This window comes from Ornithorhynchus anatinus, chromosome X1 (genome assembly GCF_004115215.2).
Source record: "Ornithorhynchus anatinus isolate Pmale09 chromosome X1, mOrnAna1.pri.v4, whole genome shotgun sequence".
NCBI classification, from domain to species: domain Eukaryota; kingdom Metazoa; phylum Chordata; class Mammalia; order Monotremata; family Ornithorhynchidae; genus Ornithorhynchus; species Ornithorhynchus anatinus.
In genome coordinates this window covers 77652090-77796268 of record NC_041749.1, presented here as the reverse complement: position 1 = coordinate 77796268, position 144179 = coordinate 77652090, and the positions used below count along the sequence as shown (strand labels likewise).

Below are 144179 nucleotides of genomic sequence, written 5' to 3'. Positions count from 1 at the left end.
GGCCAATGGAGGACACGTGTCACAACCATCCCCGCAACTCACTCTCATCTGGGCAGTAGTTTGTTCAGAGAAGCAGTGCTGCCCACAGGCAGGGAAAGCCCTGTGCCATCATCGTTGCTGTTGCTGAGCTTCTCTACCTTTAGGGTCCCTGCCTGACTGAAGTGGTTTGTGAAGGTGACAGTGGTAAGTGGTACAGACCCAGCGTCAGGACTGCTCAAGACCAGTAAGACTGTGCACCACTGCAATCTCCTAGGCCTACATGGGCCTTGGCTTGGCACAGAACCCCAGGCCCAGGACCCAGAAGGCCTTACCCTGCCTACCTCTACTTCTACTGGCCCTGAGGTAGTGGAGCAAAGATGAACTGGAAGAGAGAGAGAGGTTGGAGGAGTTGGGGTGAGGGAGAAGGAATGAGAGAGAAAGAAATAGAAATAGAGTAATAATAATTATAGTAATTGTTAAGCACTTACTTTGTGCCAAGCACTGTGCTATGCGCTGGCGTAGATATAAGTTGATAAGGTTGGATGTAGTTCCTGTACCGCATGGGGCTCACAGTCTTAATTCCCATTTTACAGATGAGGGAACTGAGGTCCAGAGAAGTAAAGTGACCTGCCCAAGGTCACACAGCAGACATGTGGCAGGGCAGTATATGCTGGTGCAAATAGTCTTTCTTGCATAATACTGACCCACAGAATTACCTATCATAAACACCTAAGCTTTCTTCAAAAAATAAACCAACTTGGATTTTTCAGTGTTAGTTATGAAACACATACAGGCAGGAACCTTGTTTTTTTAAAATATTTCATAAAGGCCACAGGTGCCCCTTTAGCAACTGAAACTGTAGGATGATACAAGTCAAATTATCGAGCGGAGATCTAAGCACAACAAGAATTTCGTACCAAGTTTTTGTGGTTCTACTGCTGCAGTGGGATGCTCAGGGCAGGCGGCTTCTCTCCAAAATCTTCAAACCTAGCACATGAACACTATTATCTGCCAGCTACTCTCAAGAGGAAATGGAACTGCAGGATGAGGGGTTTAACCAATCAGTTGCACTTATATTTAAGTGAAATGTAATAATAATAATGACAATTAATAATTATGGTTTTTGTTAAGCGCTTACTATATGCCAAGTACTGTTCTAAGCGCTGGGGGAGATACAAGGTGACCAGGTTGTCCCATGTAAGGCTCACAGTCTAAATCCCCATTTTCCAGATGAGGTAACTGAGGCACAGAGAATTTAAGTGGCTTGCCCAAGGTCAAACAGCAGACAGGTGGCCGAGACTGGATTAGAACCCGCGTCCTCTGACTCCCAAGCCCATGCTCCTTCTACTGAGGCACACTGCTTCTTGCTGAAGCAGAAAAACTTGCTGAAGTTGAGCCATGTTGGACACTGGAATGGGTTGCTGAGGGAGGTTTTTGGATTTTTCTTCCTTTGGAAGATTTAAATGAGGACATACAATGCCCTGTTTGGCCTAAGGTGAGGACAGTGCAGCTTGAAGACTTCTCAACCTGTCACTATGGCTTTGCCAAAGAAAGATCGAGTGAAATGCTGCGCTCTGTGCCAGATACAAAAAATTGCCAGCAGGTGGCATGCAAAGGGTGCCACTTGTGCACGATTCAAGTCCCCGAAAAATGAGCTTAAAGAGTGCCTAGGGGCAGATGCCAGTGAGGGGGTGTCCCAGGGAATCACAGGTCCTCTCCCAACACCGGATCCACACTCTGTCAACTCCCAGGTTCTCTTTCCCCACTCGGCCAGGATGGAGCCCTGTGGAAAACTACTCTCCTTCCCAAATCCCGTCCTAATGGGCCCCTTTGACCCCCGTGGCAGTTCACTGGCCAAGAGGGGTCCTGGTTTCTGTATGAGAGCCAAGAAGAAGAACAAATACAAGACACTTTGTCAATGCTTGTGACTCCAAATTTTCCTTTGACAACAGGTCAGCCCACTGGCCTAATGCCATTGGGAAGTGGGGCCAGAATGAAAGAAATTCTATTTTTTTCCCCCTCTGGGGCAGCCTTATTACAAATGTCTGGGTAGAAGGGATTCTTGCTTCTCACACATTAGCGCTGTAGACACATCTTGAGCCACCTTTGTGGCAAGCCTTAACAAACTCTGTCACTTTGACCTAATCCCGTTTTCTGCACAGCTGGGCTGAAAGTCACCTTTAGTTTTATCACATTTTAATGCAAACAAGGCCGGAAGGGTGCTTGTTTGGTTTGAAGAAGCGGTGACAATTCATCTGAATGGGAACTTTAGTAACTGGGAAGAAAAATGTGACAGGAAGCTTTATCACTGCATTGTACACAACAATCTGAAAATTATTGCTTCTTGGGAGCCTCTTCTCTTATTGAAGCCTAGCACAGTCTATGCTAAGCAGCTAGACAGGGCTCTGAATGGTTTGCCAGTCCCAAAGGCAGATTTTTAATTCTATTGTTTGTGGGTATCTGACTTTCCTAAGAGGATTCAAAGGGGAACTAAAGAACAAGGCAGGCAGCAAGGGAACTTTACTTGGTCCTAACCTAAGTGTGTGAACTAAAATTCACAGATAAAAACAACATGGGTCTTCTTGGGGAGATGGGGCAGAGGAAGGGAGAGGGGCCCTCTTTCAGGACTTTGTAAATAGTCACCGAAGTTCATAGCAGGCTTATTTCAAGAATAATGAAACTCTCCAAATCTGTGCATTCAGTGAGTAGGTCTGTGTCCTCCACTCATTTTCCACGCACGCAGCAGTTAAATGATAAGAAGAGCAGGATTGGAGATTCTTTTTTTATTCACCGAGACTATGTCAATCAGCTGCAGATTTAAACTAGAATTATATGAAAGGCAAGTGTCTGGAGAGTGAGTCATTTGAAACTCACCAGCTTTGCAACCGGATGACTGCCCTGGAAACTTATTTAACAATCAGACTATTTGCTATGCATGGAACTAATCTTCCTTCGTTCTGCAACAGTGGGGCAACATCCAGGTACTGTGTGAGGAGGGCAGAGGGGGAGGGGGATCTCCTAGGAGATAGCAAGCTGAAGTTCAGTGGACTCATGGCATTTCAAATCTGTTTGCCTGGCCCACTTTGCTTGCTCATGGCTGGTTGCTGAATCAGCAATGCCACAACTAATTCCCCTGGGACAGCAGAAAGAGCGGTGCACTCGCTCCCATGTTTGCTTCGACCTCGAAAGAGCTGAAAATGGCCTGCCTGGAGTAGCTTTCCAACTCACTGGTTGGGTTTAAGAATTTAGGCCAAGAAGAGTTTCTTTTTCTGGACCTCCCTCGGACTGTCCAGACGTTGAGCTGTATTCTCTCTGGGCCAGGGCAACCAGATTATCTTCCCATCAATCTGTCAGCAATAGTAATTGAGACCCACTAGAATAGACACTGAGGAAGTTACAGAGGCAGGAGAAGACACCATATCTGTCCCTAAAGAGCAGTCTACTGAAGGAGACAGAAGAAAGCCCAGATATGAAGACTCAAAAAGAAATGCAGAGTGAGTGTGAAAAAAGCAACACAACTTCTTCACTTTCTCCCAGGCTGTAACTGAACCATGGGGAGGAATATGGCTGTGGAAGTTGGAAGGGTTGAGGAGATGAAAACTGTCCCAACAACTACGGGAAACTTTGTAGTAGTCGTAATGGTATTTATTAAGCACCTACTGAATGCAATATACTGTACTAAGTGCTTGGAATAATACCACAGTCACAAGATGTGGTTGTAAGCCCCACTGCTAGATTGTAAGCTTGAGGGTAGGGATTGGTCCTACCAACTCTATTGTATTGTACTCACCCAAGAACTTAATGCAGATCTCTACATGTAGTAAAGCGCTCCAGAAATACCATCGATTGATTGACTGCTGTTGCCTGCCCACCAGGAGCTCACATTCAGTTTAAGAGAGAGAATCAAAGATTGACTGATTGCCAGGGGCAGCCTCATCTATACCCTGTAGTGCTCTCCTACCATAAAGGTCAGGCATGTGAGTTTCATTCCACATCACATGTCTGCTGCCAGGTTGAACAAAGCACCCACTTCTCAGGGGCTGCTACTTTGCAAGTCCTTCGATTAAAAAGCAAGTGCCATTTCATTAGAGAGGAACAGCAAGGGAGAAACATAGCTGGATTTTGCCAGATGAGGTAAACACATCCCTCGCGTTACTCTCCTTCTTCCCCAGATTGATCCAATTGCAGGGTTGCACACTCAGGCTTACAGGAACTTGTGGTTATCCTGTCTCTGTGCCTTCCATTTTGCAATAGGTCATTTTCCAGGGCTGAGAGAGACATGCCCATATAGTCTGGCGGTCCTGATTTCAGGCAGCTTTACCCACAGTGTCTCTGCATTTAAACCTCTGTTGTGGGCACTGCTGCAAGATAATTGACCACAAAGTGAGTTATACCTCCCAAGATAAAAGAGGGGGTGTGTAATAGAAGTCAAGGTCAGAGGAACCTGCAACAAAGGAGATGCTAGTGATTGCAACCTTCCTAGGGGGAAAAAAGGCCATTTTTAACCAATAAGATGACTGAATCTCTCTTTAGTGATAAAGTTTAAACTGATCTATGTATTCTCCTGGCATGATACCATGCTTGGAAATTGGTAAAAACTGCTCCATAATCTTGGGAAGCTGTCGGTCTTTCAAAGCCCCTGGGAACTTTTACTAATAGGAAAGTGATTTTTTTTTTTAATGAAAGGAATTGACTTGGTTGCTATCAGCTTTTATATTGGGTGTGGAGGGAACAGAGTCTGGACTTCAGTGGAGGCTTCCTAAGGTGGGACTTCCAGAGCTAGGTAAGAGAAGACAGGAAAGAGGCATTCAAAGGCACAGCCAGAGAGACCTGGTGTCAGAGGGATAGTCAGAACCCCGTGCCACAGCCAGAACTGCCAAGACCAGGACTCAGGGAGGAGAGAGATTGAGCTCTGGTTCGGGAAGAGACATACATGGAGAGGAAGAAGTTTGCCTGTTAGAGTGGAAGCGCCTTGTGGGCAGGGATCATATCATCTACTTCTACTGTACTCTCCCAAGTGTTTTAGTATGGTGCTCTGCACATGTCAGGTTCTCAGTAAATTCTGTTGATTGATTGTTCAAGGCTGAGTGTGTTCAAGTTCTTTTGTGTGCTTAGAAGCGGCTATGGCACATCCTTCTTCATTTCTTTCCTTTTGGGTGGGGGATGAGTTAACCAATCAATGGGATTTAGGAGAAGCAGCATAATCTAGTGGAAAAAGCACAGGCCTGGGAGTCAGAGGACCTGGGTTCTTATACCAGCCCTGCCACTTGCCTGCTGAGTGATCTTGGGCAGGTCAATTAATTGCTCTGTGCCTCAGTTTCTTCAGCTGTAAAATGTGGAATCAATGCCTGTTCTCCTTCCTACTTAGCCCCATGTGGGACAGGGACTTGTGTCCAACCTAATTATCTTGTATATCTACCCCAGTCCTTAGTACGGTGCCTGGCACATAGTAGGTTCTCAACAAATACTATTACTATTATTATTATTTTATTGTTATTATCATTATTTAAGGAGTGTCTATTGAGTGCAAAGTGCTTGGGAGAGTACAACAGAATCAAGGCACATGTTCTCTGCATTTAGGGAGCTTACATCAAATGAGAGACACAATAATCATTTACAAAGAAGGGGAATAGAAGTCCAGGTTGGGCCTGTGTGGAGGAGACTAATTTCAGTTCTCAGCCACCCCTTTAGAGACAAGCCCCAGTCAGAGCCTGTGGAAGGGCAGGACAGATACAGGGAGCCACCCCCAAGAGAGGGTGTCCATGTGAGGGCCTGTCAGGAGGAACCAAATCCAGAGTAATGCTGGGGAGAGGGTAAAGAGGGCATGTTTGAGCTGGGACCTTCACTGAATTAGTGATTCCAGGTTTCAGTTCTGTTCAAGGGGGCACCCTGGATTCCGGAGGATGAAATTCTAGGTCAGGGTCATTGCTAGAGAGCACCTTGCGTGTTCCTTGGGGTGGCTGGGATATCATGGTGATAACATGAGTCACCATTTTGGCACCCTCTGAATCCATTCCAATCCATTGTACCAACAGGAAGGGGAAGGGCTGGCAGCACTCCCTTTGCTGCTGACATATTAAAATATGCTGCTGTGCATCATAGTCCAGGGCAGGATGATAAAAGGGGAACTATGATGCTTTTTACCTCTACAGAGTTGGCACCCTTAACCCCATCTTTCTGGCCTTATCTCTGGGATGGGGGAAATTGAATGGCTGTGGCAATCCTTAACTCACCTCTGCTACCATGGCTAACCAGAACTAGGCCAAAAAGCTTTGACTCACCTATGCAAAATAAGAGCTTGGCAAGTGAGTCAGGCAGGGAAGGCAGAGACAGTAATGGGGGCAGTGAGTGTGATAGCCATCAGTTTCTCCATTACTACCGCTCCCAGTTCAAAAAGGATCTGTGTCAGTGACCCAAAATGGCCTGGCAGAAAATGAGCCCTGCTCATGGGTAGCATATTCTAATAAAGAATAGCTCCCTCAGGCAGGTCTGGAGGAATGGCAGGTAGGGAGGAACTCAAGCATGGAAACCAGTCCTGCACCATCCAAGGAAAGCAAGATGACGATAGGGCCAGCTTCCAGACCCAGTGGAGGGAGGTGGAGAACAGCAACAGAAAACCCAATCTGGGCCAGAGTGGTCTTGCAGGGTGGTAGTGAGAGCCTTCCACTGGCCCCAGTACAAGCGACCCCAACAATCTGCAGGCCCCTGCAGACCACTCAAGTCAGGGGCAGGTTTTCCACCACTGCTGCCCACCTATCCCAGCATCAGCACAATACTTGGACCAGGACTAGAGCAGGTTCCAGAGGTGGCAGTGGGCAGAGCTGGCAGAGGGCGGAGCCAGCAGCAGTACTGTTCTGGAGTATGCATGGCTTCAAAATGATGTCACGACTTCCTGCCCCGGGCACCAATGTTAGTATTCACCCAGCTCTGCCTTTGTGCTTTGCTCTGAGCCCCATAAAAATCCACCTTACTCACTCTCCCAGAGCAAGTGGCTATTTATGCTAGATGGGCAGTAAAGAGCATTGATGTCATTTATCTGACTTTGTATGCTTCCTAGGGAGAAGGAGGCCTAGGGGAAAAAGAACTGTAAACTGGTCAAGTTTTGTTCTGTTTTACGAGACTTCATTATTAGGACTGGTGGAGAATATTCCAAACCTGACTCTTAGATGATACGATGGATTAAAAACCAGGAAACCGAATCTACCACACCGACGCTTGGCATTTGGAAATCAAGAGGGTCACGAGCACATATGAAGGTTAGAGATTTAGCCAGTAGAAGATTGCTTTTTCAGATTTGATTTTGTTTTCCTCTTTCCCTGGGCGGTAAGGTTCTTTAAACATCACTTTTGTATAATTTCTGTCTTCCTTGAAATTCCCAATGTTAAATTTACTTTTGAAGAGAGGATCTCTGGCACTGCCCTTGACAAATCCCAGATCCACATTCAGTCATTCAAAGCCTGTCTGGCCAAGCCTAGGGTTCTGCTATCTTGATTGAGGTGAAGATTCACAAGAGAAGGTGCTCTGAGGTCTACAAGCTAGCATGTTATAAGACTGTCTTAGGCTTCAGCCATGGTATCCTTAATGGACACTTAAGGAAAGAGACAACAGACATCTTTCTGAGAAGGAGAGTAACCTATTCATTCTTTCATTCAATCACATTTATTGAGCACTTACTGTGTGCAGAGCACTGTACTAGTTGCTTGGGAGAGTACAAAATAAGAATAAACAGACACATTCCCTGCCCATGATGAGCCTAACTCGTCATCTAGTGGGCTGAAAAAAGAGGGTGGTCATTTTGCAAAAGATGGACCTGGGGAGGGAGAGAGATCAACAGGAAAGTCTGAGTGGGCGCTCTCATTGTTACACAGAAGGTACTACCCCCAGTCAAGAGGGAAGTCTTTTTTTCCATATGGTGACACTTGCCCCTGTGGATCAAAAAACAGCCAACTGTTAAGCTTATCCAAATGTATAGATGGCACCATAAACCAAAGAAGAGGACATAAGTTCTACAGTAGCTGAGAAGCAGCTTGGCAGAAGGTGTTGTTAATGTATGCAATCATGAAAGGAGGATTCAAGGCAATCATCAGAAGCTATGTGAAGGAACAAGAATGCTACGTCTGTATACCCGATTAAGGAAATAGTGGAGGGAGCATGGATGGGAATTTTCTGGAGCAAACTAACTGCACATCATGGACCATGGACAAGAAATAGCAGAAGGGAGAAAACAGGTCGTGCACTTGGAGAAGTCCAGATAGGCATACTTTTAACCAAATCGGCTGCAACTGGGCAGATACACTTGGAATAATCTCTGGGAAGAATGTCATCCACAAGGGGTAAATTCATCACTTCATTCATTCAATAGTATTTATTGAGCGCTTACTATGTGCAGAGCACTGTACTAAGTGCTTGGAATGAACAAGTCGGCAATAGATAGAGACAGTCCCTGCCGTTTGACGGGCTTACAGTCTAATCGGGGGAGACAGACAGACAAGAACAATGGCAATAAATAGAGTCAAGGGGAAGAACATCTCGTAAAAACAATGGCAACTAAATAGAATCAAGGCGATGTACATTTCATTAACAAAATAAATAGGGTAATGAAAATATATACAGTTGAGCGGACGAGTACAGTGCTGAGGGGATGGGAAGGGAGAGGGGGAGGAGCAGAGGGAAATGGGGGGAAAAGAGGGTTAAGCTGCGGAGAGGTGAAGGGGGGGTGGTAGAGGGAGTAGAGGGAGAAGAGGAGCTCAGTCTGGGAAGGCCTCTTGGAGGAGGTGAGTTTTAAGTAGGGTTTTGAAGAGGGGAAGAGAATCAGTTTGGCGGAGGTGAGGAGGGAGGGCATTCCAGGACCGCGGGAGGACGTGGCCCAGGGGTCGACGGCGGGATAGGCGAGACCGAGGGATGGTGAGGAGGTGGGCGGCAGAGGAGTGGAGCGTGCGGGGTGGGTGGTAGAAAGAGAGAAGGGAGGAGAGGTAGGAAGGGGCAAGGTGATGTAGAGCCTTGAAGCCTAGAGTGAGGAGTTTTTGTTTGGAGCGGAGGTTGATAGGCAACCACTGGAGTTGTTTAAGAAGGGGAGTGACATGCCCAGATCGTTTCTGCAGGAAGATGAGCCGGGCAGCGGAGTGAAGAATAGACCGGAGCGGGGCGAGAGAGGAGGAAGGGAGATCAGAGAGAAGGCTGACACAGTAGTCTAGCCGGGATATAACGAGAGCCCGTAGCAGTAAGGTAGCCGTTTGGGTGGAGAGGAAAGGGCGGATCTTGGCGATATTGTAAAGGTGAAACCGGCAGGTCTTGGTAACAGATAGGATGTGTGGGGTGAACGAGAGAGACGAGTCAAGGATGACACCGAGATTGCGGGCCTGAGAGACGGGAAGGATGGTCGTGCCATCCACGGTGATAGGGAAGTCTGGGAGAGGACCGGGTTTGGGAGGGAAGATGAGGAGCTCAGTCTTGCTCATGTTGAGTTTTAGGTGGCGGGCCGATATCCAGGTGGAGACATCCTGGAGGCAGGAGGAGATGTGAGCCTGAAGGGAGGGGGAGAGGACAGGGGCAGAGATGTAGATCTGCGTGTCATCTGCGTAGAGATGGTAGTCAAAGCCGTGAGAGCGGATGAGTTCACCGAGGGAGTGAGTGTAAATGGAGAACAGAAGAGGGCCAAGAACTGACCCTTGAGGAACTCCAACAGTTAAAGGATGGGAGGGGGAGGAGGCGCCAGCGAAGGAGACCGAGAATGACCGGCCAGAGAGGTAAGAGGAGAACCAGGAGAGGACGGAGTCCGTGAAGCCAAGGTGAGATAAGGTATGGAGGAGGAGGGGATGGTCGACAGTGTCAAAGGCAGCAGAGAGGTCAAGGAGGATTAGAATGGAGTAGAAGCCATTGGATTTGGCAAGAAGGAGGTCATGGGTGACCTTAGAGAGAGCAGTCTCGGTAGAGTGGAGGGGACGGAAGCCAGATTGGAGGGGGTCCAGGAGAGAATGACACATGGTAAGAATCACTTACCATGTGTTACCTCTGACGCTGAAGTTTCCTGCGCAAGCCATGTAAAGGATGCCAAAAATCAACTGATAAGTCCCTGCTTCGATGTTTGAGGCCGTGGCTGTTGAGCTGATGAGAAGAAATCTGAAACAGAGACAGAACTGGGTGTGGGAAAAGATTACCTTTCATCACTCTGCATGAACAGAGGCAGCGCCAACCAACAAAGGAAAGAAAGTGCAAGGAACAGTCAAGTCAATCAGGAAATACATCTGTTCATGGGAAGAGTTGATCAATCAAGTGTATTTAGCATCTACTCTTTGCAGAGCACTGTACTAAGCATTTGGGAGAGTACAATACAGTTAGCATATACAATCCCTGACCTTGAGGAGTTTGCAGTCGAGTGGGAAAGACAGATACTAAAATCCATTAGCAGGAAAGAGGATATGAAGGTCAGGGCTTAAGCAATGAAATGTGCACAAAAGTGCAATAAGTGGTTTTGGCACATAAGTGTGAGGTTGGCACATAATCCTAGGGTGGTAGTTGAGAGGATAAAACCAGGGAGGAGAAGAAATGAATCAAGGAAGGCCTCCTGGAAGACATGAGATTTCAGAAGGGCTTTGAAGATTATCTGGTTAACCTCAAGACTATAAGCTCCTTGAGGACAAGGAAGGTGTCTACCAACTCTGTTGTCCTCTCCCAAATGCTTAATACAGTGCTCTACACGTTGTAAGAGCTCAACAAATACCATTGATTGATATGAAGGGGGAGGGAGCTCCAGGCAGGAGGAAGAGCATGAGCAAGAAGTCAGAAGAAGGAGATATGGAGAGCAAGGTCCAGTGATTAGGTTAGCCTGAGAGGAATAAATGAGTGTAAGCTGGGGTGCAGTGGGAGAAGAAAGTAGATAGGGGAAGAAGGTTTATTGCAAGCCACAAAGTCAGTGGTGAGGAGTTTCTATCTAATGCAAAGAGGGCAGTGATTGCAGGATTTTGAGGAGTGGTGAGATGTGATCTGGCTCTGGGTCACTGATAAAGACCCCATCAAACTGGAACAAAGAATAGACATTACTCAGAAATGATCTTGAAATGCATATCTCCAAGACCAAGTGTTTGTGCCATGAGAACTCTGAATAGGACTCTCCAAACCCAAAAAGTAGAAACCAGCTGCTATGTATATCTGAGGCCTATGGTGAACAACAGAAATACCTTTGATGGTGTGAATGCAGAAAAAGAAGAAAGGCAGATTGGGTCAGTTACAAAAGAATAGAGACTATTACTGGATGACCTCATTAGTGGTTGAGGCCTTAGCCAATTAATTTTTCTTCTACCCAGGTCATAGCCACCCATTTGCCACATGAAGCACTTTTGCACCACCTCTGCACTTAAGCACTCACAATCCGTACTTCCATTCATCTCTACTTACCTATTCCACTATTTAAACACTTACTCATCCACATATCCCTTTTTACATTCTCTTTTTTCTCCTTTATGAAAATTAGACTGTGTCTGTCTCCCTTTTTGAATATAGACTCTTTGTGGGCAGAGATCATATCTTCTACTTCTTTCGTACCCTCCGAAGGGCTCAACACCATGCTCTGCATGCAGTAGGCACTCAAAAGATACTATCAATTAATTGACTGATGACCTGCTGTCAATGAAAAGAAAGAGGAGTGTTCAGCTCTGCCATTTTACCCTCAGTGCTATACATTGCCGGTTTCTCGTCAGTGACACAAGCCGAAGAAAATATATTGCCAGTAAGTCAAAGAGCAATGGGAAGGATCAGATGCAAGTATCCTTATGCAATCACGTATTAAACAATTACAGCAACTGAGCAACTGACAGGGGTGACAGACGTAGTCCAGGCAACCTGTGGAGATAAATGTAAGTGGACAATACTCGTGTCTCATTGTGAAGATAATAGATGAACATATAGAGACTGTAAATGGCCACTCAGAAGACCAAAGACACTCTGGGCAGGTCAGATGATGAAACTCATTGGCCAGATGTAGAAACAATGTGTATTTCCATAAATCTGGAGATTTTAACTAAGGGCTTGGGAAGGAGCGAGACCTAGTGGAAAGAGCATGGGTCTGGGAGTTAGAGGACCTGGGTTCTAATCCTAGTCCACTACATACCTGCTGTGTGACCTTAGGCACATCACTTAACTTCTTTCTCTGCGGCTCAGTTCCCTCATCTGTAAAATGGGGATTCGATACCTGTTCTCCCTCCTACTTAGAGTTGGGACAGAGGCTGTGTCTGACCTAATTGTTTTGTTATTTACCCCAGTGCTTAGAACACTGCTTGACATACAGAAAGCACTTAAGAAATACTATTAAAAAAAGGAATGTTCAGTACCAGAGACTGTAATTGAGCTATATCTGGTAGGCATTCATTTGAGTGTCACTGACATAGGTTGTTTCATCCATTTCACAGATGAGACAAAATGAGGTACAGGGAAAAATTCAGCAGCTTGTTGAAGAAAGTCCTTCAGGAAGCTTCTCCACTCCCACCCTACCCTTCCATACCCCATCTTTCCCCAGGAAGTCAGTTGTACCTACAAAGCATAGGCTCCTTCTCCTTGGGTCCCGACTTTTATTTATTTTTGACTCTCTATGTCTCTCTCCCACTAAGTTGCTCAAAGAGGAAAATGAAATGCTAAATGAAATGGCACATGAACAGAAGAGTGAAGGTGTATATGCTCAGAGCAGAGTGAGTTTGGCTCTGACAAGCAAAAGTAAACTGAGCAAGTAGGCGGAAGGGTAGGGCTATCTTTGCTCCATTTTTGGTGACCTGAGCCTGACTCATTTAGAACTGTCTAGCCTGGCTATTCAACACTCATCTATCTTTCCTGCTGCTCTTCTGGGGAGGTGCCTCTGCTTGCTCTCACGGAGTGAGATCAATATTGGTCAGGAAACAGCATGTTATTGGGGGGTTTTTAAATCAATTTTTAATCCAGGTGGAGAATGTTTAGAAATATGTGTGGGATAGGTGGAGAGCATGGTTTGTTTAGTATGAAATAGTGATAAAGACTGTGAGAGCCTAATAAAATCTCATTGCGTGCAAGTCCCACCACTGCTTTTGTGGTATGTTACCAGCCAAATCATCAAACAGCTCAGACTGACTGGGACCCTTTCACAGACAGTCACTGCCATCACCAACATCCTACCTGTTTTTAGCTGAAGTTGCACCAAGAGGAAGCTAGTGGGACTTCGAGAAGTGTTAAATAGTCACTGCACCATTTTAGAACCTAAGCTAGAAATTGAGAAATTCAAGCAGTCATTAGCAGAACCAAGCCCTCCAGCCACCCTGTGGAACTTGCTATTACAAGGTCATTTTTTATTTGTGCCCAGTCACGTTAAATGTGTCGTGCAGAATGTCGATCCTGAACGTCTGTAGAGGTTTGCCCTACAGACTCTTGGCAAAACTCTGCTTTGACCAAAGATTACGGAGACAGAGCCCTTTCTGACAGGGCCACTTTTGTGACTGGCCCCGGGCTCGATCCCCTCAGACACCTTCCATCGGCCCCTGCCACCCATCAACCCACCCACTCCTGCTTCCTCTGACACTAATGTTAGGCTCAAAAATAGATCTGGCAGTGTTAGGTAGAGGAACTTACTTCAGGGAAGACAGGAAACGGCACCCACCATATGGCCACTGCCACTGGCCCACCAGAGCCTTAATCTAATTTTTGATCAGTGAACATTCCTGCAGCTGTATAATCAGAGGTGATCTCCTGAATTCCTGTTATTCCTGTTAAATCCCCTGTACAGTGCTAAATGATTTACATACTGAGTGAGGTGCAATTCAGGGTGCTTCCCTGAATTTCACCTGCCTGCTTCCCAACCCCATTTCCATCATTGAGCTTCTGAGACCTTCAGAGTTTATTTTAAAGGAATGAACAACTTAAGTTGGGTGTGTTCCAAAAGCCACTCCTTGTTGGCATCCCTCAATTCTAGACTATGCAGCATTTAACACCATATTGCACAACCGCACTATAGCTACATTGTACGGCATTCTGTAATACTTGGGATTGGTTTTTTATTATATATAGATACCTATCATCTCATCAGTCATCCCGTACTTCAGACATAGGCATGAGGATAAGTCACCGATTTCCCCTGAAATTAAGATAAAGTCCATGATATCTCCAGTATATGTTCATGCAGGCTGAATAGGTGGTGATATAATCAAACCAAGATAAATGATCAGGAACTGGAGAATTTTACATCTCCCAATAATACTCTACTTGATAAGCAGAAATGATCCTTAATTATTAATTACCCTATGATTTTGTCCCATTTAAGCATTGTTGATAGGTCAATAATGGTGGACCGTTAAGGCCTGTGATTAAAATGACAGTCATATTATAATGCAAACAAAGAATACACTTTGATATCAATGTGTTTTGAAAGTTTAACCATTTTCCTTACTTGGCTTAACTTTGAACAAATCAGTCCTTAGAAAATGTACATGAGAGATGATGGACAATGGGAAATTATCCATAATTTCATGTCCCCCTTCGATTGAATGTTGCTCTGTTCCCTTATTTTTCTTTTGCATTTAGTTTCATATATGTGGTGCAGACTAGGTGAGCCCTCCCAAAATGTTGATGTGATTAAATTACCAAAATTAAACTTTGCCATTCTTCCTTGCCAAGTGAGATTGTTATGGTATTAGACTCCCATTCTGCCACTGAGAAGTCTTCTCTTTCTTATGTTTTGGGGGAATCGCAAAAAGAAGGCAGTTAATTGCAGCCCTTCATCACCATTCCACTTTGCACGTTTGTGTGTTCACTGTATTGTGTAACTAGAGATTAATATTCTGTGAGACCACAATTTATGATAGTAGCGATCGCACAAGTATCAGCTGACGATACTCTGTCACATTTTATTTCAAAGAAGTAGCGGTAACAATGGCTGATAGTAATAACAGTAGTGTTCCTTCCCCCTAGGGGAGAGGCAGAAAGTGCTATCTGGCCACATGATCTCATTTCTTTTAAGCTGTGCACTAACCGCTGACATATCACATAAATGCCTCCTTCATTACCTGCCAATGATTGTCTGCTGTATTGGGAATAGTGTCCGGAACCTGCTCCCGCATGCCAGCAAAGTGCTTCGCTTACTCCATGTGAATTTGTCTCTGTCTAGTGTTCCAAAGGCCCCTTTATACACCTGACCATTCTTACCAGGGTGGCCTCAATTACACTGCCAATGAAAGGGCTTTGTTCAGTTTATTTGAGTGAAACTGGGGCTGGGAGCTGGCACAGGACTGGGTTGTATTTCTGCATTGGCCAAGTAAATGATTTGTCGCTACTAGCTGGGTTTTAAAGGTATCCGTTTATAGTAATGTACCCTGGTCAGCCTCCATTGCAAGAGACTCGCCTTGGTGCCACAGCCTCATTCTAACAAGAATTTCACTCAACCTCTGGGTTACCCTTTTCAGCTTGACAACAGGGAAGGTGGCAAATGGGTACTTTCAGCCTGTGCTCTTTTTTTTTTTTTACCTCATGTCTTGGAATTGATAGGCACACATTTAGTCACTAACCCTATCCTATTTTCTTCACCCTTCCAACCCACTGCACCATTACTCTCCCTTAAAAGTAATCTCTTCTGTGACAGAGTCTAGACATTGAGGCAGATGACCTGGACACTCAGACATGTTACTGCTTCTGAGCAAAAGAGTGTATATGTGAGTGTGTGTGTGTATCTTACTTGCATCTTTCTTACCTGCCTCTCTTGCAGGATTTATAAGCTAAGTGTCCACTTTTTGGGTGACAGGTCAAATCAGTCTCATCATCAAAAGATTAGGAACTTGCTAGCAAAAAAATCCATGCTTTGTACAGGTATGCCTTGTAGACATGCACACACAGAGAACAATGCAGATAGTGATAATAATAATAATAATAATGTTGGTATTTGTTAAGCGCTTACTATGTGCCGAGCACTGTTCTAAGCGCTGGGGTAGACATAGGGGAATCAGGTTGTCCCACGTGGGGCTCACAGTCTTAATCCCCATTTTACAGATGAGGGAACTGAGGCACAGAGAAGTTAAGTGACTTGCCCACAGTCACACAGCCGACAAGTGGCAGAGCTGGGATTCGAACTCATGAGCCCTGACTCCAAAGCCCGTGCTCTTTCCACTGAGCCACGCTGCTTCTCGTGATGCATATTCATATACCAGATGGTGTGGTAGACACAGACACACACACACACACACACACACACACACAGATGATGATAGAATCCTCCAAGGAGAACAACAGATGAGCCTCAGTCCTAAAATTTCAGGAACAAGAACCTGCATGGAGGAATCGATATACATACAAAAAGAAAACAGAAAAGAAAAAGAAATGAGAGATGACAGCAAGTAAGGATACAGCCCCCTCACAGAGTCACCCCTGGAGAGTTTCTAGTACTCTACATTCTCGGCTGTGGGAGGGAGAGTCAAGCAGAGGCATATCCATTCCATTTCTAATTTGGGCAGTGACTGGTGAGTGTAAGGCAATCTGCTAGAAGTCAAAACTCACCTATGCTGGGCAGCAGCGGCATGGGAGTCAAAGGTGGAGACTCAAGTTTACCACACAGAAGGAGGCAATGGTAAAACACTTCCGTATTTTTACCAAGAAAACTCTATGTATACACTACCAGAATGATTGCAGGTGGAGGTGGGGCATTCTGGGAGAGATATGTCCATGGCATTACTATGGGTCAGAGATGACTCGACAGCATAAGACAAGACAAGGAAATGGTAGAGGGAAGGTGAGGGAGAGAAGAGGGATTATTTTCCATTGTGGAGGCCTTTGTAGCTGCTGCAGGAGTCAGAGGAGGTGAGGTGAGAGACCCTGGATGGGAAATAGAAAAGTAGGGTAACAAAAGAGAGAAGGGAAATTTCAGAGCCCAAGAATGGATGGCAGGAGAGTCTCCAAGCGATGGAGGGTGGACCATGGTGTTATTTCGGAGTGCAGGAGTGATGAGTGAAGGAGTCTCAGATCTGGGGTTCAGAAGGGGATGGTCGCAAGGAGTGGGGTTAGGGATATGGAGGAGAGTTGCAGGGAGGCCCAGAGGTAACAAGGAAGTGAAACAAGACTTGGGAGAGAACACTTACCCCTGTTTCTGTCCCTTCATGGTCGTTAGGACCAAAGCAGGAACCTCACTAGTTCTTGTTGTCCTTAACACTGATCCAGTCCCCCTGGACCCTGTCTGCCTCTGGGCCGCTGTGGCTGCAACCCTGCTCTCCCAGAAAACAGAGCTACAGCAGGCGGGAATTGGGTGTTCTCAGACATGAGGAGACACCTCTAAACCAAACACCAGCGAAGAACTGCTTTTGAACCAATTAGGGCTAATTGTGCCCTCCAAGTCAACAACCTCCTTCTAAGAGAGAAGCAGCGTGGTTTGGTGGAAAGAACACGGGCTTGGGAGTCAGAGGTAGTGGGTTCTAATAGCTCTGCCACTTGTCAGCTGTATGACTTTGGGCAAGTCACTTAACTTCTCTGTGCCTCAGTTACCTCATCTGTAAAATGGGGATTAAGACTGTGAGCCCCACGTGGGACAACCTCATTACTTTGTATCTACGCCAGCGCTTAGAACTGTGCTTGGCACATAGTAAGCGTTTAACAAATGCCATTATTATTATTATTATTATCATTAAGACAGAGAGAGAGAGAGAGTTGAAATCTGACAAAACATGGAAGGACAAACAACTGATTGGCTCTCAGATGCAGGCATGGAATATCAATCAATCAACGGTATTAAGATACTAATAGCATTACTTATTACTGTACTAAATAATAAATTGGGAGAGTATAACAGAGTTGTTAGACATGTTCCCTGCCCACAAGGAGCCTATAGTCTCCGTAGAATAGATCCGTAGAACATTTCTGTGTATGCTGTTACACAAACATCTTTTGATTGATGGTGAGTGCAGAATGCAATGAGTGACTTAGGATGGTCTGAAAATCAAGGATGAAGATTGGAAGAAACTGTGGTGAGCCTTATTACTGACTGTTTGTGATCCCATGATCAACAAGAAGAAAGAGATTTGTGAAGGCACTGATGCACTCTACTTGAGGCAGGTGCTTGCTGGGCTGTGGGGCGGAGCATGGAGGGAGGCAGGGCTTTCCCTCCCTGTTCTACCCAGCAACGGGCCTGGACCAATCAATGACCTCCACTTAGAGCCCCAGCTGTGACACCTAAGGCAGATAAAAGGTGCTCACTTTGAATCTTGGGGGGGCGGGGGGAAGAGTGGGGGAGTATTTGGAAGCAGCAGAGAGATGGCAGCAGAGCAGAGAGAAGGCAGCATTGAAGCAGAAGTAGTAGGAGAACAGCACTCGGAAGCAAAAAGAAGAAGCATTTTCTCGCCCTCAAACAGCTTAGAGTCTAGAGAGGAGAGGCTTTATTAGGGGAATGAAGATATTAGGCCTTTAACTGGCAGAAAGGAGAGCTTAAGTGAGCTGGGGGTCAGGTAATCCAGGTGCCGGAAGCTCAGGAACCTCCTATGTGACCCTACAAACCTTGGAGGGTTACTCCGCTCAGGGATCCCCTTGCTCGAGTACCACCATAGGGTGTCTCCTTCCTTTGCTTGCACCAAGTGCTTGTTGGCCTCTGATGCAGTCTATCCAGGAGAGAGACATGATTGTCAGTTACCCACCTTTAAGCTAAACAACAAATCTGCATACCTGCCTTTAGATGCTGCTGGGGTGGAATGGGTGATGTTCTGAAGCCTGAGGCCAGGAGGACATGCATACATCACTGCAGGTTGGGAAGATTCCTCCTATCGTGCTGTTAGATGATGACTAAAAGACGCCTGCAGTTGTGTGTGCCGCCGTCTTGGCCGCGTGCATATCCGCTTTCTCTCCACTGTGCCTGCTCAAGCTGTCCAAACATTGGCTGGAGAGGATGATCAAAACTCCCATGGAATAGCCCTGGGAAAGTCTCACACAACCCCAGAATGGGGGTTGAGGGAAATCATCTTATTTTCTTTGCCTCCAAAATGTGAACTTACTTCCCCCCATTTTGTTTGCTTTGGTTTGTGGGGTACACCAGCTGCAGAGGGCCACTAGGCCTGGTCACACTCAAGATGTTTGAGTGAATTTCCCCCTCTCCCTTCTCTGTGCATCTGCTCAGCACTTCCCTCCCACTCTTTCTGCATAAATTAGCACATCAGCATGGAACATCTGGCAACAAATAGCTACACTGGTTAAACAACTTCTAATTCTGTACACATTTATTATGCTGATTTAACAGTGCACATCTTGGAAAAGACAGGGGTAGGAAATGGTGGCTGGGATAGAAGTTTCATCATCCAATTAGTTGGTTTTTTTCCTTTTCCACTTAAATAAGCCAACCAAATTTCTTCCAACACACCTCTTCTGGAGGTTTCCCCATAAATGTAGTATCTTTGAAGGACAGTGCCTATATATTGCACTTAAAGCAAGAGTTTGGGGTTTAACAAATGTTCTTTTGAGTGTTCTAAATCAGTGAAGTGTTTCCTGATGGGTGGGTGCCCGTTGGAGAATTGCCACGACCTTTTTTCTTGGGATTCTGTATAGTTTGGGAAGATTTTTATCCTCCTCTTTTTTTTTCTTTTTTTGATATTTGTTAAGCACTTACTATCTGCCAGGCACTGTACTAAGTGCTGGGGTAGACACAAGTTAATCAGGTTGGACACAGTCCCTGTCCCACATAGGACTCACAGTCATAATCCCTGTTTTATAGATGAGGTAACTGAGGCACAGAGAAGTTAAATGATGTGCCCAAGGTCACACAGCAGACAAGTGGCAGAGCTGAGATTTGAACTCAAATCCTCCTGATTCCCAGGACCAGTCTCTCTCCATTAGGCAACCCTGCCTCTCTTCTCCTCTTTTCCAAAGAAATAGGGAGGAACCATACCACATTCTTCCAGGAACCTTTCCTGTATTAAATCACCCACTCACCATATTACCAGCACAATTCAAGATTTATTCCTCTGCCTCAACTCATTCTTAGTAATTAAAATAATCGTGGGATTTATTAAACATTTACTCTGTGCCTAGCACTGTATTAAGCACTGGGATAGATAGAAGATAATCAGGTTGGACACAATCCTGGTCCCACCTTGAACTTACAGTCTAAGTAGGAGGGAGAAAAGGTATTGAAACTCTCTTTTATGGATGAAGAAACTGAGGCCCAGAAAAGTTAAATGACTTACTCAAGGTCACACAGCAGGCAGGTGGCAGAGCCAAGATAAGAACCCAGTTCCTCTGACTGCCAAGCCTGTCCTCTTTCCTCTAAGCCATGCTACTTCTTGAAAGACTGCATTGATCAGTTCACATTTTTGACAATTTCATGTTTGCCTGCCTCTCCTCTCCTATTAAAGTGTCAGCTCCTTGAGGGTAGAGATAATCTCTTCTTTAACGTATACCATAAAAGCATTCAACTCTTGAGCAGTTTAATCATTGTCAATTATGAGCCATACTTAATATTCATTCATTTATTCGATTGTATTTATTGTGCATTTACTGTGTGCAGAGCACTGTACTAAGAGCTTGGAAAATACAATTCAACAACAAAGAGTAACAATCCCTGCCCACACCAGTCTTACAGTCTAGAAGAGGGGAGACAGGCATCAAAACAAGTAAACAGGCATCAGTATTAATGAATAGAATTATAGATAGGTACATATATACACAAGTGCTGTAGGGTGGGGAGAGAGGGGTAGAGCAAAGGGAGTGAGTTGGGGCAACACAGAGGGGAGGGAGAACTGAGGAAAAGAGGGGCTTAGTCTGGGAAGGCCTCTTAGAGGAGGTGAGCCTTCAGTAGGGTTTTGAAGGGGGTGGGGGATGTGATTGTTTAGCAGATTCGAAGAGGGAGGGCATTCCAGGAAGGACGTGGGCCAGGGGTCAGCGGCAGTGAGGCACAGTGAGAAGGTTAGCATCAGAGGAGCAGAGTGTGCGGGCTGGGATGTAGAAGGAGGGAAGGGAGGTGAGGTAAGAAGGGGCAAAGTGATGGAGAGCTTTGAAGCCAAAGTGAGGCGTTTCTGTTTGATACGGAGGTTGATAGGCAACCATTGGAGATCTTTGAGTGGTGGGGGGTGACATGACCAGAACATTTCTGTAGAAAGATAATCCAGGCAGCAGAGTGAAGTATAGACTGAAGTGGGGAGATACAGGGGGTTGGGAGGTCAGAAAGTACGCTGATGCAGTAATCCAGTCGGGATAGGATGAGTGATTGTACTGACGGGTTAATATTCAGATGTAGGACAGTATCAGCATCAATAAAGGCCTGTAATGTAGTCAGTCTTACAACACTGAAATGATGCTTATTGTAATGCAGTTCTCCTGTACAAGACATGTTTGGAGAATGTGTGATAGCAGGAGTCCCAAAAGCCTTATCTAATGAAGGGCCGAAATGCTGTTGCCACAAGCAGGACAGGCAGAAAAAATTATTTAAAGACACAGCATATAGCCTAAACTTAAACACTATAGTTTAGATGTTGCTGGGAGGCAACAGCAACACAGATCAACCTGTTGAGTGGTAATTAGGAACGGGGGAGGACCAGGAACTGAGCCGGTTTTAGGGGCTGGGAATCAGGCGTTCTCCCAAAGCTGCGCTTTCCAAGCTTGCCTTTTTCCACACAAGCCGAAGAACCCCTGGAGGGTGGAGGCTCTGAGAGAATCTCCCTACCTTCACCCCTCCCCCTGCCCTTTCCCCAGCAGTGTGGAAAGTTTGGTGGGCCTGGGCAAGCCAGTATTTCATGTCCTTGGTCTCGGTCAGGGTAGGGTGTGTTGCTGCTGCTGTTGCTGCTGCTGCACTCCTGAAACTCCTTAAACACTCCATAAATTGCCTCCTCCCCAGATTGATCGTGGGTAAAGTGGAACTCTGGAGCCAATGTCTCCAGGGCTCAATCTGGAGCAGTGGGACGTTCAAGTCACAATGACAGGTAGTTTCATTCTTTAAACTCTTCTCTTCCCCACTGAGGGAGCCCAGAATGAGCAATGCCAATTTCCTGGGCCATCAAATTCCTAGCACAAGCCCTGATCAGGAAGATGCAAGTAGCTTCTGCATCAGGCTAAATCAAAAGAGTTGGGCCTCTTCAAAATGGAAAGGCAAAGATTGAGAGAGGGCCTGATCGAGTCTGAAATCAAGGAGGATGCAGATGAGCCGAACACTGAATTGTTCTTCAACAGATCCCACAGTAGCAGGACTAGAGGCCGCAGCCATCCCCTCTACGAGGGTGGTGGGATAGTTGGCCATCACAGATTTTTGAGATGGACTCCCAGACTTGTTCATGCCAAGACCTAAGAGTTTTCAATCAAGGATGGATAGATCCCAAATGGTGGCTTTCTGGCTGGCTAGTTCTTTGAAGCCTGTCCCCTCTCAGTCCCCATCCCCTCTCAAATTCCTCTCTCCCCTTTTCGTCCCCTTGCTCAAAATGAAAAGTTGGTACCTGTGCTAGGGCCACCCTTTAGAACCTTGAAGATAACAAGGTCAAAACAAAGAGGAAACACTTTTTAAACAGTGGGAGGTAAGCACATGTGAACTGTTACAACGGAAGCGATCCAGGCCAAAAGTATCAGTAGGTTCAGGAAGGGTTTAGATAAATTCATGAACAATCGGTCCACAATGGGTTATTAGGTGGGAAAGTTAGGGGTTTTGGAAAAGTAAGTGATGTTAGAAGGCTCAAAATGACTTTAGGTAGAATCATAGATGAAAGGTTCATGGGTTATTAGAGGGAAAATTTGTGGGAGGAGTAAAAGTAATAAGGATAGACAGAAGGACAACCATCATGCTGTTCCTCCTAGAGTTCTTTAGAGCTACTATCCAAGACAGAATACTAGGCTGCATAGACTATTTGGTCTGACCCAACGTTCTTATGGCTTCTTGAGCAATGGTTTCAGTCAGAGCACAGGTAAGCAGAGACATACAGTGGCAGGCACACTGAGTAGCGATGGCAGCCAAGAGTAGTAGCTACAAGCATTCTAGAATTCTGAGATTTCCTTACTATTCACAGAGTAAGTATAATAGGGAAGCAAGAAAAGGTGTGGCAAGCCCTAGAAACTTCAAAGCAGAGCAGAGAGGCATGTGGAATGAAAACATTCCAGGCTTCAGAAAGGAACAGTAACGCATATTAAAGAAGCTGGTCCCAGAATATAATGAGATTCCTGCTCTTGGAATGTATCACAAGGATCAGGGTAGCCCCAGTGCTTGCTGAACCCTAAAAGCAAATGGAATTTTCCAACTGGCTTCCAGTATTGCTAGGTTCCTCTTCTGCTCAGAAACTGGCAGGCCCAAATAGTGCCGGTGGGTGCCAGCAGTGCTGTCACCCAAGGCACTGATTTCTGAGAGTACCAAAATGTGTTTCCCATTTTATGATAATTTATATTCAATTGAGTTTTTATCATAAAATACAATTTTTCTTCAAAAGTTTTTGTTTAGCTGTTTTTTTTAAAACTGGGGTGTTTTTTTTTAAATGTCCTGCTGCTTTCAACTTTGAATTAGTAAATTATGCATTGTCAAGAGATGAAAACATAAAAATGCTTAAGATTGGTTTTGGAATTTTATGAAAAAAGGACCCCAATTTTTTTTCTCCTGTTACTGGGCATCCAAAAATTTTAAGTTGGGCCTAGGGGCTGGTTAGCAATACCACTCATTAGAGGAAAAAAGGGAGGTATACCAAGTCAGGTAATATATGAGAGATGGTAGGGACTCTACAAGAAGGGACAAACTCTAAAGTATCATTTAATTTCTAAGACTATTTCATTCATGAATGCAAACCTGCCATTACAGGAATGCTCTTGAATAAGTATCTTAAAAAACAGTATGTAAGCACAGTCTAGTGAAAGGCTAGCCTGAAAGCATGAATGCAATTTTAAGTGCAATTAAATACCCACCTAGGGTTATCTTCTTCCTCTCTTTTTAAATAGCCATACATTAAAAAGTTTCCTCACAGCTGTAGGAAAATCAGTCAATCAATAGCATTTCAATCAGTGGTATTTACTGAGCACTTACTGTGTACAGAGCACTGTACTAATGAGCACCTGCTGTGTGCAGAGCATGGTATTAGAGTGTTTGGAAGAGTACCCCAGAAGCAAAAGATCAGTCCCCTGCCCCTTAGGAGCTAACAATTTATTGTAGGAGTCAGTTGGATCAGAGCACAGACCTGGGAGTCAGAGGTCATGGGTTCTAATCCTGGCTCCACTACTTGTCTGCTGTGTGACCCTGGGCAAGTCACTTCATTGGGCCTTAGTTACCTCATCTGTAAAATGGGGATTGAGACAGTGAGCCGATTTGCTTATATCCACCCCAGCACTCAGTACAGTGCCTGGCACATAGCAAGCACTTAACAAATACCATAATAATTATTATTATCCAAATTATTTACAAATAGTGGAAGCAGGAAGAAGAAAAAGGTTATAATGTGCAAGAATGTCAGAATGAGATAGCTGTAATATAGACTGAAGGAGAGAGAGGCAGGTGGAGCCTTTGAGACCATTAACTCTCTGAAAATTGTTAAAAGTACCTAATAGTGCCTCAGACAGCTTTTGATTTCAGGAGAGCAGGGTGTTTTCAATTTATCCACATCCAAAAATAAATAAAAAAAGCTTTCCTAATGAAATCCCATGGTTTTAGGATATATACTTTCTTCCAGTCTTGGAATTAATTTACAGCTTCTGATAAAGCCTAGAATAGTACTAGTAGTAGTATTTATTCAGTGCTTAGTGTGTGCGGTGCTCTGTATTAAGCCCTGGAAAAGTGTACAGGTGGGAATTACGCACGGACCCTGTCCCTCGAGGGGATCACAGTCTATGAATATAGGTAGGGAAAAGGTCTGGAGACACACATCTGGAGCAATGAAACAATAAAACATTAAAACGGCATAAGAGACTAGGACAAATACATGCTGCACAAAATAAAAACAAGTCAGTACGATGTTGTGGGTAGAGGAGGAGAATTTCAAGCTCCAGAATCCAGGGTATACCCGTAACCACAAGTTATGTGAGGCCTCACGCTGCAGGTGCTGTTCTCTTTTCCACCAGGGTGGCGGAAAGCAGAACGGGATGGGGTCTCCTTGATGGTGCAGAGGAGAGCCAATGCTGTTTCCTAGGAGGCAAACATAGAGTACTGGGGGCTGGGGCCCTGGGGCTAAAAGAGTGCAGAGAGGAGGGGAAAAGGGGATACCCCAACCACACATTTCAGAATTTCAGGTGGTTGTCCATGACCAAAAGTAGAGAAAAATGTGGGAGGGAGGGGTTATCGAATTTGACTTTTCAGACCCATTGTGCCTGAAGTCGTATGAAAAGGAGGTGAATGTTTAAAGGCGTGCAAGTTGGAGGAGGCTGTCTGCACCACATAATAATGTTACACAACCACAAGGTTAGTCCATTCAAGGCTTGGGAACAAGATGTGATAAATGAGAGGGAAGCGGGCAAACTGCTAGGGTTTAGTGATCAGGGGGGGTTAGAAATGGTTGCACTTGAGATTTTTCTGCGGTGATGTAGAAAAGGGAGTAGCTAAAAATGATGGTCTTAATAAAAGGCTGGCTTTGAAGGAGTGATGAATAACCTGGAAAAATATTTGATTTCAACATCCATTGTTCAGAAATGTACAGTGGAAAACCAAGAGGTATTCAAAGAAAATAGAAAGCAGTTTAGTCTAGGGGGCTGATTCAGCATGATCATCCACCAATTTTGGTGAAACGGCTGACCCTAAATACAGGCCCAAGGGGGTCATTTAGGTTACTGCCTAGTGGAGAGCCCTAGGTTGGTAGTCAGAAGCCTTGGTCCTAGCCCCAACTCAATCCCTGACTCACTGATTCTGGTTTTTCCAAATGCCAAAGACCATCGCTAGGAATATCCAAGTGCATAGGGACTCACACTCCCATTTTCAACCCATTGGCTAACCATTCAATCATTTTAAGGCACAGAAGAGAAACCCTGACTTACTCTGGGACCTTGGTCAAATCACATAACCCCATCTGTCAAATGGGCAGAATCACAGATGGCACCTTGAGAGAGCTTTTCCCTGCCTCTAGACAGGTAAGTTGACTAAACTATGTAGGTCCAGAGGTTGCTGACTCTTTTCTTGAACTCTTCCAAGTTAGAGACTCATGATTTTCCTCAGAGAACCATTCATTCAGTTAGTTGTCAGTGAAACAAATTTCCCTGTCCACGGAACCTCAGGAGTTATTTACACAATGACTTTTCCACTGAGGTAAATTAAGTTGGCCCTATTCCCCAACCAAGGTATATAAATCCAACCCTGCCCGCACCCCCTCCCTCGGGTTCCCTACAGTATTCAGCTTTCCTGCTCCCCTTCTCTGCTCCCCCAATTCCCATTCCTGTCTCCCTGATCCTCTCTTACATCCCCCATTCTATATCTATTCTTTTAACTGATTTTTTTTTCTGTTGCTCCAAACTTTGAGAAGCAGCATGAGTAGTGGAAAGAGCATGGCTCTGGGAGTCAAAAGGTCTGGTTTCTAATCACATCTCTGCTACTGTGTACTATGTGACCTTGGGCAAATGGCTTAACTTCTCTGTGCCTCAATTACCTCACCTGTAAAATGGGGATTAAGCCCTATGAGGGATAGGGACTGTGTCCAACCTGATTACATTGTATCTCCCCCAAAGCTTAGTACAGTTCCTGACACAAAGTAAGCGCTTAACAAATACCATTTAAAAAAAACCCCAAGAAACCTTTCTGGGTCCCACCAGGGAGCTGGCTGTTCCTGCCAGTTCATCAGCCACATTTCCCCACCCCAGCTGCTTCTGTGTTTGGTGGTCCCCACCTTCCAGGTCTGTAAAACCTGGGGGGGGGGGGGGGTAGGAATGCAACAGGGTGGGCTCCTGACTTTGCATCCAAGAAAAACAGGGTCTAGTAGCCATGGAAGCAGCCAGGGAAGCGGCAGCAGTAACAAAAGAAGAAAGACCCTTGATGGGACTGAGCATGGTTGGAGCTGTAGAAAAAATAAATCAGTTAAAGGAATAGAGGGGATTATGGAGAGTACCAGGAATGTAGGGGGACATGTTTGGGGTTCAGGGAGGGGAGACAGGAAAGCCAAAAGTCTTGGGAACTAAGCCGGGGCAGGAGGAAGAACTTCCCGGATGAATTTGCCACAGCTGGGACCCAAACAGCAATCAATTCAAGAGGAAGTGAATCCACTGTTGTGGGTTGGCTATTTTAGTCCTTTCAAAAAACTCTTTTTCATGTCCAAATAAAATCTTTCCTGATTTTATTCTAGGTCCTCTATTCTTCTTACTCTACACTGACTCTCTTCCTGAGTTTATTGACTTGCATGGCTTTAGCTACTACCTCTTTGCAGATAACTCCCAAATCTATCTCTCTAAGACCTGCTCTCTCCCCTGCTACTTAATCCTTTATCTCCTCTTACCTCCAGGAATCTCAATTTGGATGGCCACCCAGCACCTCACCCTTAACGTAGCTGAAACTGAACTTCTCATCTTCCCTCCTAAACGTTACCTTCCTTCTAGCTTTCATTCATTCAATCTTATTTATTGAGCACTTCCTGTGTGCACAGCACTGTACCAAGCACTTGGAAAGTACAATTCAGCAACAAATAGAGACAATCCCTGCCCACAACGGGCTCACAGTATAGAAGGGAGACAGACATCAAAACAAGTAAACAGGCATCACCCATCTCCTTCCCAAACACCTCCATCCTGCTCTGTCCTTGATGTCCACAACTCACTAAGCATTCAGCTCTCACATCTTATCAGCTGCTATATCCTGCTGATTCTTCCCCCAAAACATTTCCCAGATAACGCCCTTCCCCTCCAACCAGACAGCCATCACCCTTGTTCCAAGCATTTGTCCTGTCCCTGCTAGACTACTGCTATATCAACATCCCCAAATCATCTTTCTGGAACGTTGATCAGCCCACTTCTCCACTCATCAAAAATCTCCAAACACTTCCCATCTCCCTCCAAAGCGAACAAAAACTCCATACCATTGGCTTCAAGTTTTTCCACATCTCACTCCATTTTACATATCAACTCTCAGCCCCTTCTACTCCCCAGTTCATACTCTTCATTATAGCCAAGCTCGCCTCTTAATTATACCCGACTCTCATTTTACTCACCTCAGGCCTTTAGTTCATGCTGTGACCTTGGCCTGGAATTTCCCCTCCACCAAAATCTGCCAGACATCAGCCCTCCCCCACTTTCAAAGCCCTCCTAAACTCCTACATCCTCCAAAAGCCTTCTCTGATTAATTTTCCAAACCCTAAATTGTATCAAGCCCAATAGCCACCTGCAGTACTTATGCATTTAACTGTACTCATCCCTGGCATTCGTTTATATAGGTATATTAAATTATACATTGAATAATTAATTCTGATTCCACCATTTAAACTGTGTTTGTCTTTCTCCCTGGTTAGAATATAAGTATATTGGCAAGCAGTGTGGCCTAGTGGAAAATGTACTGGCTTGCGAGATAGAGGATCTGGGTTCTAATCCTGGCTCTGCCATTAGTCCACTGAGTAATCTTGGGCAAGTCATTTCACTCCTCTGTGCCTCAGTCACTTCATCTGTAAAATGGTAATTAAGATTGTGAACCTAGTGTGGGACATGGACTGTGTCCAACCTAATTATCTTGTATCTACCCCAGCACATACTACAGTGCCTGGTGAATAGTAAGTGTTTAACATTTATCACTGTAAAAAAGCTTCTTGTGGGCAGAGAACACGTCTTTTCTTTCTGTTGTACTTTCCCAAGCACTTGGGAAAATGCATCATGTCCATTGCAAGCTCAGTAAACACTATTAATAATGCTACTTCTACCACTGCCTAATTCTTTCTGTTGGGTCCTCAATAGACTCGGAGAATATAAAGTCTATAATTGCTTCAGAAAAATCCTCCAAGTATGTCCCAACAGTTAAGTCACTCTTCTCTTCTAGGTTAACCATCCCAATTCCTTCATTAACTTTGCCCCATAGGACCAATTTCCTGCAACGCCTCTTGTGAAGGAAAATGGAATAACACATATAGTGTGCTCCGAGCTCCTCAGAAACCAGCAGCTATGTATCTTGGGCAATAGTTGTATTAAGAACAGTTTATGGTACAGTTTGGGGAAACCCAGAACTGACTTTCACTAGCACCTGCTCAGTATCATGCCTTTATAAAAGCTTAACAAAAGGAAAACCCCAACTGGCTCGATTTGACAAATAACAGTAATGTAAAATTCAAAGCAAGGACTCACCTGGGAAATGAAGAGAAGTAAGCAATGGGATGAGAGGGGAAAGAAACTGACCTTTCCTCATGTTGAGGATTTCTTACATCTTCAATTTAAAGAGGCTGAAACAGCTCGAGTGCTTGAGGATTTCTTATATCTTCAATTTAAAGAGGCTGAAACAACTCGAGTGCTGGCGTGAAGGAGACACCCAGCATTGTTCATAAACCAGCACTGTCCTCAGCAGGTGCCACTGTTGCTGGGCCCTTGGCTGTGTTAGATTTGTAGACACTAAAGGGGACAATACTTTGAGAAGACAATGCTGGCATGCAGGTGCCATCCCTCGAGCTCTTTCCAGCAGTCAATTCAAGGCCTCTAGTTACCTTTTCTTAGCTAGAAGTTAAGGTTTTTCACTCCAAACTCAGACCCTTTTGGCAAATTCCTCTTTGCACTGTTTCAAAGCCCGCAGAAATCCTCATTATGGAGACAGTGCCCTGTAAGCCTGCTTGTGGTAGTCCTGAAATTATAGGCCTCCACATGCCTAGGATGCAAATCTAAGTGGGAGATGGGGCCATAATTACCATATAATGACATTTGGCTAAGACCATGTTCAAAGCACAACTTCCTTGTATAATACATGCCTTGATATCTCCTGTTGCAACTTGTGTTCTCCCCCATCCCCCAACCCCACCTCTACATTGTGTGTTGCAAGTGAATCTGTTGCACATTCACACAGCTGAATTTGCAGTTGCCATTCTCGGCATAAGAGTGTCCACCTTCTTCTGGCTTCGGAGGTGGTGTTTTAGAGGCAGAATTGGGAGGTAATTTTAGAGATAGTGTCTCCTAGGATCAACATCTCACCCCACACACCCACCTACCTACCAGGATTTACTTCAAGGAATAGGAAGGATAGCAGGAGCTCACCTCAAATATTTCCCACGCTCTCTTTTGCTCCCCCATTCACCTGACTGGAACTTCACAGTAAACAGTCAGATCCCAGATGAATAACAGTACATTAAGATCCCATGTCAGGAATTCATATAATTTAAAAGTCTGTGTATGTTTAAAGAAGTCTCATTCACTCACACTTTCACCCCAAAAACAAAGCGAATCCAAACCTGTAGATAGGAGTTGCCCAAAGCTTCATACCCCCTAGTTTCCTGTCCAAGAACAGAGAAGCAGCATGGCCTAGTTGAAAGAGCATGGGCCTGGAAGTCAGAGGGCCTGGGTTCTAATCCTAGCTCTGCCACTTGCCTGCTGTGTGACTTTGAAGAAGTCATTTTACTTCTCTGTCCCTCTGTTTCCTCATCTGTAGAATGGGGATTAAGACTGTGAGCCTCATGTGGGATAGGGACTCTGTCCAACTTAATTTGTTTATCCACCCCAATGCTTAGTACAGTGCCTGGCACATAATAAGCACTTAAATATCATTATTATTAGCTTATATCTACCCCAGTGCTTAATACAGTGCCTGGCATATAGTAAGTGCTTAAATTCCATTAAAAAAAAGAGTCTGCATGAGTCCATGCACAGAAGGGGTGAATGGGTCACCTTCTCCTCCAGCAGGTTTGCGCTGACACTGACCTCCCTTTATGTTCTTGAAAAGAAAGGAGATAAAAATTAAGACAGAGCCAGGCACTGCAAATGAACATGACTGTGGCAAGAGTTGCTCTTCGTGTGTACACCATGTGGGCAAGACTGTGGGTCTCACATTGGCCTCTTGAACTCCACAGGAGGCCTTATTTTTTGCTTAAGGAGAGGCATCATAAAATAATCAAACACGGACATGTCTACAGAACTTTGCACCACCAGCTTAGTGCATTCAACAAGAGTAAATTTTTTTAATCTTTCTCTTTATTAACGAATTAAACATACTAATTAATCATGCTAATTTGGAACTATCATTTTAGAAGTGAGTATTGTTTTTTAGCAATTGGGTGTCCCAGTCATACATATGAAACTGCAGAGTTTGCAAGCACTTGAAGATCTCCCAACAAATCAGGTGACTTTCCCGACTCTGATGGGGAAAGCCCACCCCCCCATCTCTAGGAATGAGAAAAGGAGAGGTGCATGCATATCATCTTCCTCTTGCTCTTTTCCAGGGAAGAGGAGCCCAATGTGGGGCTTAAATTGGGAGCCAGCTCCCATAAATCTGATCAGAGGCCTTATTTGTTTGTCTTTAAAATCCAGATCTTCTTGGGGGAAGGGAGAGAAGCTGAGAAGAGAGGTGAAGTTGGGATCTCCACTGGCAGATAAGGATTGGAAATCTCTTTTGGGTTTTTTTTTCATGAAAGCACCACAGAAGACCAGAAGCTGGGCAGGAAGTCTAGGGCTAGCAGCTTGTTTTGTTTTCTGGATGACCCAATTTGAAAAGCAAAGAGGGGGTACTGCCCTAGAAAGTTAACAATTCATCTAATTGTTGGCCTGTTGAAAAGAACTTGTGAAAACCTTTGATATTCAGCTCATTGCCCAAAGAAAACTAGGAGCATATCCAAATTTCACCTTGTTTTATTTTCTCAGTGGACTCATCAATCTTTCCATTGATGTCTGCTGGAAAATACAACAAAAATAAATCAGTTAGCAACACCCACCTCTCACAACGAAAGAGAGTGATGCAGCACTTTTCAAGTTTAGCGATTAAACGTTTACGATGTAGTTGTCCGGATCTTGAGGTTTTTTTTGTGATAATCAGCATCTTTAAATAGCCCCTGTGCTTTCATTTTAGATCAATAAGTCACAGGGTGTGTCAAATATTTGCATTCACCCATTAACTTTCCTCTGGAAAAGGGAGGATGCTTGCAGAAGCCAGGGAAATGTACTTTTTGCCATTTCAACTAAGGGACAACTGTGCTGCACCTGAGACTTTAGCAAACTCATAGATTCAACTGTAAGAGTTGAATTTTTTCATAAACAAGAATTGGGAACTTCTGAAATGCTGGGAACCTTCTGGCTGAGATGGCAATCACAGCTGTACCTGCCATTGAAACGAAGTTCCAAATCTGCCATAAAATCAGGAACATATGTCCAGGAGAAAGAAAAGTCAATATTGTAGCTTTAGGGGGCATCACCTGTAGTCTACTGAGTTCTCTCTCACCTGGGCATGTGCTCCTGGGCAGAGGGCGCCGAGGGGGTTATGACAGATGATCATATTCCCAGGGAGGATTAGACTGAGAGAAAATGGTTATTTACCAAGACAGCCATCATCAGAAAGTGATGTTTATTCCTCTTTTCTTCGCTTGGATCATAACAGCAGAGCAGACGAGCAAGCACTGTATGTCACCCAAAAACATTTCTGATTTCACAATTTAGCAAACCAAAATTACATGGTAGGGTCCATTTTACTTGGGCCACAGGTGCCAACCATTTATCTGAGCACAAAGGTGAACTTGAGGCTCTAGAGAGGTGGGGCTTCAAAGGGTGGGGGGCTCCAGGCAGTGGAAGATAGAGACAGAGAAAGGGGGAGACAGAGGGTTGACAGAAATGAGAGAGACAAAGGAGAGACAGAGTCTGGCTGGGGCTCAGAAAATTCTTCCTCAGGTCTCTGTGCCAGATGAGGACAAGTTGGGGATAGGGATCTAAGACTGGCCCCAGAGCCAGGCAGGAGAGGGAAAAATTCCCAACCTAGTCCCAGAGTCCAGTAGGGACACCAGCTGCCAATTCTAGAATGGGGAGTATCCCCCTGGCCTTGGCACCCAGGACTGGGATGGAGTCCATGAGGAGTAAACCAGATCAATGAGACAAAGCACACTGCTTTGGGGAAAGTATAAAGCATATGTAATCCAAAAGCAACATACCTCAGCACCTGACTGTGGAGAGATCACATTGTCCCTCAGCTCTTCTTTGTAATACTCACCAGCTGCAACATTTCTCACCCCATATGTTCTTCTCAGGCCAAGGAAATAATGAAAATGTTCTAATATCAGAAGTAGTGCTTCAGGTTTCCAGAGCAGGTCTTCCTAGAATGGGGTGGCAAAGAAATTCAACAATTCTGACCAAGACTATAAAGCTGATGTGTTCTGTATCTTAGTAATGCTTTTCAAAGAAAAGGGTCTCCTTATTTCTTTATAGATAATGCCTCATTTCTCTTACTCCATTTCTCTATCCCCAGCTTCTTCAAAGGTCTACACAACACACACGTGCGCACACAATAAAGTGGGAAGGCAGGAGGGTTTTTTGATGAAATGTCCTAGATCCATACACCTATTGGGAGTTCCCAGTAGGTAAATTATGATGGAGAATATTACTCTGAAAAACTTGGGTCTCTTAATAATAATAATGATGATGGCATTTGTTAAGCGCTTACTATGTCCAAAGCACTGTTCTAAGTGCTGAGGAGGATACAAGGTAATCAGGTTGTCCCACGTGGAGCTCACAGTCTTAATCCCCATTTTTACAGATGAGGGAACTGAGGCCCAGATAAGTGAAGTGACTTGCCCAAGGTCACACAGCTGACAAGCGGCGGAGCTGGGATTAGAACCTACGACCTCTGACTCCCAAGCCCAGGCTCTTTCCACACTGGTTCTCTAGCCATGGTGCTTCTCTTCAGATGATAAAGGTCCAACTTACATGACCTGGAAGAGTGGGGCTGCTAGTAAGACTGTGTTAACTCCTAGTGAATAGAACATGGGCCTGGGAGTCAGAAGGACCTGGGTTCTAATCCCGGCTCCACCACATGTCTGTTGTGTGGCCTTGGGCAAGTCACTTCACTTCTCTGTGCCTCAGTTACCTCATCTGTAAAATGGGGATTAAGAGTGTGAACCCCAGGTGGGACAGGGACTGTGTCCAACCATATTAATTTGTATCTACCCCAGTGCTTAGAACAGTGCTTGGCACATAGAGTGTAACAAGTACCATCGTTGTTGTTATTATTATTACTATAAGAGTAGTTGCCAAGTCATTTGAAGCTGGCTGACACCATCTGGCTTAGACACCTGAACCGTACTATCATAGCTCATAGGAAAAGAGGGATTTGGTGTTTTTTTCTCCTGGTTTCCAATCGGGAGAGAAAAGTTAGCTTGGGATATTGAGGTGGTAAAGTAAGTTTGTAGGATTAGTGCATCAAGACTATGAGCTCGTTTTAGGCAGGGATTGTCACTCTTTGTTGTATTGTACTTTTCCAAGCACTTAGTATGGTACTTGGCACACAGTAAATGCTTAATAAATATAATTGAATGAATGAAAGAAAGAAAAAGAAAGAAAGAAAGAAAGAAAGAAAGAAAGAAAGAAAGAAAGAAAGAAAGAAAGAAAGAAAGAAGGAAATCAGATGCTCATGGGTGGGTTAGGCCTGAACTCCTAGGGTCCTGTTTAGCAACTGAATTTTTAGGTGCTAAATGAACAGATGATATGGCTGCTGCCAATATAACACAGTTCTAAAACCTTCCTTGGGGCTCTTTCGGAAAGAAAGAGTCTTTTCCATATGAAATTTGCAAAGCCAGCCAAAATCAATTCCCCCCCAAAACAGTGCCAATCCGATGGATCGTTCCGCCTCTCTTTCAGTCTCTCTCTCCCCCTCCCTCCCCTTCTCTCACCCTCCCATCCTCTCTCTCTTTTCCCCTTCTTATTCTTTATCTCCCTTAGTCTCTCTCTCCCTCCCCCTTACTCTCATTCTCTCTTACACTCTCTCTCCCCCTACTCTCTCTATCCCCCCCTTTTTTAATGGTATTTGTTAAGTGTTTACTATGTGTCAAAACTGTTCTAAGGGCTGGGGTAGATACAAGTGAAGTAGGTTGGACATAGTCCAAATCCCACATGAGACTCACAGTTTAAGTGGGAGGAGAACAGGAGAACCAAGGCATAGAAAAGTTAAGTGACTTGCCCAAGGCCACACAGCAAGCATTTGGCAGAGCCGGCCCAGGCCCTGACTCCCAGGCCCATGGCCATTCCACTGGACACTGCTTCTTTCCTTTCTTTCTCTCCATGTCCCTTACTATGTGTCTCTATGTGTCTTACTGTGTGTCTTATTGCTATTGTTCTTGTCTGTCCGTCTCCCCTGATTAGACTGTAAGCCCCGTCAAAGGGCAGGGACTGTATCTATCTGTTACAGATTTGTACATTCCAAGCACTTAGTACAGTGCTCTGCACATAGTAAGAGCTCAATAAATACTATTGAATGAATGAATGAATGTCTCTCTCCCTTACTCTCTCTCTTAATCTTTCTCCCAGACACACTCTCTCTCACACTATGTCTCTCTCCCCTTACTCTCTCTTCCTCTTCCCCTCTCTCCCTTAGTCTCTCTTTCCTTACTCTCTCTCCCCCTTACTCTCTCTCCTCCTTACTTTCTGCATACTCTCAAACAATGTGGAGTAAGCAGTATACCTCTAGACTGTAAGCTCATTTTGGGCAGGGAATGTGTGTGTTGTTATATTGTACTCTCCTAAGCGTTTAATACAGTGCTTTGCAAACAGTAAGCATTCAGTAATTGACTGTCTCTCCCCCTGATCTCCTCTCTGTCTCCCCCCATTCCTTTCCTTTAATCTCTCTCTCCCTTACTCTCTCCCTTCCCCCTCTCTCTCCCTTCCCCCTCTCTCCCCCTCCTCTCTACCTTCTCTTTCTCTCCCATTTCTCTCCTTCTCTCCTCTCCCCCTCCCATTTCTCTTCCTCTCTCCTCCCCTCTCTCCCTCCCCTTTCTCTCTCTCCCCCTCCCCCTTTTCCCCCTCTTCTCCTTCCCCCTCCTTCCCCCTTCTTCTACCCTCTCTCCCTCTCCTTTTCTCTCTCCCTTACTCTCTGTCTCCTCATTATCTCCCATCTCTCTTCCACTCTCCTCTCTTTCCCCTCCTTCTCCCTCCCCCTTTCCTTCCCCCCTTCCCTCCCCCCTTGCTTCCTTCTCTCTCTCCCTCCCCCTTTCTTTCCCTTCTCTCTCCTCCCCTTCTCTCTCCCTCTCCCTTCTCTCCCTTATCTCTCTCCCACCCTCTCCCTTCAGTCTCCCTCCCCCTCCCTTCTCTCTCTCTCCCCCTCTTCTCTCTCTTCCTCTCTCTCCCTCCCCCCCACCTCTCTCTCTTTCCCTCCCCCACACCTCTCTCTCTCTCCCTCCCCCCCACTTCTCTCTCTTTCCCTCCCCCACACCTCTCTCTCTCTCCCTCCCCCAACTCCCAAACCCCATGCTGCAGCTAAAGTGCTGTGGTAGCCCTGGCATCAATCTCTCCTAGGACACACATCCCACCTACCTTTTGTATCATCTTGAAATAGTTTAAGCCATCCAACCAATCCCATCAGGGTTCTGTGAATGCTTCTGGATTCTTCCCTAAAAAGCAATGGTTTCTCAACACCACATTTCTCTGATTAAATAAGGGTCCCTCTTTGTTATCCCCTGAATTGAAAATAACAAAGATTGCTATTTTATAAATTGAACTAGGTAAAATAAACTAAATTCTAACACTTAGAGGAGTTTTACCTCAGAATGCATCCAGTTGTTCCATTTTCCTTAGTCTCTGCTGTATGCTAATCCTCCCTTGAGAAAAAAAACAAAGCTGTTACCCAGAGTGATAAACACGTTAAGGACCTCCCACCCCCATAGACGGGTCAGTCCTGGAAGGATTTCCCAACCACCACTCTATTGATCTTGGATAAATCTATCTGGAAACTTAGATTGATCAAGCTGTCACTTGGTTGTGTTATATTCCATACAAATCTTCCTTGCCTCTGATTGGCATTAAATCTCTCTCTCTCCCTCTCTCTCTTTCATTTTATCTCTCTCTCTTTCACTTTCATAAAAACAGATCCAAAGTAGTATAAAACTACAGACAGGATGACTTCTGAAGACACCAGTTTGCCATGAAGTCCAAATAAAACCCATTTGTTTCATGGTGGTTGTTTCTACATTTTTTTCTAAATTGAGCCAACAAGTTAACACTCGTTTTTGTTAAAAATGTGTCTTTTGCATATTAGATAAATTGTGCCCCGTGTACATCCATTAACGTCTCTGTGTTTAGTTCTGTAATTGAGGTGGGTTAAGCAATGATGCATTTTAAAGTGACAGCTGAAGTTGATCTTGCCTTCTGTGACGATTTAGCAGACTTTTGATGAATGGATTGGCTAAAGAGCTGGTGTCTAGAGGTGGGTGTTGTAGAACTGGGTGTGATGACTAGGCCTTTGAAAGTGTCAGAATGGCAAGGGTAAGGTTCTTGCAAACCTGCAAGAGTAGATCAAGAATCAACATTTTTGGAAGAAAAAAAAGAGAACACATAGAAGTATTTTGATTTCATCTTCTTTTGATTAATGACATTGGAAAGATTCACTAGTCATCTGCATCATGGAAAAATTCAGTTTAAAAATGCGTTTATATACATGTTCTTTAATAACCCTCCATCCTTCTGTTCAAGTCTTTGCAAGTGTGTTAAACTAAGCAACTAGTAATCCAGGGAAGTTTCACTGGGGGCATTTGAAAACCTCCTGTAAAAAAAAAATGCTTGTAGTGCAAGTTGACAGTAGCTTCATCTCCACCACAAATTGTTTTCACTCAAGTAAGTGATTCAGTGAGACTAAGCTTTGCCAAGTGAGGTGTGAGGTGAGCTCAGAACATCATTTCTCTCAAGTGTGAGAGAATCGTATGTGAGTGGACTTGGCCTTAAGAAAACTTTGTTCCACCTTTCCTAGCAGGAGTTTGGACTTGCCAAGTTGATTCTAATGTGAAATATCTTTTAAAAAAAGATATATTTCATGAATTATCCATCTGTAATTAGCCATCTGAAAATGCCTCCTGAAGCCCCAAAGAAGGGCCAATAAAAGTAAATTGTCAGATGAATAGCTGCTGAGTTGGGAGGAGTTTGTGGTCAAAATTAGTTATAGAGACCCTACTTTGTGTGTAGAACTTTAAAGGAGATGCTGAGAGGTTATGATCCTCACCCCTTAGGGAGAATTCAATTTAATTAGAGATACTGGGTGGACACAGCTACAGTACTACAGCATAAATAAGATTGGATAGAAGTTTAAATGGAAAAGTTAATGGATCTCTGGGAAACTTTATTGGTTAATCTGAAATTTTGATATGTTTAAACTGGCTCAGATTGATTTAGGTACACTTTAGAAATTGCATAATTTGTTGTAGTTTGTTAGGAGAAGCAACATGGCATAGAGGAATGAGCATGGGCCTGGGAGTTAGAAAACCTAGGTTCTAATCAATCAGTGATATTTATTGAGCACTTACTATGTGTAGACCACTGCACTAATTGCACCTCTGTGTCCTTGGACAAATTACTAAATTCCCAATGCCTCAATTTTCTCATCTGTACAATAGGGATTAAATACCTGTTCTCCCTCATAAGGGAGATATACAACATTAATATAAATAAATAAATTATGGATATGTACATAAGTGTGGTGGGACTGAGGGTGGAGTGAATATCGAGTGCTTAAAGGGTACAAATCCAAATGTAAGGGTGATGCAGAAGGAAGACGAAGTAGGGGAAATGAGGGTTTAGTCAAGGAAGGCCTCTTGGAGGAGATGTGATTTTAATAAGGCTTTGAAAGTGAGGAGAATGGTGGTCTGTTGGATATGAAGCAGAAGGGAATTCTAGGCCAGAGGGAGGACATGGGCAAGGGGTTGGCAGCAAGATAGATGAGATTGAGGTACAGTGAGTAGGTTGGTATTGAAGGAGTGAAGTGATTGGGCTGAGTTTTAGTAAGAAATCAACAAGCTAAGGTAGGCAGGGGCAAGGTGACAGTGCTTTAAAGCTAAGAGTGAGGAGTTTTTATTTGAGTTGGAAGTGGATGGGCAACTCCTGGAGGTTCTTGAGGAGTGGGGAGACATGGACTGAGCCATTTTTTTAGAAAAGTGATCCAGGTAGCTGAGTGAAGTGTGGAGAGGAGTAGGGAGAAATAGGAGAAAGGGAGGGCAGTAAGGAAGCTGATGCAGTAATCAAGCTGGGATAGGATAAGTGCTTGAATCATCGTGGTAACAGTTTAGATGGGGAAGAAAGGGTGGATTTTAAAGATGCTGTAAAGGTACAATCCACAAGATTTGGTGACAGATTGAATATGTGGATTGAGAGAGATGAGTGGAGGACAAGGCCAAGATTATGGGCAAATGTTTACTCAGTAACTCTATCTACCCAAATACCTATCTCAGTGAACAGACCTAAGGTAGCCTACATCTAATTACATCCAATTGTCTTTTATTGACAAAGATCAGTTTCATTTGGTGAATTTTTTTTATTGCACTTGTTAAGCATTTACTTCGTTCCAGGGATTCTACCAGGCACTGGGGTTGATATGAGATAATCAGGTTGGACTCAGTTGCTGTCCCACATGGAGCTCACAGTCTAAGTCAGAGGGAGGACGTTTTAGTCCCCATTTTCCAAATGAGGTAACTGAGGTCCAGAGAAGTTAAGCAACTTTACCAAGGTCACACAACAGACAGGCGACAGAGCCAGGATTAGAACCAAGGTTTTCTGACTCCCACGCCCATGCTCTTTCCACTAGGTTATGCTGTGTAAGAAGGACTTCTCATATCAAGAAAAACAATAAAAATGGATCTCCACCACCCCACCTAGGAATAAAAAACAATGCAGAAAGTGAGTTCTATTCCATAAAGGCTCCAAGAGTTATCACCAACATTCAAGCGAACTTCTGTTAAAGTCCACTGCAAAGAAAGATTTATGTGAAATATTAGGAAAGTAAAAATACTGATTTAAAGGACTTCTAATCCCCTATAGTTAAACTGGAAAGCTCAGTGATCAATACTTTTTTGCAACTAACTAGCAATTTTCACTAAGTCTATTTACTTTTAAATGTTTCAGAAGAACCAGAGGTGCTTTGTACCTCTTGCATTGTCTGGATGTTTCCCCCAAAATTTTAAGAAACCTCTTTTGTTACGTGCAGTAAGGCTGCTTTGAGTATCATGGAATTGAGAGAATTCTCAGAAACTTCCCATGGACTCCTTTAGGCAGTGACTGGCCAGTGGAAATTTTTCTGGGCAATAAAAAAGCACATTTTTGTTTAAATAAAAAACAGCTGAAAGCAAAGTGTACTTGGGCCCTGAATTATTTGAATAATGCTACTATGGACTCAGTCTATGCCTCAGATCTGTACCACTTAAAAACTTTGATATTCACCCCATCCTCATCCCACAGCACTTTTATACGTATCCTTCCCTGCTGCCTATCTGGAATTTATTTTAATGTCTGGACACCTCTGTTGACTCTAAGCTCCTTCTGGGCAGGGTTGCTATCTACTAACTCCATTGTATTGTACTCTCCTAGGTGCTTAATACAGTGCTTAGTACACAGTAAGTACTCAATAAATATTACTGATTGATTGATTAATTGCTACACTCATTTGGGCTTTTTCCAACTGAATGTGAGTTGCAGCCTCATGTGGAGCTGACAGATCATGTCATATCCAGCAGTCTCATACATATGAGATTGTTTTGATTTCAAGGATGCCACCTTAATCACCAACATCAAGAAGAGGAAATTAGCAAGTTATCTCACTGTTTTCCACTGCCAGGAAGATCCTAACCAGAATCCTTAATCTAAACAGAAACGTTGAGAAGGAGCATAGCCTAGTGGATAAAGTGTGGACCTGGAAGTCAGAAGGAACTGAGTTCTAATCCCAGCTCCACCACTTGTCTGCTGTATGACCTTGGGCAAATCACTTAACTTCTCTGTGCCTCAGTTACCTCATCATGTAAAATGGGGATTAACACGGTGAACCCCATGGGGGACATGGACTGTGTCCAACCTGATTAGCTTGTATCTATCACAGTGTTTAATATGGTGCCTGGCACATAGTAAGTAGGCACTGAACAAATATCCTAAAAATCCTTTTGGACTGAGCTACTGAAGCAGCAAGAGGAATGCTATATTGGTATTATGAGAGATACAGAAGAAACATGGACAGCAAAACTAATGCCTTTATACTGTTTTCATAGATCTTAAAAAAAAATGATGCCATCAATAGACAAGGGCTCATCCAGCAACTAAGTGTATTTGGATAGCCCATAACATTCACCAAAATGCTCAGGCAACAATACGGGCAGAAGATGCTTCCCATCTACAGGGCAACTCTTCCAAATTAACCTCATCAAACCATCTAGAATATCATGATTGAGACAATTATCCGAGAGCTGCTGTAATAGTAGTATTTATTGAGCACCTACCATGTGCCCTGCGCTATAATCAGTAACTGGTAAATTACCACAGAGGAAGCAGTGTGGCTTGGGGAAACAGCATGGCCTAGTGGGACAGGCCTAACAGTCAGAAGGACCTGGATTCTAATCCCAGTTCCACCACTTGTCTGCTGTGTGACCTTGGGCAAGTCATTTTACTTCTCTGTGCCTCAGTTACCTCATCAGTAAAATGGGGATTAAGACTGTGAGCCCCATGGGAGACATGAACTATGTCCAACTTAATTAGTTTTTATCAACCCTAGAGCTTTATACAGTGGCTGGCACATAGCATTCATTCGTTCATTCAATATATTTATTAAGCTCTTACTGTGTGCAGAGCACTGTACTAAGGGCTTGGGAAAGTACAGTACAACAATAAAGAGTGACAATCCCTTCCCACAATGAGCTCACATTCTAGAGGAGGGGAAGACAGACATCAATACAAATAAACAGAATTACAGATATGTACATAAGTGGTGAGGGGCTGGGAGGGGGGAAAGAGCAAAGGGAGTGAGTGAGGGCGATGTAGAAGGGATTGGGAGATGAGGAAAAGTGGGGCTTAATCTGGGAAGGCGTCTTTGTGGAGATGTGCCTTCAGTAAGGCTTTGAAGGGGAGGAGAGTAATAGTCTGGCGGATTTGAGGAAGGAGGACATTCCAGGCCAGAGGCAGGATGTGGGCCAGGGGTTAGCAGCGAGACAGACGAGATCGAGGCCCAGTGAGAAGGTTATCACCAGAGGAGCAAAGTGTGTGGGCTGGGTTGTAGCATATGTACTACAAATACCTTAAAATACAAATACCTTAAAAAAACTACATCCTGATGACTGTGTTCTAAGTTCACACACAAGCAGACAACTATGAATTGCTTTACAGAATCATCATAATGATACAGATTGAAAATAACTCTGAAGTAAATTGAGGTTATGTACTAGCTGACACCTGGGAAGCCCTAAACGTGACCTAAGATGGTCATGGGCAACATGAAACTTAATGCTCTCACCAAATTCTGCTACTTAGGCAGTTCACTACCCAATGATCAATCATTGATCACCTTTATTAAGTGCTTACTTGTAAGCAGGACACTATACTAAGTGCTTGGGAGATTACAACAAAACAGAGTTGGTAGGCATGTTCCCTGACCACAATGAGCTTACAGTCTAGAGGGAGAGACAGACATTAATATAAATAAACTAATTATGGATAAGTACACGAGTGCTGTGGGGCAGAGGGAGGGGTGAATAAAGGGTGCAAATCCAAGTGCTAGGGTGACGCAGAGGGAAGGGAGAAGAGGAAATGAAGGCTTAGTCAGGGAAGGCCTGTTGGAAGAGACGTGCTTTCTGTAAGGCTTTGAAGGTGGGGAGAGTGATCGTCTGGTGGATAAGAAGAGGGAGGGCATTCCAGGCCAGAGGCAGAATGTGAGCAATAGGTCATCAGAGAGATAAATGAAATTGAGGTAGCGTGAGTAGATTGGCATTAGAGGAGCGAAGTGTGTGGGCTGGGTTGTAGTATGAAATCAGGGAGGTAAGGTAGGAAAGGGCAAGGTGATTGAGTGCTTTAAAGCCAATCACAAGGAGTTTCTGTTTGATGCCGAGGTGGCTAGACAACCACTGGAGGTTTTTGAGGAGTGGGGAAACATGGACTGATCATTTTTATAGAAAAATGATCCAGGCAGCAGAGTGAAGTATGGACTGTGGTGGGAAGAGACAGGAGGCAGGCAGGAAGGTCAATAAGAAGGTTGATGCACTAATCAAGGTGGGATAGGATAAGTGCTTGGATTCACATGATAGCAGTTTGGATAGAGAGGAAAAAGCAGATTTTATCCATGTTGTGAAAGTTGAACCGATAGGATTTGGTGACAAATTGAATATGTGGGTTGAACGAGAGCGATGAATTGAGGATAACACCAAGATTTTGGGCTCATGAGATAGGGAGGATGGTGATGCTGTCTACAATGACAGAACAGTCAGGAAGAGGACAGGGTTTGGGTGAGAATATGAGGAGCACTGTTTTGGACATGTTAAGTTTGAAGCGTCGGTGGGACATCCAAATAGAGATGTTCCTTTAGGCAGGAGGAAATGTGAGACTGCAGAGAGGAGAGAGATCAGGGCCGGAGATGTAGATTTGGAATCATCTGCCCGGAGATGCTAGTTCATTCATTCATTCATTCAATCATGTTTGTTGAGCACTTACTGTGTGCAGAGCACTGCATTAAGTGCTTGGGAGAGTACAATATAACAATAAACAGACACATTCCCTGCACAACAAGTTTACAGTCTGGAAGGGAGAGACCAGGGCTGGAGATGTAGATTTGGAAATCATCTGCATAGAGGTGCTGGTTGAAGTCATGGGAGCAAATGAGGTTTCCAAAGGAGTGGGTGTAAATGGAGAATAGAAAGGGATCCAGTACTGTGCTTTGAGGGACTTCTACAGTTAGTGGGTGGGAGGTAGAGGAGGAGTCCACGGAACAGACTGAGCATGAGGCCTTCTTTGAGCACTTGATATCCACCCCACACTCTCCCCCTAGAGCACTCATGAATATATCCATAGTTCATTTTAATGTCTGTCTCCCCGTCTAGACTGTAAGTTCCTTATTGGAAGGGAACATGTTTACCAATTCTGTTGTACTGTACTCTCCCAAGTGTTCTGCCCACAGTAAGCACTTAATAAATACCATTGATTGATTGAGTACAAACTGATAAAAATCCATTTCAATTTAATTTCATAGTAGTGATCACTTTTAGAAACTTAGAGTATAGTCCCTGCCTCCCTGGAACTTCAATCAATCAATCAGTTGAATTTATTGAGCACTTACCATATGCAGAGCACCATACTAAGCACTTGGGGGAGTACAACACAACACTATAACATATTCCCTGCCCACAATGAGCTTACAGTCTAGACGGGGAGACAGACATTAACATATATAAATAAATTGTGGATATGTACATTGGGAAGCAGCATGGTTGTAGTGGACAGAGCACAGGCCTGGGAGTCAGAAGTTCATTAGTTCTAATCCTGGCTCTGCCACATGTCTGCTGTGTGACCTTAGGCAAGTCATTTAATTTCTCTGGGCCTCAGTTACTTCATCTGTAAAATGGAGGATAAGACTGTGAGCCCTATGTGGGACAGGGACTGTATTCAACCCAATTTGCTTGTATCTACTCCAGCGCTTAGCACAGTGCCTAGCACATAGTAAGCATTTAACAAATACCATAATTACTACAAGACCTGTGGAGCTGGGGGTGGCGAATAAAGGGTGCAAGTCAGGGTGACACAGAAGGGAGTGGGAAAAGAGGAAATGAGGGCTTAGTCAGGGAAGGCCTCTTGGAGGAGAGAATCTAAAGGTCACATCTCCAATTATGATTTGCTTTTGTAGATATCTTTCTTACCATTATCACGGTGAAGAAGTTTGTTTGTGGTGAGAGGCAGACAGAAAGGCTTGCCTCCTATGACTCAGTTTGGTGTAGTCTTCTTCAAGGAAGCAGAGTTTCAACTTGGTTTTGGAAATGCAGAAGCAAATAATTTGGTGCATGTAGCTGTGACAGATTTGTGGTTCTGTCCTTGCAAGGCAGGAGGTGAAGGGGCATTGAAGCATGAAACTCTTAGGAATTGACTGAGCATGGTTCTTGCAGATTGCTTGCACTTTGTTTTGTGTTTATCACATTTATTCTGGGAATAAATGGGGTGAGTTCTTACCCATGCAGGTGGTGGGTGTGGTTACAAGCCAAAAATAGTTGGATGACTATTAAACAAACAGTTTGGGATCTCTGGCTTTCATCTAGGTTTTGTTCCCATAAAAAAGTTTCAGCAGTGAAACTAATGCTATTGGTTAAATAATGAAAGAACTCTGCATGTGGTGGTGGGGCGGAGACCAAATGAACACAGGCGTCTTACTAGCATCTTCAACCACTGAAAAATCTCATTAGGTCCAGGGTTAGAGATAGAGCTGGGACTAGTGTTAGAGCTAGAGTTGGAATAGGGTTAAGAGATTAAACCTAGTGATAGAAATCTAACCGCTAAAATATGGAAACGACACCATATGATAAAATGTCTATGTATTTTATGTAATATACATTCATGATGTGGACCGGCTTTGGACCCGGTTGCTCAAGCATGATAGGAATTCATCTCAAGACGTGCTATGCTAAAGTAGCTTAGCGTAACAATAGTAATTGTGGTATTTGTTAAGAGCTTACTACGTGGATGCAAGCAAATCGTGTTGGACACAGTCTCTGTCCCAGGTGGGGCTCACAGCCTCAATCCCCATTTTACAGATGAGGTAACTGAGGGCAAGAGAAGTGAAGTGACTTGTCCAAGGTCACACAGCAGACATGTGGTGGAGCCGGGATTAGAACCCAGGTCCTTCTGAGTCCCAGGCCTGTGCTCTACCCACTACACCACATTGCTTCTAAGTGCAGGAATTGTGTAGGCAGACTGGGGGTCTAGGGCAGAGGGCAGGGTTGACACCCAGGAGCTGGGGAACCTGGTTCCTACAGCCTCGTTTCTGCTGTGGAACCACTGGGAGAAGGAAAAAGATGGGTGGGAACAATAGGAAAGTCTGGAGTCAGCTGGGGAAGAGGCAAGGTGCAAGAAATACAGCCAAGCTCACCTCCTTGGCCCTGTGAGGAAGCCTGGAGAACACTTCTCCCCAGCCTATCTTTCTTGGGAGACTACTGTCATCCAACAAAGAGAGAAACCCAGCTGCAATGGACCAGGGACATAGGGCAAGGGGGCCTAGGTAGAAATCTAAGATTAAGGGTAGCCTGGTTCCCTGCAGCCTTGTAGCTGCTGTGGAGCTGCTGGGCAAGGGTTAGAGTGGGGTGGGGGTGGAGTGGGGTGTGTAGAGCAACAAGGAAGATAAAATGGAACGAAAATAAAACACCAGCAGCAACAATCACCATCTTTATATCCACAACAAATATGATGACTGCGGCTGCTGGTATCCAACTTTCATTCCCTACTAATGAGTTGCTACAGGGAAACCAAGAAAATCCCTGGTGTGGGTTGGGGTTTTTTTGTTGCTTTATTTTAGGTACATGGCATGATGTGACTGTTCTTACTGCATGACTTACTTTAAAATCCCCAGCACATTAACTGAAAATCTCAAGGAACAAATCACTTAAGAACTCCCAGTAAGTAAAATGGGAGCTCCATCAATGAGTCAAATGGCCTGTGGAACATATTGTTGCAGTCTAAAATGTAAGTGCATGAGGCTTAGAGTTCACAGGAACCCAGATGTATGGGGCCTTTTATTCGAGAATCTGACGTCTTTACGAGTCGGGAAGAGGGCGAGGAACTGAGCTTTGCTCTTTTGACCAGTGCATTGAAAGGAGCTCAGGTCATCCTTTGGTGACCTTTAATGTTTGGAAGTGCTCAAAGTCGCCTGGACGGAAATGACCCTTGGGCCTTAGGAATGACAAACAGAGTGTTCAGTTGGAGCTACAGAAGAACTTCCAAACCCATTACAGAAACTCACCTTCTGGGACCACTGATGCCTTTCACCCAGTCTCAGGAAGACCGACCGGAAGCCACTGAGCCACTAACGGAGACCCCTGTTACCTTTTTTCCTTTGAAACTCGGGCCCCTTGAAATCAGAGCTGAGGTCATTTCCAGGACATCACGAGAAACAGTGTGAGGCAGCTGCCTAGAGTAGCCTTGGGCTGGAAAAGGGAGTTTCATCTTTCCACTTCCCTCTCCCCACCCCAAATCTTTGAAATGGAACAAAGTGTCCAAAAACCTGAAAGGAAAAGAAGCAGCAGATGTTTGACTTTGGGGAAATCTTGTCTAATAACAAGGGACCTGATCCTAATGTCCATGGAACTCCTTTTTCAGCCTCCTCTGCTCACCTGTGGAAGGTAACACATGCTTATAGAGCCCAGGGCAACATTTAATGAGTAATCTGTTCCAGGTACTTAGGGCCCCCTGAGAGCCCCTTTCCTGGAGAGCAGGGGATCCTCAGATGGCTCTATCCTTTCCATCCTATCAACTCCTATAAATGTCCTTTCTTGCCTTTACCTCTTCCAATGTTATCGTAAAAAAAATCCTCCCACACCACCCAAGGGACCTAGAATGCATGATGGGGAAACTGAGGCCCCACTGGGACAGATGAACTAGAGCAGAGGAGGGGAAAGGTAATACCCTACAATCAGGATCCACGCCATCCTGGGGAGGGTGGAGAACATTTTCTTGTTTTGGGGTGGTTGCATTCCTCTTTCATGTCCTAGTTTCAACTGGAACACTAACTAGAAATCCTTAATAGTGTCGTGAGGCAAAACTGTTCAAGAAAACCTTACTCATTCAATTGGGAATGAAAAGGAGGAGTCAAATCAATCATATTTATTGAGTGCTTACTGAGTGCAGAGCACTGTACTAAGTGCCCGAAAGTTGATAACAGAGTTGATAAGACACGTTCCCTGCCGACAGTGAGTTTACAGTCTAGAAGAATTTATCTCTTCTCTAGAACTGAAAGCTCTTGTCTGTGAACTTGAAGTTAATTCCAGTCCTGCCTTATCTCTGGGACATCTGGGGCCACAGGTCCTGGCCGATTCCCACTGGTCTCTCTGATCCACTGGACTCAGTTTTTCTCCACAGAACCCAACCCAGTTGCACCACCATTTTGGTCACCATCCTCACCACCACCCCATAATTTCCCTCAGCAGACTCCAACAAGGAGGCCTTGTTTGGGAACACATGACTGGCTCAATGATCCTATTTTTCACAGGTGGGTTAGCTTACTGTGTATACAGCATTTTGAACACTTGTAGGGTAGATGGTTCCTGAATGAGGCAGTCAGATTCCTGGGCCCAAACCCTACCACAGCTCTTGTTTGCACACAGTCAATACTACATCTTCGATAACACAAAAAGCATCCTGGGCAGGTGATTTCAGGGAAAGTATTTTGCTCAAGGAAGTAATTACATATTAAGTGAAAAAGTCAATTTAAGTGCTCAATAATTTACTTAAGTGGTTTACTTGACTGATGTGTTGTCCTGACCCAGTAGGGCAGAGTTGCAGACACTAAGTTATGGCATAATTCCAACAAAAACAGCCGTCGTCAAAGTGTCCAACATAAATCATTAACCACTGTCGCATTCCAGGTGTACCTAGGTGCTGTAAGAAATAGGTGATAAAATTTATGTTGGTAAACATAACTCTGTCAAAACTAATCCTGTTCCTGGCAGATGAAGATGTTATCCATGTCTCTCTGGTAAGCGAATACACACATTTTCAGGAAATAATACTCCAGCTATATAATTAACTCGTGGTGCAGTGGAAAGAGCACGGGCTTTGGAGTCAGGGCTCATGAGTTCGAATCCCAGCTCTGCCACTTGTCAGCTGTGTGACTGTGGGCAAGTCACTTAACTTCTCTCTGCCTCAGTTCCCTCATCTGTAAAATGGGGATTAAGACTGTGAGCCCCATGTGGGACAGCCTGATTCCCCTGTGTTTACCCCAGCGCTTAGAACAGTGCTCTGCACATAGTAAGCGCTTAACAAATACCAACATTAATTAAATTAACTTGAAATGTCAAATGTTAGTGAGTATGGTGGGTTTGGGTGATTGTGTCTCTGCTCGCATGATGATTATAATATTCTTCAGGTCTGATGTGCCTTTCCAGAACTTTCGAATCAATTAGCAGGGGCTTAAATGGGTCTAGGAAATACCAGCCTCTTATTCTCCTTGAAAATGTAGCATTTTGTGCTGGGCAGGTGGTACAGAGTGTTGATGTCATCCATTCCACCACCATTGTCGCCTCCATAACACAGAGCAGGCTGGAACAAAGTATGTGTGGAAGGTGTATTTTTTTTCTTCCTCCTTTTCTTCCTCTTCTTCTTTATAAGGCAGCTACCAGTTAAGCTTTCAGAACTGCTTCTGAGAAGTAGCATGACCTAGTAGATAGACCACGGATCTGGATGTCAGAAGGACCTGGTTTCTAATCCCACCTCCGCCACTTTCTCTGCTCTGTGACCTTAGGCAAGTCACTTCACTTCTTTGGGCCTCAGTTTGGACACCATCAGTAAGATGGGGGTTAAGACCGTGAGCCCTATGTGGGACAGGGATTGTGTCCAATCTTATTAACTTGTATCTACCCCAGTGCTTAGTTCAGTGCCTAGCACATAGCTTAAATACCATTTTTTTAAAAAAAGAAAGGAGAATAGGATCCATGGCTAAGCACTGAGGGGAGGAGAGGAAATTCTTGGGGACAACCTTCCAAATCAGACAGCTTCACATCTGGGCCTGAGTCAGATCCTCGTTCCTTTTTTCCGAATCAAAGCCTTGTTCTGGGAGAATTCAGAGGGATTAAGTGAGAGCTGGGAGGACTAGGCAAGGAGGGGTTGGAGAGTCAGATAGCAAATAAAGAGCTGAAGTGAGAACAAGTGCCACCACTCTGGCGTCGTCCCTGGGCAAGGCAGTACTATCAGATGCTAGTGGCTTTTCAAAGTTATTTGGCCTCCTCCCAGGTTACATACTGTATGTTTGAAGGACATAGGAATTTCGATCTGTAACCAAGACAACCAGGCTCGGCAGGGGAACAGCAATCTTCTTTCTCTTCACCTGGGAGGGTTATTCCTTTACTTGGGCCCTCTCCCCTGGAATAGGGAAGACTCATCAAAGAATTGAGCAAAGCCCCAAAACATAAGGTGGCAGGAACAGCAAACCCAAAGAATGATGAAACAAGAAGCAGCATGGCTTAGACACAAGAGCATGGAGCTGGAAGTCAGGAGACCCAGCTCCAATCCTAGTTTGGCTTATGGCTTATTTTGAGACCTTGGGCAAATCTCTTAACTTTTCTGTGCCTCAGTTTCCTCATCTGTAAAATCAGAATGATACCTGCTCACCCTTCCTCTTAGATTGTGAACCCCTCTATGGGACCTTGTACTTGTGTCTGATTTGATCATCTTGTATTGATCCCAGTGTTTAGCACAGTGCTCTGGAACATTATAAGTATCTAATAAAGACCATTATCATAAAATCTTGCAATCATGGAGTAGAAAGGGACCTCAAAAGGGCATCTGGCCCAGTTCCCTGCTTCCAGGCTGATAAATGTCTAAAGAATCTCAGATAGAGGATTTCTCCCCGTATCCAGATCCAGCAATAAATCTCTTTTCCCTCCTCTAGATCCACCATTTTTAAGTGATGATAATAAACCTCTACCTCTGTTGGAATAACTAAGCTAGATCTCATAGCACCTGTTTCCACTGCTTTTAATGCCCAGCACCAATGACTGCCTTCACCACCATCAAGTGAGCTCATATTGGGCTCTGATTCCACTCTTCTAGCGAAGGGTGATAGATGGCTTAGTCTGACTGAAATCACCCTGAACTCTCCCTTCAGACCCTGTCTTCTGTGACTTAACTGGAGGAAGAAATGGTGAATGGCCAAACAGAATGATCACTCTCTCTGGTCAGGAAACTACACCCCAGCTAGCCTGTTCTGGTCCTAGCACACTGGCAGCTTGCCTGTTCTGCTCTTGGCTTGCTGCCTGGTCACCCCTTCAGCACAGCTCTTCCATTTCTGCACTAGCTGTTGCCCCACCTGGGATTGTCTTTCCTATAGGCAGAATGATTATCAGGATGGCCAGGACCTCAGCCTCAGGGTTCCCACCATAAAGAGGAGGCTGTTGAGAGGAGGAGGAGGAGGAGTCCTTGCTTTGCACTTCTTCGGTTCAACTCAGACTGCGCTGGCAAGAGGGTGAAGTGTATTGCTCCAGTTTCCCTCATGCAGCCACTCTCCCAGGTTTATTCCGGGGCCCTATTCCTGATCCTGGCCCTTCCTATTCTCTAAACTATCTCCTTTTTTTTCAAAGTGTCACAGAAAAAAACACACTTTCTGTGGCAATCCTTACCAGGTTAACCCTTTATGACTTGTCACACCAATTACTACAGGTAAATCTCAAAGCCTAAGGCCAGTATATTCCTGTCATTTATAGTCTTCCAGATCCTTGTTGTATTTGGGGGGTGCTTTTTGGTACTTATTAAATGCTTACTATGTGCCAAGCACTGTACTTTGTGTTTGGGTAGATTCAAGATAATCAGATTGGATAGAGTCCCTGTCCCACTTGGGGCTCACAGTTTAAGTAGGAGGGAGAAGGATATAATCCCCATTTTACAGATGAGGTAACTGAGGCATGAAGAAATTAAATGACTTGCCCAAGGTCACACAGCACACAAGGGGCAGAGCTGGGCTTAGAACCCAAGTCCCCTGACTTCCAGGCCTGTGCTCTTTCCACTAGGCCACGCGGCTTCCCTTGTTTCTGTTATCTGACTTGTTTTTATCTTTTTTCTGTTTCCAGGATGATATTTGTACTTTTTCTCTATTTCTCCCCATTAAACTCTAAACTCGAGATGGGATAGATTCTTCCTTTATAATCCCCTCAGCATTTACTGCAATAATCTGACTCTGACTACAGGGAACGGTGATAGAGATGGACAGAAAGGCCTCAGGATGAGGATTTTGAGTCTTCCGGGGGAGACATAAAGGGAAATTGGCTTTGCAGACTAATATAAATATAATCACTCCCTTTGAATGAAATATATGCCAATAAAGTAGGATAGATTATATACCTGAATCAAGATGTCATTTGCATTAGGTTTCCTTTCAGAGGCTCATCAAAAGCAATCGCATCTAAGAGGCAAGTCAAGGTGCCTGTTTCAGCACAGATGTCTTCATTCTTTACCAAAAAGCCCTCTCCATAGAAGAGATAGTCTGAATCCAATTCTTTTACCCAATATCAGGAAGGAAATGCTAGAATGTAGTCTTATTGAGGACAGATATCATGTCTACTAACTCTATTATACTCTCTTTAGTAAAAGCACATTTCCTTCTAGAGGCTTTCCCTAATTGAGCCCTCATTTCCTCTTCTTCCACTCCCTTCTGCATTGCCCTTGCACTTGGATTAGCACTCTTTATTCACCCCTCCCTTTATTCATCTGTATTTTAATGTCTGTTTCCCCCTCTAGACTTTTATCTCATTGTGGGCCAGAAACATGTCGCATGGCATAGTGGATAGAGTGAGGCTCTGGGAGTCAGAAGGTCATGGGTTCAAACCCCAGCTCCACCACTTGTCTGCTGTGTGACTTTGGACAAGTCACTTCACTTCCTCTGTGCCTCAGTTATCTCATCTGTAAAATGGGGATTAAGACTGTGAGCCCCACGTGCAACAACCTGATTTCCTTGTTTCTACCCCAGTGCTTAGAGCAGTGCTTAGCACAAAATAAGCACTTAACAAATACTATAATTATTATATTGCACTCTCTCAAGCACTAAATACAGTGTTCTCACAGAAAGCACACAAGTACGATGGATTGAGTACACTGAAGAGTTTAGTAAGTACTATTGAATGATTGATTGGGGATCAGTATGGGAATCTGATGGGAGTGGTGACTGTGGAAGCTACTGAGGCATTCCACTGTTTATCATTGCCGGAAAGACCTTACTCAGACTCCTTCCGAACACATTATCAAAGAATATAGCTAAACATGGACTAACGTCTTTTTGAATGGTATTTATTAAGTGCTTATTATGTGTTAGGCACTGTACTAAGTGCTGGGATAGATACAAGCCAATCAGGTTGGACACAGCCCCTGTCCCACATGGGGCTTACAGTCTTAATCCCCATTTTACAGATGAGGTAATTGAGGCACAGAGAAGTGAAGTGACTTGCCCAAGGTCACACAGCAGACAAGTGGAGGAGCTGGGATTAAAACCCAGGTCCGTCTGAGTCCCAGGCCTGTGCTCAGTCCACTAGGCAACACTGCTTCTGAATTGCACTGTGGTTTCACTCTAAATCACAAGTACAGCAGATGCAATATTTGCAGCATGAAAAGTTTAAAAGAAACACAGGGAGCAAAACTAAAACCTCCATAGAGTTTTCATGTCGCTTTGAAAGTATTTGACACCATTAACTGACTTGAATTCTGGCAACTGCTAGGCCAATTTGGTTGCACTGAGAAGTTTGCCAATATTCTGGGCTGTTCCACAACATCAAAGTCAATCAAGTCAGACTTGAAGAGATCCTGTTTGACCCTTTCCCCATCATCAACAGAATAAAGCAGGGCTAAGTGGTAGATCCAGTACTTTTTAACCCCTCCATCAATAAATACCAGTGAATGAATGATTTATTCTATGCCACCTTGATGAGGATGAGTTAAGGAATCTGAAAGTTGGAGAAAGATTATGCTTCCCCTCCCCAGAGAAACTCAACCATCCCCTCATGGAGTAGCCTAAGAATCTTGGTGAATTTCTCATGCAGTAAAATTTGCTTAGCAGTTTCCAGAGCTCTATTATGTTGATGGTGTTGAATGCTTTTGTAAGAACAATGAACTCCATATAAAGGTCTTGGTGGTGTTCTCTGCACTTTTCCTGTATCTGTCATGCTGTAAATATCATGAAAAAGGAAGAAATCTTTACACAGATGGCAAGAACAAAACAATGAACTCCCAAACATGCCTTGCAAGGGCCCTCCAAAGCATAGAAAATCAGCCAGAGTGTGGAGCTATGACTGTAGATCTGACTTTTGATGAAAATGAGAGCACCTGGATCTGATGGCAATCCTGCAGAAATCAACAATTCGGGAGTGAGGATTAGGTCCTCAAAAGTCTGCACAAGCTTTTCTTCAACATATGGATCACTGAGGAAGTGCCACAAGACTTCAAAGACACCACAATAATCACCATCTTCAAGAAGAAAGGGGAGAGAGCTGCCTGTGGAAAATACAGGGGAATCTCCCTGCCTTCCATTGCTGGCAAAATTCTAGCCAGAGTCCTTCTGAACAGATGACTGAAGAATATAATCTACGGTGTACTTCTTAAATCGAAATGTGGCTTCAGATCAAGTTGTGACCCAGAATATATGATCTCAGAGTCAGTACTGCAGTATAGACTGATAATTAAGGTATTGAAATAGCCTTTAAGCCAGGAAACCCTATTAAGAAGCAATGATTGTCAATAACAATACAGACCTTCAATTCTATCACCCAAATTCTTCTGTCTAGGCCAGTGGTCACCAGAATGCAGTTTGAGAACATATTTTTTTTTTAATGGTATTTCTTAAGAGCTTACTATGTGCCAGACACTGTACTAAATGCTGGGGTAGATACAAACTGATCAGGTCGGTCACAGTCATTGTCCTAAATGGGGCTGTCAGTCTTAAAGTGTTCTGGATGATTTTCTGTGCTTTGGAGGGCCCTTGCAAGGCATGTTTAGGAGTTCATTGTTTTGTTCTTGCCATTTGTGTAAAGATTTGTTCCTTTTCCATGATATTTACAGCATGACGGATACAGGAAAAGTGCAGAGAACACCACCAAGACCTTTATATGGAGCTCACAGTCTTCACTTCTGGATTGTGAGCCTGTTGTGAGCAGGGATTGTCTCTATTTGTTGCATTGTACTCCCAAGTGTTTAGTACAGTGCTCTGCACACAGTAAGTGCTCAAAAAATAGGATTGAATGACTGAATGAAGTGACTTGCCCAAGGTAACAGCTGATAGGTGGTGGATTTAGAATTAGAACCCAGGTCCTTCTGACTCCCAGGGCCATGATCTATCCACTAGTCTAGGCCGCTTCACAGCTGTTCTTCACCTCCTGTGAGCATCACAATTTATTATTTTCATGGGGAGAGCAGTTGCAGGGTGCAGTGTGCCATTGCTCATTCATTCAATTCAATCATATTTACTGAGCGCTTGCTGTGTACAGAGCATTGTAGTAAGCGCTTGTGAGAGTACAGTATAACAATAAAAAGATATGTTCCCTGCCCACAGTGAGCTTACAGTCAAGGCTTGGCAGCAGAGGGTGATAGTATCCCTGCCTACATGGTTTCTTCCTCAGCTCCAGCTCCCTAGCAGTCCCACCCACTGACACTCATCACCCCCTAGACCCCGGAGAGGCCCCGCTCTCCACCACTTACCAGCACCCCTAGCCCTTCTCAATCCCTCCCTTCCCCAGAAGTAATGCCTGCTCTCCACGACCTCATCACCCCCAGCATGTCTGCTCACTGTTTTGATCTATGGTTCTCGGTCATATTGTGTTTTTAGTTTGCGGCTCTTCAGTTCATGAGGCTTGGCCACCCCTGACCTAGGCAATGCACTATCCAATGATGCATGGATACGCAAAGAAAGCCAGAGCAGAATTCCAAAAGGCCAGCATAGCTTTTCAGAGTTTGACAGAGTGTGACGAGAACAAAACATCAGGGAATTCAGGACTATAAGTGTGTGGTGGCATCCGACCTTCGGTATGGTTGTGAGATTTGGACGTATTACAGAGGATGCTTTCACCTTCTAGAGCAGTTTCACCAGTATCACCTGTGAGCAATTCTCAACATCAAATGGAAGGACATGATGACCAGCGATAAGGTCCTGGAAGGAAGTCAGCTCACCATTGAGGCAATGGTTCATTACAGCATGGTTTCACTGAAGTGGACCCTTGAGAAGAATAAATGAGAGCAGGAATCCCAAGCAGCTGCTGTATGTTGAACTGAAAGGGGGCAAAAGCAAGCAGGAAGGGCAGAACAGACATTTTGAAGACAGAGAAACATAATCTGAAACAGTGTGATTTAACAGTGGCATTTGGGAGGCAGTAACAGCAGACAGTCCATCCTGTCATCTGGCAAACAGAAGGGGAGTTGTTCTACCTGAGTAGCAACTTCAGGAAGATCAGGATAGCAAGACACAGATTCTACATTCAGCCAACACAACAGCACAGCAAGGAACTATCCTTACACATGTGCTATGGATCATTGGTTGCTTGTCAGTCTCGTCAGTCAGTTCCCCATACAGTGATAGCATCTCACTATCTTTCAAAGTAAAGGGCAATCAGCAGCATCTGTGTTTAGTAATAGCTTCACACATGTACTACATACTACGTACATGTGTGTGCATGTGAGGAGCTATTACTAAACACAGGTGCTGCTGATGATCCAGAAGGCTGTTGGATTTTACTGGCTTTCTCACCTCCCTTGAAGACTTTGCAGACCATGCTTGTACCTCTTACACCTAAGCCTGCTTCAGAGCCTCGCTTTCTACTGTTAAAAATAAGGCCCCAATCTTCAAGTCCTGGTTTCTAACATTTTACAGCAAACTGAAGCCCTCCAGAGCTAAAAACCTGAGACCATGTGTGAGACCAAACACCAAATTTCAGCCCTGCAGCTGGCACTCTGCATTTCTGGAAATGTCTTAATATTATTAACACCAGACCGAATTTGAGAAGAGCTCCTGCATGCCCTACAAAATGGCTGCAGGGCCACAACTGAAATAGTCCACAGGGACCTAGTGAAGCCTGAAAACCAAACCACTTGTTGTGTAAATCACATTCTTTTCTCTGCTTGGGCTGAGCGTCACACTAATGCATTCCAGGGGATCACTGAATCATCGTGATGGCCTATAAGCAAGTTAGAGTCCCGTCTCAGCCCTCAGAATCTTTTCAACGTTCTCATTCTCTGCTCAGCGTTGACTTCTTCCGTCTTCTGTATTTTTTTTATTTTTTTTTAAGAAACAAAACGAAATGTTATTTGGTTTTGCATAGTTAACATTTTGCTAATGGGGAGCCAAGACTTTCATAGAGGCTCAACAGCATTTTCTAAAGCCCAGTGGCGTTGTTGTAGCAACTGGTGGCTGGTCTGTGAATCAACAGATGTCATTGTAACAGGATAAAGACAGAACAATCTATCACCAAATGGCTAACTCCCCTTCAGCTCCAGCAAGTTGTCAACATGACAGCTTTGGTGTCAAAGTAATCAATTAAGGCATTTGTATTACCTTTACTCAACTTGTTATGAAATCGGTTGGTGTTTTGTGACTGATACTAAGCATTTCTACTTCCTTGCCCTGGACTTTCTCGATGAACGGAAGTGAAGTCCACCTAAGTCACTGGGGACCTGCCAGCTTACATTTGTTCCATGATTGATTCAGAACTCTCCTTCTCGTTCTACATAGAAACAATATACATTCTGAGAAAGGGCTGTTGGGTTTTGTTTTTCCCCCTCTCCTGTTTTCATCTGAATTCAGTTCATTCGGTTGGCAATTAGAAGTGGGCAAGTGATGAAATATCCTGTTAGAGCAAAGAAAGACAGAATGAGAGAGAAAGAGGGGAAGAAGAAGACAGAGATAGTCATATTTTAATGTCTTCTTCACTTTTCAAAGCCAGTTCTGTCTACTTTTGTCACACAACCTCCAGTTCTTGCCATTGGTATGAAGGGGAGCACTATAATAATAATAATAATGTTGGTATTTGTTAAGCGCTTACTATGTGCAGAGCACTGTTCTAAGCTTACTATGTGCAGAGCACTGTTCTACGCGCTGGGGTAGATACAGGGTAATCGGGTTGTCCCACATGGGGCTCACAGTTAATCCCCATTTTACAGATGAGGTAAATGGGGCACAGAGAAGCTAAGTGACTTGCCCAAGGTCACACAGCTGATATGTGGCAGAGGCGGGATTTGAACCCATGACCTCTGACTCCCAAGCCCGGGCTCTTTCCATTGAGCCATGCTGCTTCACTATACCCTATCCTGATGGGGCTACTTTCTAGGCCTCCCTCCTACACTGGGCCAACTATGGCCTCTAGCTCCCTTTAGGGGAGCCTGACTCTACAATATTTCCTCATGGACATCTATGGTAGGAATTCATTTTGATGGTGGCTGTTTACATTAACTCATTCTGATTTCTGCTTCCCAGAATAGAAACTCTGTCAAAAGTTCAGTGGGAACCTGGTAGGAATTAATTGGCTGATGAAGACACCACATAAATGTAACATGCCTTCTTTCACTTCATATACTGTACAGCTCCAACACATAAAAATAAATCAGTTTACTATCTTGATAGTCTGAAAAACAAAAAAATATTGGGCAAGTCTGCTCAGAGGAAAAAAAGGCCCATGGAAGAAATAATTTTGAAATATCAGTAGACTTATCCTCCACACAAATGGAGTGATGATCTCGAATGGTGGTTTCTATTGCAATTTCTATGGATCAGCCAATAATCTGATCCACATTTTCTGCCCACGCAGACAGGGTTCTTTTGGTTGAGATGCTGCCTCCTCATTAACCTAGGAGGCTACTTGATTGACAGCTGCTTCCTAGAAGGACTGGCAGCTTTGCACTCTGCCCCCTTACCCTACTGCCAGGCTGTTTGAACTCTGGAAACTGCTTTGAGAGTCCCAAGAGAACCAAGCAGGGGAACAAAACTGGAGTATTGAAAACCCCCAAGTGGTCAAATTGTCAACTCTAGGGTGTTTCCAGTGATAATGTATGGATCCAAAAGCTGGACAGTGAAAAAGCAGGATAGAAAGAATATCGATTCTTTGGAAATGTGGTGTTGGAGAAGGCTTTTGCGAATACCATGGACTGACCAAAAAACAGACAAATGGATTTTGGAGCAAATTAAACCAAAGTGGTCTTTGGAAGGCCAAATGACTCAACTTAGATTAGCTGATTTTGGACACATAATCAGGAGGACTAATTCTCTGGAGAAGACACTAATGCTAGGAAAAGTCAAGGGAAAACGTGGAAGAGACAGAACAGCAGCTACATGAATAGAGACCATAACAACGATAATGGAAAAACTATTAGAAAGGTTGCAGATTCTGGCAGAGGGCAGGACGTTCTGGAGAAAGTATATCCATGGAATCACTGTGAATCAGAAACGACTCAATGGCACTTAATAATAATAGTAATAAGTGGTCCAGGAGACATATGTTCAGAGGTTAGGGTTATCCGGAAGGGCTCTGGGATTCGGCAAATGATCCAAGCCTCTGAAAACATTCCCTTTACCTCCAGAATATCCTCACAGAGGTAGATGAAGGGCAAAATAAATTTCCAAGAAAGGAGAGCCAATAGACCCACCAATTCCAAACACACTCAGCCACTGCTATTGTCCCAGAAATATATTGCCATTAAAGTCAACTTCACTTCCTCCTCTGTGCTCGCTTTTTCTTCTTGGGACCTACGCAATCTCAGAATATCGCTGTTGGTGCAATAAGTCAGTGACATTTCCAACCTAGAGTGTGGAATGTTCCCCAGAGTAATGAGTGCTTGGGAAAGACAGGACTCCATTGAGATTTGCATAACTACGGACATGCAATTTGGAGTCCTGGTGGCTCTTTGGTCTTTATAAAAATCTGTGGTCCAGGGATCTGCCCATCGAAAACATAAAGTACAAAGGGTGAGCAACACTGCTCTTTCACTTCCTTGGCAAACTTTCTGGAACTTCACCTGCTGTATTGACCAAGTAAAATTTTAGAAACAGGTGAAAATGAAGGTTTTTTACTTCCATGTATAGAAAGATCACTGCTTTATGTTTTTGCCCTGGACTAGTCTTTCTTACATAGCAAAACTGACTGGCTCTGGGAGATTACCAGGTTGTCAGCATGAATGTGGCTGCAGGAACCAGTGTGTAGAAGTGAAAGGATGAATTTTCTATCGATGATTGGATTGTGCTACATTTATGTGCATTTCATCCCTGTTGTATGGTTCTTCAGCTAGATCCTTTTTCCCAAAGAACAAAGAACAAACTGTTCAAGGGTAAAAAATTAACAAAAGCATAAATCCTTTTTCTCTCCCTCTCCTCTCCCACCCACTGTTGTCTCTGTCTGAATCTCTCTCTTTCTCTGTCTCTCTCTCCCTGCTACCCCCCGCCCCCCCCGCCTTCATGCCATTCAAAAACATGTAAGGAATGGACAATTAACTCAGGAATCTGAAGAAGCAGATATCTCTTATCTAGAAAGATACAGCCCAATTTTCAGACGTTGTTTCTGAACTTCTACTTTTTCCACATGACTAAGAAACAATATGCCTCTCCCAGGTCTGGGAACTCCTGCTCTCAGCACTAATGATCCTCATCATTTTCTACACTCGGAATAAAGCATGTTTTCGAAGAAGTCCTGTGATTAGGCCTGTGGTTTTCAAATAATGATTTAAATTATTTTCCCAGTAAAGGACTTAAACACTTCAAAACACTTTCAGGAAAAACCAACCTCAGCTAGTTCAGCAAAAAAAAAAAAAAATCCAAGAAAAAATAGCCTCTCATTATACATACATCCAGTTGTTTATTACCATGAGTAAAATTGTTTGAGAAATCTGTCTTAGGAGTTAATAATAATACTTAACATTCATATAACACTTTTCCCCTCAATGGTGCTTTACAAAGATCAGTGAATCATTCCTCACAACAACCCTGTGAGGTAGGTAAGTATTATTATCTCCATTTTACAGATGGGGAGATTGGGGCCAACACCATGGGGATGAAGGGCGGCAAGGGAGTCATAAGTGCAGAGATAAAACCTGGGGCTTCCAGTCCTGTGTTCAAAACCCCAGTGCACACAGTGTGGCTGTACACATGCGGAATGGAGAGGAAGCTGCAGGAAGTTGCAGTTTTGCAGGACATGTCCCTATTGTAAAAACCAAGAGCTAAGACTCTGCTGTAACAAAACGGAAGTCGGGGGATATTCATACATTAGCGAGGATTGACTCAATCTCTTGGGAAAACAGTAAGAATTGCAAAATAGGTACTGAATATCCGTGGCTGGGCTGGTGGTTAAAGCATGTTGGACAGTTCCTAACAGCTCCTTCACCGATGTGATTAAAATCTTCGTGGCGTTCACATTTGTTCCATGTTCGGTCCTATTTTTCATCTGTGTTGTTAATACACAAAAATTACTAGCCTGAAAAAAGTATAAACTTCATTATTATAAAAAATATTTTCATTCTTTTAAATTATATGTTGAGAGCCTCGACTCACAAGCATGAAAGTAAATGATCATCTTAACTGACTTGTCTTTGATTTCTCATACATTGGAGTCTGAATTTCTGTAATACTGTATATTATGTGGTAAATGGCAGGTCTGTAAAGTCACACTATATATTTAATGGTAATTGTACATTGCAAGGAGCAGGTACTGTCTTTTTAAAGGAAGAGGGCAAGGAAGAGAATTTTTAGCTCGAGCAAATCAAGACAAGGAAGATATTTGGGCAAAATCTCAGTTAAACACTTCTTTCCTTTCTATGCCTCTAGATTTAGGCCCCCTTCCTGACTTGATGGTTCCTGACATATTAGTCCATCAACTAAATGAACACAAGAGAAATATACAGATTTCCCTTTCCTTAGCTCAGTCGCTCATCTATTCCCAATATCTTTGATCCACAGACCGCAATGGTTTCCATAGTAGGAAATGAAACTGCCAAATTCCAAGGAGAAAGGTAGGAGGGAGGAAGCAGCGTGGCCTAGTGGATAAAGCAAGGGCCTGGGAACTAGAGGTCCTGGCTTCTAATCCCGGCTCCACCACCTGCCTGCTGTATGACCTTGGGCAAATCACTTAACTTCTCTGTGCCTCATTTTCCTCCACTGCAAAATGGCAATTCAAAACCTGTTATTCCTTCTAATTAGCCTGTGAGCCCCATGTGGGACAGGAACTATATTCGATCTGACTCATGTCTACCCCAGCGCTTAGAAGTGCTTGACGCATAGAAAGCGCATAACAAATACCGTGAAGTGTTTGCATTTTAAAACCCCAAAGTTCTATTTTGGCCTAGGGATGGAATATGGCAGTGAAAGCCTTTTGATCAGGTCAAGTGTAATCTCTGTATCCTGGCTGGGAGAATGAGTTGTTGTGTGTCATGCTGGTTTTTAAAATCATAGTCTACTATCCTCCACTGATAAAATCAAATTTGACAGTAACACAATATAAAGGTTTAAATGACAGCACAAACAGCACATTTGCTAATCATAATGCCACAGTTTAATGACTAGCACAGGAGGGAAGCTTTTTCAGATTTGTTTGTTGTTGGGTTTTTTCTCCTTTCTACTGAATGGGATAAATGAGCAACCAGTTAATACCCATTGCGTCGCCAGGTCAAGCAACCAGCCCAGTGCTACCCACCCTGGCCTTGTTTTGCACATTCTGCAAATCGGAACTGCTAGGGAAGAGCCCAAGGAACAGTTTGTAAACACACTCCTGGAAGAAGGCTTGAAGAGTTTCTGATATGTTCATCCCAAACAGTTGAACAGAGCCCACATGCTGCTGAGGGGTTTGGGAGCCAACCTGTCATTTTCCATCAGATAGCCAAGGAATGATGATGTTTGTGGTTATTCTGAAAAGAATGCATGGTTATAGAATATACAAGCAGATGTAGTATAAATAAAATATCCATATAAAAATAGTCTCTTACAAAATATATTCTCTTATCCTATGGTTCATTTTCCAAAAGATGGAAATTGTCTGGAGGTTTGCTTTTTCGCTCTCTTTTGTTAACTATCCATGTTCCAAACTAGATGTTCATAATGGGGTTTAAATGCAAAACAAAAAAGTGTGTCTTAGTAAAATTATCCAAATCATTCCCAGTTAGATTTTCCAGACAACTAGCAGCAAACAGCAAAAAAAATATATCTATATATATATTTATAAAAGATGCCTGCTTTTGTAATTAAACAACTAGTACTGCAAGAAATATCCTGCAAATACATCTAGTAGAAATATCTGAGTAAAGAATAATATATACAGCCCCATTTTTTTTCTTGCCATATCTATACAATTATTCCACAAAGAAAGCCAGCCATCTACTTTAATTGCAGAATGGTTCCGAATGTAGAGTTCTTTTCATTAAATAAATTAATATTAGTTTTATATGAATAAATTGTTAAATATTGCTATTATTATGCTGAGATGTCCCAAATCCCTGCAAAAACCTGCAGCATGAACAAAGGAGACAAACCAGTGTCTGAGGCCAAACAGCAGCAGTGATGTTTGCGGAAGTCAACTGTGGAAATGAAAATGGGTGAGAGACACCGGAAGTTGTTCACAAGTGCAGAAACTCATCCACGTAATCCACACCCTTAAGAAGGAATTCACACAGAGGCATTTTCGCCGAGCTTGTGCAAAGACCATCTGAAAGCTGAAGTGGGTTTTGTTTTGTTTTTTAACCTTGTTTTCCTCCTTTGAACAGTAGCTGGGCATTTAACCATCTAAGGCTGTACTTCCAAACTGACAGCAGTTTCCCGGCTCCAATCCTTGCACTGAGCTGGCATTTTTCCCCAGGGCTGTCATCTTAGAGCTGCAAATCTACATTTGAGGACTTATCAGGCTGTGGGGGCTGGGTGGGCATGTTCTGTGTGGTTGGGGTTCCCTCCAAGTTGCTGCTGTCATTGGCTGGTTTGGCAGCATTCTCTGACTCTCCTTAGTCTGACAGCATCTCAGCGGGAGTTCTGGTACTGAGGGAAGGAGCTAGGGAATGAATCCTTTCCTTTCGGAAGAGGGCCGATCTTTGCTACAGTCTCGTTCAGGCCAGTCCAGATCATGTGCAAATGTAAGTTATTCATTTATTTTATTTTTTCATTCCCAGCAGGAAGGGGCAGGTAGCGGTCACCTCTCCCTTCCACCCCATTCTCACTGTTCACTTACAGGTGTACACTTCTGTTCTCTCACTGCACGTGTTACACTTCACATAGCAGCACCAGTGGAACTTGCAGTTGCACTGCCACACCCGTGAGTACTGGTGCGTGTTGTACCCTCGGCCACAGCACATCAGGTCGCAGCCGTTGGACTGCAGGGCCGTCTTGTTGCACATCCGGCCCTGGGTCCCCACGCTGCCTGTCACGGGGTCCTCCTCACAGTAGTTGGGTGATTTCTCAATGTACACCAGGTCCGTGTCCATGGGCTTGCGGTAGGACAGTGGTTTCTTGATCTTGAGGAAGGTGGGGCGCTTGTTGCGGCTGGCCCGCACTGGCTCCACGTGCACCGCTTCGTTGTACTTGTCCTTGAGGATGTAGCCTAGCTCCCGGAACTTGGGGAGTGTCGTCCAGCAGGTCTTCGTCGTGCAGGAGCCTGACACTCCATGGCATTTGCATTCCAGCTTCATGTTCTCCTCCAGGATCTGAATGGACAAAGCGGAAAACAGTGGGATCACATCACTCGGGGGTCCATGATCCAAGATCCTGGAGGCCAAACTGTTTTTCCCAGACTGAGATTTCAAAACACAGCCACATAACTCTGCCTCACTTCCATTTCATCTCATCTCAGCCACAAGATGGGAAAGGACCTCCAGAGGTCATCTAATCTGTCCCCCTGCCTCAGGGCTGTACCGTCGCAAAACCAACCCAGACAGATTGTGGTCGACCCTGTTCTTAAATTTCTCCAGAAAAGGAAGAGTTCTTTAACACTACAGATCTTCATAGCCAGCAAGTTCTTCTGACTCCCTAATCTAGAGTTTAAGCTCACTCTCTCATCTGTTAGGAATGACAGCCAAGCCTGAGACTTCAAGGCTGAGGACCTACCCAAAGGAATTGGCTAAAAGGAGAGTGGGTTACAACTCGCCACTAGCACTCCCTTGTCTTTCCCACCCACGTTAACCAGCTGTTTGCCAGGATTCCTGATTGATTGATGGATTCCTGCTGGGCCTGTCCACCTTGCCAAATGCCCAAGGTGGTAGGTTCTTTGGTCAGAAACCTTCACCCACTGATGGTGGAGGCTTCCCCTCCTTGCAGAGCTTGGACTAGAACCTAGCCCTCCTGTTTCCCAGAGCTGTTCTCTTTCACTGGATCATCTTATACTGAGGTAATGGACTTGAGTTTTTCACTCAGAAATTCCTTCAGCTATTTGAAGGGCACTCTTTATTCCCCATGCGATCATCTCTTCTTCAGGTGATATGGATCCAGGAAATAGACAATACCAATCAATCAGTCAGATTACTTTATGCAGAACACTGTCTTAAGTTTCTGGGAGAGTACAATCAATCTATCCATCAATCAGAGGTATTTATCGAGCATTAAAGTGAATGTTAAGGGTCCTTTTGACTCTCAGTATACTTAACAATCCAATGCAAAAAAACTCTGCTTTTTTCGAGAGTGCTACTTGGATGAGCATTATTATATAACTACAAGATCATTTTGGTCAATGCCTTTGACTAATGGAATCTATAAGTGAGTACCACTTGTTTTTGACCAGAACACCTAACACCGAAATATTGACTTCTATTCTCCCCCATGCATGAAAGAGAACAGGGAAAATTAAAAACCAAAAAATCTGCCTTCAAATGTTTTAAGCCATTTTATGTAGTAAGGTAGGGAGGAGAGGATCACATAGCCATGAACAAAGATAGACCTGCCATCCCTGAGGACAGGGTGCCCTGCTCCCCTTCAACAGTGCATAGCACCACTTGAGGCAGGATCAGAGGACTGGGGTGGGTAGCAATCATTTTGTACCCATGCAATTCCAGCCCAGGCACACCTTTGAACAGTCAAGCTACAGCCATTCCCACCAGTGCAAGGGTTGAGTGGAGGGGAAGGACACTGAACTGGTTTAGAACTTCAACAAAGCATAGATGATGGGCAAAGCAATTCTGCCAGTAAAATACTTTGCTCCCTGAGTACCTCATTACCTCCTGCAGGAAGAGTGGACTACAGAAGACTGTTGTAGACTGGTAAGTAATCATCTCTTAAATATTTGTCTGTCTCTTTTAATGCCACTTTTCTCCAAACTCCACATTTATTACAATTTGCTTATTAAACAAATATTAAGATCCCAGGTTTTTCTCATCTGAACTAAATTTCATACTCTTCCTAAAATGTAGGCCCTCCGTTTGGTTGTTTGCCCCATCCAAATGACTTTGATCCTGGTAAGATCACACAAGAGCACTGCGGATTTGAGGTGCTTATCCTTTAATGAATGCAGACCTTTTTTTTAAGGGTGATCAGTATGCAGTAGAGCATTCTGTGAAAAGGGTTTGATGGGCACTATAATCAGATTAGCTTCATCCGATCTAATCCTATGAAACTATGCATTTGGAAAGCCCTGTGTTTATATTAAACTGTAATAAAGCGGAGTGTTCCACCATGGTCACAATGCCCTGGTCTTCTCCCCATGCACTTATTTTCAGCAAACTTTCGAAGTGCAAGTTCCAAAACACTTTCCCTAAAGCACTTCCATGGCAGGTGGGAGCTCTATAAATCAAGTTTCCCTAGGGTTTGAAAATCATTACTGGAGACTGATTTACAAAGGTCTCAAATGATATCTATCACCAACACTAATCTATATGCCCAATACATGCAGAAGTAAGGCAGTCCAAACCCATCCACCATTCACAGAGCTTACGGAGAATGCCATAAACGTAGCATGGACAGGTGTTGTGAAAGTCAGGGTTTCCATTAGACCATGGTGCTTGATTTTCCTCACTTTATGTGTTTAAGTTGGAACCTAAGCCTCTCTGCCACCATAAACTTGCCTTAGCACCTCTCTTTCCTCCAACCCTAGTTTAGGTCTTCTGCCTGGTAGGAATTAGGAAATAAATCTCTCCTCTGGTAGTCTACCCAAGGAGCACAAACAGCATGCTAGAAAACAGAGTTAGACATGGGTCTCTGCTGATTGAGGGGTAAGGAGAAAAATCTAGCTGGTAAATAATTTCCACGCTCACACAAAAGGGATCCTATTGGGCTCAATGTTTTCTCCTATTTCTCAAAATCTGGGTTTTGAAAACCAGTGTGTTGTTTCCCAAACCCTCATGATACAGCAGTTTGATCAAAAAGAGTTTAGGGACAGCCACTTGTCTCAGTCCCTTCAAAAGGCACCCTGAGCATTCTTTCTGGTTCTCCAATCCTGGTACATTTTTGTACTTGTAAGACACAGTTTGGTTCAGCCAACTCTCAATTCTACAGGAACTGATGATCCGGTTTGTGAGTTAGCCAGGGCTTTTGCCTTTCTCACCTACTTTCCATCTTTTGGTCATTTCATTGCTCATAAGCATCTCTGCCAGAGGATATGCAGGAGATGGAGGGAAGAGGTAGAACTCAATCAAGTAGAGTTTTGCTCCTTGCCCATAGAGCTGGTAAAAGGCTTGATGGGTGAGAATATTGAAACTACCGGATAAACTGAATTGACACCAGGCCCCACAATCCCAAGAAATTGAGAATTGCCTGTATTTCAGCATTTATATACTAAAGCTGCAGGCTGATTGAACATGTTTAACTGACACTCAAATATCTGCTTGCAGAGGAAAATATGTATATGGATCCAGCACTCAGGACCTTAGCAACAGTTTGGCTAGTTGATTAAAATAATCTTCCTATTCTTCAGCTCCCACTGGGGCCATTCTCCCTTTTCTCTCAGATCTCTTCTCTGGAACAGGGGGCAAGGGGCTCCTTTGTAATCTCAGAGCCTGTCACAAGGGAACAAAGAGCAGTTGATCTGCTCCCGATACAAAGGTCGCTCCAGGGCCATTTTGATCACTGGCTCATGAATCAGATGGGTCACAGTTAACTGGGGTTCGCAGTTGAAAGAGCAGATCTAATATGCCAGGTCCAATTTTATCAATCAGCCATCCAGTGAGGGATTTGAAAATGGAGTCTAAAGTTGAATGGGGTATTAATGAGCTCTCTGAAATGGGGGAATGGCTTAGTCAAGGCTGGATCTCTTGGAGGTGCCTGTTCTTTGGAGCATCTTAATCTCCGACCCACATGCATGGGATAATTGGGCTCAACCATAGTGACAGTGATGATGATGATACTAATCTTAGTCCCTCAAATTTACATAACTCCTTTCCTCCAAAAACTCAAACTGAGTTGGAGGTTTTTTTAGTTTTTTTTAATTCATTTTTTAAGGATGACCAAGGCCCTAGAACAAAGTCCCCAGACTGTTAGAAGTCTCCCAGTCTTCCCCCAACCGCACATTCCTTTAAAAAAAAAGGGAAGGGGGAGAACCCTCCCAGTACTGACTTCTTTGTTCTAGGAAATAATACACTCCTGAACAAAACTCCAATGAGTATGATTCAATCGCATTCTGTTAGCTCAAAAGGGAATTGACAGCCTTACAGAAATTGACAGCCCTTGTACTCTCCCAAGTGCTTAGTACAGTGCTCTGTACCCAGTAAGCACTCAATAAATACAATTGATTGATTGATACAGGAAGAAACTTAGTGGACTGATGGGATGGATCAGTTGTGTGGGAGCTCTATAAATGCGGCTTGATGAAGTTAGTGAGGGTTGCCAGAGAACTCCTATGACTTATTGAGTACCCTATTGCTCTTTTTGTTTTTATTCCTTCTCTTTATCCTTGTCCTCATTTTTTATGCTGTTTTTGTTTTTTTATTGTTTTCTCTTTCTTTATATCTGTTGTCAGTTCCCCCTGCCCCCTGGTCCTGAGATTGTAAATCCCTGGGCGGCCAGGGACCATGTCTAATCTCCACCTGTATATTCTTTCCCAATGCGTAGTACAGTGCTTTGCACACAGTAGAGGTTCAGTAGACATTATTACTATCATTACTATTATTAACTTGAATTTTTGGTTCTCGTTCAGCAGAGCAAAGCATTAGAGTGAGATCATGGAGACAAGGTCATTTGCAGTAAGAATACTGTCTCACATGGCACCTGATTGGCCCAAGCGAAAACTTTTGCCTGGGGATTGGGTTGGGGGAAGATGTCAACTCTTGCCTTCCCACCTAGCTTGGCCTGCCTGCCTGGGTTCTAGGGACTACCCTGATCCCTACCAGACTGCATAGAGTGAATGGAAAAGATAGAACTGCTGGCCTCAAGAGTGGAACTAGTGCATGACTACCTGATCAATCAATCAATCACATTTATCGAGCACTTAATGTGTGCATTTTACTTATTCAGCTCTAGAATTGTTATTATTAGGCATGGCATGGTAGGAATGTGGTCAGCATGACATTTTCCATGAGTAATTACTCTCCCCAAAATAAGCTCACCTCATGCCTATTTTATAAGTTGAGGCAGAACTGGCAATAGAACTACCCAATGTCCTCTCATTCCTGCCCTTAGTAGACTCAGAATTACTCAAACTTGCATTCGTACCACCTTGGACCACTGAGCCAAGAGGTTCTTGAGAGGAAAGCAATGTGCTTGAGGTGCGGGGAATGTGGGAGGAGCGATGCTGTGAGAAAACAAATGTCAAGGGAGAAAATGAAAATAGGCCCCAAGGAAAAAATAAATCAAAAGCAAAATAAGAAAAGTGAAGCTGGGCAGTTCTTGAAGGAGGACTAGAGTGGAGTTTGAGTACACCCTGAGGCAAAATCCTACCCAGAGCTTGTTTGGAAGGGGCAAGCCTAACTGGGAAGAGGAGCGCTGCAGCCACTTCAGTGCCCAAATAAGCAAACGACTAGAGGAATTTGGGGAGCAAGGATTGAGGGGATTTCAATGCATTTAGGTTTTAAGTGAATAGCACAAATACACAAATTGGACCTCATCCTCTTTGAGCCAAGAGCTTAAACTTTTTTTAAGCAAACTCCAGTACTGAAAAAAGCAACTAGCCATCAAATCCAAGGAAAATAATGGAGTGGGGCACATCAGAAGCCCCCCACCCCCATCCCAGGCATGGTTTCTGGGTTGCCAATGGCTAATTGAGAAGCAGCATGTCATAGTGGATAGAGCGCAGGCCTGGGAGTGAGGAGGTTATGGGTTCTAATCCCGGCTCGGCCACTTGTCTGCTGTGTGACCTTGGGCAAGTCATTTCACTTCTCTGTGCCTCAGTTACCTCATCTGTAAAATGGGGATTGAAACTGTGTGAGCCCTGTGTGGGACAGGGACTGTGTCCAACCCAATTTGTTTGTATCCACCCCAAAGCTTAGGACAGTGCCTGGTACATAGAAGCACTTAACAAATACCATAATTATTACTATTATTGTTCTTAATTGTTTGAAAGCTACTCTCCTACTGCAATCCATCCCACACACTTTGCTCCTCTATTGCTAACCTTCTCACTGGGCCTCAATCTCATCTCTCTCTCCACCGACCCCTCATCCTCATCCTGCCGCTGGCCTAGAATGCCCTTTCTCCTCAAATCCGACAATCACTCTTCCCCCATTCAAAGTCTTATTGAAGGCACATCTCCTCCAAGGGGCATTCCCTGACTTGCTTCTGAACCACCCTAACTTGATGCCTTTATTCATCCCCCCCTCCCAGCCCCACAGCACTTATGTACATATCCGTAATGTATTTATGTTAATGTTTGTCTCCCCCTCTAGACTGTAAGTTCACTGTGGGTAGGGAATGTGTCTGCCTATTGTTATATTGTACTCTCCCCAGTGCTTAGTACAGTGCTCTGCACACAGTAAGTGCTCAATAAATACGATTGAATGAATGAACACAAGAGAGTAAAAATCCTTTAGCTAGGGTAACTACCCCAGTCTGAGAGTACAGTGCCCTCCATCAGCCTAATCTGGAAAGCAGGGAGCTTGGGGGTGAAAGCTATTTGCAACTCTCCCTCTCTTTCACCCTAGTGAAGGCATTGCAGTCTTCCAGACCTTTATTTTCCCTTAATTAAAATGGATATGAAAACGTTTTCCAGCCCAGTTAAAGAGACTAATGGAGGTTATGTTTGCCTACTGCTTAGAGAACCCTGTTCAAAAGGGAAGTAAACGGTGCCTTCTCCAAGGAAGACAGCTATAATAATGATCTGTGATATGTTTTTATTTCCTTTCCCTCATCATGGTCTTGTTACTTCCACTGTATGCACAATTTACATCTGCCTTTCTCCCCATGAAATTGTAAGGTCCTGGAGGGCAGGAGCTTTACTGCTTTTGTGATCTTTACTGCTCTTTTACTCTCTCAAGCACTTAATACAATGCTCTGCACACAGTAGGTGCTCAATTAATACTGTTGAGTGAATGAACTTCAATCCCATTACCCAGTTACAGAAGAGAGGCAAATCCATTTCCTTCATATCCTTCATATACTCACAGTACCTAGATCTCATCAACTCGCCACCAACTGCTTACCCACATACAGCTCTGGGCTGGAACTCCCTCCCTCTTTATATCCGACAGGCTCCAACTCTCCCCACCTCAAAGCCTTATTGAAAACATTTCTCCTCCAAGAGGCCTTCCCTGACTAAGCCCTCATTCCCTCTGCTCCCACTCCCTTCTGCATCACCCTTGTCCTTGGCATTGCACCCTTTATTCACCCTCCCCAGCTCCACAGCACTTAGGCACATATCCATAATTTAATGTATTTATATTAATGTCTGTCTCCCTTTCTAGACTAGAGAAACAGCGTGGCTTAGTGGAAAGAGCGCAGGTTTGGGAGTCAGAGGACGTGGGTTCTAATCCTGTCTCTGCCACTTGTCTGCTGTGTGACCATGGGCAAGCCACTTAACTTCTCTGTGCCTCAGTTACCTCATCTGTAAAATGGGGATTAAGATTGTGAGCCCCACGTGGGACAACCTGATTTACCTTGTATCTACCCCAGCTCTTAGAACAGTGCTTGGTGCATAGTAAGTGCATAACAAATACCACAGTTATTATTATTACTATTATTGTTGTGGGCAGGGAACATGTCCACCAGCTCTGCTATATTGTACTATCCCAAGCACTTAGTACAGTGTTCTGCACATAGTAAGCACTCAATAAATATGAATGATCGATTCTCCACAATCTCAAAAGCCCCCCACAAGTTCACCTCTAGCTCTCCACTCTGAAGTAAAGCATTGCATGTTTTTTCAAGTTGGGTAGATCCTGCTGAGATCTCTTGTCCTTTATACTGTATAGTCACTTTCTAGACTGTTCCTAAACAAAGACCAATATCGGTGTCGCTACTTATGGATGCAAATTTCATTTTTAAAGTATTGAAACTATTAAAATTGTATCTGTTTAACTGGTTAATCATTAACTAGCTCCCAATCTACCCACATATATATTATCTTTAAGTGCCTTTGCAAACAACCTCCTGCCACTGCTTCCTTCATTCTTGGCTGGAGGCAGGAAGCAGAATCCCTGCATGGGGTGGCAGCTGTTTATGCTGCTGCCCATTCCACAGCTCCCAATATGCCCCTCTCTCCCATACAGTGAGATGTTGGAGGGGAGTTGGATCAGCAGCAGCTGCCCTGAGAGTAAAGTCATTTTACCAATGTGTTTTAAAGGTTAGGTCCAGTATATTAAAGGTTGCCTTGGTTAACTGTTAAATGGTTGAAAATTGTCCATTCCTGACTGCTATAACCCCAACGTGAAAACAAACACGAATCCATTAGACAGCAGGTAAAAAGAATATCAGATAGGAGGTCTAAAGGAAATTGAACACTTTTGCTTCTCCTTTTGAATCCCTTTATATTTAGCTCCCATGGGGTTCTCTGTGTCTCAGAGTGCTTGCTGCAAGAAGATATTTGGGTTCTCTGAGCCTGGTGAAATAGAGAGTTGAGGGAGAAGTAAGAAAAGGAGGAGATGAGGAAGAAATGAGAGGAGAAGAAGACCAGTGCCCATTTTACACTGATTTTTTATACTATTTGGAAGGTCTTTTTTTATGGAATTTGTTAAGGGCTTACTATGGACCAAGCACTGTTCTAAGTACTGGGGTAGATATAAGTTAATCAGGTCAGACACAGTCCCTGACCCTCATGGGGCTTACCATCTAAGTAGGAGGGAGAACAGATATTGAATCCCCATTTTACAGTTGAGGAAACTGAAGCACAGAGAAGTTCACTGATTTGCTTCAAGGTCACATAATAGGCAAGTGGCAAAGATGGGATTAGAACCCACGTCCTCTGACTACCATGCCTGTGCACTTTCCACTAGGTCACTGTCGTCCATTCTCACTTTAACTGTCTCAACATATCTAGCAGGTCCCTTATCTCACCCGTGTAGTTTCAGGTAGTCATTGTTGAATTAGTGTTTGAAATCTGGGGAAAAGCCCTGGAAAAAAAAAACAAATCAGGTGGAATCTGGTGCCTCAGCTGATGTTAGGCTGTTTAATGCCAGTCAACCTGGAAGCTCATGGAGCATAGACCCCAGGAAGTGTGTCACTCGAGGGCAGGGATTATATCTGTCATATCATTGTGTTGTACTCTCCTAAATGCTTAGTACAGTGCCCTGAACACAATAAGTGCTCAATAAATATGACTAATTGATTGACTGTTTGATTCTTCAGGTTCCAGCCAAAGGGGTTGAAACAACGTTATTATTTCACAACCAAGACTGGCCCTTCCTGTGCCAGAGCATCTTAGAGAACTCTGAGGAGGATTAGATGCTCAAGCTACACCACTCTGTAACCTCTCCACAGAGAAATCAGCAGAGATGCCACACCTTCTTGAGGTGGGTTTTGGCTTCTTCCCAGACACACTTTCTCTCCTTCTGAGCCTTCAAGGTCCCCAGTACTATTGGTCACGAAAATCAGCACATGCCAAATACCCAGGCCTCAAAGGAAATCAGATAGGAGACCTTTGTGTTTGGCTCCCTTGAATGACTAAATCTGGAATGAGGAACTCAGCAGAGCAGCAGACCCTATTACTGGTGGTAGTAACTGATATTTACTGAGCACCTACTGATTGCAGTGCACTGAGCTAACTGCTTAGGAGTCACAACAGAAGCACAAAACGTGTTCCTTGCCACAAAGGATCTGACGCTCAACCAGGGCAGAAAGGCATAGAAATCGTGAATCAATCAATCACATTTATTGAGCACTTAAGTGTGTGTGTGTGAGTGTACAACAGGGTTGGTAGACACATTCCCTGTCCACAACTACCTCACAGACTAGAGAGGGAATATGCATATATACACACAGATGCTGAGGCTATGATGTGAGGAGGTAAAGGAGAGGGTAGAAGACAGTCATGGAGATTTAAAAGTCTGCAAAGAAGAGACCATTTTATCTAGGAGGCTATTTATTTCTAGGAGGACTTTTGAGACCTGAGCTTCGGAGCTGAGCAGTTAGGGAAGAGAAGAGACTTGTTGCTCCCAAGCAGAAACTACCTTTGACCAGATCACATTGTGGGCTTTTGCCTGGAGGAGGTACAAGTTTGTTTTACCTTCATCTCATCTACAGCTCATCTGAGCGCCACTGATGACATGAGTTTTGATTAAATGCAGTATGTTGCTTAGAAGACTTGGCTTTTAAATTGTTTGGGTTTGGAAAATACAATTTGTTTTTGCCTCTCACAGCAAGCTTTTCCTTTTTTTAATCTATAATCATTCAGCCATTTCTCAATTAAATATAATTGTCAGAGATTTGACTAAGGGTTAAAAGTACAAGCCTTTCTTGCATGTTACCTGGTATAAGAAGAGTCACTTATCATTACATAGCATCTATTAATCATAACCAGAAGTTAAATTTCACTTAACTGCAGGTGTATTCCTTCTGGCCAACTCTGATGAAAGAAAAAAAACTCATTTCTTCAGTAAACAGTTGGAGTATTTTCTTTCTAATCACATTCTTAGAGCCCTATTGTACTTACTGAATTGTACCAAGTATTCATGTTCATCTGGAAAAAAGTTTTCCAACAACTATGTTGTTGGAATGCAAGTGAAATAACCTGAAGCAAAGCAAGCATGCCCAGTGTCTTTAGGGAAAGCTTTGTTTTCATCACCAGTGATACAGAGGTGGCCCAAGTCTGCCTTCTTAAATTCAGAAACCTCATCAATACCTGCAAGTATGAACATAATACCATTCCTGGACAATGAAGTCAAACAGAGGTCAAGAACATTTCTTATCAGTGGCTATCTAAGAAGCTCACATCTTCACAAAGCTTTTGGCAGGAGAATGGTGCCCAAGTTCTGGCAAGTGATTTCTGCTGGAGATAGAAAGTTCAAAGGTAACAAAATTTGTCTTAGGTTTGTACACATAACAAATTAAGAAGTATTTTCCCTTTTTTTTTTGTTTGGAAATAGCTAAAAAGTAGAAGTCACCATGCAAGGCTAATATAAATCTGTCCAGGAACCTAGAATGGCCCCTGCTACTTGTCCCTTCAGCCCCCTTTTCCCATTAGATTGAAAGCTCCTCATGGGCAAGGAATGTGCATTTTGCTTCTACTGTGCTTACCCACCAACCTACCACAGTGCACTGCACTCAATAAATAACATTTATTTCTACCACACTCACTATCACTGGTGTTTAAACTAAACCTCTTTGCTATACCACTCAATTAAGTGACTCCAATCACTCCAGCATCTCTCAGGACTTATTTTATCTCAGTAGACTGAAAACCCCTCAAGAAGCAGGGGCCATGTCTTATTCTTCCACTCTCCAAGCCTCAAGTACTGTCTAAAGCTCAGCATAGAGGAGACAGTCCCGCTGCCACCTGACTGACCAGCCTACTGACAGTCATCCAATACTAGACTTACTTGCTACATTAAGATCTATATCCATTTTAAACTCCAAATTCCCCTTGCCTTTCCTGTCCACTGACAAGCACAGGCATCTAGTCATTTAACACCTAATTTGTGGCTTCAATTCAGAGGACAGCTTAAATTCTGATATTCTACTGATCTATATACATGCCTGATGAGAAAAAGTCTGCCATTCACACTGAAAACCAGAATTTGTACCCAAATGTCAGCTCCCTTTTACTGATATCCTGCATGTACTCAGAAGAGAGATGGGAAACACTATCACAGGACCATCAAAAAAAAAAAATGCTGACTATATATTGGTACAGTACTCCTAAAAGTACCTAAGGAGTACCTAACTTTTAGGAGTTGACAGCCCATTTATTTCTCCCAAGCTTTGTTTATAAAGAGTGGCAAGCTAAATTCATAGTCAGTCTGGATCATACCATGCAGGAAAAAAACAAAAAACTCCTATTTTCTCAGTAACAGGTGATTCCCCTGAGATTTACAGATCACTATTTCAGCCACTTAGCCCATAAAGACAAAGTCACACCCAACAGAACATTTTTTCTGACTTCAGGCCCAAGAGCAGAACTCAAGCCTTAGGCACAGGCAGGCTGAGGGCCCCCCACTTCCCCAAGATTACCTCTTTTCATACCCCTCCCCAGGTGTTGTTGGAGGAGGTGGAGAAGTGGGGCAGTGGAGAAGAGGTTGTTTCCATTCTCTGCTGTCATAATAATTATGGCATTTGTTAAGTGCTTGCTATGTGCCAAGCACTGTTCTAAGCACTGGGATAGATATGACATCATCAGGTTGTCCCACTTGGAGCTCACAGTCTTAATTCCCATTTTATAGATGAGATAACTGAGGCACAGAGAAGTTAAGTGGCTTGCCCAAAGTCACACAGCAGACAAGTGGCAGAGTTGGGATTAGAACCCACATCTTCTGACTCTCAAGCCCGTGCTCTTTCCACTAAACCATGATGTCTTGATATTCACCCTGCCACTTCAGCAGCTGCCTCCATTGCCCCTGCCCCTCTTTCCAGTTTCTGAATAGGCCTGAAAAAATCCAAAGCAGGAACCCAATGCAGTTATCTCTCCTCCCTGTGGGTAGCCCCAAGCACCTGGTTTTCCCAGCTACTGGATAGTTCTGCCTCTATTCACACCTGAGTTAGTTCTATGCCTCTGGTTTGGAAATAATAGAAAAGCCTCCTAAGGTCTTGTTTGGCATCTCTACTGAGTTTTTGAATCTTGAAAGCAAATTGTCTGAAAAATATTTATCATTAGGTCACTGGAATCACTCACCGTTCCTGGCTTATCCAGCTTTTCTGCCTACCTCCACCCAGTTTGGTGAGTTGCCATTTTTCAATCAGGAAGCTACTGCAAATGCTAGCTAAGAGGGGCTCATGGTCATTTGTAAAGTGGAGTGGTTGAATCCCCCCCAGATCTGATGTTTTACCACCATGGTGAAAATGTAGACCCTCCCTCCCAAATAACTAACCTCCTTTAAAAAAAAAAAGTATATAGCAGAGCAGACGGCATCCCAGAAAATGTGTCACGAGTCCGGGGAGCTGGAATCATTTTTAGAACTCCCATTCTGCTCCACCAAGATAAGCGCGTGGAAGACCAACTCATAAACACCATTTTCAGAGTGCAATATCTGTCTTCCTGCCTCTAGCTGAATCCGTTTTTTTCCAGTCTCGCTTTATCTCCCTCCCTGTGCAATGTTTCCAGTTGAAAGATTGTTCAAGGGTCTTCTAGGGAAGCCGTTCCCACCAAGGGAAAGGCAGGCCATATTTTCAGCCCCTGTGTTTGGAAGGAGTAACCATTTTTTTCAAAAAACATGTTGGGCTCAATTACACTGAGCTGCAGAGGAGGCTTTCAGGTGGGAATAAGGGATCATTTCATTTGGAAGTTTTCCACTGTGATTATATTTCATTTCGCAGTAAGAGGTTATAGAAAATTAAACCATTAACAAAGAAGTGCAGGGTGTTGAGCAAAGAGCAGAAGCACCATGGCCTAGTGGCAAGAGCCTGGGCTTGGGAATCAGTGGACGTGGATTCTAATCCCGGCTCTGCCACTTGTCTGCTGTGTGACCTTGGGCAAGTCACTTCACTTCTCTGTGCCTCAGTTCCTTCATCTGTAAAATGGGGATTAAGACTCTGAGCCCCGTGTGGGACAACCCGATTACCTTGTATCTGCCCCAGTACTTAGAACAGTGCTTGGCACATAATTAGCACTTTACAAATACTATAATTATTACTATAGGCCAGTGTGATGAATTAATAAATTGATGAACCCCACTTATGGGACAGAGGGGTTATTTAAAACACCACAGTTCATGTTTTTTTGAAAGACACCTTTTCGAAACAAATGAAGAAGATGCAAAAAGTGGAATTTCATATTGTCTAGTCATCAAAAGGTAGTTCACAGTCAATCATTTTAAATAATATGCAACATTGTTTCATAGATTTTATCTCTATCTGTAGCGTTCTCAACAATGGAAAGAAAAATTTTGTAGTCAGATCAGTAATATAGGACTAGATAAAAAAAGTAAATTCTTCTTTCTCTTGTATGCTAAAAAAGTGGCAAGTGGGTATTTAATGGCAGTAAATATAGAAATAAATGAATGAGAAAATTACTCAGAGGTGGGGTCCCATTGCCAAGTTTTAGCTGAGAGCAAATTTTTACAGTTGAGTTATAAACTGTTGAAAATTAGGGCCTGTAATTAAAATGCTGACAGACTCCCAACTGCTAAATGGCACAAACACCACTTCTAAAATACCAAACAAAAGAACCTGGGAAGAAAAAAGAAAAAAATCACTCAACTTCTAGTTCCCAACAGTGGACATGGGGGCAGACCAGGCTTGGAATTTTATTTGGCTGTCCAAAAATCAGTCTTTCTCCCCATGTTCCTCTCCACCCCCAAACCTACCCACTCAGTTTTCCCTCATTTCTGTGGTGCATCTAAGTGAGCTTTGGCCTTATTCCTCAACTGTCTCCATAGAATAAAGGTTTCCAACACCACGAGTCTCATTCTCACTGGGCCAAAATTACTGCCTGGGGTGAGCTACTTCGAAAGTTGCATTAAATCTTTCAAGCTACTGGGGTGCTCTTTAATAACTTTTTATAGAGCTGTCCTTTTCTTTTTTTGCCAGATATCCTGACAAGCGAGATCCTATCCATGTGTGGGAGTGTGGCTGAAAACACTGACATGCAACCGACACACCTTTCCGCATCATTTGCACATGAAGATATTCCTTACTGTGTGATTGCATTTGCGCCTTGGCATCCTGACCTTCATGAAGCCTGTTCCCAAGGAGAGCAACCCTTCTCAATAGACACAGGAGTATAAAATAGAATCCAGAAGGCCAGCAAGGCTTCTGGGAGATTGACACACAGCAGGGTACCAACCTACATACCAAGCTTGAGTGGTGTCCAGCTGTGAGACCTGAACCTACTACCAAAGACACATTCAACTTCTTGAGAGGTTTCACCAGCATCACCTACAAACCACGTGGGACCTCAAACAGCAGAACAAGATTACAAATAATGAGGCCCACAAACACAATCAACCAATGATATGTATCGAGTTCCTATTGAATACAAAGCAGTGTAATGAGCACTTGGTAGAGTATAACAAAAGCAAGCACATTCCCTCCCCCCAAGGAACTTACAGTCTAAAGCACCTCTGAGGAACAGGGTCCCTGTCTAATTCCCACCTGTGTATTCTTTCCCAGGACTCAGTACAGTGCTCTGCACACAATAAGTACTTAATAAATACCATGTACTACTACTAAAGGAGGAGAAAGACAAAAATTAGTTACAAATAGTGGGAACAGGAGGAAGAACAAAGATTTAGCAGGTAGCTATGTAAATATGTCAGGATGAAATAGCTGAATTAATGATCATACACATAAATCTACATTCATAAGTGCTGAGGCTAGGAATAAGTGTTAAGGGTGACTTTGTGGAGTTTATAGAATTATGATGTGAATTAATTGGGGAAGGGTTCCTGGAGGGGTGGGATTCTGAAGGAAGGCTTTGAAAATTGGGAGAGCTGTGAGCTGGTGGATTTGGAAGAGGAGGGAGTTCCAGGTGGGGGAAAACAGCTTGAGTTGTTGTTGAATGCAGTCAGTTTTTTTAAGGAATGTTCACTGCAACACAATCCCAGTGAGTGGGACATATGAGGAGAATGGATGAAAGCAGGATATCCAAGCAGCTAAAGGAGGCATAAGTAAGCAGGGAGGGCAGAATAAATGACTTAAAGAAGACACACAGTTTCAAGTAATGCAGCATAGCAGAGGACTATTGAGAGACCACTGAAGGAGAAAGATCAGCCTGGTGGACAGTAATTCAGTGTTACCACTTTAGTGAACTACATTTTACCCTTCCATGGCCTTTGGACTGGGCCAGACTTTGGATTGGTCAACAAAGCTTAGGCCAGAAGTGGACTGGACCAAGCAACTGCCTTTACAGGCTTTCTTGGCCCAGTGGACCTGTGGCTCCTGGCAAGCACAGAAAGATTCTTCAGGGAGATCTTTTACTAAACCAAAAAGAACTAGCCACAGAGGGTGCCAAATCAAGTTTGTTAGTTTTTTAATATGCTCTTTCTCCCCACTGAAAGTAATCTAATTCACAGGGATGTAGTACTGTTACAAAAACTGCCTGACTCAAAACAAAAGATGCTGTTTTACATATCATTTGCATGCTGTCCGTTCAGTATCAAAATTCAGAGAAATCCCCCCAGTACATCCCTTTCCCTTCTTCCTCTCTCAGCCTCTGGTGCACTAGATTGGATAAGCCCAACTTAGAAAACCTACTGGTTGGACATGGTCTGCTTTCTAAAAGTCTCAAATCCAGAAGTGAAAACACACAACACACACACACACACACACGCACGCACACACATGCACACACATGTCAAATAGAACCCATCACTATTCACTGCCTGGAAGAAAGATAGGAATCATAACATCTACTGCAAATTTCCACTACTCCACCCTTAAGCAACCCTCCTACTCTAATCAGCTGAGGTGGGATGGACAAGTTATGGGGAGGAATTAACCCTCCAAGCAGAAAGCTTTAAGGCAGGTCTGTTCAACTCCTCTGTGAAACCAGTAAATTACCTTTTCTGATACCTAGATACATCATAGTCTAAGGGATGGAAGTTTCCAGTTTGGATTCCACCAAAAAAATCAATTATCAAGAGAACTTCCAGTAGTACCTGGCTTTTCAGAGTCATTAAACACCCAAATTCAGCCCAAGATCAGTTATTCATTCATTCAATCATATTTATTGAGCGCTTACTGTGTGCAGGAGCACTGTACTAAGTACTTATCCATAGTAATGAGTAAAAGGAATAAATGGATAATCTAAAATCCTTTTTGCAGCTGATATTTTCAACCCTCTCCTCCACCAAATCTGGAGCTATATTTCACCAAGTTGATCCCTCCTGAACCTGCCTGCTTTATGCCACAGGCGCTAGCTAACAGGCAGAGTAATGCTTAAAATATGGAAATGAGGGAGAAGAAGAATCAAAAGAGTCTGAAAAATCAACAGTTTGGATAATCAGCCTCTGAAAACATAAAACTTGGTTGCATAAAGCTAAGGAAAAAAAAGTCTCTGACAGCAAAGGTAAGACCAACCCAAATCTAGTTATTAGAAAGGCAGAGAAAATAGCACATTAGCCCAGGAGCCAAAGTTAAAGGAAAGGAGAAATTTCAACTCCAACCTGACCCTGGAGTTTTCTGAATGCAAAGTATTAGGGAGAGAAGATCCAGACCTGGGGGGAAGACAAACAGGATAAGCACAAACTGCTCTCACACTCTCCTTCTCTTTTTTCCTAATGCTATAAAGAAGAACTCTGTCCATTTCCCATAATTTATTATCCAGTACATCATAAGAATGGGGAAAGGCATCCAAAAGTGTTATCTCCAGATTTCCCGAGGATGCAGGCAGCAGCATGCTAGCAGGGCTTTTAAGACACATCAAGGCGTGAGTTCAGTTAATGAAGTTGGCTCTCCCTCTCTGAAGCAGGATATATCCCCCTCAGTCCCTCACTCTGACCTTTGGGGAGTCCATTTCTTTGCCCCCTCCAGCGCCAGCCTCTCCCCATCTCCACCCCATCCTATTTGATAGCGCATGGTCCCCCAGCTCACTCAGGTTTAGATCTTCAACAAAGGCCCCGATTGTCCCTGAAGTGAAGCGTTTGACTCAACGGCTCACCAAAACGTAAACCGAAACCAATAAATTCCCCTCTCATTTAGGACCTTTGAAACAAATGACCAGTCACCCTGGTTCAGGTAGGATTTCAAACATTTTCCTGATCTGAATGGCCACAGCTAAGTTTTCAATAGTCTGTGTAAAAATCAAATGACCAACATTTTAGGCCCCTTCTGTCATTTGGAACTAAACCTGTAAGGTGATAATTCGTAATTTTCAAGCAAGCCCTCTCCCTGGGATAAAGGAGAACTGGGTTCTTGCAGCGGAAATTTGGTGCCCTTTGCTGTACCCACACCTCTTCTGGAAATCCAGCATTTAAGAAGAGCTGCAAATGAAGCCATGGGAACAGAAAGCCACTTGGCTGGAGAAAGAATTAGGCCTTACATTCTATGTCATGATTTTGATCAGCTTGTTTCTGAGATGCATACCAGTGGGCTGGAACCCAGCCTGGCTCTGTGGAGAACTCAGTGGCACTTAAGGTACCTATGCGACCTGGTGTGGAAGGATGTGCCCATGAACATCAGTGGCAGACAAACCAACAGCCATCTTGCACCCTACTTGTGTGAGAATAAGCAGCAGAGTCAGAATCTTCCCTGAAGAAGTGAGTTTGATAAGGTGACAGATGGGGTGGTGGTGGTGGGAGGAGCTCACTCCACCACCTTGGTTGAGTTACCAGGTTAATGATGGAAAGAGAGCTGATAGTCTCTCCTGATAAAGCACCCCAAGATGAGAGCTGCTGACTTTTAGATGCCAGTGACTAGAGTTATGGAAATAGTCAGGACTGGAAGAAGAGATCTTGTCCTGGGGACAAAGGTGAAACAAAGAAAGGAAGTGTTGGCAGAAAAATAGTGATTGAAAGTCCTGGCTCATGGGTCCCATTCCTAACTCTGCTTATGTGCTTGTAGCACTCCCACTCCCATTCAGAACTTACAGCCTGTCACATAACAACTTGATAGCCACATCCCTTCTCTGTAAATGCCTGAGATGCAATGGAGATTTTTCTTTGCAGTGACTAGAAATGCAGGGGAAGGAGGAAAGAGGAGTATGCTGAGGTTTGCTATCTTCCAGGAAACAAAATTTTGAAATCCCTTGGTCCCATCTCACTCCAATCTCTTTAAAAGAAGTCAGTGACTTTAATAATTATTGTATTTGTTTTTCTTATGCACTTACTATGTGCTAAGCACTGTTCTAAGTGCTGGGGTAGATACAGGGTAATCAGCCACATGAGGCTCACACTTTTAATCCCCATTTTTACAGATGAAGTAACCATGACACAAGAAGTTAAGTGACTTGCCCAAGGTCACACAGCAGACAAGTGGCAGAGGCTTTGTCCAAGAGGGCTATCCCTGAACTGGGCTATCTTGGGAAAGAAAAATTAATCACTATCACTAGTATCCACAAACATCTACTGGGTCTAGGTCAGATGAAGTTTTTTGTTTTGCTTTACTTTTATGGTATTTGTTAAGTGCTTACTATGAGTCAAGCACTATATTAAGTGCTGGGGTAGATACAAGGTAATCAGGTTGGACATAGTCCATGTCCCCCATGAGGCTCACAGTCTTAATCTCCATTTTACAGATGATCTAACTAAGTCACGGAGAAGTTAATTGACTTGCCCAAGGTCACACAGCAGACAGGTGGCGGAGCCGGGACTCAGCTAGAGGCCTAAAATCCCTAGGCCTGGGCTGGAGAGTCTCCTTAATCCAGATGTGCCTTCTGAGCAGAGACGCAGAGTCAACATTGTTTCTGTGAATCCTGAGAGATTCCCATTTGGCAGTGTCTCTAAGAAAAATAGTGCTCTGGTCTGCTAGATTGTAAGGTTCTTTTGGGCAGGGATTATGTCTAACAACTTTATTGTACTGTACTCTCCCAAGCACTTAACAGAGTGATCTACATACACTAAGCACTCAGTAAATACTACTGATTGATTGATTGATTGATTGATTGTCCCTGTCTCTCCTTGCTTCTTCAGAGCAGCTGAGTTTTCTACATGGGAAAATACCCAAGACTTCCAGAGCTCCTGTGGAAAAGACTAGAGGGAACCCCAGTCATTTGATCAATCATATTTATTGAGTGCTTACTGTGTGCAGACCACCATACTTAGCACTTGGGAGAGTACAATACTGCAGAGTTGGAGACTTCCTTCCTAGCTGGCCCAGTTTCCCAAATGAGCAGCAGCCTCCAGGGCCAGGTCAGGGAGAGTCCAGAGCAGGGCCAAATACCAGTTTGGGGAGGAGAAAATGTGTGTTTGGTAGTAGCAGGTGGAGAGGAGGGGCCAGAACGTCTGGCTTCTCCCTGAAGCTGTTGGGCAGGGTGCCCATGTTCAATCTATAGTTGTGCTTCACTGCTCTTCAACTGCTGGCAAATATACAAAGGGTCCAAGTGGTACTTGTGGCTGGCGGGAGGTGGGTGAGAGATTGGGTAGGCATAGCAGGGAGATCCTTATCGCCAGGCTCCCCCTGGGCCTGGCTCCATTTCCATAGCAGTCTGGCCCTCAGGAAATGACTCCCCACTCCAGTCTCACTGGCTCACCCTTTGTCACTGGAGGGTAGGGTGAAGAGTAGGGTGGAGGGAGAGGAGGGGTGGATGATTCAATTCTCACTGCCACAACATGTGCCAGGAAAAGAACAGAAAGTGAATGGCATGAGCAGAGTCCCTTCTTGTCCCTGGGATGGCAGAAGATGCTAGGAGTGTCCCTAGCTCTCTAATTCCTCCCACACTCCTCCAGGGGAATTCCACCTACCTGAGCTCACTTTCCTGGGGAGTTACACAATTCAGTCTGAACCATCTCACAGCCCCCATGGGCCCCTAGAGCTGGAGCATGCCAGGAGCACGGCTGGCCTCTCTGACCCTTCCCCTCACAGCAAGCCATCAGGCAGTCATCTGCTCCTGGAGGGTCCACTAGCTGCCCAGGTCTCCTGTATGCTAAGCCAACTGATCTTACCCTTTAACTGGTCCTACCAGTCTGAATGGCCTCGAGAAGCAAATGCTGAAATAGGCTTCAGTAGCAATTTGGCACCATAGATCCCTTCCCAATGTTGTATTCCTCAGAGAGATTTTCTACGCAGCCTGCTGTCTCGGTGCACTTTGTCAGAGGGGCAGTTGCTTCTCTGGGCCAACGCTGAAGATCCAGCTAGGTTCTGAGTCCTCTGTCTTCATGTGGAAAGCAGCAGGTCACAGAGCAGAGAAAGAATTTGATGAGCATGTCGGCCTAGGCTCAGTAGTCAATCCCCACCAGTCACCTGATTGACCAAGGAATCCCTGCCTCTCTCTTCTTCCTCCTCCTAGGAAAGTTCTAGGCAAAGAGGAGAGGTTCTTTCTGCTTCAGGAGAAGGAAAGTCACCTGAAGAAGCAGGAGGCCAAAGCAGAGAAATAACCTTAGGGCTATTACTTCTCAGATTGCAAAGAATAGAGCAATTCCAGGGGGTCTAACTGGTATGGTCCCCCAAAGTGGAGTTGAACCCCTAGATCATTTCTAGAATCCTCAAGATCTTTGGACTGGGGATGACCCAGGCCTGGACCAGAAACCCCAAACTAGTGTTGTCTAGATCCCCATCATCCAGGGTTGAGCCAGCAGGGAGTTCACTGAGAGCAAAATAAACAACAATGTGGGCAGGGTGAGCAGGTGTGTGGCTCTCCATACTCTAGGCTTCAGCAGATCATCCTCCTTGGCCAAACAGCATCTAATGCTCATCTCCAGGCCACAATCCCTAAGTCAGTGATATCAGAATTTTTTATTAAAACCCTGATCATTTATACCCTGATTATTAAGACTCTGGTCATCTCCATTGATCCTCTTTAAGAATGGCAGGTCAAAGATGTGTGTTATAGAAGGACAAGCACACTCAGTACCTCCAGAATCCCAGTTCTCAAGTTTCGAATAGACCACTTTTGGAGACTTAGGGAATGTTCTTCTGTTTGTCCGTTTGTTTTATGGAACTTATTAAACACTATGTGTCAAACCCTGTTCTAAGTGCTGGGGTAGATACAAGTCAATTAGGTCAGACACAGTCCTTGCCCTTCATGGGGCTCACGGTCTTCAGTAGGAGGGAGAGCAGGTATTGAATCCCCATTGTACAGTTGAGGAAACTGAGGCACAGAGAAGTTAAGTAACTTGCCCAAGGTCACACAGCAAGCAATTGGCAGAGCAGGGATTAGAACCCAGGCCCTCTGACTATCAGCCCGTGCTTCAGAGGTATCTGTCTGGATAGAATGCGATACAAGGTTGTATGAAAGGATCGGGAGCATGTGCCCAGCCCCAATCAAGGCAAACTGACTGTAGCGTGAGTTTTCCTTAATGTGAGGTTTATGAAGAAGGTAACTGCTGGATTATAGGAGAACCGAATGTAGCTGGAAATCAGGGGCTGGGGGTGAGAGAGAGACCTTGGGGCTTCGTCTTGGCGAGTGGATTATCCTCTGTAATCCCCCCACTCCCCAGTCTAGGCAAAACTCATTCAGAATAGGCTTGGGTCCTGCTGACAGCATCCACTAAAACAGTGACTGCAGGCGAATGATCAACATTTATCATTCCTAATCTTCAGTGTAAATCAGGAATTCGGTTTTCAACCACATGAGGTAGAAAAAGAAGTTGAAAGCCAAAGTACAAGTAAGACCATGTATCACAATTTCTGATTAGTTGAAACTAGAGGACAAGTGGAATGAAAATTAATTCTTGCGGATTATGGCTCTTGTGCAGTCCGATGCCATCTCATAATTTAGAATAACATTAATGTTGCCTTTATCTTCTACTCCTGCTGTTGACAAGATACAGAGTTCGTCTGTCAAGTTGAGTCTTGTTTTAGGACTATTATCTCAAAACAGTGAGAGAGCTATAAAATAGATCTTTGATCCTTTCAAATACAAACAAAATTCAGTGAGAGAGCCCAGGACCTGTGTTTTTTTTCATTGAGGTTTGTTGGGGTTTTTTTCCTTCGTCAGCTCAGCAGCACCAACTCACGGTTGGGTCAGGTTGGGGGCAGGCACACCCAATGCAGACCTAGTGGCTAGGCAGGTTGGCCCTTGCTGATTCTGACTCGTTCATCAAAGAACAAATAGAAGAGAAATGCCACTAGGCATGGGTGAGGGGTCAGGTTGGTCTCTCTCTGAGCAATCACAGTCTACCTGCGGGCCGCACGGGGTGGGCAAAGAAAAGGAGGAGAGAAAAGGAAAAGTTAAAGAGCTGGACATTGATCTAAAAGGAGAGCGTAAAGAAATTAGAGTTGTCTGTCCTGGAGAAGAGAAAGTTAAGGAATGTCTTCAAGCACATCGGGAGTACCCTGAAAAAAATGAAGCTTTTCTTCACGTCTTCAGATGATTCGGCAAGAGGAAATGAGCTTAAATTGCAGCAAGAGAGAGGTTAGACAGAAGAATTTCCTGGCCACAGGAAAACAGTAGAACAGGTTATCAATGGAAATGGTAGGGTTTCTGTTCCTGAAGATCTTTAAAGAATATTGACATCAACCTGCCCTGAGATTGAGAAGCATTCACCTGTCTGGAGGCAGGGCCCAGCAGCGTGACAGTGGGCAGAGCAAGGGCCTGGGAGCCAGAAAGACCTGGGTTTAAATCCCAGCTCTGCCACATGTCTGCGGTTTGACCTTGGAAAAGCCATTTCACTTCTCTGTGCCTCAGTTACCTCATCTGTAAAATGGGGCTTAAGACTGTGAGCTTCTTGTGGGACATGGACTGTGTCCAACCTGATTAGCTTGTATCTACCCCAGTACTTAGTACTATGCCTGGCATTTAGTAAGCACTTAACAAATACCATAAAAAAAGGTTCAACTCAATCTCTGCCTTTATCTCAATCATTTTTCACTATTTCCAATGCACCACAAGGTTTTATTGCTTTTTCTCCTTCTGTGGCACAGAGGAAGCCTATCTGGCTGCTATTAATCTTTCAGGAGTGGACCAGGAGGGAAGAATGTGATTTTCTTCTCTATTCAGTCTGCAGGATGGAGTTGCTGGAAGAATTATCAGTTTGCACTCTCCTCTGCAAGGTTAGATTGAATCCTGCCCTTTCAATCAACCTCAGGACCCCCATTTCCCCTAGTTGACTGTAATCTGTCCCAATTCCTGAATCCAGACGATTCGGAGCAGCCTCACCCAACTTTTAATTATTTCAGTTCATTTTTGTCAATCCCTAGACTCCCTCAGGCTTAAGGCAAGTTTCAGCAGCTTCAAACCTAAGAGAGAACTGATCAAGGGCTGTCTTCCCTACCACCTAATAATCCTCTTGCAGAGACCAAGCTTGAGGTTCCCTGAACAGAGACCCCCACAGAGCTATGCCTTGTTGCTGTGCCCGGGTAATCAGCTGTTTTCGGCTTAGAACCTTCTGAGACCTCGAGGGCAGGGATCATGTCTACTCACCCTGCTGTTCCCTCCCAAATGCTTAGTACAGTGATTCACATACAATAAGCCCTCAATAGGTATCACTGATCAATTGGTCGATTGAGGTGAGAGTTAAATACAGCCAGGCTGCCATTCCCTCTAGATTCCTGAGTTGAAACATTTGACTTAGAGGGCACTATATTATTTCACCATTTCATCCTAGGTCCATCTCAGTAAAGGAGACCTTGCTAAGGTCACAGCTCGAACACAGAAAGAAACGGGAGAGGATTGTGGTTTGCTGAACCAAGATATATGATGAGTTCTTCGTCTCATGTCTGACTGCTTGGCATAGGGCTATTCCCCATTCGATCACTGACTGACCCATTTGAGGAGAGTATCAGAGTTCATATGAATTTGAGGGCCTCCTTAGACCCTCTATAGGCCCCAACTTCCCCCAGCACTCCCTCTGAGGCTGAGAAACCTGGGGTGTGAGCCCACATGCTCTAGAGATCAGAATGTGATCTAGGTCCTCCAGACTGTCCAGTCCATCCCTCAGAATTGGAATGAAAATGGGACTGGGAATAAGGAGCTACCAAAGTGAATGACACGTTGTTGGTGCTTTAGCTGCTTTCCAGGGAGGGATAATGACTGCAGGAGATTGTACATCCACTAGATTGTAAACTCCTTAAGGACAGGGACTGTATCTACTAACTTTAGTGTACTATCCCAGGTGCTTAATATAACGCTCTTTTTTTCCATGGTATTTGTTAAATGCTTTCTATGAGCCAGGCACTATACTGAACGGTGGGTAGATACAAGCTAATTAGGTTGGACACAGTCCATGTCCCACATGGGTCTCACAGTCTTAACCCCCATTTTACAGATGAGGGAAGTGAAGCACAGAGAAGTTGAGTGAGTTGCCCAAGGTCACACAGCAGGCAAGTGGAAGATCTGGGATTGGAACCCAGGTCCTCTGACTTCTAGGCCCAGGCTCTTTCCACTAGGTCATGCTGCTTCTCACAGCACTGTTCATAGTAGGTGCTCAGTAAATACTACTAATGATTGCAAGATTGATAGAGGGAAGATTTATTTCTAATCAGAGAGATCTTTAAGCTGGGTCTCTAGGAGGTGTGGGAAAGGAGTCTCCGGGAAGAAAGGAGGCTAATTTCCTAATGCTAGTTTCACAGAGACATGGTGATAATACAGAACTATTCCATTTGCACATCCTAACAAGTCCAACTTTCTTCCCCGAGATAGGAGAGCAAATGGAATGGTCTAAGGGAAAGAGCAAGGGCCTGGGAGACAGAGGTTCTAATCCCGGCTCTGCCACTTGCCTGCTATGTGACCTTAAGCAAGCACTTCACTTCTCTGTGCCTCAGTTACTTCATCTGTAAAATGGGGATTAAGACAGTGAGCCCCATGTGGGACAGGGACCGTGTCCAACCTGATTACTTTTTATCTACCCCAGTACTTAGTACAATGCCCAGCACTTAGTAAGCGCTTAACAAATATCACTATTATCAATATTGTTATTATTATTATTAGTCTATTCTACCCAAGCTCTAGAGACCCAATTCTCCCCAACTTTACCCTCATTCCACACTTCTCCAGACAAACACCTCAGAAGCTGCCTCTACAGTCCCCTCATCCCAGTGATGTCAGAATTTGTAAATCGGGTGGTGTTGTCATTTCTCAAAGAGAAATAGTCAGTAAAGAGCCACCTTGGGGTCCCCTTGCATTGTCATGGCCCTGGCAGCCATCTAATCAGTGATTCATCCCAGTGACTCATCCAGTGGAGTTGTACTCAGCACAGCAGTGATGTAACACTGACATACATTGCCATTCAAGGAAACTCAATGTCAGAAAGAAAGAGGAGTAAAGGGCACGGCAAGGAAGAGACAAATTTGATCCTGTCCTCACCACCCACCCAAAGTAACATGGGACAATAGACCTTTCCTTCACTAGAAATGTCCTGCTCCTCTCCATGTCCCTACTAGCGGTCCCATTGACAGAAACATGCCATAAATGTCTTTCCTAGAAGATCTGACACAAACACACACAGACTCATCTAGACCTGGCTGAACTTAAAAATACCATTTGGCCTGAACAGGGACATGAAGTTTCCTGGAATATTTTCATTTAAATGAAAAAGATACCAGGCTGGGCAGGGCTGGGATCTAATGGCTGAAGAGTGTGCTATGTGAAGTAGTCTGTTGAAAAATATCACAGGAACTGAGCACAGCAAGGGAATGATGGGACGAGGAGATGTCCCCAATGTTTAGAGTGTCATGGGGAGAGCTGGAAATGACTAAAAAGTAAAGCGCAAAGGTGAAAGGACCAGGGTCAGACCTAGGAGCACATAGCTGTCCTTAGCAGTTTATGGGTCCCATTCAGTCCTGGTTTAAACTTTCTTAAGAAAACTCAGTATGACTGGGAAAGTCAGCACTGCCCTAAAAGACAAAGGAAGACTTTCTCCCTACCATACAGTGGCAGTTCCCGTCTGAGCACAGAGCATGCTGAGCCCTGGCACTGCTGGCTTGAAAAAGCCAGAGCAGAAAAAAACAGCAGCAGTACTAACGCTGGTGCCTTAAGCCTAAGAATCTGTCGGGCATTTCAGAGCTAGGGGTGACCGTGCTCTTCTCACCTTTCGGGACACAGACACTGAGCAGAGAAAAAAAGGAACCAAGGAAAATGTAGTACACCACACACACCTGTCCTGGACATACTTAGGGCCATTTGTCCTGAGTGGCAACTTCTCCAGAGGCATGCTCTGGCTTAGTCATCTCTCACCTGTGTAACAGATACTGAACGAGGATGATGACAGTCTCAATTCAGATGGAGACACAAGAATACTCAGATCAGCTTCTCTTCTTTGCTCTTCAGTTTGCTTTCCACCTTTTCATGCCTCCCTTCTCCCACCCTCCCTATTCCTCCAATCCCCCTGCTATGATTTGGTTTCCTGGGGCCAGATTTGCTTCTTTACAGCACAGAGACTCTTTACTTTGCAAGAGACCCAAAGAGGAAGCTTCCCTTTAACCTCCTGGGTATGCATAGATAAGCAAAAGTTAAAAAACAGATTTAAAAACAGCCAGCATGGCTTTCAGCAGCTGCCAAACAGTGTGGTGATAATGGGATATCAAACCCCATACCAAGTTGAAGGTCTATACAGCTGTTGATCAAGCCCCTATGACCTTCTGTATGGTTCCAGAATGACTGAGACCTGGACTTGCTATAGAAGTCCCATCCAGCTTCTCTAGCAGTTTCACCAGCACCGTTTACGAATCATACTCAGCATCAAATGGATGGCAGGACAAGATCACCATCAATGAGGTCCTGGAACGCATTCAGCTCGCCAGCAATGAAGCAATGCTCACAGCAACACAGCTCTACGGGCAGGCATGTAAGAGGAATAGATGACAGCAGGATGCCTAGACAGCTGCTGTTTGGTGAACCAAAAGTGGGCACATGAAAGCTAGGAGGGCAGAATAAGCAATTAAAAGACATAGTGAAACCCAGTCAAACAATGCGAATTAGTAGTGAATCGTTGGTAGTTGCCAGCCCGATGGACGAGAAGAAGGGTTGCTCTATTGTGGGGAGTAGGATACCAAAAGGCAGGCTCCAAAATGGAGACAGGCCCTTTTGGGGACAAACCCATCTGCGTAGCATGGCTGCAATGTGCAAACAATGCGGCAGGGTGTCCATCATTGATTGGTCTTTCCAGTCACTCTCACATATCTGGATAGGATCTTACTGTCAGTAACATCCTTTCCCAAAACAGAGTCACGCTGGATTCTTTGGGTCAGGTGATTGCATTCAAATGCCTTGACGCATTGTTTCCCACAGAGAGGAATCTGCCCTGGAGTGAAGTCCTTGTCCGCAGGGAGAGCTGCTGACCTTGGTGATTTCCTCAAGGACCGGTATCAACAGTTCTCACTGAGTGCCACTCTACTGGGAGCTTGGGCAATATACCAGAGAAGTAGGACACATTCTTTACCCTCAAGGAGCATGCAATCCAGGATTAGGAGCTCAGCAGATTACTGGGTGGAAGAAGTAGGCAAGCCTGTCATCCTTAAATTAGTTTTGACTCCTTTGTACTTCAGTTGTTTGTCAAGTTCATGTAATTCTCCCCACCTCACCCTAATAATTAATAATAATTAACAATTAATAATAAGGATGATATTTTTATTAAACACATACTATGTCCCAGATCACTGTTCATGAGCACTTTGCAAAGTATCTGGCCCTCTCCTGGACACTAGCATTTTGTATATATGAACAATTACAGAATGAAATCCCTTAGCCCAACTGGGTTGGATCTATAGAGAAGGGACACTAATGGGTGTCAGAGCCGCAGATTGGATGGCAGAAGGTGGTGTTAACTTTTCACACTCTTACCAACCTCATCCTCTATTATGCCTTTGGTCTGAGCTTCCCTTCTGAGCTCTGTTTTCCATCACCTTTCCTCACCATTCCTTCGTGCCTTGGGCTGACAGACAGCAGACTCCACCAGGTTTTCCTTTGTAGTTTTTCTATTTTATGGTACTTGTTAAGCACTTACTATGTGCCATGCACTGTGCTAAGGACAAGGACTAAGGACTGTGCAAGGACATTTCAGCCAATCAGGAGTTTGCATGGGAAACAAGCTGCAGAGAGCACAGAAACGTATACAACAGAAGGGCTATTTGACTAGTAGTCCTAAGGTATTCAAGTATATTAAATGGCCCCCTGAGGTTCCTTCCAGCCATTGGATTCTGGGAAGCAAATTTTTTTTAACAATGGGAGGCACCTAAAAGTAGAACCTTGGCAACATGGAATTTCAAATGTACCTGCCTTAGTGGTGACGGGTGCAGACCTACCTTCCGTCCTGCCTCATTATTGTGGAGGTTCATGAGCGTCCTGGCATTCTGTTTAATTTCCCTCGCATCCACGAACACCTTGGCGAAACCTATTCCATAGCGGATATCTGCAGAGCAGCCACCCCACTTCCAGCCTTCTTCTTTATGGTATTGCCCCTGTTTCTCCTTGTCACAGCCGCAGTCGCTCAGGTTGCCCTGGGTGCAGGCGGCCGTGATGGCATGGGCAACCCCCGCAGCGATGATGGCATAGGTGAAGGCCGCCTCCCGGCTCCCTGAAATGAGAAATGGAATTGTCAATGTCATACTAAGAATCAAAAGCTTTAGGGCACTGGGATTGCTCTACCTGGGAGAAGAGAAGGTCAAGACAGCTTAGTATTCAGTTCTAGAGTAACTAAAAGACAAAAGATGATGACTGGCTGTTTTCTCTCTTTCCTGAACACAGAATAAGAGGAAATGGGCTTAAGCTACAAAGGGAGGGATTGAGATTGACTTTAAAATAAGAGTTTTCTGACAGTAAAGTCTATTCTATAGGTGGGCATCAGAGGAAAAGCATAGAAGTTCCATCTCTGGAGGGCTTTTCAAAAGGGATATATTCTCATCTGGCTGGGAGGGTTTAGATATGACCCTGCCTAGGTGGAAGGGGACGGACTCCAATTAGATTCCCATGCTAATCTCCCTACTGTGCCTGTGAATTCTGGCATGCTACCATCTTTGTTTTAACCCTGTTTGAGTGGATATTTTCCCAAGCCCCCTCAAGCCTGGGCCCACCCGAGGCACTAGTTCAGAAAAGCAGCTGATAGCTTTTCCATTCTGCAGCACACATTTCCCATTTCCCAAGTACTAAAGTGAAGAGCCCACCCACTATATCAGCAGCCTGGGAGCATCCTTATCGACCCTGCTTTGACAGTCTTGTGGAAAAAGTGGAACCCAGATGAGGAAAGCGCCTGACTAGAAGATCTCTCAAGGTTCCTCCCAGCCTAAGATTGTAGGACTAAAAGACACAATGAAAGCCAGCCCCTGAAAATGCCACTCAATCCTTATTAGTACATACCTCACTGGAGGCCTATAGGTTTGGCCTTCAGGACTCTAGCATCAGAGGTTTTTAAGACTCAAAATAGATTCTTTTTATGTAGGTAGCAAGAAAGGTGCATAGGTCTCCAAACCAGACTGCCTGAGTTCTTTTCCTGTCTTTGACAATCAATGCCTCAACTGTGAAAAGTGTTTATAGTGCCCAGAACAGTGCGGGGCCCCATCAGGGCTTCATAGTAGAGAAACATAGTATCAGGTCATTAAAAGGAAATTGAATAGGCCACCATTTGTATACAGATAACATGCTGGTACCCCAGGAGCTGATGCTTTAGCAGTGGGTGCAGCGTCAGCACATTTCCCTGCTCACTGAATATTACAAAATGCTGTATCTGGGTGTGCAGAGCATACCCTCAAAACTGCAGGGAGAGTTTGGCTCAGAGAACGCACTTCATCCAGACTGACAAGCAAAGCCAATGCCTCCCTAATTAATTTCTAACAAGTTGGGCTTTGAAGAAACAGAGCCACAAGAGTTTCTGTTTTCCTTTGAGCCCCACAATTACTGAATTTAACAGAAGTCTCAGGAGAATCACATTCCTGAAAAGAGCATTTAAAGAGGGAGAGAGATGGCAGGAAGAGAGAAGGAAAGGGGGCCCCGACTGAGCCACCATCTGCCATCACCACTGCCAGGCTATGCCACCCTCTGCTACCACCATCTGGGAGGAAGCAGAAGTACTGGCGGGAGCAGCATCTGCCCTGGTTTAACTGGCCCCTTCCTGGCAGTACCTTGGAGATTCTGGCACAGCTACCAACACATCATTCTGGTTTCACTGGAACCTCCAAATTTTGACCCAGGAAGGGCCAGGTAAGCCTCTGCCTGCTGCTGCTGCTGCTGCTGCTGCTGCTGCTACCAAAGAAGAAAAGAAGGAGAAGGAGGAGGAAGAGAAGAGTGAAGAAGAGTGAAGAGGAGGAGAGGAAAAAGGAGAAAGAGGGTGAGCAGTTTCTCCTCCACTCTGCCTCCTCCACTCTGCTGCTGTCCTGGAACCGCAATTGCTGTGCATGTTGGGTGCCCTCCCGCTCCCCTGTCCAAAGGCAGAACCAAGTTGGGTCCTAAAAATCATGATCTACTGGCCTGCTCAAATCAAGAAATCTAGTTACATTATGTGGGCAGATGGCAAGGTCGGTTCTTTGTGCTGACCAGATAGGGACACCAAGACAAAACGTGGCATGACCAAGGATCTGGAATTTGAGAATTGGTGAATTGGAAGTGGACCCCCCAATTCCACTCATTCTCAGCAGCATCAATCTTAACACTGAATCACAAGGATTCCCCCAGAGTGCTGGGCTAGAGAAGTCAGTCACCAGGAAGAAGCCTTTTCCAAGATCTACCCCAGGTTGCTGGGTGACCAATTCCCTTACCTCTCCATGCCCCAGGATCTCCTCCTTACCCTGGATTTGATATTTGCCTCAAACTCACCTCAGAGGGATGTGGGCAAGGATTCAGGAAATAACAAAGATCAGTTGTTCTCAGACTTTTTCATTCAGTGACTCTGCCGGGGACCCCATCACCTCTTTACCAAACAAAAAAGGAGGGTTGCATCATCTCCATACTCTTGAGAAGGGTCAAGTGAAAATGATATCTTCCCTTGCTTTCATGGGCAAGAAGAGAAGCCAATGGGGAGGAGGAAATAATGGAGAATGAGGTGATAAAGGGAGGGGTGGGCAAGGAAAGAAGATGAGGTGGCTAAGAAGAAAGAACATAGGTGACTGTGTTGTGCTAACAAATTCCCGCCCCCCCACCCCCCTCACCCACAATCAGCTTTACAGAGCTCAGCAGCTCCAGGTTTGGGATCCTTTAAAACTTCCCCAAAAGCTCTCAGGGTTTCTTTGAGAGCCAGCATTGAAAGCTACAGTGAAAATGCTTGTGCTAATACCAATGAGTTGGAGCCATCTATCTGATAATAGTACTTTGTGCCCTCACCCGCTCGGTTCTCTTTAACCACACAGCTGTTTTCCTCACATCGTTGTAGAAGCAACAGGGAGTGGAGTTGTGATGTTATACTGATGGCAGACTCCCCACCAGCAGCTGCCCAGCTTCTCGGCCCTGGAGCTGAGCAACCGTGAGGACATACCTCTAGAGCAAAGATTTGTCTAGCATCCTTGCACAGGGCAAGGCGGGGTAGTATTTCCACCCTTCTTCATGTAAGGCCAGTGTGGTGTCCCTCCATTGACTGACAACAGTCTATCTCTGCCTTTCGCAGCAGCAGAATTGGGTACACTGTATATATCCTCTCAGATTAATACTATTTTCACACATTATAACAAGGGATAGCATCATTATCCTTAGTAGCAGCCATAGCAGTGTTAATCACCATAATATCACACCTAGGAATAAAAGTGAGTAACCAGGGGGTTTATTCACTATGCACTAATCCACAACCTCTGCTAGAGTTGCGGATTAGTGCATGGTGACTAGGTCCACCGGTTACTCACTGTTCTCTTTGTAATCGAAGAATGGATTTAGGGAGATTATAAATGTCAAGTGAAAACACATGGTAATGTTCCTAAGTGAGAAACTGGAGAGAAAGTGTCCTTTTCGTTTGAAAGGATATTGTCTTTGGCCAGCAAGGCCCAATGACATCTCCAAAGGCTGGGGCGCAACAATCTCAGAGAAAGTAGACATGTTGGCAGAAGGGTTGGATGAGAAATTTTACACTTCACCCCCACCCTACGCAGCTGCACATTAGTGCGGGTATTTTTAGATTTACAATAAGTGAGTCTTTTCATGAAAATATCTGCTTCTTTTATCTGCCTCAGCAAAGAGGTAATGGCGTAATGAAGACGAAAATGCCATTAGTTCAACCTGTCAAGGAGGTGAGGGAAATTTAAAAGCTATTTGGCATAACAATAATATCATAGAACTTTGTGCTCACAGTATGATCGTGCCGGGATTCACAGAGCTGAGGCCCAGCTCTGCCATTGTCCTCCTCAATGGAACGTGTGAGGGGGGGTAGGCCATGGGATCAGCCCCTGCAACACAAGTAGCTTACAAAGAAAGATTAATTGTCCTGCGCCTTTAGGCGCCTTGAAAAGGGAATACCATCCCACAGTGGCAGACAGAGGAGCCAACTTTTGCTGAAATGGAAGGATTTTGCCTGTTCTGGGTCAGGAAAGGCAGAGGCTTCCACCTGAACATCCATCTGTTCCTGCCTGCCAGGTATGAGGCCCGAAATGTAACACTAGCAAAGACCCATCATCATATGAGTGTGCATCTCTCATACACCCACACACACACACACTCACCCACACATGACATGCAGACAGCAATATAACACAGAGACACTCAGGCAGCAATGCAGCCACACGGACACATAGATAGGGATGGATTACCCACAAGCAAAATAGGCATGTGCCCAGGGACACCAGTACTCCAGCATGGCGACTGTTTTTTAATTGAAGTTAACAATAATAATGATAATAATAAGGATATACGGTTTTACTGCTAGGGAAAATGAATAGCACATCCATTCCCAGATACTACAGTATACGTTTGATACCTTCTGGTGGAACTACCCACTGTACGGGTGTCCACTAGATCAGACAGCAACGGATCAGAGTCAAAAAGGTTGAACCCATAAAAGCACGTCACTAGAAAATAATATTATTTTAGTAGAGTACTATACCTAAAACAAAGAACTGCTGGTAATAAAGGAAGCACATATTACCTGTTGCTATCATTTCAGATCAAATAAGCATGCAATTCATTTGGATATGCAGTTACACCTGCGATGCCATTTGATTTACGTTCAGCTAGATGGATTAACCGATTTTATCAAACTCCTCGCAGTTTAAATGACTAGTATTTTTATTTATAAAATGTATTTCCAGTTTTTCCATATTTTCTACAGAAAAAATGAAAGTCGGGCAAGGCAAGTGAGGTTGAAGAACATATGTCTAGGGCGTATGTGAACAAATGTGAAGTGCAAACCTGGCCCTGTACACAGACAGCAAAGCAGGCACGCAGAAACACAAGCAGCGTTGCAGACATGCAGATACGAAGATACTGACATAGATACACAGTCACTGACAGCAACGTGAACACACAGACGGCAATGGAGCCACAAATACCCACCCCCAGCAACCCCAAATACTTACCAGAAACGATGCTGGAGGCAGCTTGTAAGTAGATGGCAGAGGGGCAGATGGTGGGAACTTGGGGTGGGGAGTGACATTTCCTGACATGGGGACTTTGGCAATGGGAATGGGCAATGCAGGGGGAGGGGGTGGCACCACCATGAGGACCTGGGTCCTTATGGTGGGAACCGGGAAGAAAAGCTGGTAAGAGAGAGTGAGAGGTTGAGGGTGTCTGTTTCCCACCACAGAGGCTCTGACCCCTGCAGAAATGGGCAGGGGAATGGTCAAGGGAGAAGGATCAGCAAGAACATGAGGCAGGGATGTGGGGAAGGACAAGGAGCTCTACCTCCGCAGGAGTTTGTGCCTCTGCGGTGGCAGCAGGAAAGAGGGAAGAGGGATGGAGGGTTTACTATCAGGCCCCCTCCCCAAGTTCCCATTTTCGTTGCAGCCTTGTTCCTCCAGGAGACAGGGCTGAAGCAGGCATGAAGAGGGCATCTTACAGTAGTGGGTGTGGGTAAGCACTTTGCACCCTCACCTCCTACTGCAACCCACCCAGTCAATTGCCAACTGGGCTATTAGTGATCCAGAGTGCTTATTGGAGAATCAGACATACACAAGTGTGCGTGTGGATATAGATATATAATATATATCGCTCTATTCACACATGTGAGAGAGAGAGAGAAAAGGAGAGAAAAGAGGAGGAGAAGGACAGGATGTCTTCCTTGGGAGTCACCCCTTCAATCAATCAATCTTTGTTGCCCCTCCCTCCAGTATGGGATGAGGGCAGAGCCTGGAGCAAAGATTTGCCCCATGCAGCATAACATTTACAAGCAAGTGACTTTCACAGAACTTACTTTCAGTTTTACAAAACATGAGATTACTCTCAGGAAGCAACTTTAGACCCACCAGAGTAAACACTGGATAACTGAATAGATAAAATGCCCACTCACTGGATTTAAATACACACTTCCATGCCCTACTTCTTGGGGCCAAATATTGTGGTCATTCCCTGGAAGGAACAAAAGATGGAAAGAAAGGTACTATCTAAAGGAAATCTACACACAGGAGTTGGGGAAGAAAATTTAGAAGCTTGCTACGTATAATCCAGGTCTCCACTAGCAAACAATCTGAATAATTCAGAAGACACTATATTTTTAATTTCAGTTATCTGAATGATATGCTAGTGTAGACCTGGCCAGAGGTTGATTCAGTTTGTTGATATAAAATCGATGAAAGTCACTCCAAACATTCCAGTAATTCTTTTTGCAGCTGCGACTATCTCTGATTTCTGTGCCACACAGGGCTTCTTCTTCGATGGTGGAAAGCCCATTTAGGGGTTTTCTTGCCATCTGTGTAACGTCCCCTCTTTGTCAGTGATGAGTGTGATCTCACTTGTACTCCTCAGTACACAGAGTGTCTTTAATAATAAGGTAAAGTCAGTATTTGGTTGGGGTCAATGTATCCCTGGATCTCTTCAACTTTGGTGTCCCACCACTGGTCACACATAATTCTTAGTTTGATCTGTATGGCCCATCACACATTTTTGTAGGCCTCCACTGTGGGATGATTATGAGAATTTGCAAGGTGGGATTGAGGTGGTGTTGATGCAGTTCCTCCTCTGCTACAAACCGTCTTTTAATCTGCGAGTCATTTTCGGCAAACCTGTCTTGATGGTGTCTCCTTCCCATACCCACCCACAATCTTGAAGGCTGCCTGGTAGGCGGTGTCGCTGAAAGGTGCTTATTCACTGTCAAAGTTGTTACTCATAGCTGGAGTTCCACATTCCAATAGCACTGCTGTTATTGAGTACCTTGCAGATCTCTTTGTTTTCCTGGAGCTTGATGCTTCGCCTTCTTGGTGGCTTGAATGCCACTTTTTGATGACATAATCTATGAGGTGCCATTGTTTAGGCTCTAAATTCATCCAAGATGTTTTCATCTTTTTTAGGAAGTAAGAGATAGTGTTGGCCATTTTGAGCTGCTGTTTTGCAATTTCATTAAGTAAAACTGGGACGTAACCATTTAGGCTTTCTACTTTTATGAAGGCCAATGACTCTTTTTCCCTGTTTCCCTGTTTCAGAATCTCTGCCCACTGGAATCCCCCATGATGCTCATCTTGTTAGAATTTGAAGCAGATCTGATGAACTTATTCTTATCCTTACAGAATTTTTCTTCCTCTTCATTTCTACTTGTCATTGTTGGGTCACGGCCACTAATGATAGTAGCAAAGCATTTCTGCTCTAGGAGGCAGGCAGAGGGACATCAGTCAGTCCCTTGAGCCTCTTGGCAGATTTGGGAGGCCAGAGACTCTGGTGTTGCTCTGAAGAGAAGGAGGCCTCTCCAGAAAGTGTACCCAGCACCTGTCTCTGTGAGCTGTCCTTCATCAGGAAGTCTAGTGTCACTCAATTTGATGATGTCGACTCCATATCTGGCTGGTTCATGAAGGCTTCGTGAAGATCGGGAGACCAAGAGGCAGGCTCGAAAACAGAGACAGGTCCTGTATAGGACAAACCCATTAGCGCAGCAGGGATCCATCCTTACGTGCAAACAGTGTGGGAGAGAGTGTCGGACACACGTCGGTCTTTTCAGCTAGTCACATGCATAGATAGGAACTCACCGTCAGTAACGTCATTTTCAAAAGTGAAGGACAACTGTATATGCTCTCATTTCTATATAAACACATATGTATGCATGTATATACATGTATGTATAGCTATATATTTACCTACATATATGTACATCTGAAATTGTGTTGATCAGTCAACAACTGCATTCAGCATCTACTACTTCTAAACATGTTAATAAACTTGATATAGGTATTCTTGAGTGGATTGCTAATATATAATAATTACTTTTGTGGGAGACAGTGGTGGGCCAGATAGGAGTAATTAGTGGGCTGTATTCTGCCCACCACTAATTTAAAACATGGTAAACACGGCATAAAACATAAGAGATGCAAATGAGGACTAAAGGAAACATACACAAATGTACAGATATATGCATCAACTACATCTACTTCCTTAGCACTTATAAACATAGCTGTGAATGCCTGAATATATTTTGTGCTCTTGTCCTTTTTATTTGAACACTTGTTTGTCATGCTTGCCTATCTCTCCGATTTAGACAGTAAATTCCCTGTCTTATACTTCTCTTGTGATTTCCCTCGACACATTGTGTAATGTATTGCAATAAGGAAACAGTAAATAGATAATGATGATAGCAAAAGAAAAGAACTAAGCTCTCAAGTTGATAAATAAAAGTGTCTTTCTCCAAACCGGGAACCTTGGCCAGCAGAAGACTGCGGGAATTGGAAGATAGGAAGGAAAGAAGTAAACCACAAGAAAATTGCTCTCCAAAAATGACTCAATATATTAAATAATTGGAGACTGTGTCCAAATCAAGGAACTCAAAGGAGAGAGGACATGGTGAGTGGATGGGAAGGGTTTTGACTTGGGGGTAGGCAGTGGGAATAATGAGACCATGTAAAATCTACCCAAGGCAATGATATATTTACAGAACAGATTTTTCTCTAGAAATATTTGTTTGGGCTCCCATTCCACACAAGCCCATTCATGCACTTACTGGAGGAAAAGAAGATGAGTAGAAATGTGTAGATGGCACAACTAGCCACAGGGCCTTCCACCACTAATTCCACTTCCAAATCTGTCACAGGAATCATGACATCAGTAAGAGTATCTTGGGCTTTTTCACCCCCTCCAACTTTGTCTTCCTTGGATGGCCTTGGGCAATACCCAGAGTCCAGTAGTGAGTAGCTGGTACAGAGGAACCGCCAGCATCCCTTGATGTTAACTGCTGTCAATTATTCATATTCCCTGGCTAAATCAGGAAGCACACATAAGGAAATAGTATCATGGTCCACAAACTGGCTGCCTTTTCTCTAAGAGGTCAAGTGAGCAATCTCAAGGGAAGCTTGTCTTAATTGGGATGAATATCATCAGCTACAAATCTCTGGTTCATTGAGTTGTAAAAGACAGTGAACATATGGTCCATTAAGCAGAGGGCGGGATTAGCTCAGATGTTATTTTCACGATTCCCCCAGATTTTGCTTCAGGCAGACAAGTATGTACATCCTAACTAGATGCCCCCAAAGCAACAGTGGCAAATTTTAGAACAGGGCTGGAAAAGAGAAATGCCACCTATCCTTGGCAACTTGGCTACTGGTATAACCTCTGAAGGTACAAGTTAACAGAACTCTGCACAAGTAATTTGCCCAAAACTAAAAGATATGGATGGACAATTGGTTTAGGAGAAAGAGTACTGAGAAGTGAGTCAGGAAGCCTGGCTTCTAACCTTAGCTCCACTAGTGGCTCACTGGACAACTTCAGGTTAACTGCACTGTGTTTTACAATCCCTCTTTGAAAACAGGGATAATACCAGCCACCTCCCTGCCTCACAGAAAAGATACAAAGATAAAATAAGATCATAGAAGTGAAAGTGCTTTGAATTATCAGGAAGAAAGATGCTATAGAAATCTAAAGTGTTGTAACTGTGGTTTGAACTGAAAATGGTGTGTAAAACTTAAACTGGAGTACTACTATGAAATGGGGGAAGACTCAGTTGGGATATGCCATGAAAAGGGCAAATGGTGACCTTGGGAGGAAGGTTAGGGTTAGGAAGAGGGAAGTACTTTGTTTTCAAAGAGTCTACTCTTATGATTCGGGTGGCTGTGGCTGCTAAAGATAAGGAAAACAGGTAGAGGAGTGGCTGGGAATGGAAGCAGACAAATGCATCAAGGCAAACAAATCCTTAAAAATCAAAAGCCAGTTAGTGGGTTAGCTTCTAGAACTTTGACTTCAAGAATATGCTCAAGAATTTGTGATGGGAACCTTTAAAAAAGTTTTTAGAAATTTCCTTTTTTTAATGGTACTTGGTAAGTGCTTATTATGTGTCAAGCATTGTTCCAAGCAATAGGTTAGCTACAAAATAATCAGGTTGTACACAGTCCCTGTCCCACATGGGTCTTACAGTCTAAGTGAGCCTCTTATTATTTTCTAGATTCGCCTCTTTCTCTCTGTCCTTAAAGGCCATCACCCTTATCCAAGCCTTTGTCACCTTGGGGGCGGACTACTGCATCAGCCTACTTAATGGTCTCCCTAAATAAAGCCTCTTCCTTCTTCAATCTGTCCTATACTGGGTTGCCAGAATCATCTTTCAAAAATGCCATCCAGAGTGCACATCATTCCCTTCCTTGAAAACCTGCAAGGGGTACCCATTTTCCTCCACATCAAACAAAGTCCTGACCATCGAGTTCAAGGTTCTCTACCTGCTCTCCCTTTCTTTCTCTTTCTTTCCTGCCCTCTTCTTCCAGAACACCGCACCACCCACTCTCAACTCCTTTCCAGGTAACCTACTATCTATACTCTGTTCTCAATTCTCCCATCTCTGATCCAGCGTTCATGTCCTTCCCCCTGCCTGGGACTCCCTTTCCCACTCAAATCCATTAAAAATGTCCCCCCCATCTTCAAAGCTCTCTTAAAAAAAATTCCTCCAGGAGGCATTTTCCAACAAATCCTCATCCTCAGCTTTTAAGCATATATCAGATTATTTACTGGTACTTATTTACACCACTTATTTACTCTTTTTTTGTTTGTTCACTATTGTATCCAGTCGTACCTATGTTTTTTCTTTCATTCCCAATGTATACGTACACTCTCTGTATATACCTGTCTCCTCCATTAGAATGTAAACTCCATCTTTGACTCAGCTCTCTCATTCACCCCAAACATCCAATCCATCACCAAGACCTTCCGGTTTCACCTTTACAATATCGCCAAGATCCGCCCTTTTCTCTCCACCCAAATGGCTATCTTACTGGTACAGGCTCTCATAGTATCCCAGCTGGATTATTGTGTCAGCCTCCTCTCTGATCTCCCTTTCTCCTGTTTCTCCCCGCTCCACTCTATTCTTCATTCCGCTGTCCGACTCATCTTCCTGCAGAAACACTCTGGGCATGTCACTCCCTTTCTTAAAAACCTCCAGTGGTTGTCTATCAACCTCCACATGAAAGAAAAACTTCTCACTCTAGGCTACAAGGCTCCCCATCACCTTGCCCCCTCCTACCTCTTCTCCCTTCTCTCTTTCTACTGCCCACCCCATAGGCTTTGTTCCTCTGCCGCCCACCTCCTCACCGTCCCCCATTCTCGCCTATCCCGCCATCGACCCCTGGGTCACATCCTCCCACTGTCCTGGAATGCCCTCCCTCCTCACCCCAGCCAAACTAATTCTCTTCCCCTCTTCAAAGCCCTACTGAGAGTTCACCTCCTCCAAGAGGCCTTCCCAGACTGACCTTCCCCTTTTCCCTCTGCTCCCTCTGCTGCCTCTCTAACCCCCCTTCATCTCCCCTCAGCTAAGCCCCCCTTTTCCCCCCCTTTCCCTCTGCTCCTCCCCCCTCCCTTCCCCTCCCCTCAGTACTGTGCTTGTCCACTCATTTATATATATTTTTATTACCCTATTTATTTTGTTAATGAGATGTACATCCCCTTGATTCTATTTATTGCTAGTGTTTTAATGAGATGTACATCCCCTTGATTCTATTTATTGCTATTGTTTTTGTCTGTCTGTCTCCCCCGATTAGACTGTAAGTCCGTCAATGGGCAGGGACTGAATCTGTTGCCGATTTGTACATTCCAAGCGCTTAGTACAGTGCTCTGCACATAGTAAGCGCTCAATAAATACTATTGAATGAATGATGGATTTCTATTGCATGATCCAAGCATCTAGAATACTGCTCTGGACAAGGGAGGCACTCAGTAAATACTGATAGTGGATGATGATAATAAAATGAAAATTTCAAATAGAGTGAAATCTCCCTTTAGTTATTTTTATGGTATCTGTTAAGTGCTTACTACATGCCAGGCACTGTACTAAGCGCTGAGGTAGATACAAGGTAATCAGTTTGGACACAGTTTGTGTCCACATGGGGCTCCTGGTCTTAATCCTCATTTTACAGATGAGGCACAGACAAGTGAAGTGACTTGCTCAAGGTCACACAGCAATCAAGTAGAGGAGCCAGGATTAAAATCCAGGTCCTTCTGATCCCAGGTCCATGCTCTATCCACTAACTCTCGCTATGCTATTTAATGCAAACACAGAAAGCCAGCATGCTCTTTGAGAGATTGACAGGTAACAATGTTGCATCAAGCTTCATGCCAAATTAAAGGCCTATAAAGCATTTGTGGCATTAGTACAGTGCCCTGTTTGCAATAAGCACTCAATAAATACCATTGATCGATTGATTGATTGAAAACCAGTCTTCTTATATGACTGTGAGACACATCCAACTTCTTAAATAGTTTCATTAGCATCATCTGTAAGCCATACCCAAAATAAGATGGTAGGACAAGATTACCAACAGTGAGGTCTTGGAATGCCATTAGCTCACCAGTGTTGAGGCAATGTTTACAGCAACACAGTTGTGCTGGGCAGGGACACTTGAGAAGAATGGATGATAACAGTATTCTCAAATAGCTGCTATATTGTGGGCACATGTAAGCGGGAAGGGCAAAATAAATATTAGAAAAACATAGTTAAACACAGTCTCAAAGAATGTGATACAGTAGTGGACTCTTGGGTAAACCAGCAGCAAACCAGCCTGTCAAGTGCTAATCAGAAGAGGAATTGTTTTCCTTGAGCAAAAACTTCAGAAAAATTGGAATTCCAAGGAGCAGAATTGAAAATACTATCAGGCCCAGCATTTGGTAAATGCACTAGTTCAGCAAGGAAAGCAATCTTCACAGCTACACAATGTGGAATGAATTGTTGGTCACCTTTCAGTATTTTCAGCCACATCCACACACAGATAGAATGTCATCATCAATAGTGTCATATTTGAAAATGAAGGACAGCTACACACACACACACAAATCTAGAAGTGTGTGTATGCACGTATACGTATTTATATGTGAAAAAGTGTCCTTCATTGTCCTTCGTTATTTATATGTATAGAGTGGAAATGAAATAATGAGATGGAATCAATGGTATTTATTGAGTGCTTACTATGTGTAGAACACTGTACTAAGTGCTTGGGAGAATATAACACAACACAACAGAGTTGGCAGACACGTTCTCTGTCCACAGTGAGCTTACCAACAGAGGGTTCTATGTTAATATAGCAGACTTATTTTGTCTTGTTTTATGCTGTTGAGTCATCTCCGACCCATAGCGACGCCACAGTCACATCTCTTCCAGAATGCCCCACCTCCATCTGCAGTCATTCTGCTAGTGTATCCATAGAGTTTTCTTGGTAAAAATACGGAACTGGTTTACCATCACCTCCTTCCATGCAGTAAACTTGAATCTCCACTCTCAACTCTCTCCCGTGCCACTGCTGCCCAGCACAGGTGAGTTTTGACTTATAGCATATCACCTTCCACTCACTAGCCATTGCCCAATCTAGGAACAGAATGGGTAGGCCTCTTACTTTACTGCAGACTGGTAGAGTACTGGAGTACTCCAGGTGCGACCCTGAGAGGATAGCTGACTTATTTTAGCTTCAGCAAAATAGTTGTGCTTCCCCCTCTTTGACATTTCCAGGTGGCAAACAGGTAACCCTGTTCCCTCCTTGCCCTCTGGACTCTCCCATTCTGCTCCCCACCTTCAAACTTCCACCACTCCCCCAGAGCTCCCATACATGCCCTCCCATCCCCTCTCCCCACCCCCCACCCACTGCCTCCATCTCTGTGGCTCCACCCCTTCTCCCTCTGCCCAGGGAAACCACTTGTTTTACCAACATGGCTATGGCTGGTCCCTTCCCTGCAGCCTCTGGTACCACAGCAGCCATGGGGGCTGCAATTTGGCAGGGGACTGACCATGACCACAGAAGTGAAATAGGTTTGTAAAAAAAAAAAAATGTTTTCAAATGATACTGATTGGGAGCAGAGGAAGGGGAGGGGCCACAGGAATGGGGGAAGTTTGAAGAGGGGCTGAGGAGGCAAAATAAGAGAGAATGGGGATAGGAAAGAGTTATCAGTTATCTGTTCACCAGCCATAAAAGGATGCTGCCAATATTTCATTTCTGCAGAAGTAAAAGTTGGGCCTGCTGTTACAGCACAAAACAGAGTTGACCTGTACTTTACATACTAAAAAAAACCACATTTTCTCATTTACTTGGTTACTGGTGCTTTAGTATTCAAACTTTTAAATGTATTGGGTTTAGAATTATGGGCTGTCCCAGCATGTGGCCTTACACTCTAAATCTAGTGGTTGTGAATCACTTCTAGATTGTGAGCCCATTGTTGGGTAGGGATTGTCTCTATCTGTTACCGAATTGTACTTTCCAAGCACTCAGTACAGTGCTCTGCACACAGTAAGCACTCAATAAATACGAATGAATGAATGAATGAATGAATGAATGAATGAATGAATGAATGAATAATGCAAGGGAATAAAAATGTGAGCCTGAACCCGCACTCTTGGTTACATTCTGGCAGCCTTTAGAGATTGATCATTTAGCCTGGAAGAAGCATCCTGGAAGAAGTGAGGGAATTGAATGAGGGAAGCTAGGTGACTCACCAGACAGGTAGTGTGAAAGGCAGCTTGAAGCCACATGCGAAGATGTGGGAGTGGAAGAATAAAAAGGAAAGATGTGCTTGATGAGCGAGTAGGTAGTAGTGAGTTAAGGAGTAGGTGGAGATGAGAAAGGAAGTCTGGGCAGGCAGAGTAGTAGAGAGCCTTGACAGTAAGGACAAGGAGCTTAAACATTGATCTGAAAGATAAAAGGGAATCAGGGAAAAGAGTGAGAAGGAAGATTATTTTAGCTGCAGCATTTGGTTCATGTGCAGAAAGGAAGTCTGCCCGAGCAATTCCACAGCAGAGAACCCAAGGTCTTGCTGACCTTGGCCAGAACTATAGGTGCAGCACATTTGGCAGAATTAATTCTTCTTGAATAGTTTCCTGAGTAATTTAGGAATGCACTTGCTCCTCTTCAGCACTGTACATAAATAAGTTTTTGTATTCTACTCATTTGAATCCTGAAACAATTTGTGGGGTAGCTAGTGTAGGGCTGAAGGGTGGAAGCCATGAAAAGGAAGTTCTATCCATTTTTGTTCTGCCATCCTCAGTCTCCACGGTATTGACAAGTGGAGTTCCAGAAGCTTCTTCAGGTTCCCAAGCAGAAGAAGAAGGAGAGGAGCAGCAGCTGGACATAGCACAGCCTGCTCAATCCTAAGGAGCGTACCCCAGAGGAAGCTTTTTTCCCCTTTGCCGGATGTCATTTCAAAATTTAAGGGGCTTGGAGACTCCCCCATTTCTTTGATTCAGCTTACTGAATCACGTGTGAAATCAGGGCTTCTAGGTCCTTGGGCAGCTAGGCCAATTAGGCAGGGGGACCATGGATTTCTGCCAGAGTTGGCTTCCCGAAAATTCCTTGCAGGTAAGAACCAACCCAACACCAACATAACTCCATTTTACTCTGCACCAACATTAAAGCTCGGAGAGACTGTCAGACAAGACCTGAGTTGGTGACGTTGCCCTGTGAGAAAGCAGTGAAGCATTAGCTTCTCATTCTTATTTAATAGTAATAATGATGATGATGATGGTATTTGTTAAGTGCTTACTATGTGCCAAGCACTGTTCTAAGCACTGGGGTTGATACAAGGTAATCAGGTTGTCCCACGTGGGGGTCATAGCCTTAATTTTCATTTTACAGATGATCTAACTGAGGCAGAGAGAAGTTAAGTGATTTGTCCAAGGTCACACAGCAGGCAAGTAGAGGAGCTGGGATTATTATTTGGGCTCCAGGTGCTGACTCTCGTGGATGGTTTCCACACTGGCTTAGGGACAGAAGGAGCTGTGGACCTTAGACTATCTGAAGATGCACTGAGCCATTCTAAAGGATTGTTTTAGGTGAAAACAGAAAGCCCCGAACTTAAAACTTTGCATAAGGGAAGAACTGAGTTATCCTACAACTATTTGGCTTTAAAATATTTTGACTAGTAACTCTGTGTGTTAAATGGTTTGTCAATCTTTAAAGAATTGGATTTAAAGAATCATGTTGTTTCACATAGGCATGTCTAGTTCATTTAAGTGAAACTAGAATACAGTTAAGCAAGATAATGATCATGATAGGTTGCTGTTCAAAGGAAATAAAATGGTATCCAAACATGCCTAATAAATTTTGTCCTATCACTCTCCAGCTTGGCCCTAAATTGCCTGCACCGGAATATAATCAGAGTGTATTTCAGTATTTTACTGGAAACCACACAGCACATTGTATTTTTTGCTATTTAAAGCCAATGGGTCAGAGAGGGAGTTATCTGTCTTGACGTGAGTTGAAATATATGATGATTATGAAAATATATAGATGGAAAATACAGCATATCTTGCCAATCCTGTAGCATGATTAGCACCAGCTCAGAATTTCACTGATCTCAAAACCTCCAGTCAGTACAAAGGTAAGCAGAAGCTCATTCTCTGCCTGCGAACTGGACTTGCCTCTTCCTATTCATTGATGTACTGTCTTGGAGTATTGAATCAAATTTTAAAGGGTAATAACCACTGGTGAAGCCAAAAAGACTTATAAAGTACTGTATATCAAGGAAGGAAAGCACAGAAGTCTGGTCCGAGAAGAGTTAATAAAGCTAACAATTTATACAGAGATTGCAAATATAGAAAAAATTTCAGGTATTTAAAAAAACAGCATCACTCAAATAATGTGGTTACAACAGGCAAACAGTAGTTTCAAAAATGGAAAGAATCTGAGCAGACTACACCTGCCTCCAGCCTAGTTTTCAATCCAACAAAAGGAAGTAGAAGGTATCTGTCCTTTTGGTCAAGCTTCAGCACAGATCCTTTGAAAAGGTGAGATTAGAGGCCCTGCAGCAGGTCCATGGTACAACTTTCTCATATGTGCCTTCTAATTGGTTCAGGAGTTTATACCAATATTAATATTAATTCATAATCAATATTATGAGTTCAGGAGTTCATAATAAGGCAGGAAATGTCAAAGGGTGCCGTGGTGGCAGACCTAACCTCCCTCCCCTCCCCACAGTGCCTGCCTGCCTTGACTCTCAGTCCACCCAGGGATGATAGAATGTCAATCAGGCTGATTGCTGATGTCATGGTTTCTGAAATGGACTCAGAATTGGGCTAAGTAGTTTTGGGTCTACACTCCATAGCTTCTGCTGCCATTAGCTAGGAGATGGGCATTAGGCTTTCCCCATAAGGATTCATAACTAAAACTGAGCTTTCCCATGAAAAATCGGTTTGGGGTCCTTGTGTAGACATGGCATCTTGCAGGGAAAGTCCTGTTCTGGGTGATCCGAAAGGCAGTCTGTCTCCCCCGATTAGATTGTAAGCCCGTCAAAGGGCAGGGACTGTCTCTATCTGTTACCGATTTGTACATTCCATGCACTTAGTACAGTGCTCTGCACATAGTAAACGCTCAATAAATACGAATGAATGAATGAATGAATGAATGAATGAATGAATGAATGAATAACAAAGAAAGAAGACACATAACTCTGGAACTTTTAGATGGTTAAACCCTACTGGAGGAGAAGGGGTAGTCACAGCCTATTACGATCTTAACCTGATGAAGCAGTGGTGCCAAAAACCATTTTTCTCTAGTATTCCTGTTATTTAAGACCAAATACATACGCACACATCATGCAAGTCACATTTCTGGAAGATTGAAAATATGGTGTGAAAGGAAGTTCTTTTTCCCCCACTCAAATAGTTTTGAAAAGATTTTAATACACATTTACCATTGAAAATAATAATAATAATAATTGTGGTATTTGCCAAGCATTTACTATGTGCCAAGCAATGGGGTAGATATAAGAAAATCAGGCCTCTCATGAAGCTCACAGTCTAAATAGGAAGGGGAACAGGTATTGAATCCTCATTTTGCAGGTGAGGGAACTGAGGCACAGAGAAGTGAAGTGATTTGCCCAAGCCTACACAACAGGTAAGTGGCAGAGCTGGGATTAGCACCCAAATCCTCCGACTCCCAGGCCTGTGCTCTTTCCATGAGGCTATGCTGCTTCTCAAGCATGTGAGCCCTCACTAGCTCTTCAATCTCTGACCATTAACCACTTTTAATCATCATCATCATCAAGGTATTTGTTAAGCGATTATTATCTTCCAGGCACCGTACTAAATGCCAGGCTGGATACAAGCAAATCGGGTTGGATATAGTCCCTGTTCCACTGGAGGCTCACAGTCTCAATCCCCATTTTCCAGATGAGGCAACTGAGGTAACAGATTAGTGAGTTGCCCAAAGCCACACAGCAGACAAGTGGTGGAGCCAGGATTAGAGCCCAGGTCCTTCGGACTCCCAGGCCCGTGCTCTATCCACTACACCATGCTGCTCTCTGTGCTTCATGTTGTTTTATGAACACACAGATTATTGAAATTCTGAACCGAGGTTTCAATTATCCTTCCAGGTACAGGGGAGATCTCAAAAGAGAATGAAAGCCTCTCTTAGGAATGTATGAATCATTCTCAACACTTGGTATTTCAGAATATGTCCCTCATTGATGTATATTTCATTCTGACAGTATATTATATGTAGCTGCATTCACTGCAGGGTGAAAAATGCATCGACCGCACCAGGTGTAGTACAGTATGCACTTAAGCTGGCCCACCCCCACCCTCTTCTCATGAAACGTAACTCTTTTTGTTTCTTTCAAACATGTACCCACAAGACATATCATCTAATGTCAGGTATGAAACCTTTCTGATGTGAATTCCAGCTACAGTACAGGGACCCTGAGGCCATTTCTTTATCTTGCTGTGACAATCATCACCTCTTCAAAGTCTGAGCCTGGGCCACAAAGCTACTTTTCGGGCACCGCTTTGCCACTGGCACTTACAATGGAAATGAGATTGATAGGATCAATGGACCAAAACCTAGATCCCTTTAGCCCCACTAGATCCCCAAGACTCCAATCCAGATCCTGAAGAGTGAGCTTGGCATGGTTACACTCCTGAAAAGTACTTAGATGCATAAAAACCTTTGGTCTGAAAGAGCCACGTATTTCTCCCTGAAATGTTTGGGTAGTTCAAGGGCAAAGTGAGAGCTAGAGCCTCCAGATCATGTAAGTAATGATAATAATAATAATAGGGTTTGTTAAGCACTTACTATGTGCCAAGCACTATTCTAAATCCTGAATGTATGCAAGTGTGCTAACAGTGCACCAGCAGAGTTTCACCTGTCCCCAGATTAAAACATTTTATTATGAATTTTGATTAATCTCTAAAGTCCAAATCAAGATCCTTGTTCAGTGTAATACTTCACATCTTGGTCATTCAAAGAAGAAAACTTTCATCTCCTTCAACCAAAGTTCTCCCCTGAAAAGGCACACCTTTGACTTTGGACACATTTCAGCACTAGGCACACCTGACAAGAATTTGAAATGAAAAATAAAAAATCACAAATCCCAGTGCCGTTTTAGTGATGCCAACATGAACTGACTTCAGCAAGCTAATGAAAATGGGCCTGGTAAATAATTCCTTTTGCCACTACTGAGCCAAATAGGGCTAGAAATGGTTAAAATGAATTAGAGCAGACAAGGCAGTTAGTCAGTCCCTTAACTTGAGACTTGTCCCATAGTAATTCAGGGCAAAAACTGCATTTTTCTATTGAGAAATTATCTCTAAGAAACAAGCTCACCCCTTGGAGGCAGGTCCCAAGGTAAACCACTGAACTGCCAAATCTGGAGGTACTGATTATCTATCTAGTTTTTGGATTATCCACGTTCTTTACTTCTCTTCTTTTTCTCTCCTAGTCCCCATTTTTAGTCATTTCATTGCCCCTCCACCAGAAACGAAGAAGTAAAGTTCAAATCAGATAGTTCTGCTGCACAAAGAATTTAAATTAGAACCTATTTGGTGATCCCTTGTTCCTGCAAGTCCAATGAGAGAGGAATCAAACCTGAGAAGAAGGATAGGTGAATCCTCCATTTAGCTTCTTGGTGGAGGCCAGAAGAGATTAATATGACTACATCATGTGCATACCGGGCCAGCTTCATAGCAGTTAGGGGAAAAAGAAAAAGAATTCAAGTTGGTATGATCTGAAGATTTCCTGCCATGTTTTCAGTCCAATGAAAGGGAAGTCGATAACTCCTTTTTTGTTGTTTTTTATTACAATTAAGTATCATTTCACCTTGAGAATGCCAGACTTGTGGAGACAAGGCAGTTAGTAGCTTTCTTGTGAGTGCCTCCTCATTGGCAGGGAAATATTCATAATTGACTGTTGTGGTCCAGATGTGGTAGTGGCCTTGCCCTTCAACCCCATTCCGAACTTGTTGTTGCCTTACTGGACTCTGGAAACTATTCTGAGGTCACCCAGGTCAGTAGTGGGATAGAAGGACAAAATTGAGGAGGGCCGAAACATCTCTGATGCTTCCGGCCAATCAAGTCAGCATGTTTTGGGGTTTTTTTGTTTTGTTTTTATAGCATTTGTTAAATGTGTACTTGTGCCAGGTACTGTACTATGTGCTGGGGTAGATAATAATAATAATAATTATGGTATCTATTAAGCACTTGCTATGTGTCAAGCACTCCTCTAAGCACTGGGGTAGATACAAGGTAATCAGGTTGTCCCACGTGGGGCTCACAGTCTTAATCCCCATTTTACAGATGAGGTAACTGAGGCACAGAGAAATTAAGTGGCTCGCCCAAGGTCACACAGCAGACAAGTGCAGAGCCGGGATTAGAAACTTTGTCCTTTGACTCCCAAACCCATGCTCTTGCCACTAAGCTAATCAGATTGGACACAGTCTATGTCCTATGTGGGGCTCACAGTCTCAATTCCCATTTTATAGATGAGGTAACAGAGAAGTGAAGTGGCTTGCTCAAGGTCACACAGCAGATGTGGTGGAGCCAGAATTAGAATCCAGGACCTTCTTGACTCCCAGTTCCATACTCTATCCCCTAGACCACGCTGCTTCTTATGTGGATGCCACTTAAAGTCAGATGGGCAGGACTAGACGTATGTGGCTCTCATGTTGGTTTTGAATTCATAACTCAGTCACTGTTACAGTTAAATAGGTACTGAGGCTTTCCCTGTGGAGATTTTTTTTAATGGTATTTGTTAAGCACTTACTATGTGCCAGACACCGTACTAAACACTGGGGTAGTTACAAGATAATCAGGTTGGACACAGTCCATGTCCCAAATGGGGTTTACAGTATTAATCACTGTTTTACAGATGAGGTAACTGTGGCACAGAGAAGTTAAGTGTCTTGCCCAAGGTCACACAGCTGACAAATGACAGAGTGAGATTAGAACCCTGGTCCTTCTGACTCCCAGGACCATGCTCTATCCACTAGGCCATGCTGCTTCCCAACTGAATATTCTCTGCTAAAGCTCTCTTCAAAAAGTATGTTTGCCACATGCAGGTATTCTCATCTTCTCTCTTTCTTCCTCGCTCCTCCACCCCACCCCATGCAAACACCCTTTGCCTACACTAAGAGCATGAAATAAATGGAGGGTTGAGCAATATTCTAGTGAATTTGAGATGAGGAGACAAAAACTCCTGTCTCCACCAGTAAAGCATCCCTTTCCTTAATTAATTTTTCCACTGAAACTTCTATTTTGGCCACATTACCACCTGGGATGAGCTGCCTGCTCTCCCACCTCGTACTCACAGAAGAGAGATCCTGTAGGTACTGCAGTTATTCACAGAGGCACACACCATTAGCCCCAGCTCCAAGCCAACCCAGCAACCCTGACTTGAGCACTTGGACCTGGCAGGAAACATCTTAGACTTTGCCACCCCCCTCACATTCCCATCCTCCCACCCTGCTTCATGCTTGGGTGGCCTCTATTTAATTGCCTCAAAACTCCATTTCAGTTTGTCTGTTTAGACATGGCCACACCTCTCACATTTCTGTGGATCTTTCAAGGCTGAAAATAAGTAACTTAAAGCCACCTCAATCAATCAATCAATTAATCAATAAATGGTATTTACTGAACACCTAATTCGTGTTGAGCAGTTTACAGTGCTGGGGAGAGTACAGTGCAATAGACCTAGTAGACACAATCCCTGCCCTTAAGGATTTTACACAAGCTGGGAGCCCATAGAAATATGCTTTCTGCTGCTACCTTTCATTTTGGCCACTGAACCTCTGGTTGTAATTCAACTATAACTTTGCTGGGGAAGACAGAATTTTTGAAATAAATTTTCCTTTAGAAAACTCTAATTTGGGCCCAAATCTGCAGAGAGAAAACCTAATATTAGATGCCAACTTAATCAATCTAGCATATTTGTTGAGCACTTACTGTGTGCAGAGCACTGTACTTACCACTTGGGAGAGTAAAATATAACAGAGATGGTAGAGAGGTTCCCTGCCCACAAGGAGTTTACAGTCTATAGGAGCTAATTCTAATTCATTCATTCAATAGTATTTATTGAGCGCTTACTATGTACAGAGCACTGTACTAAGTGCTTGGAATGTACAAATCGGCAACAGATAAAGACAGTCCCTGCCCTTTGACGGGCTTACAGTCTAATCGGGGGAGACAGGCAGAATTCTAATGTTAGTGGGCAGGGCCCGACGTAAATAAAATTAATATTTTTGGAGCCATGTACCACTAGTCTCACCTGTTAGCCTATCAGAGGCACCCTGCTGTCAGCATGTCCCCCTGATTGGCAGGCTACTATTTTGAGCTCTCCTACTTACCCTGCCCTGCTCACCCACCCCACTGCCATATTAGGGGCAATCCCCATGCCTCTACTCCTTGAAACCTTATCTAACCCAGGACAGGGTGGCAGGATGGCAGGGTGAGGAAGACAGTACAGAGCAGCCAACACTCCTAGGAAGCTGCTGCAAATCAGGAATACACATATATAATCTCATAGATCTGTAATCTGTAATCTCACAGCCTGCACCTGCTCAATCTAACGCTTTTGAGTCCTTCTGGACAGAATTACAAGAAAAAGTAATAGTATCAAATCCTCCTAACATTATCTGGCTAGCATGGGAGCAATCTTTAGGGCTCTTAAAATACATGGAGATGATGTGAGAATTTTTCAAAATTCAATCTTTTGCAAACATGGCTTGCCCCTACTGGTACCATGTTCATGCCCCATAATGTAACCCTATCTTCTCGCTAGACTCGCTCTGATGTGGCTTTATCATTGCTAGGACAAAAATGGCCAGATGAAATTCCACTAGGGGAAAAAAAACTGTTTTGCAGTGCACCAAATGCTTTAAACAGAGGTCTGAGCAATCAGTCAATCAATCAATTGTATTTATTGAGCATCAACTACTTGTAGAGCACTCTACTAAGTACTTGGGAGAGTACAATGCAACAGAATAAGCAGACATGTTCCCTGCCCACAGTGATCTTACAGTCTCGAGTAGGAGACAGAGATTAATATAAATAAGTATGAGATAAACCCTCCCACCCCTCCAGAACAGGAGAAAGTGAAAAGAAATCAAATACACTCCTGTGATGCCAACTGATCTCCTCCTCCTCACTCCTTTCATTCATTCATTCAATCGTATTATTGAGCTCTTACTGTGTGCTTGGAATGTACAGTTCAGCAACAGATAGAGACAATCCCTGCCCAATAATGGGCTCACAGTGTAAAAGGGGGAGACAGACAGCAAAACAAAACAAGTAGTCAGGCATCAATACCATCAAAATAAATAGAATCATAGATATATACATATCATTAATAAAATAGAGAAATAATATATACAAATATACACAAGTGCTGTGGGGAGGGGAAGGGGGTAAAGCAGAGGGAGGGAGTAGGGGCAATGGGGAGGGAAGGAGGGGCAGAGAGAAAGGGAGGGCTCAGTCTGGGAAGGCCTCCTGGAGAAGGTGAGCTCTCAGTAGGGCTTTGAAGAGGGGAAGAGAGTTAGTTTGGCAGATGTGAGGAGGGAGGGCATTCCAGGTCAGTGGTAGGATGTGGGCCAGGGGTTGACGGCGGGACAGGCAAGAACGAGGCACAGTGAGGAGGTTAGCGGCAGAAGAGCGAAGTGTACAGGGTGAGCTGTAGAAGGAGAAAAGGGAGGTGAAGTAGGAGGGGACAAGGGGATGGAGAGCTTTGAAGCCAAGAGTGAGAAGTTTTTGCTTCATGCACTGGAAATTTTTAAGGAGGGGAGTGACATGCCCACAGCGTTTCTGTATAAAGATAATCCAGGCAGCAGAGTGAAGTATAGACTTAAGCAGGGAGAGATAGGAGGATGGGTGATCAGAGAAGAGGCTGATGCAATAATCCAGTCGGGATATTATACCAACAAGGTAGCAGTTTGGATGGAGAGGAAAGGGCGGATCTGCCACTTCTACCTGCTCAATCTCCAAAAGGGTAACAATATGTTTAGACTGTAAACTTCTTATAGACAAGGAATGCGTCTATCAACTCAGTTGTACTGCACTCTCCCAAGTGATTAGTACAGTGCTCTGCACATGATAAGCCCTCAATAGATACACTGGTTGATTGATAGTTTGAGTGGAGGAACCGTGTGGTAGTTGCTGTCTTTGACATCTGTCACGTGGTTTCTCCCAGTATCCATTCTTCCCAGCATCCAGTTAAGAGGCAGGATGCTGGACTGGATGGAACATTGTTCTGATCCAGTAATGGCATTTTTTGTGTGTGTGTGTTCTTGGATTTTAATGATCATCCTCTTTTCTCTAAAGCACTTCTGCCAAGTCCCATGTGAACAGAGTTAGGGGGAAAGGATGGAGCAGCAGGAGGAGGAACAATCTCATCACAGCTACAGACAGCAATGATTTCTAGATAGAATTTTTATGAAATGTTTGCCACTGTCATGAAGAACTTTAACCTGCACTTTTCTCCAATTTGCTGTGGTGATGGGAAAGGAATGGGTGGTAGCAGGGAGGCAGAGGAGTGCAATACAAAGAAGGTACCAGAGAAGCCCATGAAGGTTACTATTAAAAGGTAAAGCTGATATGACAGCTTTTCCTTTTGAACTGGTCGGTGTATTTTGAGGATTACTCAGGCAAATTTATTTTTAATTTACAGTAAATAAAAGTGCACTGATCACAGAATGGTGACAAAACAACAGCTTAACAAAGTCTTCTATGGGATTCAAAGCTGCCTTTTCTCTTTGTTCAGAGCCTTTGTGAAGAAACAAAAAAAAAGAAATCCCCAGTGATTGTCTAGGTAAAATTAGAGCAAAACTTTCTAAATCTGGTTGCCTTTTTTGGGTCTGGTCTTACCCAAGGAAGAAATGGGCAGAGAGGGGCTTGAGTGGTGTCTTTTTTTGGTCTGGCCCTACCTGGCCCTCAGACACAGGACCCATGGGAAGCAGAACAAACAGAGATCAAACAGAGATCAATGTCAAGCACCCAATAGAGTGGACATTCAATCTGTCTGACTCACACTCTAATCACCTCCAAGCCCTCCACTACTTGGTTAAAAATTGGTCTTTACTTCCTACCGTTTCAACTGTATTATTTTTTCCTCCCAAACCCTCCAACGGGTTCCCACCACCCTGTTTCAGATTCCAGTCTTTCACACTTAATTTCCAAAAAAGACCCCTCATATGCAATGATAAGCCCTCAGTAGATACATTGGTTAATTGATAGATTGAGTGGAAGAACCGTGTGGTAGTTGTTGTCTTTGACATTCGTCACATGGTTTCTTCCAATGCCCATTCTTCCCAGCATCCAGTTAAGAGGCAGGATACTGGACTGGATGGAACATTGTTCTGATCCAGTAATGGCATTTTTTTATGTGTGTGTGTTCTTAGGTTTTAATGTCCGTCCTCTTTTCTCTGAAGCACATCTGCCAAGCCCCGTGTGAACAGAGCTAGGGGGAAAGGATGGAGCAGCATGTTTCTTTCTCCCTCCCTCCTGATCCTCTCTCTCAATCTCCTTTGGCCTTTTCCCTCTGCCAGGTTCCACCACAACTACCCTGATGTTTCCAACAGCATCCCCCTTGGCATCCACCATTTCATTTCTCACCTTCCTCAAAGTGCAAATTTCACCTCCTCCCCGAAGGCTTCTCTGATTAGGAGGGATGGAGTAAGGAGTCTCACACAAAAATGAAAAACATTAACACTTATCCCAGCAGTCCAGATTTAGACACAAAAGCAAAGCTTCTCAAAATCTAAAGAAAAAATCAAAACCCATCACAAGCCATATTGATTTACATATGAATCTAGCAGTGTCCTGTCATTTTAGAAAGATCAAAGCTCTTAGGGCCAGAGGCTGTTCTTTATGTGCACTATGCCTTAGTGCGGCTTTTGTCTCCAAAATGGGCAAAACCCATTTCAATCCATCAATCACCTTTATTAGGTTCTTACTGTGTGCAGAGCACTGTACTAAGCACTTGGGAGAGTACGATAAAAGAGAGTTGGTCTTTCTAGGCAGCAATTAGTCATCAGAAGGACCAGCCGAAGAGAAAACAGAGGTATTCAGCAGCATCCATGAGATTAATAATAATATTTATTAAGCGCTTACTATGTGTCAAGCACTGTTCTAAGCACTGGGGTAGATACAAGCTAATCAGGTTGGACATAGTCCTTGCCTCACATGGAGCTCACAGTCTTAATAAGCAGCCAGTAGAGTACTGCTCATCCAATGAGTCAAAGGGCTAGTGAATATACCTTACTATATTGTTTGTGTGTACCGACTATTCTTCATCAGTCATACACATAGATGGAGTCCCACTTCAGCAGCATCAGCTTTGAATGTGAAGGACAGATCTATATATACCTATAGCCTACTAGAGGAAAATTTAGCCCTTCTTTAAAGAAAATAAACTTCAACGATATTGATAAAGCTGAAGGGGATCAGTTGATGTGGCTTGATCTGTTTGACCCAAATTTCAGTTTTATCAAAGGTTTCTAACTCCTGCTGAATTTAGCAGCCTAGCCTCATTCCAAGTACTATACCCAATCTTGCTATCTTTCAAAACTCCTAATGCCTTTTGACTATAGTGGCAGTGATATCTCAAAACAGTAACATGGATCCCCTTAAATTAAGATGCACAACATTTTAAAAATTGTGTTCTAGGGTTTTCCTCATTTAGGGAGAAAAATTGGGTGAATAAAAATCACTCCCCCAACTACAAAATGGCCAAAAGCCTCTCTCTCTCTTTTTCTCTCTCTCTCTCTTTCTCTCTTTTTCTCTCTCTCCTTTCCCCCTTGCCCTCTCCCCATATGACATTTCAAGGTATCTAAGTGTCCACACAATGATAATGCCTTGTTGATCATTCAGTGAGCTTTGAGAGGGTGACAGTGTATGTTCTGCAATACATAAGACTCATGTAAAGGGTAACCATTATTCTAAGGCTGTTGTATTTAAACAGATAAATTAAAGTGAAGAGTTGAGCAATTATTCAGTCACTTGATCCATATAGACCAACGGCTTTTCAGAGAACTGGTTTTTTTTTCCTCAGTTGTTGCCTAGGTGTCTTTTTTTCCCCAATGCTTCCATTTTTTGACTCAACTTTTTACTTTTCCTGTTTCTACCCAGCCTGAGACTGCTTTGAAGGTGTCCATTTTACAAATTTTTAGCATCATCCCTTTGCTTTTTTTCAGTTTTCACTGGTTGACACAGTGTTTATTTGGTTAGACTGTGTGTGAAAGGATGTGCATCTTCTCTTAGGTCAAGTTCTTTTTGTTCAAATTATTTCAGTAAGTCAGGCCTACAAATACATAAATAGTTCAGGCCAAAATAAATACTTTCTCCTGGAATACTGAGAGAGTATCTTGGAGGACCTGAGATCTTGGTTAATTTGCAAGTGTAGACCCAACTTATGAGCTTGTAGGAATACAGGCTAACATGCAGGCAGTTACAGAATTATTTTGCTATATATTACTCTCCTGCAGTGCATGTCCCAGAGAGGTACCCGGTGATATGAGCTTGTCTGAACTGTCCTCAGCATCCCTGATGAAGAAGAAAGTTCATCTCATTCAACTCTTTACTACCTCAGACAGCCTCCTCTGCCTGACCCCATTGGTGGCCTTGTGGTTCCAGCCCCAGCCGTACATTGCAAGAAGGTAACATACCCACTTTCAGCTCTTTTCCAAAGACCGTCCTCTCTCCCAGAGCAGAACAGTTCCAGCGTCCATTGCGGAACTGAAATTGACACTCGTTGATTCCCATTTGAGACCCTTCTCCGATCACGATGATAGCGTCAGGTCTGCTCTGACAGATTGCCCTCTGTCTGGGAGCCAGCCCTGGGATCTTATTACAAATGACACTGGCCCCGAGAGCCACCACTGAGGAGAAGCCCCTGGAAGGAGAAGAAAGACAAACCAGTCATCAGGGCAAAAAACAGTTTCTCAGGTCACATTGATTCCCTACACGGGGGTGGGGATAGGGGTTGGGAGGAGTGGGGGTGTGTGAGACTAATTCAGGATGCTTTATTTAAAGAGAAAAGACTTGAACTTTATCTCAGCAAAGCATGTAATCACCAGGATCTGGTCCTTAGTTCAAGCCACGGAGAACTAAGAGAAGTTTGCTTAAAGGACTACGAGTATTGTGATGATTAGCAATAAATGCTATGCTAATGCAAGTTATATGGCATTGTGCATATAGATATTACAATATTAATAATTGTGGTATTTGTTAAGCGCTTACTATGTGTCAGGCACTGGTCAGAGGAGCAGCATGGCTCAGTGGAAAGAGCCCGGGCTTGGGAGTCAGAGGTCATGGGTTCAAATTCCAGCCCTGCAACTTAGCTGTGTGACTGTGGGCAAGTCACTTCACTTCTCTGTGCCTCAGTTACCTCATCTGTAAAATGGGGATGAAGACTGTGAGCCTCATGTGGGACAACCTGATTACCCTGTATCTACCCCAGCGCTTAGAACAGTGCTCTGCACATAGTAAGCGCTTAACAAATACCAACATTATTATTATTATTATTATTATTATTACTGAGCCCTGGGCTGGATACAAGCAAATCAGGTTGGACACAGTCCCTGTCCCACATGGGACTTGTAGTCTAAATCTCCATTTTACAGATGAGGTAACTGAGGCACTTGAGTGTTAAGTGACTTGCCCAAGGTCACACAGCAGACAAGTAGTGGAGCCGGGATTAGAACCCAGGTCCTTCTGACTCCTAGGCCTGTGCTCTATCCACTTGACCACACTGCTTCTCTAAATACAGAACTTTTTTTGTTCATGGTATTTGTTAAATGCGTACTATGTGCCATGCGTTGTACTAAGCGCTGGGATAAATTCAAGCTAATCAGGTTGGACACATTTCCTGTCCCACATAGGGCTCACGGCCTTAATCCCCATTTTATGGTTGAGGGAATTGAGGAACAGAGAAGTTAAGTCACTTGCCACCAGTCACACAGCAGACAAGCCGGGGAACCAGAATTAGAACCTAGGTCCTCTTTGACCGCTACCCCATCTCCTCCCTGCTAATGGAGGTTAATGTTACTGGTGGATTGTGTGTATTCCGGGCGGGGGGGGGGGTGTAATATAGTATATACCGTCGTCCTCGTTTTCCCTCCCGTAATGGAGGCAAACCCAACGTGTCTGCTGGGGACAAGAACACAGTGACGTTTAGAGGAAAGAGTGGATCAGTGTGGCCGCCTCGCCTTTTTCCCGCTGATGGGGTGGGGATTGGGGGGCGGGTGGGCGATAGGAGAGTAGAAGCGGTTGAGAGGAGGGGAGAGGGGACTGGTTTATTTTCTTTGTCAATTTTTTTCCCCCTCATTCGTAATTAGGCTCAGGATCAAAGAGCGTGCTCGGTCTTCGCCGAAACGTGACCGGACTTTCTGATAACTAAGTGAGAGCGCGGGCCGGCGTGTGGGCAGGGGGCGGAGTGTGTATATGTGTGGGGGGGGGGGGTGGCGGAGGGGGGGCGGGGGGAGTAGTTGGAGATTTTTTAAATTACCAATAAAAGACCCACAGCACTACGGGGTAGCAACCTGCCAGGGGTACCTCCCTGCCGCTGTTTGATGTCTCTACCGGGGTGTCCCTCGGTGGGAAGGGAGCCGGGAGGGGAACTAGCCCCTCGGGATCGCCTCTTTTTATTGCTGTATTGTAGTCTCCCAAGCGCTTAGTATGGTGCTCTGCACCCAGTAAGCGCTCAATAAACACGACTGAACGAATGAACCAATCCTTCCGACACCAGTCCAAGCCCCGCTCCGCCCGGGGACTCAACGTCCACCCCGACGAGAGCTGGTTACCCACCCCCACGGGGCTTCAGTCACCCCAACTCGCCGCTGGAGTAACTTGCCCTGTGACCCCCAGTCCCGGCTGGAAAAGCTGGGAATAGGGGAAGGAAGAGGAAGGGAGGGGGTGAAGGCAAGGAGGTGAGGGGCGCGAGCGGGGGCCGGGCTTGGAGAGGTGCAGAGCTGTCCACTCCGCGCCGGGTCTGTAGAGCGTTGTGTGAGTCTCGCTTTGTGGATGACCGTGGGGATCTGTGCTTAGGTATGTCTGTGTCGCTATACGTGTAAGGAGTGTGCGTTTGTGTGTTTGTGTGTGCGCGCGCGCAGCAGAGGGGACAAGTCCCCGGCCGGCGTTATCTCCGGGTACCGTACCGTACCGTACCTGGGTGTGTTTGTGCATCTCTATCCCCAGTCCCTTTCTCCGCATCTCTCCCATCCCTACCTCTCTCTGATCACCACCACCCACCCACCCCCGCCCCGCCCCGGATTCGCTCCGTTCTGGGCAGGAGATTTGGCCACTCCTGGCTCTGACCACCGCATCCTCTTTTTCGCTGTCTCCGCCAGACCCCAACTCCGCCAACTTTCCCCAGGAGGCACGAGCAAGTCCGGGCAGGGGTCAGACAAAGAGGGTGGGGGGAGGAAGGGGCGTCGAGGCTAGGAGCTCCGCATCCCCGGTCCCCCGATCCTCCGACTTCCCACCCTCTAGCCCCTGCCCCCGGCGTCTTACCCAATCTTGATATAGACGATTCCCAGGCTCAGGAAGATGTGGAAGATCCAACGCCTTGTTTTCCGGTTCATATTCCCCGCTGGCGGCGCTCAGCTTGTCATGCACAGGGTGGGAGGGGGCTGGGGGCTGCGAGGCTAAGGCTTGGGCTCGGGCCGGGGGCGCCCTGCACGGGGCTGAGCCCCCCGGCAACGCAGCAGGCGGGACCTCTGGGGCCGGGAAGAGTCGGACACTGAGCAGGAGCCCGGAGCAGTCTTTGTAAATTCCAAGAGACAATCAAAGCAATCACCATATCCCGCACAGGGGCTCCCGGGGCTAAGGCTAGAGCAGGGGGGCAATGGGGTGAGAGCGGGAAGAGAGAGCCCGTGCCTCTATGATGGGGAAGGTCTCCGGTTTGTTCTGGGTTGGAAAGACTACTCTTTGAAGCTCTGAAGCGTCTGCCGTCTATCTGGATCTATCTAGGTCTCTCACTCTCTCGCTCTTTTTCTCTCTTTCCTCTTTCTATCCCGGTTTCTCTCCCTAGGTATCTATCTCTCCGTGGCCCTCTCTGTCTGTCTCCCTCTCTCTCTTTCTATCTTGGATTTCTCTCCTTGTCGCACGTATCCCCCTGAGTACTGGGATTACTCAGAGCGTTGGGGCTGCGCGTCTCTCCCGAGCCCCTCTGGTTCAATGTTACTATCTCTCTCCTCTTCTCCCAATATTCGGGGCGTGTTCTCAGGGAAGGGGGACGGGGGGGTTGGGGGGACGGACTGCCTAAATAATAAAAAAAGGAGGGGAGGGAGTGGGGCGAGACGGCGGAGGCTGGGAAGGGGAGTGTGGCTGGGTGGGGGGAAGGGGGGAGGAGGAGAGGGGCGTGAGAACCCGCCCGCCCGCCGATCACCTGCTTGAAAGCGCGCACTGCCCGGGTTGCCGCTGTCCGCCTCCTGATCTGGACTCTCCAGCGACCTTGCGGGGTCCCCGAGGATGGGATAGGGTCGGAGGAGTGTCGGGGTGCTGTGAGAGCGCAGTGGCGCGAGTCTGCTCCGCGGTGCGATCCCGGAGCTTCGCCTTCGCAGCTTCGCGAAACTGCCTCTCCCTCTCCCCCGGGCACAAATTCCCTTGCCCCCCGCCCTCTCCCCTCCCCGTCACCTGCTCTTCCCCCGGAGAGAAACCCCGCACAACTCCCGCGGGACACGGCACTCACTTTCCTGCTCTCTCGGGCTGGAAAGAGGGTGGAGGCGGCCCTAGGGAATTTTTCCTGCTGTCCCCTGCCCTCCCGTTCCCCTCCCTCCCTGCCTCCTTCCCTCTACAGGGTTTAATGGGTCTCCTTAGGTCGTCGAGTGTGCGCTAGGTAGACCGGGGCGGGGGGGGAACACACCCGGGACGGGAGCAGAGATGCCGTCGTTGCGGTGGAGGGGGGTGGAGAAATCAAGGCAGGGGAACCTGGTGGGGGGGGGCGCCGAGGGAGAAGCGCTTAGTTCGGCCCGGCGGCGCGGAGCCCCAGGTCTTGGTCGCTGACGACGATTTTATCTCGGGTTATTGAGGGGCGGCTCTCCACCGGACGCCCACGGAGAAAGGGCGCTTTGTTGGCCCGCGGCTCTTGACCTCGCCCGCCCCCACCCCCACCCCGGGGCCTCGAGGGGCTGCTCCTTCGCTCCAGTTAGGGGTCATCGGCTCCGGGGCAGAGGCAGAGAGCCGAAGGGTGGGAGGACCCTCCTGCCTCCCAGGTGTCTTGTACGGGGGAGAGGAGGGGGGGTCTGAAGGCCTAGTTCCGCTAGGCTCTCTCCGCTCCCTAGGTTGACTGGTGCCATGGATGGGGATGGGGATCACCTTGCTCCATGCGCTCTGCTGCTTCTGTGCCCTGGCAAAACCCGTGGAACTTGGGATGCTGAAGGCTGAGTTTTCACTGGTGACAGACAACTCACCGTTTCCCTGCCCAGCTCCCCTTCTCTCACTTTTTTTAGTTTTCACCGAGGGGACTCGGAGCCAGTCGGAGGCCCCGAAGTGGGGAGCGGGACCGAGCGGGACTGGGGTGGGGACCGTTGGCCACCGCGCCTCGCTGCACTAGGGCCTGGAGGTGACCGGAACGATAACAGGGGTGGGGCTGGAATCAGGACTCCACTCCCGCTGTTATCCTGACAAGGGAAATAACAATAAAAACTAGGATTTATTTTTAATTCCCTCCCACTCCCTCCCTCATCTTTCCCGACACGTACCCCGGGACCTCCCTCCCCGCAGTCCACCCTGGGGCTTCGAGGTTAACAAGTGGGCGACAGGGAGTGGACTCTAGACACTCCCTGGGGGTCATGCGGCGAGGGCATGATGGAGGGGGGAGGGAACCCTCGCATCTCCGCGCTCAGGGAGGGGGCGAGGGGACAGCGACTTGAGCCACCCCGGGTCCTCGCGCAACGCGCCAAGTGAGTCAGGGACGCGATTCTGCACTACCTTAGTGGGGGGGGGGGGGGGGGTGAGAGACTTGGAGAGTAGGAAGTTGGGGGTAGTAAAGGGAACTTCCTCCCCCACCCAGCTTGGGCGAGCGACTAGGCGGTTCGGGGTCAGACCGCAGATGGAGCGTGCAATGCGGAGGTCGGGCTGGGCTTTCCGAGGACCCGTCCCACCGAGGAATGAGACTCGCGGTAACGGAGGGCGCACAGGGCCGCACGCTTCTCCTACAGTCCCCTTCCTCTGCCCGTCCTGGGACAGCTCCAGGAAGCACTGCAACGGGAATCGGAGACCCCGAGGTTAAGAACAAGCTGTGTCTGGCGAGTCGATTAGACGGCAACCGCTGCTCACTGGAAAGTCGGCCCACACGCCACCTGCCGCGCGCCGACGGAGCGTTCTCTTTGTGCATGCGCCATCTGGTGGGCACAGTGGCGCCCTGCAGCTTGGTAGCCACAAGAATTACATTCATTCATTCATCCATTCATTCATTCATCCATCCAACCATTCATTCATTCATTCATTCATTCATTCAAATCGTATTTATTGAGCGAATAGAGCGGAGTCCAGCGGGAAGAGCCCCCGGGCGTTCGCCTGCGGGAAAACCTGTACCGGAGCCGATGCTGGCAGAGGATGAAGGCGGGACCTCCTCGGAGAAAAGTAGTAAAGGGGAACAGAATTGATTTCACCGTATAGAGCCGAGATGCCGTTTTCAGAATAAACAAAAAAAATAAATTATCCACGGGATTGAGAAAGCTAGAGTGGGCCCGGCAGTTTTATTTTTTTTAACGAAAGATAATAAAAATGACACCTGGCCCTAATCCGGATGCTAATCATTCATTCATTCAGTACTATTTATTGAGCACTTACTGTGTGCAGAGCACTGTACTAAGCACTTGGAATGTACAATTCGGCAACAGATAGAGACAATCCCTGCCCATTGACGGGCTTACAGTCTAATCGGGGGAGACAGACAGACAAAAACAATAGCGATAAATAGAATCAAGGGGATGTACACCTCATTAACAAAATAAATAGGGTAATAAAAATATATGCAAATGAGCACAGTGCTGACGGGAGGGGGAGGAGGGAGGAGTAGAGGGAAAGGGGGGAAAGGGGGCTTAGCAGAGGGAGGTGAAGGGGGGGTTCAGAGAGGCAGCAGAGGGAGTGGAAGGAAGAGGGGAAGCTCAGTCTGGGAAGGCCTCTTGGAGGAGGTGGGCTCTCAGTAGGGCTTTGAAGAGGGGAAGAGAGTTAGTTTGGTGGAGGTGAGGAAGGAGGGCATTCCGGGACAGCGGGAGGACGTGGCCCAGGGGTCGACGGCGGGATGGGCGAGAATGGGGGACAGTGAGGAGGTGGGCGGCAGAGGAGCGGAGGGTGCGGGGTGGGCAGTAGAAAGAGAGAAGGGAGGAGAGGTAGGAGGGGGCAAGGTGATGGAGAGCCTTGAAGCCTAGAGTGAGAAGTTTTTGTTTCTTGCAGAGGTTGATAGGCAACCACTGGAGGTTTTTAAGGAGGGGAGCGACATGCCCAGAGCATTTCTACAGGAAGATGAGCCGGGCAGCAGAGTGAAGAATAGACTGGAGCGGGGAGAGACAGGAGGAAGGGAGATCAGAGAGAAGGCTGACACAATAATCCAGTCGGGATATTATGAGAGCCTGTACCAGTAAAATAGCCGTTTGGGTGGAAAGGAAAGGACAGATCTTGGCAATATTATAAAGGTGAGACCGGCAGGTCTTGGTGACGGATTGGATGTGTGGGGTGAACGAGAGAGCCGAGTCAAGGATGACACCAAGGTTGCGGGCCTGAGAGATGGGAAGGATGGTCGTACCATCCACAGTGCTAGGGAAGTCAGGAAGAGGACAGGGCTTGGGAGGGAAGATAAGGAGCTCAGTTTTGGACATGTTGAGTTTTAGGTGGTGGGCAGACATCCAGGTGGAGACGTCCTGGAGGAGATACGAGCCTGAAGGGAGAGGGAGAGGACAGGGGCAGAGATGTAGATTTGAGTGTCATTTGCATAGAGATGATAGTTGAAGCCGTGAGAGCGAATGAGTTCACCAAGGGAGTGAGTGTAGATGGAGAGCAGAAAAAGGCTGAGAACTGACCCCTGAGGAACTCCTACAGTTAGAGGATGGGACGGGGAGGAGGAGCCTGCGAAGGAGACCAAGAATGAACAGCCAGAAAGGTAAGAGGAGAACCAGGAGAGGATGGAGTCCGTGAAGCCAAGGTGAGTTAAGGTGTGGAGAAGAAGGGGATGGTCGACAGTGTCAAAGGCAGCTGAGAGGTCAAGGAGGATTAGGATAGAGTAGGAATCAGTCAATCAATCGAATTCATTGAGAGCTTACTGTGTGTGGAGCGCTGTACTAAACAATTGGGACAGTGTACTACAAACAATAGAGTTGGCGAGCACTATCCCTGTCCACAAGGAGCTTACAACCTAGAGGGGGAGACTGACATCGAAATAAAATGCATTCTCATTTACAGCCCAAGCGAAACTCCAAATCCCTGGGCCACTCTGTAATGCTGTTGGTTCAGTCCAAGGACAGTTGAGCCTTTCTTTGTTCTTGAATGTGGCAGGGATGTTCAAGCCTGCTTTGGGGCTGGCCAGGCTGCGGGGAGTTCAAGGGCAGAGAAGGAATGGGAATGGTTTCAAAAGCAGGAATTGAACGGATCCCCCTTTTCTTCCCCTAATACCTTCTGCAGTTTATTTTAGTGTTTTTCTCCCCCACCACCCTGCTAGCTTCTACAGGAAAGGTGATTAACATGAATTTAGAAGTGATTTTTCTGGGTTTTCATTATCTTTGTCCATACAGTCCCCCAGAGCTGAACATGCAATGCTCTTCAAATTTCATTCAGTGACTACAAATGTCAGTGATTACATCTATCTATTTTATTACCATTATTATCTAAAATAGTTCAAGTACTGATTTTCTTCCTGGGCTATGGATGAAACTGCTATAAGAGGTAGTGAATACTGAAGTGGTTAGATGGTGCAGAAGTGTAGAACAGGCTGGGGGTGGGGGGGAATATAAAAGGGGGAGATTAGAAATTAACTGAGACTGGCCTCTTGTAAATATGATTTGAGAAGGACTTTGAAAACAAGGATAGCTGTGCTCTGTCAAATTTGAAGGGAGTGGGGAGTTCCAGCCACTTCACTCCGACTTAGACTGTGAGCCTCTTGTAGGAGAGGGACTGTATTGGACCTGATTAACTTGTATCGACCCCAACGCTTAGAACAGTGTTTTTTATGGTATCTGTTAAGCCCTTACTATGTGACAAGCACTGTTCTAAGCACTGGGGTAGATACACATTTATCAGGTTGCATACAGTCCCTGCCCCACCTGGGGCTCAGAAGCTAAGTAGGAGGGAGGACAGGTACTGAATCCCCATTTTGCAGTGGAGGAAACTGAGGCACAGAGCAGTTAAGTGACTTGCCCAAAGTCACAGAGCAAGAAATTGGCAGAGCTGGTATTAGAACCCAGGTCCTCTGACTCCCAGGTCCGTGCTTTATCCCCTCGACCCCGCTGCTTCCCACATAGCAATGCTTAACAAATACCATAAAAAAAGGGCAGGGGAAGCATGAGCAGGAGGTTGTCAGCAGGAGAGATGAGAATGAGGCACAGTGAAGAGATTAATGAAGAGTGTGAGCTGGGGTGTAGTAGGAAAAGAGAGTGGATAAGTAGAACAGAGAGAGCTGACTGAATGCCATAAAGCCAATGATCAGGAGTTTCTGCGTGATGCAGGGAGGAATGGATAACTATGTTAGGTTTTTTTTGAGTAGCAGGGAATTGTGTGCAGCATGATCGTTAAAGAAATAAGTAAAGTATCAAGTGGAGAGGGGAGAAACTGGAGGCAAGGAGATCAGTGAGACGGCTGATACCACAGTCAAGTGCAAGTATGACAGGCACCTGGAACAGCATGGTAGCCTTTTGAACAGAGAGGAAGGGGAGGGAATCCTGGATATTTTATAGGGGAAAAATGGATGGAATTTAGTGACAGACTGAATATGGGTTCTTAAAGAGAGGGAGGTGTCAAGGTTAATGCCGAGGTTGTGGGCCTCAGAGACAGGGAAGATGGTGGTGTTGTCAACTGTGATACCTGAAGCTGTGAGAGCAGATGAGTTTCCCAAGGGGGTAAGTGTAAATTAAGAAGAGACAAGTACCCAGAATAGAGCCTTAGGGATCCTGCCAACTAGGGATGAGAGGCAGAGAAAGAGCCAATGGAAGAGACTGAAAAGGAGCTGCCAGTGAGATAAGGTAGAGAACCAGGAGAGAATTGGGTCAGCAAAACTAAAGAAGACAAAAGCTAGATCAAAATATTGGAATTAAATATGCAGGAGGTATAAGCCCCCATGACACAGTAGACCGTTTTGGCTAATGTAAACAGCCTGTAAAACCAATATTCTCACATCTCGCATAATCAACATTATCATCAACAGAATTTATTGACTACTTACCTTTTACAACATCACCCTTTCACCGAAAAGTCTCTCTCCTGATCCTGCAGTATATCTTAAAAAGAAGGGAGGAAAGAATAGGGATAAAGGATGGATGGCAGGGAGGATGACACCCCCCACCCCCCACAACTTCACCGCCTGGTCTCACTGGGTCTCATTATCTCTTTGGGTCTCTCTCTTTGCCACTCCCTAGAAATCAGCCCCCACTTCACTCTCACGCTCAAAATGTAACGTTGACACCTATGACTAATAGGAAATTTCTCATTCTCTATCACAATGCTTTTTCCTGGAGATCAGAGCTCCCAGAGGGGTTGGGGAGGAGTTCTAAGGGGGTCGAGGACACCGGAACTGAAGAGGTCTGAACAGCTCCTTGATGATGACAGAGGCAGCTTGGCCTAGTGGATACAGCACGGGCCTGGGAGTCAGAAGGACCTGAGTTCTAATCCTGACTCTGCCATGCGTCTGCTGTGTGACTTTGGACATGTCACTTGACTTCTCTGTACCTCAGTTACCTCATCTGCAAAATGGGAATTAAGACTGTAAGCCCCACGTGAGACAGGGACTATGTCCAACCTGATTATCTTATATCTACCCCAGTGCTTGACACATAGTAAGAACTTAACAAATGCTAATATTATTATTAGAGGCAAACTGGCTGATTGTGGATGGGGTGAAGTATTTATCCCACCTTCCCTCCATTTACCTTCCTGGCCACAAAACTGTTGACCATACTAAGGAGTGGGGAAGGAATTGGAGGGGAGATGAGAAAAGCCCCACCATGGTCCCAGGGCTAGGAAAGGATCAGGTCTTAGCTGCTACTCCGGGAAGGGCAAAAAAGTCTCTCAGCCACCACAAATGGAAGGTGGCTCTTCACCTGCCTTGGCCAGCAGGTCAGGGAACCCAAACCTGTACAGCCTGATGGACATGGGCCTAGCCAGAAACTGAGCCATTTTCTTGATGGCTCTAACTTCCAACCAGCTCCCCCACCTAGCTTCAAGCAGTTGGGCAAACTAACTCTGACTTTGCCCCCACCACCATCTCAATCCCAAGCAATGATTACCCCTGTTTATCCACCAGAGTTGGCACTTGGAATTCTAGCATGGATTCAGTCTATGATGAGATTGAAATTGAGAGATAGTTTTCACCACACTTACTCACTGAACCAAACTTGAGGATTTTTTTTTTCAAGAGTTAAAACTGAGTAGCTACAACCAAACCTATTTGAGGAGCAGCCTGCTAGGAAGATCTCCCAGGAAACCAACTGGACTAAGCCCAACCTACAGCTATATGCTGCTTTGGCCATTTCTCAGAGATTAAGTTCTTCTACCTGCATTGCTCTCCTTAGCCCCCTCCCTCCAACAAGGAAATTCCATTCCATGAAATACCAACCAGCCATATTTATATTGCACACTTACTGTGTGCAGATCACTGTACAAAGTGCTTGGGACAGTAATAATAATAAAAATAATGTTGGTATTTGTTAAGCGCTTACTATGTGCAGAGCAGTGTTCTAAGCACTGGGGTAGATACAGAGTAATCAGGTTGTCCCACGTGAGGCTCACAGTCTTAATCCCCATTTTACAGATGAGGTAACTGAGGCACAGAGAAGCTAAGTGACTTGCCCACAGTCACACAGCTGACAAGTGGCAGAGCTGGGATTCAAACCCATGACAGTACAATATAATAGAATTGGTAGACGTGCTGCCTGCCCACAAGGAGCTTACAGGCTAAAGGGGGAGTATTTATTGAGCATCCATTGGGTGCCGAGCACTACACTAGGTAATTGGAAGAGTACAATAGGAGTAAGAGACTTGGTCCTTCTTCTCCAGGTTTTCACAGTCTAATGAGGGAGAAAGGCAAACTCCGATTGTATGCATACAGTGAGAGAGATAGGGAAAATATAAATACTATTGGTAATGGCAAGAGCATGGGTAACTTAAAAACAGGAAGAAATAAATGGAGTAGGGAGAGATGTGTGTGTGTGTGTGTGTGTGTGTGCGCGCGCGCGCGTGCACTTCAAGTGCTAAGGGTGGCGGAGGACAAGCCCCCATCTTGAAGGTGTTTTTTCTTCTTTCTTTTCGACTGTTGAGGCCTGAGGAGAGGGAGTGAAGACCAATAGGACCAGTTTCTCTCCTTGCTTGGGTGTGGGAACTATGCAGTGGGCAGGAAACCAGCTGCCCCAGATACTTTGGAAAATGTCTGTTTTAAGGGGATGAGCCCCAATGTTAATCCAAGTCACTTGAGGGTGGAGATAAACACCACTCCCCTACCCAACCATTCAGTTTGGTTTGACATAATTGGGTGGTGTTACCAGGGTGTTTTCCACATTTGCAGGTGAATAGCTCACTTTGACTGTGAAGAGAGTGAGGCCAAAAGTACCTTGAGCCTAGAAGGGAGTTATTATTTTGTGTAAATTTGTTTTCAATACTGCAGTAGATTTCAGCTCCTCACAGAGAAGCAGCATGGTCTAGTGGAAGAGTACCAGCCTGGGAGTTAGAGAACCTGGATTCATTCATTCATTCATTCAATAGTATTTATTGAGCGCTTACTATGTGCAGAGCACTGTACTAAGCGCTTGGGATGAACAAGTCGGCAACAGATAGAGACAGTCCCTGCCGTTTGACGGGCTTACAGTCTAATCGGGGGAGACGGACAGACAAGAACGATGGCAATAAATAGAGTCAAGGGGAAGAACATCTCGTAAAAACAATGGCAACTAAATAGAATCAAGGCGATGTACAATTCATTAACAAAATAAATAGGGTAACGAAAATATATACAGTTGAGCGGACGAGTACAGTGCTGTGGGGATGGGCAGGGAGAGGTGGAGGAGCAGAGGGAAAAGGGGAAAAAGAGGGTTTAGCTGCGGAGAGGTAAAGGGGGGATGGCAGAGGGAGTAGAGGGAGAAGAGGAGCTCAGTCTGGGAACGCCTCTTGGAGGAGGTGAGTTTTAAGTAGGGTCTTGAAGAGGGAAAGAGAATCAGTTTGGCGGAGGTGAGGAGGGAGGGCGTTCCAGGACCGCGGGAGGACGTGACCCAGGGGTCGACGGTGGGATAGGCGAGACCGAGGGACGGTGAGGAGGTGGGCGGCGGAGGAGTGGAGCGTGCGGGGTGGGCGGTAGAAAGAGAGAAGGGAGGAGAGGTAGGAAGGGGCAAGGTGATGGAGAGCCTTGAAGCCTAGAGTGAGGAGTTTTTGTTTGGAGCGGAGGTTGATAGGCAACCACTGGAGTTGTTTAAGAAGGGGAGTGACATGCCCAGATCGTTTCTGCAGGGAGATGAGCCGGGCAGCGGAGTGAAGAATAGACCGGAGCGGGGCGAGAGAGGAGGAAGGGAGGTCAGAGAGAAGGCTGACACAGTAGTCTAGCCGGGATATAACGAGAGCCCGTAACAGTAAGGTAGCCGTTTGGGTGGAGAGGAAAGGGCGGATCTTGGCAATATTGTAGAGGTGAAACCAGCAGGTCTTGGTAACGGATAGGATGTGTGGGGTGAACGAGAGAGACGAGTCAAGGATGACACCGAGATTGCGGGCCTGAGAGACGGGAAGGATGGTCGTGCCATCCACGGTGATAGAGAAGTCTGGGAGAGGACCGGGTTTGGGAGGGAAGATGAGGAGCTCAGTCTTGCTCATGTTGAGTTTTAGGTGGCGGGACGACATCCAGGTGGAGACGTCCTGGAGGCAGGAGGAGATGCGAGCCTGAAGGGAGGGGGAGAGGACAGGGGCGGAGATGTAGATCTGCGTGTCATCTGCGTAGAGATGGTAGTCAAAGCCGTGAGAGCGAATGAGTTCACCGAGGGAGTGAGTGTAAATGGAGAACAGAAGAGGGCCAAGAACTGACCCTTGAGGAACTCCAACAGTTAAAGGATGGGAGGGGGAGGAGGCTCCAGCGAAGGAGACCGAGAATGACCGGCCAGAGAGGTAAGAGGAGAACCAGGAGAGGACAGAGTCCGTGAAGCCAAGGTGAGATAAGGTATGGAGGAGGAGGGGATGGTCGACAGTGTCAAAGGCAGCAGAGAGGTCAAGGAGGATTAGAATGGAGTAGGAGCCATTGGATTTGGCAAGAAGGATTTGGCAAAATTCATCCAGAGGGTGAGGGTCACGCTGCAACTTGGTGCCTGTCATAAAGCTGGGACCAGCACAGTGCACTTCCCTGAGGGAAGGGAGAGTGGGAACAAGATGACCACACCAGAGCACTTTCAGCACCGCACCAGCCTTCATCCCCAAACAGCAGCCCGGGAGGGTTTCAATGAGCAAAGATAATTCATTCACAGAATTGCGCTAACCTGTTGACTAAGCATATTTGGTTCCTAGCAGCAGGCAAACAAGAATGACAGGCAGATCCAGCAGATTTTTTGAGGCCTCATTCTTTGCCAAAAAACCCAACAAATTAATGTAGAAATGACACAAGAGGTTCCCTAAGTGGGCGAATTTCCCATTTGTTTTGGTACTTTTCACTTTGGGCCCTGAGCTGGAACCAGCTGAATGCCTGGGTCTCAGCTGGAATGTTTTTAACCACAGGGACTCCCTGGTTGGACGGCAGGACACCTCAGTCAGCTGGAAACCCTGCCCCACCTTGGGGTGAAACAGGACAGGGCAGGGCAGGACTGGCTCAATTAGCATGCGAAAAACAATTTGTATTTTTATCAGTAGGAGTTGACCTGATCTGGAACTATCCTCGGGGCTCAGTAGTTCTCTGGGTCACTCACCTTGCTTGGTTGAAACCAAAATAGTTTCAAAAGTTTATTTCCTTGCTTTATAGCAACTGACTTTTCAAAAAAATTTTTTTCTTGCAGTTTAATTGGAGGTCTGATCTGCTAAAAATAACCTTGGAAGCTAACGGTTCCCATTTTGCTGTTGCTCTGTGTGTTAGCTGGAATGTTAGAATGGAGGTAAAGGACAAGGCTTGTTGGGGCCGCTGTCTATCGGGGTGGGGTTTCTGGCCATTTTCTCTCCCCCCGCCCCCCACTTTTACTTTTTGCAGGAGGGCACTTTCTGTTTTTAACAGTTCAGGGCAGCTGACAATTTGCTTTGTTGTTACCTTGGAAGGACAGTTATCACAGCTCACCCGCCCTTCAAGGCTTTTCCTCAGGATAATCATGGCCACAGTGATTCATCTTGTCATCCCTGCCCTTCCTCACACGCCTGAAATATCTCCCCTCCCTGCACTATCCCTGGGTCAGGCGTGTGCCACATGTGACTTCCTGCTGGGCACATGCCGAGTGAGAGAGGGACAAACCCAGCTAAGTTCCCCTCCCCGGCCCCTCCCAACCCCACTGCTCTGGCCTGTGTCACTCCAAGGAACAGCATTCAATCAATCGTTGCCAGGATGGAGAAGAGTCTCAGAGGGCTGAGGAGGGTCCCGAAACAGGACAGGAAGAGAAGGCATCAAATGCAGTCTCTTTCAGAGATAAGGCCCCTCTCTATAGGACATAGAACCCCTTCGCTGCTTCCCAGAGATGGCAGGGGTGAGCAGTGAGCATGCTGTGGATGGAAAAAATAAAGGACTCAATCCCCCACCTTTTGGCCTTCAGTGGAAAAGTTTTCACCAGCCCATCCTGGCACTGAGCTGGCCTTGTTTATCCTTCTGTTCTTGGCCAGCTCTGGTTTCAAAACAAGCCCCAGCCTTCATGGGATTTGCACAGGGCAGAGGTGCCAGAGGAAACGGCAAAATCAGTCTGTCAGTCAACAGCATTAATTAAACACCCCAATCCCAGAAGGTAATGAAGAGGAAAGAGAAGGCCTAGCCCCTGCCCTCTAAGAGCTTTCAGTCTAATGTGGGAAACAGGTCAGGCACAAATACAATAATTAAACAAAAATGTCAAATAAAGCGCAATAAAAAATGGAAGAAATATATGGACAAATGAGCTACAAGAACACAAATCCATCAGTCAATCGCTGGTATTCAGTGAGCTCTTACGGTGTACAGAACACTGTACTAAGTGCTTGGGAGAGTGCATTACAATAGCATTGGTAGACATTATCCCTGTTCCCAAGGAATTGACAGTCTCGAAAGGGAGCCAGACATTGAAATAATTTACAGCTAGGAGAAATGGCAGAGAATAAAGATATGCAGGAGAGCTGTGGGGCTGAGGGTGGGGTGAATATCAAGTGCTTAAAAGGTATAGCTCCAAGTGCATAGGTGATGCATAAAGAAGAGCAAATAAGCCTAATGAGGAGAGTACAGGCCTGGGAGTCAGAGGACCTGGTTTCTAATCCCAGCTCTACCACTTGTCTGCTGGATGATCTTGAGCAGGTCACTTAACTTCTCTGTGCTTCAGTTATCTCATCTGTAAAATGGGGATCAAGACTGTGAGCCCTTTGTGAGAATTGGACTGTGTCCAACCTGACTGTCCTGTATCTACTGTCCCATATCTATCCCAGTGCTTAGTACAATGCCTGACACTTAGCAAATGCCATAATTATTTAAAAAATACCATTTTAAAAAAGAGAGAGAGAGCGGGGGAAATGAGAGTTTAGTCTTGGAGGAGGTGTGACTTTAGGAGGGTGTGACTTTAGGGTTGTCTGTAAAATATGAAAGGGGACGGAATTCCAAGCCAGAGGGAGGAGGTGGGCAAGGAGTCAACTGCAAGCTAGGTAGACAAGATCGAGGTATGTGAATAGGTTGGTTTTAGATGAGTGAAGCTTACAACTAGAGGAGGATTGAGTGCATTAAAGCCTATGGTAAGGAGTTTCTCTTTGATGCGGAGTGAATGGGCAGCCATTGAAGGTTTTTGAGGAATAGGGAAACTGTAAGCTCATTGTGGGCAGGGAATGTGTCTATTGTGACATTATACTCTCCCAAACAGTACAGTGCTCTGCACACAGTAAGTGCTCAGTAAATACAAGTGGATGAAATGAGTTGAACTTTTTTTAGGAAAATGACTCAGGCAGCAGAGTGAAGAATGAATGGACTGGAGAGAGCATGAGCCCCAAGTGGAACAAGGACTGTGTTCAACCTGATAAACTTGTATCTACCTCAGCGCTTAGGACAGTTCTTGACACATAGTAAGTGCTTAACAAATGTTATTATTATTATTACTGGAGTGAGGCAAGAAAGTGAGGAAGTTGATGCAGTAGTTAAGGCAGGATATGATTTTTTTTATGGTATATGTTAAGCACTTACTATGTGCCAGGCACTGTTCTAAGCTCTGGGATAGATACAGAGTAATCAGGTTGGACACAGTCATGTCATTCATTCATTCAGTCAGTCAGTCAGTCATATTTATTGAGTGCTTACTGTGTGCAGAACACTGAACTAAGTGCTGGGGAAGTACAATTCAGCAATAGAGACAATCTCTGCCCACAGTGGGTTCACGGTCTAGAAGGGGGGAGACAAGACATCAAAACAAGTAAACAGGCATCAGTAGCATCATTATAAATAAATAGAACTATAGATGTATACACATTAATAAAAAGAAATAGAATTATAATTATAAATATGTACATATATACACAGATGCTATGGGGTGGGGAGGTGGGTAGAGCAGAGGGAACAAGTGGGACCATGGGGAGAGGATGGAGAGCAGAGGAAAAGGGGGGTTTAGTCTAGAAAGTCATCCTTGAGGAGGTGAGCTTTCAGTAAGGCTTTGAAGGGAGGAAATGTGTTAGTTCGGTGGATTTGAGGAGGGAGGGCATTCCAGGACAGAAGTACGACATGGGCCGGGGTTGACGGCGGGACAGGCGAGAATGAGGCAGAGTGAGAAGATTAGCACCAGAGGAGCGGAGTGTGCAGACTGGGCTGTAGAAGGAGAGAAGGGAGGTGAGGTTGGAGGGGGCAAGGTGATGGAGAGCCCTGAAGCCAATAGTGAGGAGTTGGGGCTTACAGCCTTATTCCCCATTTTACAGATGAGGTAACTGAAGTATAGAGAAGTGAAGTGACTTGCCCAAGGTCACACAGCAGACAAATGGCAGAACCAGGTCCTTCTGATTCCCGGGCCAGTGCTTTAACCACTAAGCCACACTGCTTCCCCAGTGATAAGTGTTTATGATATGATGAGCACTTGTGTGGTTCAGCATGGTAGCAGTTTGGATGGAGAAAAAAGGGTGGATTTTAGAGATGTTTTGAAGGTAGAACCGACAGGATTTGGTGATCGATTGAATATGTGGTTTGAATGAGAGAGATGAGATGATAATGCCAAGGTTACAGGCTTGTGAAACAGGGAGGATGATGGTGAAACTTGGCTTCACTGATACTGTCCTCTCCTGGTTCTCCTATATCTCTGGCTGCTCCTTCTCAGTCTCTTCTGCAGGCTCTTCCCCTGCCTCCAACCCTCTAATTGTGGGGGTCCCTCAAGGCTCAGTTCTGGGTCCCCTTCTATTCTCCATCTACACCCACTCCCTTGGAGAACTCATTTGCTCCTACGGCTTCAACTACCATCTCTAAGCCGATGACTCCCAAATTTACCTCTCCAAGCCTATATATATATATAACATTTGTTAAGCACATACTATGTTCCAGGAACTATACTAAGCCTTGTGATAGGTACAAGATATCAGGTTGGACACAGTTCCTATCCCACACAGGACTCACAATCCCCATTTTACAGATGAGATAACTGAGGCACAGAGAAATCAAGGTCACACAATAGACTAGTGGTGGAGTCAGGATTAGAACCCAGGTCCTCTAACTCCCAGGCTCATGCTCTTTTCACTATGCCATGCTGTTTCTCTGACCCTCAGCCTTGATTTCTCTCCTTCTCCACAGATTGACATTTCCTCCTGCTTTCAGGACATCTCTACTTGGATGTCCCACCAACACCTCAAACTTGGCATGTCCAAAACAAAACTCATCTTGCCACCTAAATCTTGTCCTTCCCCTGTCTTTCTCATACCTGTTAACAACATGACTATCCTCTTTGTCTCAAAGCCCATAACCTTAGCGTTATCCTCGACTCATCTCTCTCATTCAACCCACATATTCAGTCTGTCACCAAATCCTGTCAGTTTTACCTTCACATCATCGCTAAAATCCACCCTCTTCTATCCATCCAAGCACTTATCATCTCCCACTTTCACTACTGCATTAGCCTCCTCACTGACCTCCCTTCCTCCTGACTTTCCCTTCTCCAGTCTGACTTCACTCTGCTGCCCAGATCATTTTTCTAAAACCAATTCAAGTCCATGTCTCCCCACTCCTCAAGAACCTCCAGTGACTGCCTATGCACCTCCATATCCAAGAGAAATTCCTTACCATACGTCTAAAATCACTCAATCAGCTCCTCCTCCTACCTTACTGCACTGATTTCTTACTACAACTTAGTCCACACACTTTTCTCCTCTAACACCAATCTAATCACTGTACTGCGAGCTCATCTATTACATGTTCTCCCTTAGGTCTGGAACTCCCTCCCTCTTCATATCCAACAGACCACCACTCTCCCCAGTTTCAAAACCCTCCTAAAATCACAACTTCTCCAAGAGGCCTTCCTTGACTAAACCCTCATTTCCCCTATCCATCCTTCCCTCTGCATCAATTATGAACTTAGTTGGGTACCTTTAAAGCACTTTGATGCTCACCCCCACCCCCAACAATCTTAGATATTCTTGTACTCTATTTCCCCTCTACTGAATCTATTTTACTGTCTCTCTCCCCTTATATACTTTAACCTCCTCATGGGCAGGGATTGTGTCAAAATCTCTGTTGTATTGAACTTTCTCAATTGCTTAGTATAGTGCTCTGTGCACAGTGAGCACTCAATAAATACCATTAACTATTTGATTGATTGGAGCATGGCCTAGTGGATAGGGAGCAGGCCTGGAAACCAGAGCTGGTTCTAATCTCAGCTTTGCTGCTTATCTGCTGTGTGACCTTGGGCAAGTCACTTAACTTCTCTGTGCCTCAGTTACCTCATCTGTAAAAATGGGGATTAAAAAATGTGTGCCCCACATGGGACAAACTGATTACCCTGTGTCTACCCCAGCACTTAGAACAGTGCTCTGCACATAGTAATCGCTTTACAAATACCATAATTATTGTTATTATTATTAACTCACTTAACTTCTCTGAGCCTCAGTTCCCTCTTCTGTAAAATGGGGATTAAGACTGTGAGCCCTATGTGGGACAGGAACTGTGGCCAACCTAATTAAATTGTATCTACCTCAGCGATTAGGACAGTGCCTGGCACTTAGTAAGTGCTTAACAAATACCATAATAATACTTATTTATTTTAATGTCTGTCTTTCACTCTAGACTGCAATTTTCTTGTCAGCAGAGAACGTGTCTACCAACTCTGTTATACTGTATTCTCCCAAGCACCTTGTAGAGTGATCTAAACATTTGATAAATACCATTGATTGATTGATTGATTGGGGTTGTCTACAGTCATGGGAAAGTCAGGGGAGGATTCATTCATTCATTCATTCATTCATATTTACTAAGCGCTTACTGGGTGCAGAGCACTGTACTGAGCGCTTGGAAAGTACAATTTGGCATCAAATAGAGACAATCCCTACCCAACATCGGCCTCACAGTCTAGAAGGGGGGAGACAGCCAACAAAACAAAACAAAACAAGAAGACAGGCATCAATAGCATCAATATAAATAAATAGAATTATAGATATACACACATCATTAATTAAATAAATAGAATAATAAATATGTACACATATACACAAGTGCCGTGGGGCAGGGAGAGGAGTAGAGCAGAGGGAGGGAGACGGGGCGATGGGAAGGGGAGGAGGAGCAGAGGAAAAGGGGGGCTCAGTCTGGGAAGGCCTCCTGGAGGAGGTGAGCTCTCCGTAGGGTCTTGTAGCGGGGAAGTGTGCTAAGGACAGGGTGGGAAGATGAGGAGTTCTACTTCAGACACATTAAGTTTGAGGTGTTGGCAGAGAAAAATACATACCCATATCTTCCTTTATCATAATAATGGCATTTATTAAGCACCTCACTATATACCAAGCACTGAGATGATACAAGATCAGAACAGACAGTTCCATAATCTAAGAGTGAGGGAGAATAGTCACTGTACCCCTATTTTACAGATGAGGGAACTTGAGACACAGAGAAAATGACCTACGCTAGGTCACGCAGCTGGAGGAGTAAAGGTAAGAGGGAGAAATATCAACTGGCCATAGCCTCTACCAGTACACCAGTGATGTCTGGAGTTTTGTCTCCACCAACCCCCGAGATGGCCTGCCTACAGTCTCAATGACAAGGACTTCAGATAGTCAGTGGGGATAGCAGTGACTGAACCTGGCTGTTATTGCTTCTCTTATCTCCTCCTGCTACTTGCTCAGCTCTATGTTGACTATGTCTTTCTGGATGAGTACGTGCTAGCCTGGATTAAGATGACCGCTGATGGACCTCACAAACTGTGGACAAGGCGACGTTACATGCATTACACCGGGTGGGTAGCATAGTGTGATTATGTCCCAAGGAGCCATTTTGTAGAAGAAAGCCTCCACACACACACACACACACACACTTACTCCCGACCCATTGCATTACCCTCTCAGGTCTGTATGAGTTCCAGACAGGGCTGACTAATGAACTGGAAATAATTTCTAACCAGAATGCCACTGCTGCCCCTGCCGCCAGCCCGAAGGGTTGCTTCCCCAGGCAAACAATTTTCACCCTGGAATAACCCCTCCAGAACTTTTTCGTTTACCAGAGCCAAGATGTAGCGCATTTCAGTGTACTTCCACCACTGACTCCAGTGCCACATTGGAGCCACGGAAGTCAGCAGCAGGAGTCATGGCATAGGTAGGCTGGGTGCTTAAAATAAAAAGAAAAATGGACATAATAATAATAGTGGTATTTGTTAAGTGCTTACTTTGTGCCAGGCACTGTACTAAGCGCTGGGGTGGGTACAAGCTAGGGCTCCCAGTCTGAATCCCCATTTTACAGATGAGGGAACTGAGACCCAGAGAAGTGAAGTGACTTGCCAAAGGCCACACACCAGACAAGTGGCAGAGCTGGGATTAGAACCCATGACCTTCTGACTCCCAGGCCTGTGCTCTATCCACTACACCATGTTGCCTCTGCTTGATAAAAGTGTCCAGTTTCATATTGGTACCAGAGAGGGGATAGACCAGTTGAAAATCAGAGCAATCTGCCTGTTATAAAACCAGACCTTTATCTGGCTATATCTTTCAGTAAGCATGCATCTGAGTAGCAAGTCTCAGGGTAAGTGGGTGAGAGTGTGTGTGTGTGTTTGTCTAGGTACGCCTGTATGTCTGGGTGGGTGAGTATGTGTTTACCATCCACTCCTGTTTTCTGTCTCCCTCTCTGTCTCTCTTTGTATCTCTGTTTCTGTTTCCTTTTCCTGACTATTTTTTCTCCATCCACCCTCTCCCAAGCATGGACCACATCTCCATATCTGAAAAGCCCATTACCTGTCAATCAAATGATAATATTTATTAAGTGCTCTGCGTACAGAGCCCTGAACTAAGCAAATAATAATAATAATGATTGTGATATTTGTTAAGCACTTACAATGTGTCAAACACTGTTCTAAGAGCTGGGGTAGGTACACGTTAATCAGGCCAGACACAGTGCCTGTCCCCCACGGATCTTGCTTTCTAAGTAGGAGGGAGAACAAGTATCAAATCCCCATTTTACAGCTGAGGAAACAGAGTCACAGATAATTTAAGTAACTCGCCCAAGGTCGCACGGCAGACAAGTGAAGCAGCGTGGCCTACAGAAGCAGCAAGGCCTACAGAAGTAACATGGCCTAGTGGAAAGATCCTGTGCCTGGGAGTCAGAGGACGTGGGTTTGAATCCCAGCTCTATTACCTGCCTGCTGGGTGACCTTGGGCAAGTCGCTTAACTTCTCTGTGCCTCAGTTACCCCATCTGTAAAATGGAGGTCAACTCCTCCTCCTCCAATTTAGACTGTGAGTCCAGGTGGGACAGGGACTGTGTCTAACCTGATAAAGTTGTATCTACCCCAGAGCTTTGAACAAAGCTTGGGACACAGTATGCACTTAACAAATATCATTAAAAAAGTGGCAGAAAGTATAATGTAAGTCTAAGATAAGTACACTTGGGAGAGAATATTACAACAGAGTTGGTAGACATGATCCCTGCCCACAAAGAGCTGACAGTCTGGAGTGGGAGACAGGAGTTAAAATAAATTACAGACAGGAGAAATGGGAGAGTATAGGGATGGGGGTGTGGAGTGAATATCAAAGTGCTTAAGGGGTACAGATCCAAAAGGAAGTGAGGCTTAGTTAAGGAAGGCCTCCTGGAAAAGATATGATTTTAGAAGAGCTTTGAAGGTGGAGTGAATGGTGGTCTGTCTGATATGAAGTGGGAGGGAGTTCCAGGCTAGAGGGAGGATGTGGGCAAGGGATCAGAGGTGAGAAAGATGAGATCAAGGTACAGTGAGTAAGTTGGTGTTAGAGGTGTGAAAAGTGAGGGCTGGGTTCTAGTAGGAGACAGCAAGTCAAGAAAGAGGGGGACAGCTCATTGAGAGCTTTAAAGCCGATATGGTAAGGAGTTTCTTTTTGATATGAGTTTTTTTCTGAACTTTAGGATGCTGTCACTGTTAGTGCAGAACTCCACCTCTATAGTCATTCCATATTCTCCTGTTTGAGGCTTTTAAAGTTTCTGTCCATTTATTTTTGAATAAAAGCGGGCAGAGAGGTGAGAAGGGGAGTCACTTGTCTAGGGAGTGGACATTTGATCTTGGATTTTAAGCAACCAATCGGGAGGTAGCATGGCCTAATGGGAAAAAGTGTGGGGATGAGAATCAAGACACCTGGGTTCTAATAATAATGATAATAAAA

The 144179-nt window shown here is 44.8% G+C and overlaps 1 protein-coding gene across 1 annotated transcript; it reads right to left on the bottom strand.

The window, feature by feature from the left end:
- Positions 1-61611: 61611 nt before the first annotated feature.
- Positions 61612-124273, bottom strand: WNT7A (Wnt family member 7A). Its single transcript, XM_029052241.2, has 4 exons — positions 123592-124273; positions 120747-120973; positions 92633-92904; positions 61612-64065 (listed from the first exon to the last, which is right to left on the bottom strand). Exons 1-4 carry the CDS (start codon positions 123660-123662, stop codon positions 63586-63588), a joined length of 1050 nt encoding a protein of 349 aa, XP_028908074.1. The 5' UTR covers positions 123663-124273; the 3' UTR covers positions 61612-63585.
- Positions 124274-144179: the final 19906 nt, after the last annotated feature.

What these genes read in the sequence shown, in the direction of transcription:
- WNT7A (XM_029052241.2), bottom strand. Translation starts at nt 123,662, where the DNA reads ATGAACCGGAAAACAAGGCGTTGGATCTTCCACATCTTCCTGAGCCTG. An exon ending in ATCGTCTATATCAAGATTGG is followed by an intron (nt 120,974 to 123,591) that starts GTAAGACGCCGG and finishes TTCTCCTTCCAG; the next exon opens with GGGCTTCTCCTCAGTGGTGG. An exon ending in TGGAAAAGAGCTGAAAGTGG is followed by an intron (nt 92,905 to 120,746) that starts GTATGTTACCTT and finishes TTCTCATTTCAG; the next exon opens with GGAGCCGGGAGGCGGCCTTC.